The sequence below is a fragment of the Pinus tabuliformis genome, chromosome 9, assembly GCF_031772625.1.
Source record: "Pinus tabuliformis cultivar Carrire ecotype Pingquan chromosome 9, CPIR1, whole genome shotgun sequence".
Taxonomy (NCBI): domain Eukaryota; kingdom Viridiplantae; phylum Streptophyta; class Pinopsida; order Pinales; family Pinaceae; genus Pinus; species Pinus tabuliformis.
The window spans coordinates 195,486,193-195,630,371 of NC_142307.1; the positions used below are offsets into that span (position 1 = coordinate 195,486,193).

At 38.1% G+C, this 144,179-nt stretch overlaps 1 protein-coding gene across 4 annotated transcripts; it reads right to left on the reverse strand.

Annotated features, from left to right (window-relative positions):
- Nucleotides 1-35,737: 35,737 nt before the first annotated feature.
- Nucleotides 35,738-104,326, reverse strand: LOC149147811 (serine/threonine-protein phosphatase PP1). 4 transcript variants are annotated; one of them, XR_016263706.1, is made up of 5 exons: nt 103,700-104,326; nt 65,734-66,293; nt 65,417-65,644; nt 63,839-63,930; nt 35,738-36,311 (listed from the first exon to the last, which is right to left on the reverse strand). XR_016263706.1 is itself a non-coding variant. In XM_089445801.1 (4 exons), the coding sequence occupies exons 1-3, from the start codon at nt 103,875-103,877 to the stop codon at nt 65,402-65,404; spliced, it is 981 nt and encodes a 326-aa protein (XP_089301927.1). In that variant the 5' UTR covers nt 103,878-104,325; the 3' UTR covers nt 35,738-36,311; nt 65,390-65,401. The 4 variants fall into 4 exon arrangements, 3 of the variants coding, with proteins under 3 accessions (XP_089301927.1, XP_089301926.1, XP_089301928.1); XM_089445801.1 differs by lacking the exon at nt 63,839-63,930 and having other exon boundaries at nt 65,390-65,644; nt 103,700-104,325; XM_089445800.1 differs by lacking the exon at nt 63,839-63,930 and having other exon boundaries at nt 103,700-104,322.
- Nucleotides 104,327-144,179: the final 39,853 nt, after the last annotated feature.

Sequence of the window (144,179 nt, forward strand, 5' to 3'; positions counted from 1 at the left end):
AGAGAAGAAATAATTTATAACAAAGAACATAATGTCTTGGATGAAATTCCAACTTGAATACCTGATCTTTCCATATTGTCCTTTCATGTTTCTATTGGTCAGGTTCATCCTCCAGTGGAGTCCTTGGATTTGATCTCGAAACTGATTTAGAGTCGCCAGGTGAATGATTTCAGCCTTCCGGTGTCTGATCATTGTTCACCATCAAAAATCAAATCTGAACTTGATACATTTTGTTGAGGAACATAAAACTACGTTCCCCAGTATGGTCGCCACTATGTTATCACCTGGATTGAACCTCAGGCTGAAGGAAGGCAATGCCAGGGTAACCACAAACCACACTTAGCCAAGTAGCTAGCCCTACTAGGCCGGGAGAGGGCTCTCTCCGTAATGATCTCAACCAAGATGACTGGATCGGGAAAATTATATTAGGCTAGGTATAGTAGCACGAAGTTTTTTTTGGATTTTGAAGGGGTTTTGTCGGATCAAGAGGAGCTGGACAGTTTAGGTCTGGGAAACTAGGTCAGAATTGCAGGGTGTTCAATGGGGCAAGGTAGGCATAGGCTTTAGCACTCAAGGGCTTGATGGGATGAGATATTTATACTGGTTAAAAGCTAATAAGGGCATGTGAGAACCATGGATCCTTCCCTGACTGCAAAAAACATGAAATGATGAATGGTTTCCCAAGGCAGAGCACTGATGCAATGAATTTCACCTATCAAACTTGAAAACATTCAACTAGAAGCAATGAAATGATTAAGGAAGCATACAAAACACATTAAAATATGATTATTGAAGGAGAAACTGTACTAGAACTCATACCACATGGATCCCATAAAAATAGTTGCAATTCTTATTAACTCCTGCCAAACTGCTTACAAAAGGTGTACAATCAAGGTCTGAGCATCCAGCTGAGTCCAATCCCTTACAAAGAGAAATAAGAAGAAGATATAGACATCATTTCAACCTCCTCCCATCCTCAGGGGTCTAATCCCTAAGATGAGGAGCTAATCTAATTAATACTGAACAAGAAACAGGAATATAGGCATCACCAACAACTTGCCTCTAAAAGTGAAAAATTGATTCATTTGAGCTCAAACTAACCTCTAAAGCAATGAATCTACCCTCTATCACTATTTATCTATCATAATTACATGCCAAGTTATAATTTACAATGGTAAATCATCCACCATGAGAAATAATCCATGATTACAGTCAAAAAATAGAAGAATAGCAACTCTCAGCAAAAACTATCAAAAGCGCAGCGCCACTGGTCAAAAGCGCAATGCCACTTTCAGGTCTCTTTTGGAGGCCTTCCTGGCATCCAAATTGAGCCCGTGATAGCTCATTAGAAAGGTATTTAAGTATACTTTCCAAAACACCTGGAATTTCTATATTTGGAGCTCATTTGACCCTTCAAAATTTTATTCCCCCAATACTGCTTCTGTGTGTCCAAAAAGTGGCAAAAAGGTCATTTTTAGGGTGTTTTTTGACTTTTTGGTGGACTAGTTCTGCCCCAAAAACTTTGAAACTTGCTAGGGTGAATGTCCTCATTGCTCTAAATCCAAAAATGCAAACCATTTCTTCATTGAGTGCCCCTAGGAAAAGCGCAGCGCCGGTGGCACTGCGCTTATAGGCAGTTTTTCTGTGTATTAAATTCCAAAATTTGCAAATGACAAAATTTGCTCCAAATTTTCCCAAAATTGGTGAGAAGCACCATAATCATGTGCTCTTATGAACCAAGGAAGCTTCAGCAAGCATCCTAAGCCCACCCTCCTCGCTTGTGTGGTTTTCTCTGTTGCCTAGCTCCGTCTGCTGAGGTGTCACTGCCTGTGTTTGCCTCCTCCTCATAGTCTCGGTCCTCTTGGCCCATGTTTGCAAGGTTGAGGTGTATGAAGGGAATGAGTGTAGAATTTTCTCTACAAATCAGCCAGCTCACTGATATCATGTAGAAATTTCACCTGGATATCGAACTGATATATGCAATGTACTAAAGCATAATACTAGATCTACATCTACCATAAACTTAGCGGAAGCTTAATTGAACATGAGCAACATCAAGCATGAAAAAATATAACTGACAATGAGAAGTAATCAACCATAACACAGAAGATATAACCTGGGGAAAGCACCAGCCTAAAACCCCATCTCTATATTATCAATCAAGTGGAAATCCTCAACAACATGCAAAAAGAATCAGCTCAAAATCTATGCTATTCTCTCTGTACTCTGATGATATAGCTCATGGACCATCTAAGCCTGTATATATAGGCTGCACAAGTCCTCCAAGCCCCTATTTCCTTGCACAGTTTTGATTGGGGTCCAATTACATAACATGTGTGAATTGGCCCAAATCATGCATGTTGTCACCTCAGGTCCAACTACGCAGTCAGAGAAGGAAGAAGATTCCTTCCTCACGCAAGGAATATTCACTAGGAATATCCTAGCATCTGATAGTACATTGCCCCTCATCTGATCTCAACTGGGTCTCTATCTGAACTACCATGCATCAGTTATCCATGAGTGAATACTCAGTTATCTGAAAATACCAGTTGTCACATGCATGCAAGCATCAACAAACTGAATCTCATTAATTTAACAACTTGTTAAATTAATCTAACTGAACTTGACTAAGTTAAACTAAGTCAACTAATCCTCTCAATATAGAACTCATCCTTAATTCCTCAATCAGTGGAGCAAATCAAGGACATATTCCACAATCAGTGGAGAAATTATTTCATGTTCTCACAAAGACTTCAAGTTTGATTTTCCTTAACTAATTAACTCATGGAGAATTAATTAATTAATATTCAAACTACTAGTAAGACCAAATTCGAATTTTTACTTCCTATTTTAGACCAGGAACTATCTAAAAATAGGAATCCAACTTGAACTGCTAAAAATAGAACTTCTATTTTTAGCACTTCCATTTTTCATTCCCTATTGCTCAATCCAGCACTGATGCCCAAACTGCTATTTTTAGTAGTACTATTTTTAGCACTTCTATTTTTAGCAATTTCTTGTTGCCAATTTTCAACACTCCCTCTCAACAAGAAAGGCTTCTTCTCAAACCTGATCATGTACCTCTGGAATGTTCTGCATGCAACACATCTACCAAGTGTGGTTGCTCCAGCAACTCTCGGAACAAAAAAACTCCCAACTGACCTCTCTATTGGGCTAGAAACATATTCTGATGTTGAAGCTCTACCTGCTGCTGACAAGTGCTCCCTCTCTAACCTATGCGTTACTGCAACATCTCCATACATCTCGCACCGTTGCACCCTTTTTTGCTACCCTGCATTGTGCAACACACTTGTGCCTCTCGCATTGTTGCAGCCTGCATGCTTTGCATTGTCCTGGGATTCCCTGCACTGTAGCTCTCTCTGTCGCTCCATTCACATCTGTCTCTACCCAATTAGTGAGTTCCTGCTACTCCACATTGGGGCTCCCGTAGCAAGGTCTCATCCAAGAGGTTCGGTACCTCAAGGATCCCGCCCCTCCTCCTTGGGACGATCACTCCACATCGCCCCACCTCCTACCTGGAGGTATCGCTGCATGTGATCCCTCTGCCCACCTGGCTCGAAGTTTCCCCCTACTGGAGGTCTCTGCATCAGTAGATGTCTCTACTCAATCTCCTCTCAGCTTCTCTAGTTGTGGCTGCTCCACAACCTCCTGAAGTTATTGCACCAATCGTGGCTCCTCCACAATCGTCTGAGACTTCTTCTGGCGATGCATGTTGAGAGGTAATATACTCTCCCTCTCAACCACCAAGTCTCCATCAGTTGCCTTGCTTCTCAATGCTTTTCATGCACCTTGAACCTCAAGAGCATACAAGTTCTTAACCCGTGAACCAATCTGCTTCACCTGTCTAGTGATGATCTGTCTAAGGAAAACCTTTCCCTTATTGAAGCCTACATCATAGCCTCTGTCTTCTAGCATCGCGATCGACACCAAGTTTCTCTTCAATCCTGGTACATACTTAACATCAATCAAGGTAAGGCGAGCTCCATGCTCCCTCTGAAAAATAACCATGCCTACACCTGAGACACTGTATTTTTCATCATTACCCATCGCTATGAGTATCTGGAGATCTTTCTCCTCCAAAGTACTGAACAAACTCTTGTCACCGGTCATGTGGAAAGAAGTTCCACTGTCAAGAAACCAACCACTTCCCACCATGGATGAAACCATGCATGCGAAGAGTGTGAAATCCAACTCAAACTGTGAAGCAAGTGCCTCACCTTCAAATCCTTCCCCGGATCCCTTCTTGGATTTTCTCTATGGACAATTTGTAACAAAATGGCCCACCTCATGACAACGAAAGCATCACACTTTCGATTTGTCAAACTTCTTCCCACCATGGGAATAATTGGACTCGGAAAGAGAAACCTTCTCCTTCCCCTTCTTCGCCTTACTCACTAAGGCACGGTTCTCTTCATCCTCCATGGATGAAGAACCGTCTCTGGTGCTCCGTCTGATCTCCTCCTGCATCAAATCCGACCATAATCGTTCCCAATCTGACAGTTTCTCCCTTCCATTAACCGAGTCCTGGTAGTTGTGCCAGCTCTTAGGAAGGCCAAGGAGTGCTAGACATGTCGTGTCATCATCAGATGTCACGATCCCTACACTTCCAAGCTCATCCCTGCAGGTGGTGAGCTTGTTCAAACATGTAGAGTTCTTGTCGCCCTTTTCGCACTTGATTTTCTAAAGCTTGTCTTTCAACACTAGCTTCCTCTGATCATTGTTGTTCTAATATAGATCTTTCAATGTTTTCCACATTGAAAACGGAGTCTCCTTTCCATGGAAACTCGAGACTATGTGGTCTCCAAATTCCTCCAGAAGGATTCTCCTCGCTCGGCATTTCTTCCATTCCGCCAATTCTTGGGCATTAGCTGTTGCTGGCCTGGGGACTTCTTGATCAATGAAGTCCTTTAGACCGTTGTCCTCTAATAGCGCTTCCATGCGATCCTTCCAGGATATATAATTCGAGCTGCCATCAAGGGCATAATCGAGTCTTAAATCGTTGAACGCCATTGGTGAAATTTGAGATGTGATAAGAATTCGAATTTTATAATCAGGAACTTCAAGCTTCAAACTTCTCCCTTCTTTGTATATTGTTCTTCTCTTTCATCACCTTTGCTCTGATACCATGTAGAAATTCCCACTGTAGATCACATGATAATGCAAAATACTTGATCTACTTCTACAAAAAAACTTGCGGAAGCTTAATCGATTATGAGCAAGATCAAATAGAACACATATAACAAAGGATGAGAAATCAATCACACATGAACACGAAAGAATACTCTGGGGAAAGCCTCAGCTAAAAACCACGATCTTTGTATTATCATACAAGTGGAAATATGTCCGGATTACACAAAGCTTTAGCTCATGAGCTATCCAACTCTCAGTACAATCCCTCTGCTGCTCATAAACAGTCGAAGGCTTCTCATAAACCTTCTCCTCTGTCCTCCAAGCCTCCTATTTCCTTGTGCAGTTTCTCCTGGGGTCCAATGCTACCACCTGTGTGTAATTACCTCACACACTGCTCACTAAACTCTGAATTAACTGCGCAATCGTGAAGGAGATAATTCCTTCTGCATGGATGAGTTTCCTATATAGGAAAATTCCTCCAACTAATAGTACATTGTCCCTTCCTCTAATCTCAATTGGGTCTCTAACTGAACTGACATGCATGAGTTATTTATGAGAGAATATTCAATTATTTGAAGTGCAGCAGTTACATGCACGCATGCATTAACTAACTGAACTCACAATCAGTTCCACAAACTGTTGGAACTAATCTAACTGGACTTAACTCAGTTAACTGAGCTAACTATTTACAACTCAAGGTACAACTCATCCTGATCTCCTTAATCAAGGGATAACTTTCTCAATCAAAGGGGAAATTTTTGCATGTCTTCACATAGACTTCATGTTTGATTTTCTACAATTAATTAACTCAAGATGAATTAATTAATTAATTTACAAACAGCTGCTAAGATCAAATTCAAATTTTAATTCTCAATTTTAGTTCAGGGACTAACTAAAATTGGAATGTATCCCAAAATGCTATTTATAGCAATGCTAGTTTTAGCATTTCTAATTTATCATTCTTTGTTGTTATTTCCAACACTAGTACCTGAAATGCTATTTATAGCAATGCTATTTATAGAATTTCTATTTTTAGCATTTATTGTTGCTATTTTCAACAGGAAGCAAGGATGCATTAGCAAAGGATGTGTTTTTGGTTGAAAATATGAATCATGATCTGCTCAGTGTTGGACAGATGTGCAATCAAGGACACACGATGTTATTCAACTCGAAGAAATGTGAAATCAAGAAAGGAAAGTTTCGTAAAATTGTGGCTACAACAAGAAGACCTCCAAACGACATATATATTTTGGATGAGACACCTAAAGGGTGTTTCTTGGAAAAAGAAGACGAGAGATGGTTATGGCACAAACAAATGGGACATATAAATTTCAACAATCTAGTTAGAGAAATGTCGAAAATCTCAAAACCTACCAATACGATATGTGAATCTTGTCGGCACGGAAAATAGACAAAAGTCGAGTTCAAGACAAAGGAACATTTTGCATCACATTCATTGGAATTAATACATACTAATCTATGTGGTCCTATGAGAACAAAATGTTTAGATAATGAATTATACTTTATGTTAATGGTAGATGATTACACCAAAATGACAGTCGTTAGTTTTCTGAAGAAAAAGTCTAAGGCATTCGAATGTTTCAAAATCTACAAGGAATTGGTCAAAAATGACACTGATTTGAAGATCAAATGTCTAAGATCAAATAATGGTGGAGAAATCACTTCCAAAGTATTTCAGCAATACTGTAATGAACATGGAATAAAAAGGCAATTCTCAATAGCCAGAACACCACAGCAGAATGGAGTAGCTGAAAGAAGAAACAAAACCGTATAGTAAATGGCTAGAACCATGTTAAAATACTCAAACTTAGATGATAAATTTTCAGTTCAAGCAATTGATGATGTCGTATTCATTATAAATAGAGGCCTACTCAGGAACAATTGCAACATGACTCCATATGAACTATGGAAAGGAAGACCAGCTAACATCAAATACTTCAAAATATTTGGAGGTAAATGATACATCAAAAGAGAAGACCAAAAATTGGGCAAGTTCGATTCCCGTGTTGACGAAGGTATTTTCGTTGATTATTCGTGCAAAAGAAAGGCTTATAGATGCTACATTCTAAGGCAAAAACAAATAGTTGAAAGTATAAATGTTACTTTTGATCTAGACTGTGTTCTAAAGGATAACAATTAGATCGTCTCTTCACGAAAATCTGAGGGGCTTGAGGTAGAATCTATGAAGGATGAAAAAGAAGCTCCAGAACAAGACCAATCAAACAAGGAAACATGAGTCAACCAAAAAGAAATAAGAAACTATCAGCAGGATGTACAATAAGTTTCTCCAAAAGGTTCAAAAGAATGGTATCAATAGAATCATCCGCCAAATCAGATGATCGGCAACATAAATGAAGGAATTGGAACCAAAAGAAGTCAACAGCTTCGTTCATCACAGCAAGCCCATCTTGCCCTTTTAGGGACTTTTGAGCCTAGCAATTTTGAGGAAGCTAGTCAAAATGAACACTGGGTAGTAGCTATGAATGAAGAACTAGATCAAATTGAGAAGAATGAAACTTGGGAATTGGTTCCATGACCAAAGGATAAAATGTTATTGGAACTAAATGGGTCTTCAAAAACAAATTGAATGAGAATAGACAAGTTACCAGGAATAAAGCAATATTAGTCTGCAAAGGATATGCACAAGTTGAAGGAATCGATTTTAAAGAAACATTTGCTCCCGTTACCATAATGGAGGCTATCAAGATGTTTCTCACTTATGCATGCTCGAGAAAAATCAAGGTCTACCAAATGGATGTTAAGTCAGCCTTTCTAAATGGTGAATTGGAAGAAGAAGTTTACATTGAACAACCCAAAGATTTTCTGCTCACTGACAAAGAATACTACGTTTGCAGATTAAATAAGGCACTATATGGTCTCAAGCAAGTTCCTAGGGTTTGTTGTGATCATCTTGATAGGTATCTTCATCAACAAGGATTCAAGAAAGGAATCGCTGACAACAATCTCTATGTGAAAGTGGATCAAGATAACCTAATGATTATCAAGGTATATGTGGATGATATAATCTTTGGAAGCAATGATGACAGATTAAGTAAAGACTTTGCCACAAAAATGCAAAGTGAGTTTGAAATGTCTATGCTTGGCACACTGACATACTTTTTGGGGCTTCAGTTTTCTCAGCATGATAAAGGAATACTCATATATCAAACCAAGTACATCAAGGAAATGCTCAAAAACTTCCAGATGGAAGATTGCAAGCCAGTCCTTACCCCCATGATAACAGGTTACAAGTTAAGCTTAGAAGATTTGTCAAAGGATGTGGACCAAAGGTTGTATAGATCCATGATTGGTAGTCTCCTATATGTGACAACCTCCCGGCCTGATGTGATGCAGGCAGTTGGACAAGTAGCAAGATTCCAAGCAGCACCAAAAGAATCTCATATTATTGTCGTCAAAAGAATTTTTCGATATCTTAAGGGCACAGCGGAAATATGGGCTATGGTATCCCAAAGGAAATGATCTAGTTATCCAATCTTATACAGATGCAGATTGGGCAGGAAGTGTTGATGGTCGTAAGAGTACCAATGGAGCATCATTCTATCTAGGTGGTTGTCTTGTTTCATGGTTAAGTAAAAATTAGTCTTCAATCTCGTTATCCACAGCAGAAGGAGAATATATTGTGCCAGCAGCTTGTTGTACACAAGTTCTTTAGATGAAGAAAAATTTGAAATATCTTCAAGTCAAGTTTGATGAGCCTATTCCCATATTTTGCGATAACACCAGTGCCATCAATATCTCCAAGAATCCTGTGATGAATTCCAAAACGAAGCACATTCTGATTAAATATCATTTCGTTAGAGAGCAGGTCGCCGAAAAGAATATCAAGCTTGAATATGTTCACACAAAGGAACAAATCGCTGACATCTTTACCAAACCATTACCTCATGAAGCATTTGAGTATCTTCGCCAAAAGCTTGGATTCTCCAAAATTTTCATTAGACTCTCTCTTATCTACTCGAGTAGAAAGGGGGAGTGGAGGTGTGTACAGGTCCGCAGGATGGATGTTTGTCAGAGGGAATTACCCTTTTCCATTGATGACAAAGGGGGAGATAAGGCAGTAGGAAGAGGTGTCATGATCTCAGGGGGAGTACTTGTGTTGCCATCAATGCCAAAGGGGGAAATTGGTGATCAGTGGTTGTCATTGATGTCAACCCAAACAGCACCAAGGGCTACCCTGATCTCTCACGGGAATTTTGAATTGACAACTCATATTATTTTGCATCAAATATATTCTCGATGATTTTACTCGTTGATATGCTTTCATTTGTATATGGCACGCCAAGTAATTCTTCACGGTTTGAGAGATATTCATATTTGAAGTTAGTAACCCCAGTTAGTGGGCTAAAACCCTATGGGGTTGTGGCATGGCACTCATAATTGGTTGTGGTCATTGAATAGTCAATAATTAATAATATTTTTTTTCTCCTAAAATCCCTCCAATGTTCACTTGTTGAGGACCCTCTCAACTCAAGACATTCATATAAATAATGACCCTCATATCCTCCTCTTGTAGGGATTTTGTGGTTTCAAACAGGGCATCGTGGAATGTTCGCTATAAATTTTGTTATGTGAAGCTTCAGATGCTAAAATTAAAACCCATTTGAGCCTAAATCTTGATGAACCTTGTGACCGAATTTCTGATCTTGGTTCGCTATATTTTCGTAGATATGATCTAAGGAAGTTAGGTTTTTTTCAGGCTCCCGAATTCCATGTCAAATAGGTGACGTTGGGAAAATCGTCATAAATTTCTCTCTGAGAATTGGATTCAAATTTCTTAAATAGTCACAGAAATAGGATGGACTTTAGTTTGTTGAGTAGCGTTTTCAGGGCCAAAGGTCGCAATGGTGACACGTGGCACTTCGTACAATTTTGCTCTAATGAACTAGTCTATAATCAGGTCATCGTGGGAGATTGGGCATAACTCTTTCTTGAAGAATCCAATTTTGATCAGACCTATGGGGTTGGAAAGAGGACTCAAAGGGCTACCACAGGAAGAAATTTCAGACCTTGGAGATCCGACTTTACATAGATACAACATATTCAATATCGAGCTCCTAAAAGGCAAGAAAAAGTATGCATTCAAGGATCACTGCAGTAAGGACCACACATCAACAGTCAAGGGTAAGTCTCCTACAGCAAGGTATGTATGATTAGTGTTTACATTTGAATTTTAAGTATCATCTCTAACATATGTTTTTGCAGGACAATATAAGTATATACAGTGTCTTGGTTACATCTCTATGTCTCTACATGTCACAATTAGTTTTTCGGATGTCACATTCTTGATACTACACATTTTATGCTACATATTCTTGATGCTACACCAAGTTTGCTAAATCTATACGATGTTATATGTTCATGTTACTTGTCTTGTCATAGTTGATACAATGGTCTCCGTTGTTGTACTTAGAACTTGGTTCATCACAAGTCTAGGGTCTGTCATCAATTTTTATTGTATATATCTTTAGGTCATTTTTGGATATAGTCTTTATAGAGTCCAGGCCTATATCAAGAGTGGGAGTCTTTTTCTACTACTGCAACAAGTCAAAAAAAAAGTGACAAGCACACTTTAGGTAGGCATTGTAATTTTATTTGTATTTATTCATTATTATGCACTTACATGTGTTTTGCAGGCAAAGGTAGGTTGAAGAGTATTTTGTTTTGTTTTGGGATTGGTTTCGCCAGGGAAATTTTGCATGCAAGTTGAAGAAGATTCAAGTACAACTTCAAGCAAGAATTCAAGAGTTGTAGTATCAAATCAAAGGAGGCATTACAGCGGGACATCGTTTGAAGACATGACAGCCATCTGCATATTGTGAAGAAGTGTCAAGGCCAAGAGTCATCATTGTAAAGTTGTAAAAGAGTCATTTGTAAATGTGTCATCATTGGAAGAGTCATTATTGTAAAATAATCAATTTGTCGAGAGTCGAAAAGGCATTGTTGGGAGGTATAGGAGTCTTTGTTGGGATGATGTCATGGTTGGGTTGCAGGTCATAGTGTGATTGGGTGTTCAGTCAAAATCATTGTAAATCATATTGTATCATGGATCATTGTCCCTGGTACGGGAATCCACACTCTTGTCTCATTTCAATCATTATAGGGTGGCAGGGAGGTGCTAGGTAGGTGCATGAAGTCACCTACAAGTTGGAGCCTGTGAACACTTCAGGGTGGTAGGTTGGTCTAGGGTGTTGGGGCATCCATTCAGTTGATTACTGAAGAAACCAGGGCGTTGGGGCGTCCTTCCAGTGGGATCTAGAGAAGAATGATTTTCTAGAATTCTAGGAAGTTGTTGCTTTCATTTCAGTTGGGGTTGAAGATTAATGAATTTATTAGAAAAGCGTTCGATGCTTTTTGACCCGAAGGGGGTTTTCCACCTAAAATTTTTGTGCCTCATGTGTTCTTTTATTTACTGTTATTACTGCATAAACATTAATGATAATTGAAGATTAACTAATGCTCTGAAAAGACTTAAAAGTGCTAACTGCTAAGGAATATTGATTCACCCCCCATCCCCCAGTATTTTCCAACACAAGATTACTTGCATAAGAAAGGAGGATAGATATAGTCCCCGAAAGAGAAGTCATATGAAATCAGTGCTAGGTCCTCTCATTCGTTTGCAGCAGAAGAGGTGACATAAAAGATAGATATGAAATGCTAGAAGTTGGACTCTCTGAAATGTAGTGAACAAGGTCATATCACTTAGACCTGATTGAAGGTATCAAAGAATAAAGGAATATCTTCATAAGATCCCAATTGGGAGATGAAGATAATCATCATTGTTATAATTGATAGGCAAGGTAACAAATTTCCATGAACAATAAGGTCACCTCATTCAACAATTTGTGGTCTCTATGCTAGATAGAGTAAGACAAGTTGATGGAAAAATTATTGAAGGTTAAAGGAATCAAACATGTGCAGAAAGAAAAGGGAAGTTTGGTCCTCAAACAAGACAGAATAGTATAGCTAATATTCAATGCTATGGAAAGATTATAGAAAGAATCTCGTATCACTGCAAAGATGGAGGAAGTTGAAGAAAAGGGCCAAGGAAAGTGGGAGTAATAGATCTATACTATGATCGAGATGGTATCCCTCACAAAAGGGTCCTATCATAAGCTCCTAAATATTTTTCTATAGATATGACCATGATAATAAGATGCATCACGGAAGCATTGGAAGAAAGAGCTCATGGAATCACCATAGGAATCATGAAGGAAAAAATCCATGGCAGTCAAACATGAAGGATATAGCTCTTGGGAACCTCATTGGACATTGCAGGAAAGGAAGAAGTCATCCAGGACAAAGCTCATCATACATCAAGTAAAAAAGGAAACATTTTCCAGATGGGGATATACAATATCCTCAAGATTCTTTGATGGAATCCCCATCGAAGGATTCACTAATCTAGAGAGGATGCAAGTGTTTCATCAACTCCAACTTGTGGACTTAATGGATGATGTTATGATGAAGCGGATCAAGGGATTGAAAACACTTCAATCAAGGAAGTCGTTGGAAGAAGCCTAGATGAACTAAAAGGTAAAATGGGGTATGTAAGATTTTATTTAATATTATAAATTCATGTCGTATGGTTGCAAGTAACATGGATCACTACTTCTATCTTAAGAAGCATGATCAGCGCTAAAGGATCTCCTCCTCTAAAAGGATGCAGGAAGGCATAAGTCACACTAGATGAAATCAACATAATATGTGGTTGAATACAATTAAGAAACTTTGATTAAAAACTACTGTGAATGGAATTTGTGAGGAAGGAAGAGATCAATATGAAACCCTGATGAAGGCTATCAACATCCAAAAGACCAAGAAGACTTGACTAGGAAATATCTTGGAAAGATATGAAGACTCTGATGGTGAAGACCCTCGACAATGGATATCATTGGGAGATGTGTCAACATCTATGTAGGATATTGATACCTACAGGAATATTTCATGATGAAGATCCATCTAGTAAGGTATGATTTTATTTAATATTATGTTTTGATTTCTTGAATAATATCTGGATGATTTCATGCAGGGCTACTCGAACAAGAGTTGTAATTACAAGTACAACTAGTATTCATGTGGTGGATGGAATAAGCATGATGAGAAAGAAGTAGTCATATGAAGAAGGTTCCAGATATGTATCAAGAATACCACTTTCCATGAAGAAAGGAATGACATAACAAACTAGGAAGGAAGGTGATTGATGGTTGATGTCCTACAAGGAAGAAGCTCAATTGAATTTCATGACATCAAGGAAAGAAGTTGATCAAGAAATTGAAGGACCCACGAAGAAGAATTTGTTGATGAAAAAGGAGAGTCTCTTGTTAAGAGGGAGCTATGACAAGTCCTTGATCAAGAGGGAGCTTGGATTGGGTCACCCCTGATTAAAAAGGAGTGACAATTGTGTTTTTCTATTTCATGTGTCATCCACTAGGCCAGGACTAACAGCCATAAGTCTTAGTGAAGGCCATGAAGAAAATGTAGACACATGATGGATGTATCTTCCCTAGTTGATAGGGAGATATAGACACAACATTCTTGTCTTCATTTGAGAAGAAATAATGGAGGATTGGGTATCATTTGGCATTCGATTCTCTTTGAGGATGTGTAGGGAGTCCAAGATAAGAGTAGGCAAGAGGACCGATATTATTTGAGGGCTAGGAACCCAAGATAAGAATAGTCCTAGAAGGTCATACTCAGTGAACAACCGGGTGGGTATGTACCTTGAGAGACAATGATGAAGGTGTCTATAATCATTGGTCTCACTAACATTGTAGCTCATGGTCTCGTGGATAGATGGAGCTACTATTCAAGACCTTGCACTGTGACAATGTTGGTTGATATGATGATATAGAGATGGTATTACCAATATGATTCTTCTTATGAGAAATTATTTAGATTGAGAATGACCAAGTACCATTATGAATACCTCCCTAGTTAAGAGTGAGTGTTGAAGAAAGTGTAACTAGGTTCGGTCTTCATAATGACATGATCTTTGTAAACAATGAAATGAAAGAAATAAAATTATTTTTGTATGTCTTACTGCGTGGGTTTCATGAGCAAGAATTTTATTTGTTAGTGGCTCCCATTGAGAGCCTCAGGATTTATTAATAAGTCAAAGAGTAAATGTCATGTATGAAGAAGCTCTTATTGAGCCTATGTGTAATGTATACAAGTCTATAAAAATGTATAACATCCCTCCAAAGACAAGCACAATCCTCTTGAAAAGTTCGGCTTGCAAAATGAACAAAATGCATTCATGTTAGTTCAAATAAGATGACACATCTCTTCATTGGTTCATGTCAGCTAAATATGGAGGATAAACCACTGTATATACCCATCTAGGTCTATGCAAACAGAGGCACAGAAACTCAGATTCTCTGAATTCCTCGGATGGGTATAGGTCTAAAATCTACATTACAAGAGGGAAGACAATCTTGGATGCCACAATGATGAAACTTTGGAAATCTATCTATGGTGCAGTATGCAGATACCTTGGTACAGTCTTGGTGATCATTGTCCGTAGTGAAATCTTAATGATGAAGGTATTGACATACTAAAGACACATTCATAGTCTCCGCATACATGTTAGAAGGATCTCGGTAACACTCATTGTCTCGGCGTATATATTATACGCAGTCACAGTGTTAGTGATCACCGTCTCACAATCTTAGTGCATTTATGATGAAGAGGATCTCTATGATCATTCAGTCTTGGCATGCCTTCTAGACACATTCATGATCCTTGTATAGTTTCAATCATGGTCTCGATGGTTTTCTAATGAATATCTCATTGTAGCAATGATCTCAGTGCAGCAAGGATGTGATAGCAATCAAGATCTCAATGGTGTAGTAGAGATGGCCTCAATGTTGTAGCAATGATGATGATCTCAATAGTGACAAAGAAGAGGATTGGTGTCTTGGTCTTGGAGTGGCTAAATAGGTCAAGGCTCATGGTCTTGGTATTCGTCAATTGGAATCTCTATAAGAAGAATTTTGTGTGGATTTTCCTCTCAAAGAATGAGAGGTTTTGGCCCTGGAAAAAAGACAATATCTTGTGTTCTCGTCTCTTTTGATTTGGTATCTATTTGATGAACTAAGAAGACACACTCTAATAATAACAAGTGAATATTGTGCTAAGATGAAAAAGTTAAAAACACCTCACAAATAGTTATCATGACTAGAAGAATCTCTTTAACTCTAATTGCCTTATATTCTTCAACATTGTTTCCCTGAACTTTTCACATTGTGTTGTAATTTCTCTGCCATCATCATGATGGATCCTTAGCTATCTTTTCTTCCAATAATATATCTTTTCTTGTGAATATGTAATGATATATCCTTGTTGTAAGTTTATTATACATTTTTTTACACAAATCTCTTGTATCAAATGAGGGCATTTTGAGTGTCGAACCACATTGATGGTTCTCTACATGAAGAATTTGGCCCAGACTTTATAGTTTTTTACGTTGCAGTATGAAGATTTTTGACCTTTCCTTCTTTTAGTGACACTCTAACTTTCTTGTTGAATATATTGTGTAGGTGATGCTTTATATTCCTTTGAGCTTCTCTCTTTAGATATGGATTTCTTCAACACCACTCTTTCCTTCAAACACTTTGACATTAACTCTATTTCATTTTCTTACTTCTTTGCATAACAATCTCAAGACATTCCAGGCCTACGTTTTTGCAAATTAAGTATTCTAGACCCTGTACACAATCCCTTACCTCATGATCATCATTTCCAATTCTTAGGTACTCTCCCTTGAGGTTTGACATCAAGACACTCGTGACCTTGAAATTCTATTAGGACCATGTTATATTTGCAAGTTTAATGATATTTAGCAACATCTTTAGTATTTATATAATTCTATTCCTTGTGCTGGAATTCAATTCAGCAAGACGTTTGTTATGAAACTAGATTAGAAAATATTAGAAAAGATAGATCAATGACTTGAAAATTAACATCTTCAAGCGGGTAACCTCCTTTACATCACATAAATGAACAATTATTAGATGATACTAATTAAAATACCTCTTTGATATATATAGGAGTCTAACGGGTTGCAATATAATCAGAACCTACATAACAATAATAATGTAAGTGCACAAAAATAACAATAGTGGGCTTCTATGGGGCACAACAAAAACAATATGGGGGCTACATGGGCACAACAATAACAATAAGGGGCTACACTAACAATAAAAATAAGGAGGTTACACTAGTATTATAAGGACCTAACATGCCCTTCTCCTTCAAAAAAAGGGTTGTCCTCAATGCTTGAGTAGTTCTAGATGCTTTTTTATAAAATTCTCATGTTCCCATGTGGATCATTCAGCGAGTAAGTTATTCCCCTTACTTTGAAATTGATCGATTTCGTATCTTTTCGGTTCTTGTTTACGTGACTCGTTTAGACTCAAATATGGTTTTTCCTTCTTCATCAAATTATGACAATATTGTTTGCACTGGGAGTTTTCATTGATAAAATTCTTTAAGCATGAAACATGAAAACTGAGTGTACTCAAGAAGATGCAGGCAACTCCAATTAGTATGCCATAGTACCAATCTTTTGCAACACATTCTAAGGACCATAGTACTTGGGCGATAATTTATTACTCTTCTTATCTTTCTTGAGGGACATTTGTTTGTATGGTTGTAGCTGTAAAAATACCCAGTCACCTACATCAAAACTTCTTTCACTGTGATGTTGATATGCATGTTGTCTCATTTGATTATGCCTTAGTTAAAATTGGCAACTAGGGCCAAACTCCATGTGGGTCATCTTATTTATGGCAGCTGATATTTTTATTGGATCCCTCTCATCGAGAGGTGTAGGATTGATCTAAAGATCATCTGATTCCGATAAGTATTTATGGAGATATGAATTTATTTTGATTATGGAATTATTATCAAGCAGACTAGCAACTTAAGTAGGCTCAGAAGCCCAACAGACGTGTCTATTCATCATCCACGTTTTAGTATAAATTGGTGAGGACTTGAAGTCATTTTACACATGTATTCTTGAGGTGATCTCCTCTCCACGTCTTGGGTTTTTGGAGAAGGAGAGAACAAGAGAATACACTGGCCTATATACAAATGATGCCCTGATCTAAAACGCAGAAGCATCGGTCATGAAGAAGTCTATACGCAGCAAGAAGAATAAGGGAGATCTTACTATACTCTATACGCTGTGATGAACTACAGCCCTAAACGCAGGTACTAATACGTTGTTCAAATCATAAAGGATAGTCGCAGTAATATAAAGGGAGCCGCAGTCATCAAGGGTAGCTGCAGTCAAATCCGCAGTAGGGTATTCACTGCACCATAGTTTTAGGTGCAGTCATGGCTTCATGAAGGACGCAGCAAATTGTTGATACTCTCAGCATCCTGTATTGTATATGGATCAGGCGGCATAGATCAGGGCATAGAAACTCCAGTCACGCAGTTTCATGAAGACTCATAAATGGAGATATATATATATATATATATACGCATACATACAACGCAGCAATATATATATATATATATATATATATATATATATATACATAGGCAATAATACAACGCAGCAAGATATATATATTCGCAGGTAATGGATATATATATATATATATATATATATATATATATATATATATATATATATATATATATATATATACGTTGTTAATAGAGTCACATATACGCTGTCATTGATATATATAATGAGGAGCTAATACGCTAGTCACGACACTAATACTCAATACACTTATGCACAGGTCATGGCATATATATATCATCATATACGTTGGCAAATCAAACACAGCATTATCATACGTTCTGGGCTCTTGGCATAGATGAAGCCGCAGTGGAATAGCTTCAGCCAAACACAGCATTGAATACCAATATGTTGTGTGAAGTACGCAGCCCTGACTCAATAATGGGATTGCGTGGAACTATAGCCTAGTTGCTTTGCTAGGCTACAAGCCATAGCAAGCAGTTAAGGCTGATACGCATATGACTGTGTAATAAAACAACAAAATTATATTGTTGCAGCGTGATGAAGTAACGAGAAGGTAGAACAGTAGCATTATGGGCACATTAGCAAGGTCAGCATAATGATCATGGGTAGCATGATAGATGAGATCATGGGGAGCATGATGCATGGACAGCATGATGTATGGGCAGCATAGTGATCATGCGCAGCATGATGATGCATAATGTAGCAAGATGGTGCTACACGGTAAGGTGCAGCAAATGGACGAGATGCAGCACTATGATAGGTGAAGAAGTCACCTTAGAGAATCAGTTGAAGCAATGTCTTCAACTGATCTCTGCAGATATCAAAAGTCAAAGTGTTGACTTTTATTATAAATGTACTATCTCTCTCACTTTCTCTGCTGAACTTTGAAGAACATAAAAGAAGAATTGATCAAGGGTTTCCCCACATTGTGGGGTTTGTCCATGGCTAGCGCCACATCCTATGTCCTCTTGTCTTAGCTTGTCTTCTGTGATTTATGTTTATGTTCTATCTGCAGTTTACTTTAATGCTGATGTAATTGCTAATCTGGAAAATATATTGAGCTAAATGTGAAAATTGAAATAAATTGCTCTAAGCATAGAACATACCTAAACTCAATAGGCTATCGTTTAAGAGTTGGAGAACTTCTTGTTGATGTTCAATGTGATCTTCCACTACTTGAACCTTATAATTTTCTCTTAAATATTATGTGATGGACGGTGGATGATATCCATAAAGTTCCATAAATGGGGGCATTTTTGCTGCAGTATGGAAGTGTTATACCACCATTCAGCGAGAGGTGGTATCCACTTGACCCATTGTGTTTTTTTATTAGATACAAAGAAATTAATATACCATTCCAAACATTTGTTCACTATCACAGTTTTCCCATCAGATTGAGGATGAAAAGATGAGATATGAACTAATTGAGTACCAAGCCAAGAAAATAATTTCGTCCAAAATTTTCCAGTGAAAATGGTATCTCTATCACTTAATGATCTTTGGGTTTCTATGTAGATTTTGAATTGTTTCCATAAATGCAGTGGCAATTGTACTGGCTTTAAAAAGATGAGATAATGCAGAAAAGTGTGCATACTTGGTAAGTTTATCAACTACCACCATGATAACACTCTTTCCTTCGAACTTGGGTAACCCTGTGATAAAATCCATTGAGACCTCCTCCTAATGCTAACTTGGAATGGCTAAAGGTTGTAACATACCTGGGGTCTTAATTGTCTCAACTTTATTTTGTTGGAAAACCAACATTCTGCCACAAACTTCTAATATCCGATTTAAGGCCATCCCAAAAAAATTACTTCTTGGCCATGTGGGAGGTTTTTAAAAATCTTGAGTGCCCTTGTAAGGGGGAGGTGTGCTTCCTAAAGAATATTTTGTTTGAGTTAGGAATTCTTACATAGATATAAGCGATCTTTGTACCATAATGAATCACTTTTCCAGATAAATGTATCATATGTATTGGGGTATTATTGCAACTTTTGAATGAGTGTCCACACCTCCTCACCATTCTTCCATTCATCCCTTGCTTCAGATATATAATCAAGTTGGATAATAGAAATGGAACGGAGCAATGCTTCCACATCCTCATCTTTTCTTGAGAGTGCATCTTCAACAACATTTTGCTTCCCTTTTTTGTAGATGATCTCAAAGTCATAACCCAACATCTTTTTGACCCATTTTTTCTTATCTTCTAAACCTAATCTTTGTTCGAAAAAGTATTTAAGACTATCATGATCTACTTTTACCTTGAAGTGTCTTCCCATTAGCTAAGGTCGTCATTGCTTTAGTGCATGTAGTATTGCCAACATTTCCTTCTCATAAATCGATTTGTGTAAATACTTCCCCTTGATTAGATGACTTTCTAAAGCAATGGGTCTTCCTTCTTGCATTAAACAACACCAATTTCATTTTATGAGGCATCAAATTCCAGAATAAAGGTTTCTGTGAAATCTAGTGTAGCTAATATCGGTGCTTGGCACATCTCCTCTTTAAGACGTTCAAAGGCCTTAGTTTCTTTTGGAATCCAAGAAAATGCATCTTCCTGTAGTAATGTTGTTAGAAGTGCTACTATTCTCCCATAATTCTTAACAAACTTGTGACAATACCCTATCAACCCGAGAAATCCTCGAATATGCTTTAAGGTTGTGGGGATTTCTCATTCCTCAATAGTTTTAATTTTGTTAGGAACTACCTTAACACCCTCATGAGAAACAATATGACCCAAACATTCCACCTCATGTACTCCAAAGAATCATTCGGAGGTTTTTGCATATAATTATTTCTCCTCAATTAGTTTGAGCACCTTATCAACATGTTGAACATGATCCTTCCAAGACGTGTCGTAGATTAGCATATCATCCAAAAAAAATAACACAAATTTTCTAAATAATGGTTTGAAAATGGAACTCATCAAACCTTGAAATGTGAAAGTTGCATTAGTAAATCCAAAAGGCATGACCAAAAATTCATGATGACCTTCATGAGCTCTGAATGTTGTTTTCAGAATGTCTTCAGTCTTCATTCTAATTTGATGATATCATGAATGAAGATCCATCTTGTTGAAGTAAATTTCTCCATGTAATTCATCCAATAATTCATCAATGACAAGAATCAGAAATTTATCTTGTAACCATTGGACTCCTAGTACAACATCATCACCACCCATTGAAATAGAAAGCATTGGACTATTCAATACATATTTCCCTATGGTTAGCTTGATATTATGGCACTTTCCATAGAAATTTATAGTTCCTCCATTTTCAACCATCACTTGACACTTTGGTGCGAGATATAGAAAGCGATTCAATTCCTTGGCTATATTACAATGAATAAAATTATGGGTACTACCTGAATCAATCGTCATTATTATATTTGTATTCTCGATATATCATTCTATATTGAGAGTTTAAGGAGTGGTAATTCCCACCAATTCATTACAATATACGATCAGACTCATTTCTTCTTTCTTTAGGGTTGGTTCTTGGTGTATATCCTCTTCTCTTGATGTTTCTTGTTCCTTTTATTCCTCCTCTTCACAATCCATGTAAACTAATTTCTTCTCAACACACTTATGAACTTTAGTGTATTTGGTATCACAACTGTAACAAGGCCCTTTTGCTTTTTTTTCCTTCAGTTGTTGCAGTGTCAACATTGTAGGTTTTGGGAGGCTAGGAGCAGCGACACTTCTATCTTTATAGTTGTGAGTGGTAGACTTCCTTGTTGCCATAATTTTGTTTTCAACTTTTATTTCCACCCTGAATGTCATCTCCAATGAATTAGTTCCAAAATGAAAACGTCATGTTGGACGTTATCCTTTAAATTCCCTATGAAGACATCAATCATATGCTCCTCTGGAATACTAGTTACCTTGGTATTCATTTTTTGGAAATCCTCAATGTGATCCGCCATTGAACCTTTTTGTTTGAGATTTATCAATTAGATAAAGAAGGTGTTGCTTTTGTATCCTTGTAATGTTCTATCATTTCCTCCATAAAAATTCACTAAGTGACAAGTGGTTTAAAAGAACAAATCCATCGGTACCATACAAACTGATTAGGTTCTATATATAGAGATGCAATGCATTCCTTTTATGTGTGTTTCACATCATGTAGATCAAAATATTGCTCTATATATGTAGCATCCATGTTACCAGATCCTTGTCATCAAACATCCCCATATCGATATTTGAAATGTGGTTGGCCTTGAACCCAAAGTTAAAGTCTCTAAAACCATGATTAACATTATTTTGTTCTCATCGTGAGTTTCATGGAATACCTTGTCGCCATTAGAAAGAATTTCTTGTAGCAACTTTGTCAAACCTTCCATATCTTCTCTTTAACCATCCTTCAAACCTTCCACATCTACTTTTATTTTTTATTCTAAACCATCCATCTTAACATTCATAATCACTTCCAATTCACTTTTCGTTACTCATTGTGAGAGCGAAATTTGTTGCACTTGGTCTCATAATTTTGATATATCATGTTGCAATCCTCTTCTTCATGTGTCATAGTAGAGCTTTCTGGTTGCTTACTGGGAGTATTCAGTTTTTTGTTTCAAGGCATATTAGAACCAAATAATTATATCTATTCTTTACTATGCACTTTGAATTACTTCACACTGATTTTTCAAACAAAACTTATGCAAATTTAAAAAACAAAACACACCTTTTTCTCTTTCTTTTTGGAGCTTGATATTGAAACTATTGTATATCTTTAATTTCAGCCTCCCAAGATTTGAAATTTCATCATGTGGTAGCCCTTTCCAACACCACAAGTCAAGCCAAGATCGGATTCTTCAAGATAAAGTTATGCCAAATCTCCCACGATGACTTGGTTATGGACTAGTTCAGTAGAGCAAAATTATACAAGATTCCATGTGTCATGCTTTCAACCTTCGTCATTGAAATCAATACCATAGAAACTAAATTCCACGCAATTTCAGTCACTTTTTATGGAATTCAAATTCAAGCCATGAAAATAAATTAATGGCGATTTTCCCCGATCATTTGTTTAAGATTGAATTCTGAAGCATGTAAAAACCCTTCTTCGGACCATATATAAAAAATATAGCAAACCAAAATCTGAAATTTTTACAAGATGTTCAACAAGATTTCCGCTCTACTTGGTCAAAATTTCAACTTCTAAAGCCACGTATAATATATATATATATATATATATCGCAAAAATTCCAAGATGACCTGTTTGAAGCAGTGAAACTCTAAAATCCAAAGCTTTGTTACCAAATATTATGCAACCATATCAGAGAATAGAAGAAAAGATAGATCTACGACTTGAAAATTAGCCTCTTCAAGGGGGGGAACCTTATTTACACCACATAAATTAACAATTCTTGGATGATACAAATGACATAGCCTTCTTGGTATATATAGGATTCTAAGGAGTCACAATATAATCAAAGCCTACATAACAATAATAATGTAACGCACAACAATAAAAATAGTGGGCTCCTATGGAGCACAACAATAACAATATGGAGCCTACATGGGCACAACAATAACAAAGGGGGCCACACTAACAATAAGAATAAAGGGGCTACACTAACAATAACCATAAGGAGGATACACTAGTATTATAGGTACTTAACAACATCATACTCATAAGCTGCACAACCTCTAAATCACTTCTATTGGTTTTTCATGTCTTCAAGAAACACTCTTGGGGTTTCTCTCCCCCTGAGGTACTTCACTCTTTATGATTGATACTCTCATGAAAACACTAATTGGATTCTACTTTGCTTCCTTGAGCATCTCCCCCATGGATCACGCTGAATTCAATTGTTCATTGAATTTATCGGCTACTATTTTTTCCTTTCCCAGACTTTGGTGGGTTTCCTTCTATTATGTGCATTTGCTTTTGACTTATTGTATGATTCACGTTGAGCAGTCTCCTTCATATTCTATCTATTTTTCTTTAAGGAACCAGGAAGCTTGTAGCCTTTGGCCATGTGGCCAAGGTTGTCACATACATAAAACCATGTGTCCAAGAAATGAAGGAAAGTGTTTATGTCTTCTTGTGCCATTTCTACCATTATCTAAATAGTGTTTAAAATCAACAAATTTATGTCCAAAAGCATTTCATGATTAACAGTATCCACAGAAAGAATTTGTGTACCTAAAGACTGATGGTCTTCTTGTAGGAAACGATTTCCTTTGATTACTTGCTAGAGGAAAATTCCTTATATGTTGCATCTTTTGTTGATAGTCCTTGGTTTGACTACTCTTATAGTTAGTTCCTACATGCCTAAGGTTATGGCAAGAGACGCAATTGACATCTTTCAAGGGAGCAATGGATCTCCTTTGAAACCTTTCATATTATCTCAACTCATATTTGGGAGTTAATGGCCTTCTTATAAAGGACACTTTCTTTGATTCATTCTTTTGTTGATGGTTCTATTGCTTGTTCTTCTTTGCTTCTTTACTAATCATGCCACTGGTACCTTCTCCTACATGCATTTTTGGAGATTTTCTATTATCTTATGCGACTAACTTTGAGATATTTCTCTTGTTTGACTCCTTTCTCATAAAGAGGACCTCCTCCTTTAACGTTTCATATTGTCTATTCTTTTTGTCCAACTCATTTCTTGCAGAAATTCTCTCAAACTCTAACCTTTCACATTGTTCTTATCTTTCCTTTAGTTGACATTCGATCACCTTTTCAACTCTCCTCACTTCTTCTAATTGTGTCCTCAAGCTAATGATTTATTCCTTGTACTCACACTTTTTCTCATCACATATTTGGGCAATTTATTTTGATCTTTGTTTTCATTTGTAAGTCTTTCTATTTCAACCGAGTTAGGATTACCCTGGTTTTAATCCTTCTTCTCCTCAAGAAAATAAAGTACTTTCACACTAGTAGAATAGGTCTCATTCAACTAAACAAATTCTTTCTAAGAGGCCTTCTTTTTCTTCTTCTTCTACATTGTTATTACTACATTCTCCTTCAAGCATGAGTTGCAACCTATTCCATATTTCTTTTGCAAATTTGAGATCTATTTTCATCTAAAGATCTAGATTGTGAATATTGTTGTAAATTATGTTAGAAAATTATATATTACAAAGCAATGAAAAATATATGTGGTTCACACAATTTGGGCTACGTCCACGGAGAAACATCTAGTCCTTCCTTTCATATTATCCAGCAAAATAAAAAGATACAACCTACAGTAGATCCGTTGTAATTTCCTATTCGCTCTCAATCTCCTCTCTCTTCCTTGCTCAAAATACATATTTACATAGATGCAATGCAATTCCCTCATACATAACGATGGTTGTCTTCTAGAGCAAAAAACCCTAAATTAAACATAACTTCTACAGTCAGATTTCCGCCTAATGAACGGCCCAAATTGACTACGAAATTACAACATTTTACAAGGTAATTTTACATCTATTTTTAGCTTCGGGGGTGCTGCCCCCAATCCCTGCCAGAGGGGGCTCTAAATAATCATCGTCGCCCCCCCTGGGGGCACACATAAACGGGCAGTGTTGCCGCCACATTACGAAATGGGATCCAATGCGACAATACCTCTAAATAAAGAAGATAATCAGGCTCCACACCCAACAAATTACACATTTAGCCTGAGCATTCCATTGTTGTAATTGCATTGAGGGGGAATCTTTACTATATTCGTCACATACTAACTTCCAAACATAAGGTGCATAAGTTATTAATTTATCTTTTACCTTCTCTCTCCATTCTTGAAAGTTTGTATCACTGAGTACAAGTACACTTTGATAATCCATGATTCAACTAGGTCTTCCTTCTAGTGGTTAAGTTGATATGGAAAGAACCTACTCTGATACCAATTGTTGGAAACTTTATTATATTTTGGGGGGGTAGAAATAGTATGGCACATTCATGGACATCATATTCTGTTTAATTTTCTTTTCAATATTTATCTGAAATGTTAGATGTCCAGCAAAACATCATATTAATAGAAAATTTAATATGTAGACATCATTTAAATCATAGCATTAGAGACATACATAAAAGCAACACCTGTGGACACTAGATATAAGTGGAAACCCATAAACGGAAAAATCGTGACTTTGTTGTTAATGTGATGCAAAGGCAAGCTCCTACTTCTTCTATTACATCAAATTTTTTAGGCTTCAACCTCTCTGCTATTTTACAAGCTATAATTTGTTGGGAAGCTCCTACTTCCTCTTTTACATTAAGTTTTATGCATGGTTCTATTTACAAGAGGTTCCTACCTCAATTTATTTCTACAAACTACTATTTTCTGGGACGCTCCTACTCCCTCTTCAACAAGCTCCAACCTGCTCTTTTTTAGTCTACTACTAGAAAGGAAACAACATACTCCTAGTACATACCTCTATCAACATTACTAGCTCAACAATGTAGCCCTTAACATCACAACACATGTAAGCAATACATAACAACATCTAAGCAAACATTCACATCACAACATACCTCTGACAAGCACTAACCAAGCCAGATGCATACTAGCATACCTTAAACAAGCATACCTTCAATACCCTTTTCCATCAATGACAACTTCACCAACAACCTTCTTGGTTCACAGCTACCTACTTCAGCCTTAACAAATCAAGAGATCCATCTCTTTTAGTTGTGGTTTCATTTCCCCAATAGAACCAGACCTCGATCACCTCTTCCTAGATCTCCCTTTTTGTCTTCACACTGCTTGATGAGGAGACATGTTGATCAGACCTCCTCCTTGGCCTCCTAACTTAGTCGCGGCTCCTTCAAGGGTTGCCTTCCTTGGCTACAGCTAGGGCTCCTTAACCCCCTTCCTCTACAAATGAAGATCCTTCTTCACTTGTGATATGAGCCTCTCCTTTGGCTCTTTATTTATACTTTTTTTATGGTTTCTTAAAAACAAAGTTACCGACTTAATGAGAAATATAACCTCAAAATGAGAACTCAATCCAAAAAAAATGAAAATGCAGCCCAAAAACGAATTGTCGATGTTTGAAGACATTTTTTCTTTTTTTCCAGAAGTAAATTTCAATATTTTTTAAAAATGGCAGTAAAACCCCATTTTTTTGTGCAAAAAACATGAAAAAACACCATGTAATGAAAAATGTTGATGCAACATGATGTTGTATCAACACCTTTTTAAGGGGTTAAAATTTCATTTTTTTAAAGAACGACATTAAAAACTAAAAGCTTTGTTCAATAAGCATGAAAAAGCACCTTGAAATTGAAAAGTGTTGACGTTGCATCAACCTTTTTTTTGTCAGGGGTAGGGGTGGGAGGCATTAAAATTCCAACAATTTTTTTGTCAGGGGTAGGGGGTGGGAGGCATTAAAATTCCAACAATTTTTAGCAATGGCATTAAAATTTTCAAAAAAATATCATGACTCTAAAAATCATTAAAATTCCAATAGTTTTCAATAATATGTTAAAGATCAAATATGACGACTCCAAAAAACCTAAAAATTTCAACGATGGCATTAAAGATAAATATCATGACTCTGAAAAACCTTAAAAGTTTGGCATTTGTCAACCATGGCGTTAAAAATAAAACATCACGACTTTGAAAAATCTTAAAATTTCAACATTTTTCAACCATGAAATTAAAAACAAATATCATGATATTTCCAACATATCGAGATCAAATATCATGACTAAAAATTCTTAAAAATAAATACCTAAATCAAAGAGTCATTTTACCAAATGCTAAAAATATAGCTCTTTTAAAATCTTAGCCTAAGAGAACTTGGGACATTGCAACAAAAACTTTAAAAAACAACCATCAAATTGACACAGTGAAAACATGTTTTACCCATTGCAATGAAAATTTAAAAATAAACCATCAAATTAATACATAGTGGAGGTGAACTTGATTCATTGTAACGAAAACTAAAAAATTAACTATCAAATTGACACATATTGGGGTCGAGTTGTTATTCAAACATCGACACATGAATGATTAATGTCCACTAAGACCATTATCGTCTATCAAACCTTAAGAAAGAAGCGATTAATTGAGACTCTTTTAATATTTTATTTATGCAATCAAAAAGAAGGGAGAGAAGCGGTATGAGGTCATTGTAGTTTTGTTGACTTAATAAATCAAGAAGGTTGGTAGTGTGAAAAATGTTTTGAAAAGGAGAACGAATGTGAGTAAGGACCGAGAAATCTAAGAAAAAGTGTTTTTCATCTTCAACCCTCTTAGACATTGTAGAGGAGGCATATTCTTTTGTACCAGGGTGTTTTGGGAATATACCAACGTCTAATTTCACTTCGAAGCAATGCGAATTAGTTCTTATCTTTGCAATGTTCATTTTCTTCTTAGCACTGATCCAGACAAAAAAATAATTCTAGTTAACAAAGGCAAGGTAGATCACCTCCCTATAATACCTTAGCTTCATTTTCCCCTCTAACTCATTATCACTTGACAACTTATACTTAAATTAGGAAGTTATGGTGTTTTTTAAATTATACTTATTCTCTAGGATGATCTCCTCCTCTATCCCCCAATGGTCGAGCCAGGACTTGGCATCCTTATGCCAACCTCGCTTGAGCCGAAGGTGGGGGTTTTGAATAGAGTTAGAAGCAACCTTGGGGAGCCTCTTGGCTTCTATGTTGTACAACTTCTTCTTATGCATCATATACCTACACATAGCTATGCTTCAAATGGGGAAAGGCTAGCTTCAATCAAGAGAATATAATAGGAAATATTACTTTTAATCTTGAGGTTATAAGTTCAAAATTGCTTTTGGATCATTTCAATCTTTCTCCATGATTCTATAGATATATTGCAATCCCACACCTCACATCTATATAAATTAATAAGGGTGAGGAGAGTCTCAAAGAGGACCTTTTTTTAACTCCAAAGCCAAAGATCAGTCGACTTACAATTGTTTTCAACCTCATAGTAAGCTTTCCAGCGTCTTATAATCATTTTCTCAATACTATAATCCCAGTTGAGCTAATGGTGAATGTCAATACATAAATATTTGTATGAAGAAAGAGTAATTGTTATCATAAATTAAATTATCATAGTTTATCTTTTTGGATTTAATTATCATGACTTTAGTCTTGTTAGTATTAACAGTCATACTTATATTGGAGCGATCATGGAGGATTCTTAGTTGCTTGTCGAGATCGTTAGGACTTCTCGCAAGAAATTAAAAATTAAGAAAAAAAAAATTAAAGGAGGGGGTTGCCTACCATGACCATGTTGTCAAAGGATCGTTGTCAGAGCAACAGGAGCGACAGTCATACCCACTACCCTGGCGGCGACCCTTTAACGTCGCGCTAGGCTGGGGGCTTGATCCTCGTTATGGGTGGTGTAGTTTCCGAGAATTGAACCCCCTCCCCAGTGGCGCTTATGTTTTAATGTATTTATTTTAATAGTTTTATTTTTATTATTTTTTTTTAAATTTGCATTTCGATTATTTTTTTATTATTTTTATTTTAATATATATTTTAAAAGTTTTTATATTTTTTCATTGTTATTTTTTATTTTTTTAATATATTTTCTTATGAAATATGTTTTTCTTTCATTTTTTAAATTAAATTCTGTTATTTTGCCTTATTTGTTTTGTTAAAAAAATAAAAAATGTTTCGTTTTTTTATTATTATTTTTTCACCAAGAGAAAATCTGGGCAGATCAACTAGTAACGAAGAAATCACATCTCATTGGTCAGACTAACTAGGCCCAACCCCAAAAGCGTCGAGGAGAATTGACCTTGTGACCACTCAATTGGTGAGGTACTTAACAACAAGAACTCGAACAATTGAACCAACCCTTGGGCTTTCATTTTTTTTATTATTATTTATTAATAAAATTTCATTTTTTGTTCTTTTAAAGTAGCATTTTTTTTTAATTATGATTGGTTTTTTTATAATTTTTATAAAAAAAAATTCCTTTTTTAAATATTGATTTAACTTATTTATATTGTTTTATTTATTTATTTATGTATTGGTTGACTTTTTTCAATAATTTTTTAATATTTTTAAATTAAAAGAAAAACTTTTAGATTTGATTTGATTAATCCGAAAGACTTTCTTCTACATTATGGATAACAAAAGTCTTAGATCTAATATTTTTAAATTGTTTCTTTCATTTCTTTTTTTTAATCTAATTTTTGTTTATTTTAAATTTTGCTTTAACTTTATTTCTATTTTGTTATTTTGACCATTTTTTTAAAGTTGTTTTTAATTTTTTTAAACACTTTTTTGTTACTTTTGCTTAAAATTTTGTGTTTATGCTCTGAAAGATTTAAATGTGCTAATTACTAAAGAATATTGATTCACCCCCTCTAAGTGTTTTCCAACACTACTAATTCTCATTTTGAGAATGACATCTAGGGTACATTAGTTGCTATAATGCTCATTAGTTGCTATAATGCTCATTAGTTGTCAAGAATTCTCATTTTGAGAATGACACTCAAGGTACATTAGTTGCTATAATGCTCACTAGTTGTCAAGCTCTAAGTGTGTGTTTGTTGAGTTTAGTAACATCAGTGTTCCATGGGGACTCGCCCCCCCCCTAGGGGTCTAGTTTCCTCGCTCCCCCGCGCTCCGGGGACTTGGGGACTAGAAGGGGACGTTTCCCCACGCTCCCAAAAATGAGGAAACTCAGGGGGATGTGCCAGGGGGGCGTTTCCCTTCCCTGAGGGGGCGTTTCCTTGCTATACAAGATGTTTGTACTGGCACTGAGATTTTACCGAGATATCCCAGGACTGTTGTGTATAACACAGTCCCTTCGTCCGAGATTTTCATCTTCTAATCACTGTTATATTATGTTGTCCAACATGCTTAAATTGCTACAGAAGAACCACCGAGATCAGATGTCAAGACTGTTATCGACAGCCTTGGATTTACCACGTTGTCATCTACAGCTACGTGCCATTAATGTGGGACCTTGTACCTGAGTTTATAACTTTGACTGCGGCTACCACACCTATCATGTTTCAGCGTGAACAGTTCTTCTTTTGGCTGTAAGTTACATGTCTCTTAGACTGCGTAGAAGTTTCCTTGATCTGCGTGTAATTTCCCTTCGTGACTGTGTTTTAAATTTCTTTCCTTACTGCGGCTATATGACAACGGATCTGCGTGGCTGCCATATATGCCTACGGCTGTATCATGTCAATGGATCTATTGTGTGGCTCATCCTGATCAGCAACGTGGATATCCTCATGACTGTGTATGACTGCGTGGTGTATTATATGAATGCCCAGCATATATATTCAATGTATATATTCCCAGAGTATATGCCATGTATGGACTCCATATTGCACTAACGTGGTTCCATATTCATATGACATGAACAGCGTTTGACATGTGAATAACGTCTAATATATGAACATCGTTTGTATACATATCACATCATGAACAGCCTCATGAACATCGTTTAATATATGAACAACGTTTGATATATGAACAGCGTCTAATACATATCTCACCATGAACAGTTTAATGCATATCTCACCATGAACAGGCCTACGCTATGCTTTGCAGCGTTTCAATTCAAACCAAATTGGCAAATTTTGTCATAGTGGACTCAATTAATAAATTATATTTTATATTTATAAATTTTTAAGACCCTGACGCTCCCCCACGTTTCCTAAAAAATGGTAGGTAGCTTTTGCATAGGCCGCTCCCGCACCCCCTCGCTCCCGCGCCCCCTCGTCCCAAAACCTTGGTGGAACACTGAGTAACATGCTTTGCTTAACTAATGAAATGGTATGGTTTGTTAGTGATTAGCATGTCGCACCCTTGCTAGTATTTGGGAGACGTGTTAAGCCCTGCTTCAGATGTGTTGTAAAGCTTTGCATTTTCTAACTCGAGATGAGTTAATATATTGAATTTTAACATTATTTCATGCGAGCACGAATTGAAAGAAAGAATAGAGTTTGTTGTCCCAATAATTCCTGAATTGACAAGTCTTATTTCACTGATAGACTTAATATCGCAATCAATATTTGTGTTGAGACTCCTTGAGCCAACAAGTAGACTCTAACATGAATGTCCATTATCCCCTACTATTCCCACTGTTCACTAAAATAAGTCCTTATAATTTTTATGAGAAGCGAGTTAGGAATATGATGAAGGTCGAGGTCTCTAAAGGCATTTATATTTTCCATATTTAATTTGTGAACGACCTAGAAATGGTATTGTAAAGGAAATGAAAGTCTTCGAATGCATTCTATGTACTTCTTGACCTTTTACAAAAAATTGGAAATCAATAAAGTAGATCCTCGATCCATTGCCTCTTGGTCCCCTTCCAAGAAAATATCCTTAGACAAATTCTTCATTTTATGATCCCTCCATTTTGGGAGTACTACTGTTGAATACCTATGGTGTTTTTACTGAAGCACGTGATAAGTTGGAGAAATGACAGTAGTCCACTAATAAAATTATAAAATACCCCTCAAAATGCCATATATGTCTCCCAATTGGTGGCAGGTTGGTGGCAGGTTCTTGTTACTCTAAAAAAAATTGGGAGATACTCAACACCAAAATCCCTAAGTAGTTGAGATCCTAAAATTCTGTTCTTCTCCGAGGCGTTCGAAGCCAAAGGGGATGCAAAATTAATTTCCAAGTCTTGGTCTATGCCAAAAAACATTTAATGAAAAATATATCTAGCCCACGAATAGCATGAATTAGATTGAGGACCCTTCCATGAATACGAGGTCTTTTGATCATATGAAAATCAGTGGTGCCAACTTTCCCTTCAGTGAGGAATTACGCTAGCGTGTCGGGAATGGCCTTTCAATCCAGTTGGAAAGGGAAGCTTGGATTGAAATGAGTACATGATGTAGGTTCTGTTTCTTGAAGATGCATTGAAACTAAAAGGTTTAGTGATCCATGCAAAGGTTTTCAACGTAGAATCAGTGAGCAAATGGTTTTCGGGATGCCCTCCTAGAGAAGTGCGGTTTGGATGAGTCAAACCTTGAATTTTGGCTGCCTTTCGAATCTTAGAATTTCAGGATCATCTACTGCTCTATCTAATGAAGGAGATATTCCTAAGACGAAATGCAAACCCGACAGATGGGGAATATCGGCAGTATGCTAGCATTTCACACTCCAAAGCCACGAGAGAAAGAATAGTAGTGGAACCTAACCTAGAAGTACCAATGTCAACCACAGTCCGAGATTCCTAAGTGGCAATCTTCATGTAGTTAGTCTGGAGCAGGGATCATTTTTATCCTCAAATCATGCAGACTTCAATTACATTTCTCTTCTATCATTTCCCAAAGCAATATGATGCTACAGTCGAAGTTAGCACTAGAGCTGCAATGACAACATCGTTATATACGTTGATCCAAAATAGGTATGGCTGGTTCGATGGGTTTTCTCCAGATATAATATATATCTCAAATCTGCTATTTTCTATGCCCGTAGGCTGACAACGTCCTTCAAAGAAATCAGGTTTGAGCTCACATTATGAATGAATAACCAAGACACGGATCAGACCACCAAGACCACTTGTGGGTTGCAGGATGGACTGCTGACATCACCAGAACTGATCAATGGAGATGAGATCATCAAGGATCAATCCCTGTCTTGAGTGCTGAGGTTGTACGTGACTTTTCCTGGGGAGGTAGGCAATGATGCCCACTTCGGGATCCTGGCTTGACTCTTGTGCAGTGAAGAACTTTCTTATTGATTTGTTAAGTTGGATAAGTTGATCATAAACCTCTGTAAATCATCTAAGGCAAAAGTTTGTATCCTTCTTTTGTAATGAGAAGTGCATTCACAGACTTTGGAGAAACAGTCATGGCTGTATCTTTTTTTTCAATAAAAGGATACTAAATATTTTCTGCAGGCAATCTATCTATCTATATATATATATATAAGAAAGTAATTGACAATGACATTTATGGATTTGGAAATAATGTCAAAAATAAAAATAAAAAAATTCATTATTATTAACCTTAAGACATGAAATGTGAACATTCAAAATAAGTGCACGCTACTATCTAGACTCTATATATTAGATTCAAAGTATAAAGCTCAACGTCATTAATATCTTGTATTTGAATTGCATTCCAATCTTTGAGGTGATAGATAGGCGGATCCCGTTATTTCAATCACATCAATCACTCTCTGGAAAATGAATGCTGGATATGATATCTTGATCAGATGTTCTTACACAGAAATCCATACAATCAGTTAAAGCAAAGAAGCAGCTCATTGGTCTGAGTGTATCCATTTTTATCCTATTAAAACACAGATATCTTGAAACAGGAAAGTTTCTGAAAATGGGTATAGTTTAACGAAAAGCGAGTTTGGGAATGGCAGTGTATATAGTTCGAATATGTAGATTAATAGATAGATATCATCACTGTAATTCTAAAAACTCAAAAATCCTAAGCTTTGGATTCAAACCCTACTCGTGGATCCTCTTTTTATTCTTATGTTTTGGTGAATGTTTGTTCATAATGTAATGTCTAATACTTCTCCCACTCCCACTTTATATGCATACACTATGCTTCGATAAATGTTTCCTTGGAATGTAATGTCCAATTATGGAATGCATGTCTAATACTTGTCCCTCCCCCCTACATGTATTTAGGTAGGAGAGTGAGAGTCACCATATATAGAAATAGTGAGGAAGAACATATATAGAGAGGAAGAGGGAGGAGTCCTTTAATTCTCCTTCTCCCTCTATATAAAAAGGAGGAGAAGTCCCTTTATTCTCTATATATAGGGAAAGGGAGAATGTAGGAGCTTCTCCCTCACACGCTATATATAGAGAGGGAAAGGGAGATATGAATTCACCAGAACAATATATATGGTGAGGGAGAAGTGTTAGATATTACATTCCAAACAACCACCAAAAGATAAAAAATAAGACGATCCACGAATAGGGCTTGAATGCAATGTTTAAGGTATAGATATTTTTAGGATTCCAGTAGTGTTCTGTTATGTTTGCCTTACATGGTTTTTTAGGGATAGAGGTCCAGATATGTGTAATACATATCCAGCATGTATCCTCATTGTGCCATGGTTGTATCCAGATTTGGATATGCCATATCCTTGTAAAGATACCCCTTATCCAGATCCAGAGAGTATTGGAGTAGTACCTGTATCCAGAAGGTGGTGGCATATCCTAGGCACTGCACAAGCATATCCAGGATCATACATTTCAAGCATTGGTAAATTCTGAAGTAGATAAATCGAAAATGAGAACACTAGAGAGTCTATATTACAGATATGTCTAGAACAGGTAAATTCAAAGCAATGCGCAGCTTCCCATGATTTGAGAAATAGTCATCAGAAACTACTTAGTGAGTAGGATATATCTCCTAACTATTTTGCTAATATAACTTCGCATAACTTGTAAAATAATTCTTCACATATTGGAGAAAGTCAATCACCGAACCTACTGCCTTAAAATTCTATTATGCAATGAGTAATATACCAATATCTAATTTATCGCCTTGATTTCTCCTGTCATTGCTCCTTTATTTGACCATCTCTGCATATCTCTCTCTGAAATTCTCTTTTCTCCTTAATCTCCTCTCTCAGGTGTGGTCTTAAGCTATGGCACGAAATTAATGTAAAAACTTGAATGAATTGGTCAATTCAAAAAGTCAACGTCTTAATGCCTTTTTCTCATGAAACTTGGTACTACAGCGGAAAAACAAAAAAAATCAATAGAAAGTAAACTGCCTTGTCAGCAGCAGTGGAAGTGCTGCTTTCTTAGCCCCTGTGCCAGCTCACAATGGCAGAGTTTAACAATACACTAGAAATGTAATAAGAAAAGTTATCATCAAATCCCAAAAACTACAAAAACTCGAATCACTTAACCGCTACAAGATGAACAAATTTCAAACCCTGTAAGACTTTCTAACATTACAGAAGCCAGTACAGCAAGAACAGCAAAGCCAAATGCTAACTATCTTGGAAGATGAATAATATTTGGCAGCTTGAATGGAAGTCGCAGAGACCCAAATCAACCTCTCCAACTCTCCAAGCAACATTACACAAAACACAGAATTCATCCATAGCAATCCCAATGCCAGATAAGCGTAAAATAGCAGTTTCTCCCATGCAATGCCTGTGGTTGTTCAGAAGCACTAAATTTACTAGTCACTATCACAACTTGCACAAATGCTTATACAATGCCTCATACAGAAACCTTCTCCAAAATAGTGCATTGACACTGGAAACAACTAATCAGAGAAATCAGTTCATGATTCTCTGCCACACTGCTCAAAACAGTACCTTACAATAAAGTCATGTATGATGTAGCAGTACAATATTGACCAATGCCAACATGGTTGAAATATAAGCGAGAACATTAACACACTCCTGTTACTAATGTACATAAAAAAATGCACAACACTTTATGAACTTGTATGCAATCATTCTAAAATCTCCAGAGCTTTTTATAGCTTGTATGCTTTTCTTTGCACATTTAATGATCAATATAAATTTGCCCCTAGAAGGAACTTCCAAAAAGCATCACCTTCAGAAGCTATTAAAGCTTTATACCCAATATATGGGCATGAATTAATATAATCTGTTGCAAAGTTGTAACTAATGCCACTGGCACCTCACTTGCTTAGCCAAGATAATTTCATAGAACTTTGACCTACTGCAACCTGTACAAGCTATCCTTTGGCCCCCAGGAAAGACTGTCAACACAGTAAATATTTAACTTCGTCAGATTTTATTTTATTTCTCATTGGAATGTGCAAAATATAGCCCATTAAATATTCGTTTTTCAAAAGGTTCAAACGTGCCAAACAAGGTACACGAGCATTGGTACATATCTAAAATAGTCACTAGATATCTCTTAATAAACATATTCAAGGTTGAAAAAAGCCACCAATCAGAATTCATGACAAACATTATCCAAACATGAGCTTTCAAGCACCAAGATACAAATCTTATAGGCAGAATCAAACTATATTCAAAATCGAGCAATGAAGACATTCCAATCTGCATTACCAAATAAAATAGAAATATAGTCAATCAACTGAAACAAGGGATATCTACTCGTAGGTTTACAATTTGTAAACAGAGTAAACAAATTTCAAAACATTAGAGAGTTCTTATATTAATGATCCTACGAACAAAGCAAAAAAATTTGAAGCCCACAAAACCTTGAAGAAAATCAGATAACACGAAAGAAAGAGGGATCAAATCCTTCTAGGCACAAACCATTTCTAGAGTGCAAAACTTAAGGACCACATGGATAACAATCAACATAAAACTCATATTTTTCACTGTGACACCTTTAAATGCTAAACACAGAAGCAAACGAAACACAATCAAGAAATTGCCCATTCCACATCAACTATGAACATTGTTACACAATCCAACAGATTTTATAAGGGCTGTTAAATATGTGTTACTTCCATATTTAAGTGATCTTTCTCTTCTAAATATCATAGTTGTGAGACTCATGAAAGTTTTAATGAGTTATTCCCAAGATGAGAAATCACCCAAAACTCATCTGAAACTTGCCAGCTGGGCAATGAGAGCCAAACTAAGCTGAAAGCCCCTCATACTCACAAACTAGACTCCTGTTCAGACCTGCTGACACCAGGCAGAAAACAAATAGAAAAGGCCAAATGGTCAGTTTTGGAAGAATAAAATGAGCGGGAAAAACATCTAATGAAAAGCTAAAGCCATATAAGCCAAAAGGAAACATTGTTTGATTTCCATGGGTCGAGACCAAAAACCAAATCCACAGTCTAAGAGGATTTGGAAGCTATGCCATCTCTAAGAGATCGATTAGGCAAAGCATTTTGTTTTCGGTTGTCCTATTTACTACAAGCTTCAGGGGAGATTCCTCTAGCTATTCCATGTCTTAGAGGGTTCCGTTGTCATTTCTTTTCACCGTGCCAACCAAAAATGCATTCCACTGTAAGGCAATGATCCACAGATGGGAGATTTTGCATACATAGCCTATCCAAACTACAAAACTGCCAAGCTCATTATTTCTTTCTTTCAGTGTAGCTCAACGCTCTGCCAATAAGCATCAGTCAAAATCTTTACTGCTTGACCCTATTGCTCGTGAATATGTTAAACAATGGACTTTGTCCCACATCACCAACAAGCACCTTGCTCTTAGGAGACCTCAGCATCAGACTTGTGCCACAGAGATCACTATCCATCAGGTCCACTCAAGCAACTATATACTATCAAGAGGTTTTATCCTCAGCGTCGAATGTCAGCAGAGATGATTCATTTTGATCTAGAGTGCCCAGCACTGTGGAACCAAGGCCATGTACTCTCCAAAAGACAACATTGCTAAGTTAAACTGAACCGGATACAGGAACAGGGTTTGAAACGGATACGATAAATTTTCAAAAAATCCAGATACGATACAGCAAGTAAACGGCATATATATATATATATATATATATATAAGACAAAATAAAAGTTTCATATTACCATTCATCTTTTAGTCTTTAGAATCTATATTCTATATTTAAAAATACATAATCATCATCATCAATTCAGCATAAACATTGTCATCATCATCAATGATTATTATAACTTTCAACATATCATCAAATTTCTGTTTCAAATTTCAATCATCAACATCATCACCAAAATTAATAATGCACACTACATAGTACAAAGTACAAAATGAACTATGACTGGCAGTCTACTATCATATGACATATTATGGTATTCAATGTTCATTGTTCAAAAGTTTAAAACATCATCATAAATTACATTTACATATCATCAAATATGTCTTCATCCATGTAATTAAGATCCACGTCCTCTCGAGGAGTGGAAGCATTACCGCCATGTCCACTTAAAGATCCAACTATTGGTGCCTCTTCATCAAACAGTCATATGAGACATGGCATTCGATGTCATATCCAAGTCAGGCAACTTTGCTTCCACATCCCATAATTTGGTGGGCCCAAATTTGTATTCGCCACTCTTGTGTGATCGAAGGCGAAGGTTCAAATGACATACACTAGTCCCTCAGCCTTCTTGGAGCCCTATCTGTTTCGCTTCACCGAATGGATGAAGCCATATGTACTCCAATTCCTTTCTGTTGAAGAGGAACTAGCAACCTATGACAAGATCCTGATGGCTAATTTTTGAATATGTGGAAGTTCCCCACTATAGTAGTTCCACCAATCAATTGGACATAATCTGGTCTTCTCTGGCATAGAATCATAATCTGCAGCCAAACCCTCTGGGTCCCACAAAATGAGCAAACTCTGAACGAATCTGAATCCCAATATCAGGATCTAAAAATACCTTTCTAAAAGCTTTCATGAATCCTTGTGACACTTTTGGGTCTTTGTTTGCTGCAGTTCTCTCTTAATCACTTAGCAACTCTGCAGAACAATATTTTGGACTCACTTCATAGGCCAAAAGGTGGAATCGGGTGGTCATCTTGTTTCGCCTTGGCATTTGTAACCACCCTTATCTTTTCTATCATGGAGTCAATGCCCTCATACCATAGTTTTAAAACTCGGACTCAGATGTTGATTTGTGTAGCTTGGGAGGTACTCCAAGCCCTAGGGTTTGGGGTTTGGAGGGCAAAGCACCACAAGGGTCACTTGAGGGCTTGGAACCCAAGGTAGGGGTTTTCCACCCATCGGGATTTGGGCCCAAACGATGATGAATTTGAGCATGAGAAAAATTGAGGTGATAGAGCTTGGTGTGCCGATTCCAACGCTCCAAAGATCACTCAAATCGGAGCTCTAGAAACGAAGATACGAATTTTTGAAGTTGACAATTAATTAATGGACAGTCAAGTCATGTAGGCTTTAAATGAATTCGTCCAAGGGACATGTATTTTCATCAATTCATGGAGCCCTCTTTATGTATATATATAGAGGTGCAGTGGAGGACTATTCCTCATCCATCTTGTGCAACGCAAACTCAAGGAGAGCAGCTCATTGAGGAGGAGTTGGACTCGTTGGATAACTTTTCAGTGCCCTAGCCCCAGCAATAGAATGAAGGAACAGCGAGGGTATATGAGCTGTTTCAGGGGTCTGTTTCAAGGTCAGAATTGCTGGTGGAAGAGCCGCAGCCCTGTTCTTGTAGGCTGCAGCCAAGGCAGGGCCAGCGAGGCTGTTTGGAGACTCTTTGGAGGGTGACAGTCCTCCCAAGAGGATGTCGCAGCCCTAGTTAGGGTGTTGTATGGGTGCCGCAGTACTTTTAGGGAGACAGTCACTTGTTTTGGGCTGAAACTACTTTAAAAGAGCAGCATGAAGGGCAGCATATACTTGGAGGACAGCCACAGAAAATAGGAGCAATTCTGGGCTAGTTTGTTGGGTTGTTAGGGACTGTGGTTAGTGCCCTGACCTGTCCCAGAATGGCAGCATTGCAGCAAGTTCAGAACAGCAGCATTTGGAGGTGCGTTGGGTCAAGGAGTTGACCGGATTTGGATCAGAATTGGAGCAGCCTGTAGGAGCTGTGTATTGGGATTGTCTTGAGCGATAAAATACCCCAATTAGGAGCAGATCTTGCAGCGGAGGATTGGGCATCATTGGTCTTATGGAGGGCAGCGTGTTGATAGCCCAAAGTAGCCCTCGACTAGCTATCTTGAGGTGATGAAGAGGAGCTGAAGATTGGTTGAAGTTTGGTGCCGAAGAGAAAGTGACAATTCCAAGAAGGGCGTAGTTCACCGTACAAGGATTGTTGCAATTGTGAGCGTCAGGATCTGGGCAAGTGTTGCGAGCAATGACAATGATGACGAGATACTTCCTGGTCTTGGAAGTACCTCCCTCGCTAAGAGGGAGTTTTGATTTGTGTAGCTTGAGAGGTACTCCAAGCCCTAGGATACAAGGTTTGGAGGGTAAAGCACCACAAGGGTCACTTGTGGTCTTGGAACCCAAGGTAAGGGTTTTGCACCCATCAAGATTTGGGCCAACACCATGATGAATTTGAGCATGAGAGAATTTGAGGTGATAGAGCTTGGCGTGCCGATTCCAGTGCTCCAAAGATCACTCAAATCGAAGCTCTAGAAATGAAGATATGAATTTTTGAAGTTAACAATTAATTAATCGACAATCAAGTCATGTAGCCTTGAAATGAATTTGTCCAAGAGACATGTCTTTTCATCAATTCATGGAGCCCTCTTTATGTGTATATATAGAGGTGAAGTGGAGGACTATTCCTCATCCATCTTGTGCAACACAAACTCAAGGAGAGCAACTCATTGAGGAGGACTCGTTGGAGGAGGACTATTTTGTGCCCTAGCCACAGCAATAGAAGGAAGGAACAGCGAGGGTATACGAATTGTTTCAGGGGTCTGTTTCAAGGGCAGAATTTTTGGTGGAAGAGCCACAGCCCCGTTCTTGTAGGTCACCGCCAAGGCAGGGCCAGCGAGGCTGTTTGGAGACTTTTTGTAGGGTGGACAGTCCTCCCAAGAGGATGTCGCAACCCTAGTTAGGGTGTTGTAGGGTGCCACAATACTTTAGGAAGACAGTCCCTTGTTTTGGGCTAAAACTACCTTAAAAGAGCAGCATGAAGGGCAGCATATACTTGGAGGACAACCACAACAAAGAGGAGCAATTATGGGCTAGTTTGATGGGTTGTTAGGGACTGTGGTTAGTGCCCTAACCAATCCCAGAATTGCAGTATTGCAGCAAGTTCAGAACAGAGGCGTTTGGAGGTGCGTTGGGTCAAGGAGTTGATCGGATTTGGATCAGAATTGGAGCAGCTTGTGGGAGCTGTGTATTGGGATTGTCTTGAGCGATAAAAAACGCAGTTGTCTATAACGCGACTTTTTGAAAGTCTTTCTGGCAGGTTTTTCCGGTCGAAATCCGGCAGGAATTTATTGGAATCGCAAGTTTGATAGCTAGTTTCTGCACAATGAAAGCGTCCCAGGGGTTTTCCAGGGTGCTGAATCCAAATATGCAGTTAAAAAACCATTTTAACTGCAACAAATCAAGATTCAGCCTCAATTTCTTCCGCCGGATTCCGTCACCGGAATCTCCAAAAAGTCACATTATAGACAACTCCATAAAAAACCCCAATTACGAGCGGATCTTGCAGTGGAGGATTGGGCATCATTGGTCTGGTGGAGGGCAGCGTTTTAATAGCCCAAAGTAGCCCTACACGAGCTCTCTTGAACTGACAAAGAGGAGTTGAAGATTGAGTGAAGTTTGGTGCCGAAGTGCAGTACCTTGATGGACAAAGGTGACTGCTAGCCTGGCAGATTGGAGCTCGAGAATTGGCCAACCCAAAGAGCAAATTGGATAAGCTCGTTTACATGCTATAGAAGTGACATGCAATAGTGTTAGGTGGCAGCCCTCCTAGAGTCTCGATGTATTGTCCTTTGAAGGACTAAGGGGCAGTTAGTGAGCAGTACGTGAGCGAAGGACCGGCAGGATACAACATTGAGTCTGCACAGCATGTTTGTCATTGTATCTTGTATACCATAAGACTATTGCAGTTGTACTATTCAAATTGGTTTAACATAACGAAGATTGGGTTGTACATTATTGTACAATAACTATTAAAAATTGTGTATACTTGTGCATATGTGATTATTGATTTATATTTTCCATTGTGCAAAGTAGTTCTGGTTGAGAATCTTGGTTTGGTAACGTCAATGGTTTTAAGACTCTAACCTAGACCCAAGGTCGTGGAAATTCAACATCAGATTCGGAACCAGCCAAGGGTTGACTCTGACTCGGTATCGACTCAGCCTAGTTGATTTCAATGACTCGCTCTGTTGAAGAATCTAAGGCAATCAGTATTTGTAGGATTCTTCTAGGCTTGATAACAATTTGTGAAATGCTTTTACAATTTATCTTATAGCTTGATCTTCTTCGTGTTTATTAGTGTGTGAGATTACTTCATCAAACTGCTACCAAAAACAAAGAGACAAGAACACAAGATGTTGGCTTTTTGCCAGCGCCAAAACCTCTCCCTCCTGGAGAGGAAAACCCACTCAAAATTCTTCTTATAGAGATTCCAATTGATGAATACCAAGACCCTTGACAAAAGTGTTTGACTCAAGACTACCTCCAAGATACTTGTCACTATCCCCTGCAGTCTTCGCCTTCAAGTTACAGACTTTTATTTTCACACTACGTTGCTACAGAACTCTTCCTTCACACTGCTATATCACAGTGTTACTTCAGACCTCGGTCTCCTTTTTCCTTCGTTGACTAGGCACAGTCCTCGGTCTCTAGTGTTCTCTTCTTTCTCGACTTTTACAGTTCAACGATGACAGTATCAATATACTGTTGTGACAGTCTTATAGCATTCTTTAGATTTCGGTCTCCTTTCGTTGTCTTGTTATAGTCCTCGGCTATAGTAGTTTTTCTCTTCTTCAGTTACCTTAGTTCTTCGCTTTTCCACAAGTCTGTTGCTTCATCTTTATGGTATTGTCTTGTGACAGTCCTTTACTTCTTCGCTATGATGGGACAGAGTCTATCCGAGACTTCTGAGATATATGAAACAATCCTTCATCGAGAGCCTTGACGTATGTATGCGTGACAGAATTTATCGAGAGTCTTGAGATATATATATGTGAGACAGAATTTATCGAGAGCCTTGAGATATATATATATATATATACACACACACATGAGACAGACTTCACCAAGATGTATGTTACTTCCTTTGTTTATTGTATGGTGTCTTAGCTTCTTCGTTTAATACACAGAGATGTCCGAACTTCACCGAGAGGAAGACTATTATCTGAGTTTCACCGAGAGGAAGGTATGTCACTGTATTTCTTCTTCGTTGCTTCTTCAGAGATTGATCTGAAGTTTTGCCTTTGTAATGCCACTTCATGTGTTATATATATGGGTCAGCGTCATACATTAGGCCGACATGTAAACCATAAGTTGGGCCAACATATCAAGGAGATCACTGTCTTTATGAAGCTGACTTGCAAGGGATAGTGACACTTGTTTGGAGCATAGATCTTTTGACAACATGACTTTGACAATACTTATGTTAAGACATCAAGAAAATGTCTTTGACCTATGGTAAACATATCTTGCTCATGAAACCCATGATGTAAGAAATAGTAATTGTTTCTTTTCTTTACATAATATTTACAAGTCATAATGAAACCGAACCCAATTACATTTTCTTCAACGCGCTCTTTGTAAAAAATACATTAAATATTTATTTTGTTATGAAAAAACATATTTTTAAAGATTTTTCATTCATGTTTCCAAACTCAAAGCATTAGAATATAGAGAGAAGACAATATATGCTCAAAGTATGCTCATGTACTTATCTATTATATCAAATGGCACCCAGTGCATTGTCCAATACATGTAATATATAGAGATCAGAACAAAAGCACATAACCAAGGAGGCTCTAAATGGTCTCTACAACAAAACATCACTAGTCACTACTGCTAGAGAATCCAACATCATCTGGCTCAAACTCTGAATTGGAGTCAAACAAGGAAACCCATGGCTCCTCCTCTCCATCAAGATCTCCAACTGCAATTGTAGTAGTAGCACTAGCAGTAGTGAGAAAACCAACTCCAACTCTTCACAAACACCTCACAAATGCTCACACAAATGCAATGAGATAATTGTGAGGAAATGTGAGGGGGTTGGGTCACTTTTATTGGCTTGGGGGAGGGGTATAGGCACTAACAAAAAAAACCAAGAAAAAACTCACTTTGAAGTCCACTTTGCTACCCTTTTTCTCCGCAGCCTAGGTCAGCTGGTTTAATACAAGCTCGGTCAAGCCGACCAGTCCGTTACCGAACCAGCCGAGTTGGTGACAGGCTCGATCAGTTTGGTAACAGACCGGTCGGCTGATCGTTTTTTCTACCGCGCTGGCTCGGGCAAGGGCATGGCTTGGTCAACTAAGCCGAATCCTATAAGGACCAGCCTAGTTTTAAAACTATGTCTCATACACCTCTCTGAAATTAGGCATATCTGTGTCAAACATGCATAGCAAATCCACATTTAGCTTAGTAAATGCCAAGAGGTACTCCACCCTATCCCACCATTCATCATCAACAACCCAAAACTATAACACAAATCCAAATCCTATTTGCTATTTGCTATGAAACTCTTTTATCCAACTGCCGCACCAATCGAGTCATAAAAAATGTTATATATTTTATTGATGAGAGGCAATTCCAACTAATACGGATGTTTCCTTTTCCTTTTAATCGTGGTCCTTGTTACCCACCATAGTTGGGTAACCCACAGGAAAAAAAATTATCCTCATTTGATAGTCAACCAACCAACTGACCTATGATGGTCTATAGATGGCATAATGTGAAAGTTCTCCACCCATTGCTCTGGTCAATGTTCTCCCCCATATAACATTTTTCTTGAAGGAAGGTGGGTCATCTAACAACAAGCACTCTTACAATTTTAGCAACCATATGCTTTCATCTAATGTTATGGCCATATTAATATGAATCACAAGGAAAATTGAATGGTTAATTGTTCTTGATTGTATCCTTGTTCCCACACTTCACCTCGTAGGTCAGCCTTTGACTCTAGTTCAGTGAGACCTCCTTTGAGGCCTTATGGTTTAGGAAGGGCACCAATGGAGACGCACTGATTGATATAGCATGTCCAGGGTAATCCATACTTACCACCTTCCATCTTTCATGATTATGCAGCTCCATTCTTTGGGTTGATTGTCACTTGTCATTGGAATTGGCACCTTATATCCACATCCTTGAGTCAAGACCCTCAAACTTGGCCCCGAAGGTTAATGCAGTTGAAAGGACGATAAAAGTATATAAAGCCACACTAAAAGAAAATATAAAATGCAAAAGATGGTTGGGATTTATTTAGCAATTGGGAAAACGCCTCACATGAGCTAAACCCCCCTCATTAGCCATCACCCAGTTCCCCAAGCATTTAATGCTTGATCTAAAGGAACTCTTGAATGCCCCAACCCCGACGAGCGAGAAACTACTGCATCCTTGAGGGGTGTTGGAAAAGCACAAAGCGATCTTGGTCTCTTGAGTTATGCACCAAGGAAAGATAAATCATTAAAGTAAAAGACACACCAAATGGGTGCAAAAAAAAGGTCGAGGAAAGGGAAAATTCATGCCTCCGTGATTGGCCTCCCCCTCCCCCTTGCATCATTATACTCAAGATGTTGGACCTCCATTAGCTAGCCTCATGGTTGTGGCATCTTCCTTTAAGTCTTTCCCACTCCATGTCCAACTTATCACAGGAATCTATGGATTAATGGGTATACCCAAGACATTTCACTCCCCTTGGGGGCTCAAAACACCCAATAGGGTTGTCGACCTAATCACCCCCAACATAAGTGAAGTAACTTGTTTATAGATCTTGAGCTAGTTTGACATTTGAAGGTAAGCTCTGTGTGAAGTATTTATGTGCCACTAGCATAAGGTATGGTCCATTATGATGCTTTAATGTTTTATGTCCCTAATGATGTTGATCTCACTTGATCTTCAAAGGTTTGTTCAAGTGGTATCAAACATGCAGTCGAGATCCTTTGAGGGATGGCTTAACTCCTTTCTAGCACATTCCAGAGGTTACTTTTCCTCGTTCTGAGAGCAAACATGACCTTGTCACCCCAATGTTGCCCTCTAAAGATGAGTGTTGGGCCTTAGTCAGCTTCTACATGATTATAATCCTCTTGATCTACCTCCAAATGCTAAGACATTGAGCTTAAGATCTTGGGCTTTGGACTACTTGATGATGTGTCGAGTGGACCCAAGACGCCCCCAGGCTAGCCTTGACCTTGTTTGATGGATGATGCCTTGTTTCGAAGCCCAAATGAGTATGGATGTCACTGAGATGACTTGGGAGAGCTATTCTTAATATGTCCCAACGCTTACCCTAAACAGTGCCAAATCACTCCTACATGCCTTAGAAGGGTGACATAGGCTTCTTTACGGATGATGTCATGGTTCAAGGGTGTCTTTTGGAGGTGCACACATGCATTTTGAGGATTTCTTGGATTAAGAACAACTCTTGGATTGTTTCATCACTTAATGAATTGTTGATCATTATGCAGAGGATGACATCACGGTGGAGGGTATTTCTTCCCACACTTTTGCGTTATTTTTGACATTTTGCTATGTTTTAGACTATGTTGCACAGGGACCCGTCCCCACCAAAATTCATGGTGTTTCCTTCGTCCCAACGATCTGTGTACTTTGGAACTCGTCAGAAACTTCCCTAATTAGGCAGGGACTCCATCGAGGACTTGGACAACTTCCAGACTGTCCCCCGGTCTTCCCTCCAAAAATCGGGAACTTTTCAGGGGACTCCAGGACATCCCCCAATATCATGCACATTAAACTTAAAAAAAATAATAACAAAAATTAAAACAAAAAACAAAAAAAAAAAAAAAAATTGAAAACCTAACTTCTAAACTTTAAAATTAAAAAACAAACTCTGAAACCTAAACCTATCGACTAAACTAAACCTATCTCATACACACTAAACTAAACCTACAACATACTACACACTACACTACACAGTTGTAGCGAAGGTAAACACTATTACAGAGACATGACAGCAAAGGTAAACACAGGTTACGAAGGTTGCGGGTAAACACAGGTTGCGAGGGTTGCATGTAAGAGGCGAGTGAAGTCTAAGACGGTGGGCGAAGGTAAACGTTGAACAAAGAACTCCATTCACGACGGCAAAGGTAAACGGAGCTAAGAGAACTTGAGCGAAGGTTGCAGGTGAGGTAAGAGTCGAGCGACAAGGTGAAGTCTAAGACTCTTAATTTGGGATTTATAATTAAATTTTAATGACTTATTCATTTTTATAATTTACAGTCACTATACTCCATGAATTAATTTGCCTTTAATTTGAACTTCTCTCTTTCTCCATGTTTGTAACAAACCTTTTCTTGGCATGAATCTTGGAAATTTTCTTAGGCCACAATCACCATGACTTTAATACCATGTTAAATATATGCAAGAGACAAGCATGAGAGACAAGATGAAAGATAAGATGATATATCAATGTGCTACTAAATTACTAGTGGTGTTGTCTATATACGTAGAAAGTTCCATTATTAGACGATATATCAATGTGCCACTAAATTACTAGTGGTGTTGTCTATATACGTAGCAAGTTCCATTATTCATTTTAGGAACCAAACAACCAATTCCCGGAATACATTAACATAAACATCACTTATTATAAATATTTATTTTTTTTCACTTCACGACATTATTACTTTTGTACATAACATTTATTACTCATGAAATAAACATTACAATGGCTAACTCATCTTTAATGCTTATTGTTATAAGGTAAATACTGTTAGAAAATCAGAAAGGTAGAAAGATTTTCTTATGTTGATAATTACTTGCGATATTCTTATGTTCTTATTAACTTTCTTATGTTCTTCTTTTATCTTTGTTTCATCAAGCAATTATCAAAAGAAAGCATAAGCCAGACTAAAATCCCTATATAGGGGAAAACCCAATCAAGAACTCTCCCTTCAGTAATTCAGATTGAGAGACCCTACACCAACAGACTTTCCTCTTCCACCAAGTCAACCTTCTAAGATGATATAGTAGTCTCTTCTTATCCAACAGCTCCATCCCAGCAACAATCCAGAAATTTGACTTCCCAGTTGTAGAATTTCGACCCCCGGCAACAGAATTTTGGCCCCCTTCCAGCAACTGCACTGTTTCACACGTGTGGGAAAGGGAGAGAACATTTTGACCTTTTATGCTTGAGAGAGACCTTCTTTGCTATCCTTCTTCTCTTCTTCCTTGAATTTCACACCTTTTTTTGGCCCCAAAAGTTGTAGATAGAACTTGTTGTGAGTGAGTGACAAATGAGGTTGAGTCTTTGCATTTATATAGTGATTTTGCTGCCCAGTTTTAGGCCGACTTGGTGGAGGAGGCTTAGAAGACTTATTTTAATATAAAATAAATTTCTTTCTTGACCAATAATTCCCAAGGGTTCTTTACATTATGACACAGACAAGGACACTTGACACAAACCCTAGAAACCTACGATGGAGGCTTTGACCTAAAAATAATTGACCCATGCTTTAATAAGTCAATTTTAATAATAATAAAATTTCCTTTTCTTTTTTTTGACAAATACATTATATGGAGACTTAAATACATTTATGAAGGACCAAACCTAGTTACATTCTTCAACACTCCCTCTTAACTAGGGAGGTATTCATAATTACAACTATATAGAGGTACATGGAAGATCTCCAATATGAACTACGAAGAGTTCAAGCACACTCAGTGTCACGGACTAGATACCTGACCAGGGTTATCTATCTAAGTGGGACTAAGATGGACTAAAGCTTTCAGCCAATCTAGGTACCATCAAGCTTACTAACTAAACATCAACCCAGGGATCTAGGAGTGTAACCAAGGTCAGAGCTACAAGACCGACACCACCCTCTCTCTACGGGATTTAGACATCAACACACAGGCCAACCAGATGTCCTCCCAAGCATCCGTCATTAGATGCTTCAAAACTCCTCAATAAACTATATATATCCATTTGTTCAAGCATGCTTCTCAAGTGTTCATCCATTTAAAGAAGGGTCTCTTTAATTGTACAATAATTCTACATACTCAAAATAAATCCTAGAAGTCCTCAATGGGGACTTTGACCTAAAACATGGTGACCCAAGCATGAAACCCATGCTTTAATAAGTCACAATGATAATAATAATAATTCTTTTCTTTATTCTTTTGACAAGTACATTATTGAAGACCGAACATAGTTACTTTTTCCAACAGAGACGTGATTCTCCCAGCTAGCATTTTAAACTAGTATATCATCCAAATAGACAATAACAAATGAATCTAGATAAGGGCGGAGTAAATCATTCATTAATCACATGAATGTAGTTGGTGCATTGCATAGACAAAATAGCATGACTAGCCACTTCTATAAACCTTTTCTAATTTTGAAGGTGATCTTCTAAGCATCTTCTTCTTTGAGAAGAACCTAGTGATACCTTGATTTTAAATACATTTTATTGAAATCTTTTGCTTGTTGCAAATGATCTAATAGATCATTAATCCCAAATAGGGGGACCTGTTCTTGAGCATAATCTTGTTTAACACTATGCAATCAATGTAATTCACCAAGTCCCATCCTTCTTTAGCACAATTATGATAGGTGACCCATAAGTTGAGGCACTTGGTTGAATAACACCATGCTCCAACAACTACTACAACTGCGTCCTCACCTTGCTTGCTTCCAGAATGAAATATCTATACATCCCGATATTTGGCAATGTAGAGTTCGACAATAGTTGGATTTCATGTTCCCCTTCCCTCTGTTGAAATGTGGTCGTCATTAATGTCAACCCAAGCAGCACCAAAAGAAGCCCTACCTTTGATGACACAAATGACAAGGCAAATTAAGGTTCTTGGGGTCTAGGTCATCTTCATTGGATAGTCTACGTCATGTCGATTCCAACAATATTTGGCACGTCAAGGGACTCCTCACAGTTTTAGAGATATGTCAAATTTAAGTTAATGTCCATCTTGTGGTCAAAATCCCCAATAAAAGATGATTTGGCAGCGCGTCATTAAACAGTTATTTAACTCATGGGCATAGAAGGATTTTCATTGAATTGTTATTATTAAAGGATTTTCATGGACTATTATATTAAATCAAATTTGGTCCAAAGGTTTTGGCTCGAAGCCAAAATACAAATTTTAAATTAAATATTATTTTGGCTTCCCTCCAAAATAATTCATGTTGGTTATCCTCGAGGATATCTCTTAAAATCTATATAAAGGCACTGATCTTCTCTCCAAGGTGCAAGAGAGGTAGCATGCATATCTTCTAACATTCATCTCTGAAATTTGACCTTGTGTAGTCCAACAAATCCTGAGCAGAGGTGAAGTTTTTTTCTTTTTTTGGTTCTTGAGTATGGTTGTCATTGGGTCTTCTACACTTGTTTTGCAAGTGGATTTTGTATAAGCAGAAGTCTATTACAATCGCTTTCTGGGATCACATTGAAAGTGTTAAGCAATTGATCCATGGCATTTGAGGCATGTTTCAAACTCTAAGGCAACATGGGATTTCATGTTCCCCTTCCCTCTATTGAAATGTGGTCGTCATTAATGTCAACGCAAGCAACGCCAAAATAAACCCCACCTTTGATGACACAAATGACAAGGCAAATTAAGGTTCTTGGGGTCTAGGTCATCTTCATTGGATAGTTTGTGTCATGTCAATTCCAACAGTATTTGGCACGTCAAGGGACTCCTCACAATTTGAGAGATATGTCAAATTTAAGTTAATGTCAATCTTGTGGTCAAAATCCCCAACAAAAGATGATGTGGCAGCGCGTCATTAAACATTGTATTATTAAAGGATTTTCATGGACTATTATTAAATCAAATTTGGTCCAAAGGTTTTGGCTCGAAGCCAAAATTCAAACTTTAAATTAAATATTTTTTTCCAATGGAAAAATCATAATCTTTCATTATGTGGAAAAATTACATGTAGTAGATGCCCAAGGCATATGCAAGTGTTGTTGGCCCATGGCCATTTCAAAACCAACTGTGTCAAAAAATATAGATGGCCAAGCCATTTCCTGTAGGATTGTTTAGAGAACCCTGTACATATTCAGTCTGTTTGTCTATATATCATCAAAAAATATATACATAGTTTTTGGATAAAACTAAGATAAAGCAACGAAAAAAGTATATATTTAGGGCCTTTCCACCCTATGGTAATCCTGATCTATATATGGCCTATGGTGGTATTGATAGAATTATGCTCCCATCTATTCAGAGATCATCCACAAGCCTCGAGGTAGTAGCGAGCCCTCCTTGGAAAGCCTGTCAGCATCTTCATTATATTCCCTGTATATATGATGACAAGAGGCTGTGTTAAACACTGCTTTGAAATTGTTGACTTCATCCAAAATATTTTGAAGTGAAATAGCATGACAATGATTTTTATTGTTGAACCAGTTGATAATAATTTTTGAATCCCCATAGATCTGAATGGTAGAGCAATCATGAGCTAGTGCAAAGTGGAGCAGATGTCTGAGGGTGATAAGCTCAGCAAAATTGTTTGTTCCCTCCCCTAGTCCTAATTGGACCTTATAGAAGTGCTAATCAGAGATGTATAGTATGAAACCCCCTCCGCATCCATGAGGTTGGGTTGCTCCATCGAAGAAAGCCCATGGCCTAGTTTTGTCAATCCGACTGGGGGCTGAGGTTCTGCGAATGTGGGAATTTGCCTCTTCAGGGATGTCATGATAGGCTGCCACAGCCTTGGCAATGATAAGAGGCCATCAGACAGTTGCGTCCTTGAAAATTATATGATTCCGAGTGAGCCATATAGTCCAACAGAGGATGAGAGGAAGGCATTGTTTCTTTGAGCCCTGGTGTGTTGTGATCCAATTGTTCCATGCTTGGAGAATAGTGGGACCTTGCCATGTGTTATGTATAGAGAGATGTTGTGTTGTAGTTTGCCAAAATTGGGCGACTGTCGGACAGAGCAAAAACAGGTGCTCGTTGGTTTCAGAGTCTTGCTTGCATAAAACGCACTAGATCGGGCCATGTATGGATCTGTGCAAAAGGGCTTCGCCTGTGGGGGTTTTGTTGCTTAAGACACTCCACATGAAAAGGCGCGCCCGCGGAGGAGTTTTTATTTTCCAGATCTGTTGCCACCATTCTTTTGTATGTGCAAGTTTACGATCCGAGAGGAGGTGGGTGTAGCCCAGCTTTGGGGTATATTTCCCATGCTCAGCTAGTATCCATACTAGCTCATCTGGATCGTTATTTATACTCACATGAGCTTTAGACAATGTCGTTAGATAAGTTTCCCAAGATTGTTGCCATTGAATAGGAATGCCTATTTCAGGGGCTCACCTCGTCTGAAGACAGTATTGCGCTCACGATCAGCGATATGTGCAATCACTGTGGTATCTCTATGATGAAGATATTGAATCAATTCAAGTGGCAACTGATACCTATTTCCCCCCACCCTATCCATGGGTCAATACCAATGCGTATAGAGTTACCATTGTTTATGCGCCATGCCAAACCCGATCTGATGAAAGGCATAGTTTGTAGGATTGATTTCCATACTATAGAGATGCCCAAACAAGGCTAGTCTGGTAGACAAACCTAGTCCAATATTTGTTGCGGCCAAATGTATTTGTGGTATGACACAGTCGTCCATAGATTCTGTGAAGTAAGGAGGGACTAGCTCATCTTGGCTGCAAGAGCTTGTGCGAAAACAGACAGGTCTTTTAACCCCCACCCTCCCCATTTTTTTGGCATAGCAATTTTCTTCTAGCTCACCCAAGCAAAAGTTTTTCCTTCCTTTTGTCCATTCCATAGATATCTGCAGCATATCTATTGGATGCGGCCAAGTATTCCCCGAGGAATCCAGGCAAGAGACATCCAATATACAGGTGTGGCTTCCAGTACAGATTTTATAAGGACAAGGCGCCCTGCTCTTGATAGGAATCTGTGATTCCAAATTTTCAGTCTCTTCTCAATTTTAATCACTAACCAGATCCAGTCAGCAATCTGGTAGCTGTGGGGTTTGATCCTGAAACCCAAGTATTTCAGGCCATCCGAGAGATTATGCAATTGATAATGGAAGAAATGGAGAGCTGATCTATCCTCCTGAGGGGAGGTGTGAGACAGAGTAATAGTAGATTTGGACTGATTTGCAACCATACCAGTGGCTTTTTCAAAGAGTATAAGTATGTCATGGAAAGAGGTAGAATCCCTTATGTTGCCATCCAAGAAGATCATAACATCATCAACGAAAAGGAGATGTGTAAGATGGCAAAGTTCATTCATTTTCAGTCCTTTGAGTCTACCTTCCCTTTTTGCAGTGCCAATGAGCCTGCTGAGACCCTCCATCACTATAAGGAACAGAAGGGGAGAAAGAGGGCATCCTTGCTGAAGTCCACGTTCGACATGGAAGAAGTGGGATGCAGAACCATTTATGAGTACACTGAAGGATGCCGAGTTTATGCAACATATAATCCATTCTGTGAAAGCAAGTGGGAATCCTAGATGGATTAGGATCATCTTAATGAAGAGCCAACTGACACGATCAAAAGCCTTAGCGAGGTCAATCTTGAGGATAATGCTTTTCAGATTTCTTGTTTTGATAGAGTGAATGGCTTCCTGGGCAGTGCCTATGGCCTCATGGATCTGTCTATTTTGAAGAAAGGTGAATTGCTCTGGAGAAATGTGATGGGAGAGTATAGGGCGGAGCCGATTTGCTATGATCTTTGCGATGATTTTGTATAGGGTGTTGCAAAGGGAGATTGGTCGGAAGTCATTGAAGGATGTAGGGGAGTCAAATTTTGGTATAAGAGCAATGAAGGTAGCATTGATAGCCTCATACATCTTTTCAGAGATCCTGCACTCTTCAACTACATTGAGGAGGTCATTCCCAATGAGGTCAAAAAAGGCTAAGTAGAATTCAATGGACCATCCATCTGGGCCAGGGCTTTTATCTTTTTTGAACCATTTTAATGTCCCCTCAAGTTCATCTCTGGTAACGGGTGTAGTTAGCTCAGCTGCCGCATCCAGATCTACAAAGCTTGGGAAGTGCCCTGCTACTTGAATGATATCAGCAAGGTTTGAGGCTGGGGGCTCCTTATAAAGATGTTTGAAATGTGAGATACCCAACTGAGATAATTGATTGAAAGTTTTTGCAATACCTCCATCCTGCATGGGCATTTGCCAAATGGTGTTGGAGGCTTTTCTCCCCTTGGAAAAATTCTGAAAGTAACTTGTGTTCTCATCCCTTGCTTTGAGCCAGAGCGCTCTACTCTTGAGTCTCCAGGTTTCCTCTCTTTCCTTCAGAATTCTAGCCCTTTGATTTTCTAATTCAATCAATTTTGACTTGGCTTCTATGTTTAAGAAACCCCTGTTTTGGTCATCCATAAGATGAGCCAAGGATAATTCAACGGAGGTGAGCGTGTGGTCATCCCTTTGGGTTTTCTCCTTTGCCCACTTGATAGTGAGTTTCCTGAGGTGCAGAAAGTTGTGACAGAATCCCTCAACCCGAGTGAGTCCTTGAGAGGGAGGGTTTTGCAGCCAGAAGTCTGAAACCAATTCGATTAGGAGGGGTCCTAAAGCCAAGATGAATTGAATTTGAACGGGGCATTGGGCTTAATAGGAGCGCCAAATATTTCTAGGTAGATGGGCGAGTGGTCAGAGATACCTCCGGTTCCGACCCATTGCCTATAATGAGATAATCTCTGTATCATCGGGGTTTTGAGGATGAAACGGTCCAGTCTTCTAGCTAGTGCCGCCTCACCAACTCTTTTGTTCCTCCATGTTGGCAGGGGTCTGTTCATGGGAATATCTAAGAGGTGAGCTTGATCAAGCAGGTTTTCCATGGTATCAGAGAGTGGGTCAATCTGTGCGGATGAACCCTAGGGCTCACTAAATCCAATAGAAAAATTTAGATCCCCGCCCATGATGAGATTGTCAGATGAGGTAATAGAGAGGTTTAGGAGCTGATTCCAGAAAGCCTCCCGCCCCTGACAAGGCCCATAAACATTCATGACACGGAGATCCATTCCCAGCTCGACAGAAAAAATGTTGATACCAATGAAACCCTTTCCTCCCCAGGCCGAAGTTAGATTTATGGTCTGGGGATTGTATCCCATAGCCAATCCACCAGAACGCCCAACAGCATCTAGTGCAAGGAATTCCCATCCCGGGTTAAATTCCTCAGAATACGGATGATGTGTTGAGCTTCACTGAGGGTTTCTTGAAGGAGAATAGTGTCTACAGGGTCAGATTCAAATAGTCGGCGAAGGGCTAGCTTTTTGGCTGAGCTAGCCATACCAGTGCAATTAAATGATAGGCACTTCATGGGGGAACCATGTCATGGGTATTCTTCGCTCTAAGAACCCGATCTAATGAAGATTGCCTTCCCGAAACCACCTCAGCACCAGCCCGAAGTATAGCATGTGAGAGATAAGATTTGTGCCCACGAAGGGGTTTAATAGTCATCGAGGGGAGGGACAAACCAAGACCAGAGTGAATTGAATGTGAACCCACAGTGGGAGGGTGGGATCGCAGGTTATAAGGGTGAGGGGGAGCCAGGGGAGAAAGGGATGGGGAGGAGGATGCCTCCAGATTTAGGGAAGGGGAGGTAGTGGAATAAACCAGGTGGTGGGAGAGAAGGGGGCAGGGAATAGATGAGGGAGAGGTGGATCGATCCTGTACAGATGCATTATGTTGATGATGTGTAGAAAATGCATAAGTAGAAGATAGAGTAGGGAGAGGGGAGAGAAATACCTGAAGTACGAGCCGCTTCAGCTGCTGCCCTGGCTCAAGTCAGAGGTGGAGATGGGGGTCGCAAGGAGTATCTTGTAGATTGTTAGACTGGCTGAGATGGGGTCGCCTTCCGAGATGGAGTGGGTGTTGCTGATGGTGCCTTCCTGGGGATGTCTGGGGTAGCCCTTCCATTGCCTTCCTCCTTTTCCATAGCTGCTTCCGGGGGTTTTTGGACCAGTGGGCATTCCTTATACAGATGCCCGACCTTGTGGCAGCGTCGGCATCTAAATGGCACCCCCTCGTAATCGAGGATTTGAACCCTAGTGAAGTTACGCCATTGCAGAGTAATTTTTTCCTCCAAGCCCTCCCGAGTATCCAAATGCACCAGAATGCGAGCTAGGGTTCGATTTTTGGACTGAATTATGGATTTGTCGTAATCCAGGAAGGTGCCGAGGGTATTCCCAATTCGCACGAACACTTCTTCTGACCAGTACTGGAGGGGTAAACCTGGTAGTCGTACCCATAAAGGTCCAGCTCCTATCTGTTCTCTTTCCAGATCGAAGAGAGGGCTCCATCTTTTGAGCAGCATTGGAGCCATTTCGATATGCCAATATCGTGCGAGTGCCATGTTTGTGTATTCTTCAAGGGCAAAATGAAGCGCAAACCATCCACGAGGGAGTATCTGTACATCCGGGAGCTATATGAATATCTGTCCCCAGATCTCTTTAACCCACAGCCCCAAACGCTCCGCCGTGTAGGTTCTTCCACGAACCCTACCCACCAAGACTTTCCCTGCTTTGTCGGCCACTTCACCCATGGTGAGTCCTTCCCCGAATTTTATGGTGTAGTCCTTGCCAGATGCCTTGACGCACCTTGTTTTCCTCTTCCCTGTTCTCAGCGCAGTAGGGTGATCCTGCAACGGATCCGAGGGGCTTTTTGCTTCTGGATGTGGCTCCACCGACCTTGCTCGAATTATCAGGGTGTCGAAACAACCAGAAGGAGCTGAGACTTGCGTCGCCTCGCAACAACCGAGAGTACCTTGGGTCTTTTGTGTCTCTGCTGCCGCATCAGTATCGTTACCCGGACGAGATGGGGGGGTTTCTGGAGAAACAGTGATATGAAGGGGGCGAGGGGTCGAAAAGAGGGGATGAGCAGGCGGCCAGTAGGTTTAGGGTTCCAGGAGATAGCAGCAAATAGTCCAGGTCCGGTGAGTCAATGGAGAGGGTCCCAATGTGAAGGGTGGATGCCATAAGCCTGGGGAGGGAGACAACCAGCGTCAAGTTCAAGCTGGAAGGCGCAGAGGAAACGGGTGTCGATTTAGGGTTAGGGTTACAGAAAATAGCCTGCTTCGGGTAAGGGTTCGGCGAATAATCCATGGCATCCAGCTCCATTCCTTCCATATTGAGCCTAGGAACGGTAGGTCGTTACCGTTGACAATTGGGAGTAGGTGCAAGCGAGGACAGCGGGTTGCGGAGGTAGCCTCGGAGGTTACGGTGACTGCAGCTAACCGTAATCAGTGTTACGACTGGGGTAAGAGAAGTGAGAGCTGCAGCGCGCCATCCTTCCTCCCGAGTGTTTGGTGCAATTACATACATGTACACACACATATATCCTCATCATGCATGTCATTTTGATCATTTTAAATTAAATATTATTTTGGAGGGAAGCCAAAATAAAATTTTAAATTAAATATTATAGCCAACGTGAATTATTTTGGAGGGAGGCCAAAATAAATTTTTAAATTAAATATTATTTTGGCTTCCCTCCAAAATAATTCATGTTGGCTATCCTCGAGGATATCTCTTAAAATCTATATAAAGGCATTGATCTTCTCTCCAAGGTGCAAGAGAGGTAGCATGCATATCTTCTGACGTTCATCTCTAAAATTTGACCTTGTGTAGTCCAACAAATCCTGAGCAGAGGTTAAGTTTTTTCTTTTTTTGGTTCTTGGGTATGGTTTTCATTGGGGTTTCTACACTTGTTTTGCAAGTGGATTTTGTATAAGCACAAGTCTATTACAATCCCTTTCTGAGATCACATTGAAAGCGTTAAGCAATTGATCCATGGCATTTGAGGCATGTTTCAAACTCAAAGGCAACGTGGGATTTTCTTTTGTGGGTTTACCTTGCTCTAATGGTCTTGTTAGTTATTTCTCTTGTTGTGGGCATTCGGCCAGGATGCTTGAAGTCATGTAGCCCTAGTATCCATGAAACCTTCAGCCTCTTGCTGTGACATGAACCCTTCAAACTTGTGGAGACTTTGCTTGCTTATCAAAAGTATTCTTTCAAGGGTAAATGCGGATCTGTAGCTATTAAACACTAGTTTTGGTCCTAATTGCTTTGATTTGGGTTATTAATTTGTCAAGAAATTCGTTAGGCACTCCTATTGCCTTTCAGCCCCTTTGAAGATTGATTCAAAAGCAAATTTGTGGGTGCAGATTTCTTAAAGTTTCTTTGGCAATATATATATATATGTCTGCAGCCCTGTCCGACAAGGTCTAAAACATGAAGAATTTTGAGCCTTGACGACCTTTCCTTCTGAAGCCACTTCAAAGCACAAACATGTGCCCTAACTAGTAGTTTCAAGCTCAAATCCAAGAAAATTCTCAAGTGTAATGCAAACGAAGGTTTAGAATCTTGCTTTGGATCATACTTACCTGGATCGTGGCCATGCTCAAATATATTTTCCATACAGACTATGGATAGAAGTTACACATTATTGGAGTAAAGGGTCGACAATGCACTTGTCTCTCTTGTGCATAAGATCTCAGGTGCTTGGTACCTCTCTTAAGTTTATCTATTGATGTAACGTCTTAGCCACATTCAAGTTTGTGCAATCACTAAAATATTTCAAGTTGTAGCAAAAGTTTGTAACAAAATCTCAAGGGTTTAACCCTTACTAGTATTAACTTGATCCTTGGCATATTAGTTCTGTGTTGAAGCATTTTAGGTTGAACTTGTCTTATGATATCTCGCCAGTATACTTGAAGTTGGGTGAAGGCATCCTAAAGGTTCTAGGTTCTGTTGTAGATTTCTTTGACCTTAATTACAGTGTAAAACCTAGATATCAGTGATTGTTATTTGTTTGAAATTCTCAAGCCAGAGATAAGAAATCAATGCAAACTAGTTTAATTATTGATTATGGAAAATATACTCAAGTACAACAGTGGCCATACAAGTTCAACAAGGGTTCCAGATCAACAAAGACTCATCTTTAGTAGAAGCATTAGATTGAGACAGCAAGTCTCGTGTTAAAGGCATAAACCTGAAGACATCAAAAGTTCAAGGTACATCAGCTCCATTGACACGTCATTTGGAATAAGTTTGAAGAAGTATGTTTTCATTGCATATCTGAAGCAATAAAGGTTGCATTATTTTGTAAGTGGGCCGTTATCCCTTGTACAAGAGCCCACAATTCTCTCTTTCATTTTTTATTTTCAGAGTGGTTGTGTGGTGCAAGGCAAGAGATTGAAGTCCCCTAAAAATTGTAGCTTGAAAACACTTTAGGGTGGCAAGGTGGTGTTAGGACAAGATGGAGCTTACAGGGTATTGGAGCACCCTATCAGTTGTAGTTGATACAATCAAGGCATTGGAGCATCCTTCCAATTGAAGCTGGTAAATAAGAGTGTACCAGCATCCTTTCAAAAGTTGGAGCTTCCTGAAAAATTGAACGTTTTTCCAGAGTATTGGGGAGTTGGGGCTTCCTCAGTTGTGGCCAAAAATTATGTACTCATAAATTAAGTGAAATACAAATTCACCCCCTGATCAGTGTTTCCAACACCGTCTTGGGTGGTAGCCCCTTAGGCTCCTAGAACACTCCCCTCTATACCTATAGCAACTCGTCTAGTTGTTATCTCTATTCATTAGTACACACCCCTCTAGGGATTCCTTTACTCTCATTGACTCTTCTACAGACTGATTTTCTCTTAAGAAAAGTAGAACATACGTATTACTAGAATCGTTGTATTTCTTAGCTTGATTAGCACTTACCATTGAAATCTTCGACTTGCCCTTGCGCGCGTTGATGACGAAAGATTTTCCATCCTTGTGAGACGGTATTCGTTGGCTCTCTAGTGAATATTTCATTCCTCACATACATGAAGAGTCTTTCAAACACAACTCCACATACATCAAGGGGCACTACACCCAATTCTATTCCATTAACATAATCAAGACATATAGCAAATACTATTTTACAATGTTTCGTGACCCTTATCTCTACCTCCTTGTTGACCCATCCCAATGGATGTGGACTAGGATGATCTCTAACCTCCAATCCATCCAAGTTTGTTGACCATATCTACTACTATGATATTTGTCTACGAACCTGAGCCAAACAAAGCATCAATCTTTGTCTTCTTGGCATGTATTTTTATATGGAATAGTTTGCTTTTGTTCTTATTGATCAAGGCTACTCAGATTCAACTCCTTTTGCACTAATGTGCACACAATCTTCTCGTCCATGTCAATGTTTCTTTCCACGTAATAGATCGAATTAGTGGTTATCACATTTTTCTTCTTTGCGTCCTTTTATGATTCTTTGGGTTGAGCTCTAGATGTAATTTCCAACATTTCACCTATATGTAACAATCGATGTCGCAGCGCTTGCAATGGTTGCTAGAATCCTGGCATTGGGTGTTGTAGTTGTTATCTTCTTATCCTTTCCCCCATTCCACTTCTTCATCACCTCCTTTGAGGCTTCCTGACATTCCTTCTACTTTGAACCACTTGATTGCCCATGCTTTTGGCCTATACTTTCCAAGTGCTATGGCTACACGCAAGCCTCGTCCATTGTTCTTTGTTTGAACAACATCACTTGCTTTTGCAAATGGCTATGTAGACCCCCCCCCCCCACAGATACCACTGCCTCTACCTAAAGTAATGCCACCAGATCCAATCCAAGTAGCAAACGTGGAGAGTAAATCCTTATATACATTTGAGCTCTATCTCCGCATACAATAAATTATCATTTATTTTCCTAGGTCCACTTTTCCCTCCAAGACAATACAAAAAGACTCTCAACAACCTGTTCACTAAAAGTTGCAGAAAAAATTGTTGAGATCTCAACTTCCTCCAATAAAATATGCTAGGAAAATACAAATAACATTATTTTCATCTAACTAACTCCAACAATGATATAATAGTGGAGTTGTTGCAGTGTAAAAGGAATGAGGTACCTTCCAAGTCTAGCCTCCCAAAAATAGCAAAGTATGTAATGATCAACATATTAAAACCCAAGGGCTTCTTGGATCCATTGATTTGTGCGAGAGGAAAAGGTGGATCAATCCCATGTGCACCATATGGCCCATGGCCTTAAAAAATACAGTGGCTTGGAGATAGTTTGTTCACAAGTTCTTCCATCAGTGACTTATTCCAAGTAGCAAATGGAGAGAGCAAATACTTATATAGATTTGAGATCTATCTCCTCATACAATAAGATATCTTTTACTTTCCTAAATCCAAGGAGTACAATAGAAAAAGACTTTGCAACCTGATTATTAAAAGTAGCAAGAAATTTGTTGAGATCTCAACTTCCTCCAATAAAAGATCCTAGGAAAATACAAATAACATTATTTTTATCTAAGTAACTCCAACAATGAAGTCAAAATGATAGAATAGTGGAGTTCGTTGCAACTATGACTAGATATAGTGCCAACAAATGAACCACCTTCCAAGTCTATACTCACAAAAATAGTGAAGTATGTAACAATCCATAAAATAAAACCCAGGGGGTTGGATCCATTTGTGCAAGAGGAAAAGGTGGATCAATCCCATGTGCAACATACAGCCGACGGCCTCAAAAAATACAGCAGTTGGAAATGGCTTAGGCAGCTCCATATACTTGATGTGCTATCAATAAAATATCCAAGAATTAGAAGTTGACCCCTTGTCTCTATTTTCATATGCTGGAAAATATGAAACCGCAGTGGGCAACTTTTGACCAGGCTATAAAAAATTGACAGTTATTGGCAAAAATTGTATGCATCCTAAGTACAGCATCCCCATGATCAGTGGCTCCGAAAAAATATCCATTTTGGAAGCAGCTCCATACATCACATATTTTATGACATCTCATGATTGACAACTCCAAAAGACCATCACGCATGAAAACTAAGTGGTGGCTCCTCCATGTGATACCAACAATTCCACATTCAAGTTGAGAAAGGTATGATGATGGTCCCAATGTTGCACGAAGTGGGGACGAAACAGGGACATTTTTTGGAAGCGGGGACGTGGAAGCGCCATTTCCCAAAAGTCTAGGAAGCGAAGCGTCTACTATATATATATATAATATTATTTTGCATTTATATTAAAAAAAATCCAAAATACCAAATTAGTTGTAGAAGACACGAAAACATGCCTATTTTTACATAAATCAAGATAGTTATGGCATCCATTGTAGATCAATGATTAATTATTCCAGCATCAACCATCTACAATCCAGATTCCTCCTCTTGTCTAACCTTTGCCTCTACTTCAATTCTATAGGCATTTTAGTCAACATTGCCTAATTTTGATCAAACAGCGTAATCCAAGCCTTATAATATGGTAGAGAAAGCTTAACATGCCTGATCAATGATTTTGACTTGAGTGAAGGGTACATGATTGCTAAGGCCGTGACAAAGGAGTTCAACAATCAATAACACCAACACTGGGGTACATATAGGGCTTGTTGCTCTTGATTAAATGCCAATCACATGCCCTCTTACATGATATAATCCAATGAAACGCCACAATCCCATTGATCCTGAAAACTATTAAGTCTGTTGAATTTTGAATGGGATATGAAATTCTATTTTCTCCATATGAAGTCTGATGAGGTTGGAACCACTCTCGAACATCCTGAGTCATTTCATGGTAATGTTAAAAGTTTAAGTAAAAGGATGGAAATGAAAGAGAAAGGAGAATGTCACTTTTACTTAAGAATTTAACATTACTATTAGGGAGCATCTAGGAAGCATCTAGGGAGCATCTAGGGGCACCTTAGGAGTATTTGGAAAGTGTAGTTCCTCACAGAACAATTCGGAATTTCCAAAAACAAAAAAAGCCCCGTGGAACCGTCCACCTTCTCTCAGATCCGCTCACGATCCGCGATGGATACATGCCTGAACCTCCACAAATCCGCACCCGATCCTTCCCGGATCCGCAAATTAGGAAATAGGAACCACGGATCAGGCAGTAGGAGCTGCGGATTGGGCCCCCACGAATCCAATTTTGTAGGAACCACCAAAAAAAAGGAGGAACCGCGGATCTGATTTTCCGATCCGCAATTCCACCGAAGGATCGATGGCGAATCCATACAGGACGCGGATCTGCCTTTGGATCCTTGGGGGGGGGGGCGGTTCCTGCAACACTGGATGGTCCATCAAAATATATTAAAACAATAACATGTTTGCCACACCACAGAACATATATTTTATGACAGATCAAAGTTGAATTTCAATAAAAAGGGCACATCATAAAGTGATATTTAACTTTGCCTTGATCATATATATGCCTTCGTTATGTTTAAAGGGAGTGACCCCTTTAACATTGCCCTAAACTTTTAGATTGCTTAGCACATATACCATCATCATGGTTTTAAGAAGGTTACCCTTTCTTAAACCAATCTATCCAATTATGTGCGTCAATGAGGGCAATTTAGCACCAAAATCGTAATAAAGCGATCCCTCCATCATGAACCAAGATCACACCATGCCACTTTTCTGATCCATAAACACATTATCATAATCCAACTGCCAATGACATACCATAGTGCCAAAGAGCATACCACAACCATCAATCTGCACTATCTCCAAGTAAAAATAAGTGTCTATTCATAGTTTAATTCCAGAGGGAACAAAAAACACTTTGTTGCCATCTAGAGAATGCAATCATCGAGTTTAATTCTGGGAACAGAGAACAATAACAACGAGAGAAGTAGAACAGAGAATCTGTGTCTATGAATATGAATATTTTCAATTAGAGAACAAGAGAAAAAGAGAAGCTATGAATCAAGAACAAGTGACCTACCTGTATATTTCATGAACTTTGAAGTGATTGCCCCTCAATATCAATTCCAAGTTTAATTCCTAGCTCCAAACTTCTAACTTATATCCAACTTCCTAGCAACCACAGATACGTAAAATTATCTTGTGTGTTTAGGAATAGAAAAAAGGTCTTCTTAAAGAGAAACAATGGGATTTAGGGCCTTTTCATTTATGGTTTCAACAGGAAGTCAGATTTTTTTATAAAATCTTTATCACAGGATCTGTGGTCAAACCTGCACAGCAACCATTTCAGACTTGCAGGATCCATTCTGAATTTAAGGGATATGAGATATTCTAAGGCATGACATATGTTTCCTTTCACTAGGGATTCGTTTAAGAAATGAATACTGGGCAGATCCAAGCATATCAGATACAAGGACCCAATGACCAAGGCTAGCAGATCAAGTAAGACAAACTAAAATACATACGATACTTTAGATTCTAGAATATGATTTTAAATCCACAACAGAGTGGTTTCATGCACATCAAGACAAAAAATATTAATAAAAGGGAACATAATATTCAAATATATGAAGCAGTAATTACTTTATTCTCGATCATACCTCTCAAATATCACATACACAAACAAGCACAGCTCAGTCTTCTTAATGTGTCACCTTTATTCAAAGCAGGGAATTTCCATAATCCAATCTCCTACGTATAAGAAAGGTAACTATCCCCTTATAATCTAAGGGCATGTAAAACGAGAAAGTTTGACAAACAATTTCAATATCATACTCAGAATTCAATCCTGTAGAAGGTAAATTAATGCATATGAGGTTCTAGGCCTTAGTACGATAATTCCAAAACATTTGTTGGCTTAGACAATAGTATCTACAAATCAGAAATTGGTCTCCTTTTTCAAAAGCCAACTATAGTTTTCAATATTGTGTGATCTAGTGAAAAATATCACTAAGAAATGTCTAAAAGACCTTCAACATTCAAAGCCATAAATTTGTTTTAAAACACTTCTTTCTTGCACATTTTGCTGAGCCAATTATACATGTAAATAATCATTTTTTAGCACTAATCCCCTCAATTGTTGAATGGAAACCCTTTTCTTCATGATCACTTCTTCTCCACATAATAGACCTCCTACTTATAACACGGGAACAAAAGACTGCAAAGTATAGTGTATTAGAAATTACAGTTTATAAACATATGCATAGAATTCGCCATCATCTATAATATTGCAAAATTGTTTAGATATAAACCAGCCAAAATCTGCTTGGGTAATCATCATGAACTACTGTTTGTATAATCATCATGAACAAACTGAGGGTAGGAAGCTAACTCATATTCTGAGTAGCCTTCCAGCCCCACACCGACTTGATCTTAAGACAGATAAAAAGTCATTCATCTAATGCAAAAGGGTAAAAACTTGCATGAATTCTCAAGAATTACAGTAAACATGCACACTTTTAGGAAACGACACAAACAATAAAACAGACTTAACGATCATTTGACTTTCATCTTATACTATAACACTGTTGAACATAGAAAATAAACAGTTAACATGCAAATTCACTTCAACCTCAGCGTAAAGTCAAAGCAACGATACCCTCATTCCACGGGGAGGTGTTCCAGGTTTAGCTGTGGCAGCAGTTGAGTTGCCATAACCAAACTTGGGTTTCTTCTCTGCTGGTTTAAGAATCTGGAAAGAGCACATTAGTGTTTCATCCACACTCATCATTGCACCCGCATTATCAAATTCGCCACAGTAATTTGGTGCTGAGAAGATTGTAACAAGCTGTCTGTCAGCAAAAAATTCATATCCATCTTCCACAACCTGCATACCAACAATCTGTATTTGTTATTTGTCATAAACATGTTAATCACTGGTGCAATATCTACGCAATAATCAATCAAATATATAACCTGATGTGCACGACAGATAAGATCTAGGTCGTGCTTTTGGAGAAACTCGGACACTTTGTCAGGGCCAAAAGTGTAGGACACCCCTCGGTCATTCATCCCCCATCCTTGAACATCTTTGCTAGGATCTGACCAAAGAAGATCACATAGCAACCCTGTATCTGGAACATCTGTTGGACGAGGTAGGTTCCTGATTTGATCCAAGTGGGTTAGATCAGGTGAAAGGCCTCCATGCATGCATAGTATCTTCTCATCTATCAGAGCAGCCACTGGTAGACAGTTGAAACAATCAGTAAAAACTTTCCATAATCTAATATTGAATCTGCGTTTACACTCATCATAGAACCCATATATCCGATTGATTGAGGCACATTCATGATTGCCTCTCAAAAGGAAAAAGTTCTCTGGGTATTTTATTTTGTAAGCTAGGAGAAGGCATATCGTCTCTAGACTTTGCTTGCCTCGATCCACATAATCTCCTAAGAATAAGTAATTGGCTTGTGGTGGTAAACCACCATACTCAAAAAGCCTTAAAAGATCAGAATACTGGCCATGAATATCACCTGCAAAACAATATACACAAGAAATTGTGAAAAGTCATATCATATAAAAGTGGGAAATAAACACTAAAACCATAGTCAGATAGTATCAACAAGAAATACTAAAACACATAAAATAACTTTTAATGCAACTCTCAAGGGGAATTCTTTACTGGCACAAGTAAAAATGTGATGGCAGTATCCAGATTTGAAGAGCTAAAGAAATGTTAATATGGTAACAGGACCAAAAGTGAAAAATACAGTTGAATGGAAGGACAAAACAAGAAAGGTAGTTTTAGTCAGATAGTATCAACAAGAAATACTAAAGCACATAAAATAACTTCTAATGCAACTCTCAAGGGGAATTCTTTACTGGCACAAGTAAAAAATGTGATGGCAGTATCCAGATTTGAAGAGCAAAAAAAAATAATAATATGGTAACAGGACCAAAAGTGAAAAATACAGTTGAATAGAAGGACAAAACAAGAAAGGTAGTTTGCTACGGACTACAGCCTATGGTTTAGTCAAAAGCTTGTTGGACGAAGAATTGGGAATCTTCTAGTGACTGAAAACAAGACTGCTCCTGAGGAAATTTGCTGCACTTCCTTCAACTGCTATCAACTTCTAGCATCTGACAGTACATTTATATGCTTGTTACAATTGTTTGATACTCTATCCTTGGTCTTATTATTGCTCCAGCCAAGGGTCAGAACTTATTCTTTTAGCACTTTAGTTTGCACTGAGAAAATTCATTTTGATATGCTTTGCCACGATAGAGATTTAATGGCACTTGGAATTTTGAGGGTGTGTAACTGTGCATACAGTTTATTTGTACCCAATAAACCTTGGGAACGCATCGCTGAGGCTCCAAGATGTGTCCCCTTCATTCTCTTCATACCAGGTACCCGGGGATAGGAAAGGGTTGCCCCTTGCCATCCTTAGTTTACAGGGTGTTGACCCTGCTGCCTACACCAACCTACAAGTCAGTGAGAAAAGCCTTCAACCCCACAAGGTGTGGTTGGTGGTAGGAAACTAAAAGAAAGGATAGTCACACTAAATCCCCTCTCTCCGTTTAAGCTATCTCCTACATTAGCTAAGGGGAGTGGTCCCTAATCAAAAGTTAAGTTAAAAGATATGAGTTTCTAGAAGAGTGTTATAGTGAAAATGGATTACTTTTAAAGATTTATGAGCAAATATGAAATGAGTAACTTGAAATAACAATTCCAATCATTAATATGACAAAAAACCATAAAACAAGTGCGTTATAAGGAATTTGTTCAAAAATTTAAAGATATATTTGCTCAAAATAAAATGCAATGCTCTCAAAAGAAAAAGCAAAGTAACCCTAAAATGTAAACAAAAATTGTTAGCACAAGATATGTACGATACAAAATGGTTTTGAGATAATACTCTTTATAAATCAAGACATGTGAAACATATCTTGCCAAAACCCAAAAATTAGTAATTAACTTGGAAATGTAAAAGATAAGAAGTGTTAAACCAAAACATCAATATGCAATTAGACTTGAAGCATGAAAAGAAAGCACTTGTTTGAAATGATTACAATATTTGCTTTTGGAATAGACTTTGCATATGAAAACTCAAACCATCAAGAGACAAGTAAAGTAAATGTAATGGAAAGTGCTATTGGTTAATTTTATTAATTATCTCTACAACAAGATAACAATTTAACTCTTCACTCCTCAGATCTCACCCTCACCCAAAGATATGGATCTCACTCTCAATAGAGGAGTAGAGGATCCCAAAGATGTCTACTTCAACCAACTTATGTTAGAGGTAAAATTTTATTGAGGCTTGGGGCCTTCCTATACTAAAAACCCTAGATGAAATTTACCAAAGTAAATGGAAACGAATTAAAGTTTGTTAAGAATATACAATGTTTGCATGTAAAAGATGAATTGCCCAAAGTAAAGTGTAAGCTTGTAGCTTCAAGCAACAATGAGATAGACAATGCAAAACTCAAATGAAATTGTAACAAACTTAATAAAATGTGATAGTGAGGTTGTGTTAATTCCCAATTAAAGCATGCATGTAAGTGAATGAAGTATGAAAGCCTAAACCATGCAAAGGTCAATCCACCCAAGAGAAGCCTCCCTCTAAATGGGGAGATAGGATATCATGGAAGAAATCCCAAGCTCCCACAAACAAATTAGATCTTTTATTAATATTACAATGAGAAGAGGGCCCTTCAAAGTTATCAACTAAACTTCAAGGAGAGTCCTCACAATAATTGCTTGAAACTTGGACACTAAACCTTATTTATTGAGAAAGTAGTGACAAGATCTCACAAAACTTATGCAAGGGAAACAAGGTGTGAATTTCCTCCAAATGCCCACAGCTTAGAGAGAAAAATGGGCAACCCTCTAGTGAACTCGACTTGGCCAAAATAGGTCTCAAAAGGGCTCATGACATCCTTGGAAATCGAACCCCCGACATTTGCCAAAGGTCCTGCAAACATTTGTTAGATGTTGCGGGAGGTTGCTCTTCAAAATCTACCACACAAGAGTTAGCAAACAATCCAAACAATGATTGCAAAATAAGTTAAGTATTAGTGAAAAAATCAACAAGATAAGATAATATATATACAATTATAATTCTAAAAAGGCTAAGCTAAAGAGTGAGAATAAACTCTCGTTCTTTGCTTAGCCATCTTCAAGCTCTTAGATAGCAAATGAAAGAAATGAAGTACAATGTTCTTTTTAAAAGAGATTTAAATCTAGAAGTACTCGGCTTGTGTACAAGCTATGTTCCAAAACCCCTGCAAAACACTTTGTAAAATAAGACTATGAAGGCTCAAAGAACAAATGAGAGCTCCTTTAAGAATATATCAAGGGTGGGTTGGTATCTCCAAAGACTTCTCCCCTCACGATGGATTCAGCGATCCCAACAAGATGTTCCATGTACAATACTTCAATCAAAAATTAGTTCTATATAGATTTAACAATAAACAATGATAAGAAACACTAGAGATTTATTTAAAACCAACTAGAGCATTCTATACATAGAAAATACTTCTAAATCAAATCTCAATGCAAGATAGCTCTACATTAACAAATCTACAAGAGCATATGGAAACAAATTAGATCAAAGCATGTGTTAGATCTCTATAATATTAGTGCATTCCCTTATTATTATTGTCATTGTAGCCCCTTATTGTTATTGTTGTGCCCATGTTGTCACCATATTGTTATTTTTGTGCCCCATAGAAACCCACTATTGTTATTGTTGTGCCCTTACATTATTATTGTTATGTCGGCTTTGATTATATTATGACCCCTTAGACTCCTATATATAGAAAGAAGGTCGTTTCATTTGTATCATCCAAGAAAGGTTTTTGTGTAATTTAAAAGAGGTTGTTGCCCCCTCGAAGAAGCTAATTTTGAAGTCATTGATCTATCTTTTCTTCTATTTTGTGAGCTAGTTGCATAACAATTGGTATCAGGCTTTGGATTCTAGGGTTTGACTACTTCAAACAGGTCATCGTCGCATTTTTGGTATAATTTCTTTTCTACAACGTTTCAAACGCTGAAATTAAAACCCATTTGAGCTAAAATTTTGACGAACCTCGCGTACAAATTTCAAATCTTGTCTCGCTATACTTTCAAAGATATGATCCAAAGAAGTTAGGTTTTCTCAAGCTCCCGAATTATATCTCAAACAAATGACCTGGGGAAAATCATCATAACTTTCTCTCTAAGCATCAAATTGAAATTTCGTAAAACAGTACAGAAAGAGGACAGACTGTAGTTTTCTGTGTATCATTTAGAGGTCCAAAGGTCGAAACAGTGACACGTGGACCTTCGTACAAGTTCGCTCTACTGAACTAGTGTATAATCAGGTCATCGTGGGAGATTTGGAATAACTCTTTCTTGAAGAATCCATTCTTGATCAGACTTGCGAGGTTGGAACGAGGACTCAGAGGGCTGAGGGCTACCACAGGAAGAAATTTCAGACCTTGGAGATCCGCAATAATAGAGATACAACAAATTCAATATCGAGCTCCTACAAAGCGAAAAAATGTGTGTAGTCTTTTTAAAATTTTGCATAAGTTTGGTTTGAAAAATTTGTTTGAAGGAATTCAAAGGACATAGTGAAGCATAATTATCATTAGTTGATGCCCCAAAAAAATAAAATGGAAACACCTAGTAAGCAACCTGAAAGCTTTTCCATGACTCATGAAGAAGAGGAAGAAATACAACATGATATATCAAAATTACGAGACCAAGTGCAACAAAGTTCACTCACAAAAAGTAACAGAAGCTAAGATGGATGGTTCAAAGAAAGGCATGGAAGCTAAGATGGATGGCGTGGCAGCTTGGATGGATGGTAGAAAATCAAAACTTAAAGGCAACATGAAAGAATTGAAGATAGATTTCCCAAAGTTGCTACAATAAATGCTTACTAATGGTGAAAGGGTAGTCAAAAAAACTCATGATGAGAACAAAAGGAATGTTAATCATGAGTTCATACTCTAACGTTGGATTGAAGACCCACCATGTTCCAAAGATCGATATGAGGAAGTTTGATGGTAAGGATCTCGTAACATGGATACTACAGATGGAGCAATATTTCGATCTCCATAATGTGCAAAACACACAAAAGGTACGCATTGCAACTTTATATTTGGAACCCAATCAGTTTGTATGGCATCGATGGTTTTGCTCTCGTAAACAAATTGTCACTTGAGCAATTTTTACGGAAGAAATGATAGCACATTATGAGGATACAAAAAGCAACACCTTTTTTAGCCAATTAATAAATCTCAAACAAAAGGGTTCAATGGTGGAGCACATTGAAGACTTCCAAAAATTGAATATAAGGGTAAAAGATATTCCAGAGGAGCATAGGATTTATGTGTTCATAGGGACATTAAAGGATAACATCCAACATGAAGTTTGCCTTTGGGAACCTGATTCATTGGAGAATTGATTCAGGTTGGCAAGAAATATTGAATGCAAAATTATGGCAACAAGAAAGCCTACAACTCACAACTATAAAGATAGAAGTGTTGTTGCCCCTAGCCTTCCCCTGGAAGTGTTGACACCACAACAATTGAAAGAAAAAAGAGCAAAAGGGCTTTGTTACAGTTGTGATAGCAAATACACTAAAGGTCATAAGCGTGTTGAGAAGAAATTATTTTACATAGATTGTGAAGAGGAGGAAAAAAAGCAACAAGAAGTCAAAAGAAGAGGATATACACCAGGAACAAACCCCAGAGAAAGAAGAGATGAATTCGACCATATCTTGTAATGCATTGACCGAAATTACCACTCCTCAAACTCTCAAGATAGAAGGAGATATCAAGAAGAAAAAGGTAATAGTGTTGATTGATTTGGGCAATGCCCATAATTTTATTCATTGTAAGATAGCCAAGGAATTGAATTGCTTCCTATATCGAACGTTGGAGTGTCAAGTGATGGTTGCAAAGAGAGGAACCATAAATTCCTCTAGAAAGTTCCATAATATCAAGCTATCCATGGGAGAATATGTATTGAATAGTCCAATGCTTCATTCCAATGGGTAGTGCTAATGTTGTACTAGGAGTCCAATGGCTACAATATTTGGGTACGATAGCAAAGAAGTTGAATTAAGGGGTATCGCAAGGAAACCGGGAAAGATAATCAGCTCTAACAAAATGACAAAGCTTCTAAAGAAAGAACAATGAAGCGTAATTGCACAATTATGTTCGCTAGAGGTTCCCACATCGAAATCATCTATTTCTCCAAATCTCCAAAAAGTCTTGGACAATCATTCCAAGGTATTTGAGACTCCCAAAAGGCCTCCCACCCATTTGTGATCATGATCATGCTATTCATTTGATTCTAGGAAGTGTTCCTCCAAACATCAGGCCTTATAGATATCCCTAGCCCAAAAGAGTGAAATTGAACGTATGGTTGCAGAAATGCTAGAGGTTGGTATAATTCAACCTAGTCAAAGTTCTTTCTCTGCTCCAGTAGTATTGCTGCATAAGAAGGATGGATCATGGCGCATGTGTCCGGATTATAGGGAGCTCAACAAACACACTATTAAAGATAAATTTCCCATTCATGTAATTGATGAATTGCATGGATCAATTTACTTCACCAAGTTGGATCTTCATTCAGGATATCATCAAATCATAATGAAGACTGAAGACATTCCGAAAACAATATTCAGAACTCATGAGGGTCATTATGAATTTTTGGTCATGCCTTTTGGCCTTACTAATGCACCTTCTACATTTCAAGTTTTGATGAATTCCATTTTCAAACCCACCCTTAGAAAATTTGTGTTAGTATTTTTTGATGATATACTAATCTACAGCAAGTCTTGGAAGGACCATTGTTCGACATGTTGACAGGGTGCTCAAACTATTGGATGAGAAACAATTATAGGAAAAGACCCCCAATTGTTTCTTTGGAGTACAAGAGGTGGAATATCTAGGTCATATTGTATCTCATGAAGGTGTTAAGGTAGACCCTAGCAAAATTAAAGCCATTAAGGAATGGAAAATCCCCACATCTATAAAGCATCTGCGAGGATTTCTTGGATTTACAAGGTATTATCACAAGTTTGTTAAGAATTATAGGAGAATAGCAGCAACTCTAACAGCATTATTGAATAAACATGCATTTTCTTGGACTCTAGAAGCAACGAAGGCCTTAGAACATCTTAAAGAGGCAATGTGCCAAGCACCGGTCTTAGCTATGCCAGACTTCACAAAAACCTTTATTGTGGAATGCGATGCCTCAGGAAATGGAATTGGTGTTGTTTTAATGCAAGAAGAAAGACCCATTGCTTTCAAAAGTCGTCCAATCAAAGGAAAATATTTACACAGCTATTTATGAGAAGGAACTGTTGGCAATACTACATGCACTTAAGAAATGGTGACCTTACCTAATGAGAAGACAATTCAAGGTAAAAACGGATCATGATCGTCTTATATACTTTTTAGAACAAAGATTATCTTCAGAAGAGCAGCAAAAATGGGTCACAAAGATGTTGGGTTACGACTTCAAAATCATCTACAAAAAGGGAAGCAAAATGTTGTTACAGATGCACTCTCAAGAAAGAATGAGGATGTGGAAGCATTGCTTTGCGCCATTTCTATTATCCAACCAGATTGGATAAACAAAGCAAGGGATGAACGGAAGAACGACGAAGAAGTGTGGGCACTCATTCAAAAGTTACAACAAGATCCTAGTACATCATATACATTTAGCTGAAAAAATGATTTGTTATGGTACAAAGATCGCTTATACCTCTGTAAAAATTCCCAACTCAAACAAAAGATTTTTATGAAATTGCACACCTCTCCCTTAAGAGCGCACTCGGGATTTTTAAAAACTTACCACAAGGTTAAGAAGGAATTTTTTTGGGATGGCCTTAAATCTGATATTCAAAAGTTTGTGGCGGAATGTTTGGTTTGCCAACAAAATAAAGTTGAAACAAATAAAACCCCCGGTCTATTACAACCTTTATCCATTCCAAGTCAACGTTGGGAGGAGGTTTCAATGGATTTTATCACAGGTTTACAAAGTCCAAAGGAAAGAATGTCATCATAGTGGTAGTTGATTTACTTACCCAGTATGCACACGTTTGTATTGCACACCTCTCCCTTAGGAGCGCACTCGGGATTTTTAAAAACTTACCACAGGGTTAAGAAGGAATTTTTTGGGGATGGCCTTAAATCTGATATTCAAAAGTTTGTGGCGGAATGTTTGGTTTGCCAACAAAATAAAGTTGAAACAATTAAAACCCTCGGTCTATTACAACCTTTATCCATTCCAAGTCAACGTTGGGAGGAGGTTTCAATGGATCTTATCATAGGTTTACAAAGTCCAACGGAAAGAATGTCATCATAGTGGTAGTTGATTTACTTACCAAGTATGCACACGTTTGTGCATTATCTCATCCATTTAAAGCCAGTACAGTTGCTACTGCATTTATGGAAACAATTCAAAAGCTACATGGAAATCCAAAGATTATTGTAAGCGACAAAGATCCCATTTTCACTGGAAATTTTTGGACAGAATTATTTTCTTGTCTAGGTACTCAATTAGCTCATAGCTCATCTTATCATCCTCAATATGATGGGCAAACTGTGATAGTGAACAAATGTTTCGAAGTATATCTTCGTTTCTTTGTATCTGATAAACAAACACAATGGGTCAAATGGTTGCCTCTGGCTGAATAGTGGTATAGCATCTCCTTCCATACTGCAGCAAAAATGACCCCATTTATGGCACTTTATGGATATCATCCATCGTCCATCACATCATATTTAAGAGAAAAAACTAAGGTTCAAGCAATGGAAACTCACTTCGAGCATCAACAAGTTCTCCAACTCTTAAAGGATAACCTCACTTTGGCACAAAACAGAATGAAGCAATAGGTAGATCAGCATCGCAGCGAAAGAAGTTTTGATGTAGGTGACTCGGTATTTCTACGGATACAACCATACAAACAAATGTCCCTCAAGCAAGCTAAGAAGGATAATAAATTATCACCAAAGTATTATGGTCCGTACAAGGTGTTGCAAAAGATAAGTACTATGGCATACAAATTGGAGCTTCTTGCAGCTTCTCGAGTTCACCCAGTTGTCCATGTTTCATGCTTAAAAAAGGTTATAGGTGACAATCTCCCAGTTCAAACAATATTGTCAAAACTTGACGAGGAAGGACAAATCATATTGGAACCTGAAGCAGTCACAGAAACAAGAACTCGACAACTACGAAATCGATCAATTTCAAATTATCTCATCAAGTGGAAGAACTTGCCTGCTAAAGATTCCACATGGGAGGATAATAATTTTATACAGAAGCATCCAAAACTACTCAAGCGTTGAGGACAACACTTTTCTGAAAAAGAGGGGCATGTTAAGTCCCTATCATACTAGTGTAATTCCCTTATTATTATTGTTTATTGTTATTGTTGTCCCCATATTGTTATTATTGTGCCCCATAGAAGCCCACTATTATTATTGTTGTGCCCTTACATTATTATTGTTGTGCCAGCTTTGATTATATTGTGACCCCTTGGACTCCTATATATAGAAAGGAGGTATTGTCATTTGTATCATCCAAGAATTGTTCATTTGTGTAATGTAAAAGAGGTTGCCCCATCGAAGAGGCTGATTTTGAAGTCGTCGATCTATCTTCTCTTCTAATTTGTGAGTTGGTTGCATAGCAGCATGAGTAAAAGGAATTATACTAATGATCAACAATTCATCACACTCCCAAAGGAGGAACACCTCATGAATGAAACCCCAAAGTCTTTATTGATATTTTGAAAGTCTACAAGGCACTAGCGCTTCCGCAAGCACAATAACTAGTTAACAATATGATACAAATGACAGCTCAAGCTCTATTATATAGAACTATGGGAGCCAATCCCAATGTATAAGTGATTAAACAAGTGGCATGAGATGACAATCCCAAAGAGAAATTCGAATTTGTTGAATGGAGCTCTAATGCCAAGTGTAAAAATCGAATTCTGGCAAGTGGACATCATTTTCTTCTACCCTTATGTGCCAAAGTCGAATTTTATGGTGAAATGACAAAGTTTATATGGGTGGTAACCCATGTGAGGATAATTTCCCACAAAAATCTCCACCAAAAAATTCTCCCAAATGTGCATTAACTTCTCAAATTCAAATTTCCAAGTAATCAGCTTTTTCATTTAATGCCAGAAATTCGATTTTATTTGAACACATGTCCTTTCATTGATTTTAGGAGTCCCACTAAACTTAGGAAAAGTGGATTTTGAAAGTTCAAAACATATTTTTAACCCCTCAAAGTGTGTCATAATAGAAAGTTGAGGGTAAGAGGTGCAAATTTCATTACTCATAACCCATATAACTTCTCTAAACATCAGTTATTCCATTACAAATACAATTTTATTAGCAATTTCTGCATTGCTAAAAATCTAAAAAAATTAAAAATGACTACCTAGACCTAACCAAATTCCACAAAAAAAATTGTGTGATTAGTATGGTAATATACATCGACTCTGGAGATTAAGGTGTTAGGGGCTCAACCTTCAAACCATCACCCTAGCTTTGGGATAAAAAGAAAGTGAAAAAAACCCAGAAAATTATCCACCTCTAAAAAAAAGGGATAATTAACCACATTAAAAAACACTCCAAGGTGTACTCGTTTGCTAATCGAGTCCCAACATCCTAGGCATGTTACAGACTCAAAGAACTCATCACTACTAGTATCACTTATTACAATTCCCCATATGGTGTGAAATCTAGGTACAAGAAAAATGATGAGAAAATAGAAGTAGAGTTTAAAAACTTTGTTGACTGATGATATCTAATGGTACAAGTGTCCATTGGTACATCCTTAGGCATGGAGTCTTCATATAATCATCAGGTGTCACTCCAGTGGTCAACACAAGGTATGGCACAAGAACATCCCACTACTCTGCAGAGGCCACGTAAGCATTCTTTATGGTGTCATTCCTAGAAAAAGGTTTGCCAAAAAGAAAATTTACTTTGATTTTTTTTTTTTTTTTGATTCATCAGTCATAGGCTACAGACTAACACTATGAATTATATTATATGATGATGTACAGATGCATCGTCTTGTTCTTTTTTTGTCTTAACTCACAAAAAAAATGATATATATTTCAAAAAGAAAAGTTTATCATAGGTTATAAATAAAATATTTCAATATGTAGGTTGAGTAAAAGATTTTAACATGAAACATATATGGAGAGGGGAATGAGAGAATTCGTATTCCATTAATAACTGCTTTCTAATTCAATGTATGTGGGATATTTGCAATTCTTTCAATTCTTAACATGGATTTGATATGTATTATTTTAGAAAATATTAATAATAAAAATAATTGAATAGATGTAGACAAGAAGAAAATATGATGGAAGATGTTTTAGCATTTTGATGTGCATAACGTGAATTATAAACAAAATATTTCAGTTTCAACTACATATATATTATACCAACCTAGTTCCATCTTAACTCCGGATCTACCAAGCACCAAGAGGGATCAATTCTCTTGAGATGCAAACCTCTTTTAGAGTGAAAAGAGATTTGATCCCTCTCGACGCTTGGTAGATCCGGAGTTAAAATGGATCTAGGCTAGTATAATATATATGTAGTTGACATTGAAATGTTTTATTTATAATTCATGTTCTCCACATTAAAATGTTAAAACATGCGACCCATATTTTTTCTTATTTTTATTTATTAATATTTCCTAAAATATTACATATCAAATCCATATTAAGCATTGAAAGAATTACAAATCTTCCTCATACAATGAATTAGAAAGTAGTTATTAATGGAATAAGAATTCTCTCAATCTTTTTCTCTCTATATGTTTCATGTTAAAATCTTAAGCTTAACCTACATATTGAAATATTTTGTTTAGAACACACGTTAAACTTTTCTTTGTTATTGATATTTTTAAAATATTCTATATCAATTCCATATTAAAAATTAAATAAATTACACATCTCCTTATTTATGGAAAGTTCGTGTAACTGCACATACAGTTTAGTTGTACCCAATAAATCTTTAGAACGCATAACTGAGGCTCCAAGATGTGTCCCCTTCATTCTCTCCATACCAGGTACCCAGGGATAGGATATGATTGCTCTTGCCATCCTTAGTTTACAGGGTATGGCACAAGGACATCCAACTACTCTGCAAAGGCCACCCAAGTATTTTTTATGGTATCATTCCTAGAAAAACGTTTGCAAAAAAAAGAAAATTTTCTTTGATTTATTTTTTCTTTTGATTCATCAGTCATAGGCTACTGACTAAGATTGTGAATTATATTATATGAGGATGTACAGATGCATCGTCTTGTTCTTTTTTAGTCTTAACTCACAAAAAAATGATATATAAATCAAAAGTAAAAGTTTATCAAATATCAAATAACTGCTTATCATAGGTTATAAATAAAATATTTCAATATGTAGGTTGAGTAAAATATTTCAATATACATTGTTGAGATTCAAGAACTTTGAAATTTGAGCCTTTTCAGAGCCACTTGGATCATTCCTCTCCACTGAAGAGTTTTTGGTCCTCCAAAAGCATAAGCATCACTGTAATATGTTGTACTCCCTCCTCTACACAACAAGTACCCTAACAAGCCACACTTCCTTCTCCTTCACCTTTGTACCTCAAAGTCATAAGTAATGAACCAACAACTATATCATATGGAAACATGTAGTATAACTTGCAAAATACATGTTCTTTCATAAGACCAAACATGACCCAAGAAAACCCCATACTTGCCAAGAGTTTATAACACACTCTTTGGTCAAGTTTACATCAAAATCATAAAAGAAACCAATACCCGGTTATCAACTAAAAAGGTCAAAACTATCACTATGTAGCATTCATAAGTGATGGCAAACACTTCATCACTTCTACAATCATTTCGCAACATGTGATTTACAAAAATGAGTCCATGCTCAACTACTTAAAAATTCTACCCATCTCTTCCCTAACCAAGTTTATGGGCCCTCTTCCTGTGGCTAGCTTTGTCATTGATTTGTTTCACTGATAAATTCCTTTTTAGGTTCTTTCTAATCTTTCTTTGAACATTGCTCTAGATGGAGTTACCAAAATGTGGCTCTCATGTCCACCTTTGTTGCAATGACTGCAAAAATTCATCTTCCTCCAGACCTACTTAACCTTCTTCCTTCCCTAATGTGGAGAAGGCCTTTCACATCTTGTCCTCTTTCTTGTTGCCATTCTTTTCCAACACTTGGCAACAACATGATTATACAAGCCACAAAAAGTACATGGTTTTCTATGCCACAAATTTTATTCATCATTAACAATTTGCTTGTAATCAAAAGGAACACAAGAATACCGAGACATTTTATACCTTGCATGGTTGTCTCTGGTGTGATTTTGATGAGAAGAACATGTCTTAGCTCTTCCTCTGCAATGCTCACAATCACGAGAAGATTGTGATGTATTTTCAGCGTCCTCTTTCCTTGGTGGTTTTGACAATGGCTTCGAAACTTCTACTATTTTCGAACACTCTCCTTCAATGTATCCCAATCCTACAAATCGAGGCCTTTTTACAACTTCTGATGGATGAGTCATTCCTGGTCCATTAACACCAAGTCCTCCTTTATACCCATCTTGGTAAGGAGTCTCATGTTAGTTCCTAAAATGGGTACCTCAATGCTTCCAACAAAAATAACATCATGTGAAAATGAAATTGAAGAACTATCAACATTATTTACCTCAGTTGTTGATTCTGAAGCGGGTGACGATGGATTCGCTAAGCGTTCGTGGCACTGCAACCTTTCCGAGGCCTCTTCCATGGCTCGTAATCGAAGTTGCAATCTTTGTTTCTCGTAGAAGTCTCCTCAATTCAACATTCTATGCTTGAAGACTCTCATTGATCTCTTCATTTAAATGATGAGAAGAAGATGAAGAAGAAGAATATTCACCCGAAGACGGAAATGGAGCATCATCCTCTACTCTCTCTTTCTCATGTTCCTCTTTTTCCATTTTATCCTCATAATCTGCATACATTATATCTACCATGCTTGCCATGCTATAGAAGATCTCGTAAAGATCTTTGTGATCCTCCATTTTTTGTCTTGTTGCATGCTCAATTCACAATCCCTAGCAAAAAGGTCAAACCACTCTGATACCACTTGATCCGAGGATTTTCGTGAATGCTTTCAAACAAAAACCCCCATCATATAGGAACTTTTACTGACACTTACATTTGCTTGTGAGCAATGCATATTCTAATCAACTTCGGCAAACCATCAACATGAAACCAGTAATAATCATGAACAACCATAAACACACGATATGATAATGGAGTTCACCCAGTGTGGGCTACGTCTCTGGGCCCTGGGTCAAGTGTAGGGAGGTCGCTTCATTAGTTGTTGCAAGAAGATGATGAGTACATGGTGCAACCTTTGTCAATACATGGATGAACCCCCTTATCTAGAGCGACTTGTCTCTCCACAAGACGTTCTCTTATAAGAACTCCCACTCATAAAAGCTCTCCTCCAGCATGACAAAGAAACAATCTCTCACATAAAGTGGCATAGAATGATCCTCACACAAAGTAGCATACATGGATCTCAAATTCAGATCCATCTCAACAAAAAATCAAATGAACGCATGGCAATAATGCACCTTATACCTCCAAGTCTGGGGACGGCTTGAAAATTGCCTACTCGAATGAAGAAACGACATGCACCACTGTGTTCCCTGTGAAAAAACGTGAAATTTGAGTATAAACTCAACCCCTTTCTGTCTCAGTCAAATCTGGGCTCTCTAAGAATCTCAAAGATTCCTCAAAGATTCTCTTGTGTGGGTTCACTGAGATTCAGCAGCGCAAATGAAGAAACAAATCATACCATCGAGTTATTTGCGAAAAACCAAAGTCAAATGAGTATAAAGTTTTGAAACTGTCAATTTTGGGCCTCCAAGGAATCTTTTAGATTCCAAGAAAATCCCTGCGTCATAGTTCCAACTTCATGGTTTCACCCTTAACATTCTATTTCTAGAAAATACACTGCTCAGATCAAAAAACCAACAAGACCATCAAAACTCTTGGTGAAATTTCGGTTCAAATGAGTATAAACTCAACATAATTCTAACACTTTCAAAAATCTCCCCCCAAGGAATTTAAAGATTCTTCAAAGATTTTGCCTCGGGAATATTCTATGAATATTCGCTCTTGGAACCTGGCATCATGGTCTGCCCCTACTCCTGGTTCCCTTAGTGCTATTACGTTGGGCCACGGTTCCCTCCGCTGCCTCTAGCGTATGGCAAACTTGGGCTCATATATAATTTCTTGGGCGAAGTTACCAATGTGGCCAATTGGGCTGTTGGTGGAGGCAAATAAATTTAGTGGGGCAAACTCGGGTTCCAACTCGTGGCCTCCCCAACTTGGTGTGTGTTGTGTTATTTATGGGTGGTGGTTTAGACAGCAGACAACTCATTCTCTCCTTTTAACAGCAATAGCACACTCCAGCATTCCACAGACCTCTATGTCTGGTCAAACCTGAACATGTACAACCAGATCTGAAGGTGTACATTGTACAGCCTGTGCATAAACAAAATATAGCTACAGTACTGGTACGGCCAGTATGGCTTGCAGGTGTATTACTGATCTCTTTAACAATCTATTCTTCCTCTCCTTGAATGCACTCTTTCTTCTTCCAGCTCTATTGCTCTCTTCTCATGTGCGAGATCAACTTCTCTTGTCATGTCATGTCATGTCTTCTTTATGCTTTGAAAGGGATAACTAATATCCTCAATTCTAGCTGTCACCTATCTCAATTATGAGATGTACAACTAAGATTCTAATCCAAGTCACTAATGTTCTAGAACTTCTAGAACATTTCATTAACATTCCCAACAATAATTGACTTCAAAACATAAGACTTCCACTTTTTCTTTCAAATTTCAGGTGAAATTACAAGATGGAATTATTTCCCACTTGTTCTAAGCAGTCACTGTTGCTTCAAAATCTAGCATGTTTTGTGAGGAGATTCACAAGGCAAGAGCCATAACCTATGGCAACAATGAGGAAAGATCGCCACTATCACATCAGCAATCTTCCTCCTAGTATTTAGTGGAATTTCACCACAATGGTGGATTCCTTGCATTCACCTATAAGGGTTTTCTAATAGTTTTTTATCAACACAACCCTAGCCAATGCCTAATCCTACTTCTTGGGCTAACAGAGTTTTAGGGCAAATTTTTAAAGAAAGATAGAAATTGATTGGAGTAAGGGAGAAAATAATTTTCATCTTGTAAAAGCCTAGCTATCTTTTCTGTGAGGGGAGAAATTAAATATAGAATATGCACCATAGAGTTCTCTAGGTTTCAAGGAAGAATAATTTTAACACGCAAATTTTTTCACCAAAATTTCCAATAAACAATATGCATTTAATCACGGAACATTTATAAACCCTAGCATAAATTCATTCACATGCCAAATATAGAAAAATCAGCAATAAACTTACAAGTTCCACCAAGAACACCTTGTTTCAATCCCAAAAAGACGTCTCCGATGCAAAAATCAATCTCCAATATAAAAATGCTCCACAAAAAGCACATTTTTCCAAGTAGCAAAATAGACAAACACAATTCATAATTTCATACTCTCCTTAAGGAGACCAAATTCACATATGTGATGATGAACAACTGAAGTGGAGGGATCCTCTAATTATATGAGGTTTATCACTTCACTTTTGCAAAAAAATAAGCTTGCAAGCTCTAAAACAAGTTTGAATTTGAGTTTTTGACAAGACAAAGGGTTACAAGCCAACCCCATAGCTCAAAACAATAAATTAATGCCATAAATGCTCACACATGTGGGTCGACGTCCTACAAAAGCACAACGTCATTGCCTTTTTGAACAATAATGCCACAAAAGGGCTGGAATGGGCTAAGGAGATGTCTCATCATCATAATCAACTCGAAATCCTAATGAGGAGCCTCGTGAAGTGCCTCAAAGTTCCTCCATGTCGCAAAAACATGCTCTGGATGCACTACATCACCCTCTTAAGGGCTAGATGGTTGACGTGGCATTATTGCTCTCCAGCATTGGGGCTCCAAGAGCGATCTGGACTCTAGAACAAGCAACGCCCATCAAATAGTGTCAAGGCCAACTCGAGGGCGTCTCGGGTCCACTAGATACTCTTGGGTGTAATCATCAACTAGAATCATCAAAGTGCCCAATACTCTGCTCTGGAAGGGAAACATTGCATTTGTGAGGCCATCATTGCTTTCTGGAAGGTGCAAAACAACCTAGGTATACTATGTAGATGAGTGATGTAAGGTGCCCTCAAAGGCCTTTGCTCCTATATGAAGAAGCACATGGCAAAGCCATCTCATGATAGAGTGAAACCCACCAATCATTAGGGACAATGACCATAGATGCATCGTAGTGGACCATACTTAATTGTGAAGGGCACAATAATACTTCAAACTGAGATCACCTTCAAATATTTAACTAGACCAAGTCCCATAAAAGTGTTCCCTACTTGTGTTAGGGATGGCTAGAAGGTCAGCCCTATTAGGTGCTTCCAACCCCTAAGGGTTGATGACATGTCTTAGGTCAACCCTTCAATCCATAGGTGCTTATCATAATAATGGTAATGGAGGGGAAGGACTTTGAGACAAGGTGCCTTGGCCATGGTACCAATTGTTGGACGTGTTACCACAAAATCTAGTAGGCCTTGGAGAAGGAAACCCTACAAGACAAAGAATTAGACTAACTTCTAACAATGGGACAATGGCGGACTTTCACCTATGGGAGGAGTCTTTGTAAGAAGATCACTTAGAATAGATATGCTAGGTATATGGCACGAAGTGATCAAGCTAGAGCCCATTCAAAAGAGACTCAATAAAGGTACAAGGCTTCAATGAAGCAAATCACTCTCTAAGAAAATCCCTAAAAAAAAGGCACGAGACCTAGGGTTTTGACATTTTTTCAATGGTAATAGGCATTCACAAGGCCAAGGCCAGAGAGAAAAGGCTTCTTGTGATTTACTTCAACAAGTACTAAGTTCATACAGCCTTCAAGGAAGTCCTCAAGTTGAGGGAGAATAACCTAGGGTTTCCCTCTTGGAGCAACACATAGCGCAAGAGATTATGGATGAAACTCGCGTGGATGCCCACCAAGCTTGGAGCATAGGTGCTAGACCCTAAGCTTGATGTTTAGGCTCTCGAATTCCCAAAAAATATCCTCTCTAAAATTTCGTTGCAAGCCCTAAATTTTCACCCTAGCCATAAAAGGGCTAAATTTTAAGAGGAAAAATTATGGATGAAAAGTAGAGATGACCAGCAAGGACTTGGATTAGTACCTTGTCCTTTGGGCATATGGAGTCTTAGGATGTCCAAGATGAGCTACATCATCTCTGAGAAGGCTTAAAAATGATGCCTTGAGTAGTGGATTTAAGCATTTACCCACTTTAAAGATAATGGAATTTCATGGAGAGTTAAAGAATTTCCTCCATTAGGAACATTCATTACATGCCATACATTGAATAACATATGCAATACTCAACTAGAAATCCTTCCAAAATTAATTTTCAATAATTAGGGCACAATTAGCACATTCTAGAAGTAGCAATTCCATACATTAAACAAATTCAAGAGAAAAATTCCATCAACATTAAGCACTTACAAGATGACATGCAATATATCCATCCAAGATCCAAGAAATAGCTCCAAAGAAGAAATGTGAATTAGCTCCAAATGTCAAAATGCATTCCAAAAGATTCTCCAATAGCCAAAGAAATAAGTGCAACTTTATCTCAAGAGATCCAATCCAAAGTGCGATGGTGATGAGAAGCTCAAATGAACTCTCATCTATTCATACAAGATCTATCAAGTCTAATTTTAGCCTAGAAGCCCCTAATAGTTGTCAAATGAAGGGAAAAACTAATTGTGGTTACAAGCCAGCCACATAGCCAATGAAATATCATAAAGATAAACCCATAAGAGGGTCGAAATGTCGATGCCATCACTGCGTGGGCCCCCCTTGGAACCATTGCAGCCATGTGTTGAGCTCTCTCTGTGCCAAAATGAGTCAAGAGGGCTCCATCATCTACTAGGGGTTGGCTCCTTGACATCCATGCAAATCATCAAGTGGACCCCAGTTTTGTGTTTGGGGCAATAAATGGGTTTCATGGGTCTCTTGGTGGTAGAATAGCCTGAATTTGCTCCATCGTTGTGGGCTTGGAGAATGGTGTTAACCCTCCCATGTCTCAAAAGGTGAGACCAACCTCATCTGGACCTCAGATCAGCTGCCAAACAACGTGTACATTGTTAAGCCAGTTGGGGCATGTTGGTCCAAGTACATCATCTCAGGAATAATACGACACAAAGTGCAGACTGTTGTGGTGTTGTGGGTGCCCATGGAGCAAAGTTATAGGCAATTTTGTCACATCCGATCAGTGACCCTCCTAATGGGATCAATCAACATCATACTCCCCCTTGTCACCATCTTGCACAAATCCCTATGCATGTTCCCTTTATCCCCCATAATTTCAACCTTAAACTGCATCATCTGAGCCAGTTTTAGGACCAATGCTCCTTGTATGCCTACTAGGGTGCGATCACCTATAGGTTTCTCCATTGTGGCCTGCATTGGTCACCAGCAGGTTGCTCCCCTTTGCACCTGTGTGGACCCCTTGGAGCCATGTGTTGAGCTCTCTCTTTGCCAAAATGAGTCAAGAGGGCTCCATAATCTACTAGGGGTTGGCCCCTAGACATCCATGCAAATCATCAAGTGGACCCCAGTTTTGTGTTTGGGGCAATAAATGGGTCTCATGGGTCTCCTGGTGGTAGAATAGCTTGAATTTGCTCCATTGTTGAGGGCTTGGAGAATGGTGCTAACCCTCCCATGTCTCAAAAGGTGAGACCAACCTCACCTGGGCCTCGTATCAGCTACTAAACCATGTGTACACTATTAAGCCAGTTGGGGCATGTTGGTCCAAGTACATCATCTCGAGAATAATACGGGGAAATTGCAAACTGTTGTGGTGTTGTGGGTGCCCATGGAGCAAAGTTGTTATAGGCAATTTTGTCACATCCGATCAGTGAGCCTCCTAATGGTATCAATGAACATCCTATTCCACCTTGTCACCATCTTGCACAAAGCCCTACGCATGTTCCCTTAATCCCCCATAATTTCAGCCCTAAACTGCATCATCTGAGCCAATTTATGACCAACGCTCCATGTATGCCTGTTGGGGTGCGATCACTTACAGGTTGCTCCACTGTGGCCTACGTTGGTCACCAACAGGGTTGCTCCCCTTTGCACCAGCGTTGGTTCTATAAATCCGGGAGAATGATCGGGATTTTGGAAGCTTCCCCTTCTAGGAGTTTCCAGAAGTTGTTTTAACTACTTATCTTTGATAAAAGATTTGGATCCTATCCTACCCTACTTTGGAGTTTTCACCACTTATCCTTTGAACCTATCCCTCAGTGGATCTCAAACCCTAGATTGGTAATTGGATAAGAACTCCCAACTTAGCCTACTTCTCTATATATTCCCAACCTTCTATGTGGTTGGGGGTTGGCTTTTGGAGAGTGATTATGCCCTTATGCTGCTACAGTGAGTGGTTATTATCTCATGCATTTAGGGTGATTGAAGGTGCATATTGTGACAAGGAAAGGACAAGTCAACAACTTGGAGGAGCTCTTCTACAAGATCAACTGCTACTTATGGTTGTAATCTCCTTCCATTTATATTAATGCAAATAATTCATTGTTTTCCTATATGTGAAGTTATTTCATATATTTCAAGACTATGTTGATCTATTGAATGAGTATTTACTATTTAGATGATACTGCATAGATCTCATAGTTTCTCGGCTTGTGTCATTTGGCTATGCAGGTTCTAATTTTGTCGTTCGGAGTTGGAATTGGAGCTTCCAAGCTAAAGGAGGAGCGAAGTGTGTGAAGAATTCCAGGTAGGCCTCACTCTGTCATCTATTTACTTTAAGGAAAAGCATTGGGTTCCTTGTCTCTCTATTGTTCTAGGTTAGCCATCGACCTAGGGGAGATACTTTTGTCTGCAATCGTAAATCTTGTATAACAAATTGGCGACCATACTGGAGATCGAACCCAAAATCTCTGGTTTCACAAACAAAAGTAAACCAGAGAGGCTTGGGTAAAGTATCTCCCCTAATGGGATTTACGATTGCAGACAAAAGTATCTCCTTGTTCCTACCTATCTATCATCGTAAAATTCGTGCTCCGCCTGCTCCATTGCATCCCGTTGTCGTTGTTGGTCCCTTTGTGAAATGGGATATCGACTTTATGACATGGAACCCTCACTCGGTCGGGGGGCATGGTTATATCATTGTCGTTGTTGACAACTTTACTAAGTGGGCGAAACGATGCCTACATTTAACAACATTGGCGAAACAATTGCATAGTTTTTCTATTTTCTTCAATCACGTTATTGCTAGGTTTGGTGTTCCGCAAGCAATAGTTACATATCACGGGAAGCATTTTCGGAATCATATGATGACCGAATTAACTACCAAATTGGGACTTTCACATGAAAATTCCACTCCCTATTATCTTTAAGCTAAGGGGCAAGTTGAGGCTATCAACAAAGTTCTTAAGGCTATGCTTCAACGTATGATAGGGCTCCATAAATCAGACTGCACTTGCTTATCTATGCTGCCTTGTGGGCATACCGAACCTCAGTTAGGACTGTTACCAGATTCACACCCTTCTAGATGATTTATCGTCTAGAAGAGATCCTTCCCATCAAACGCGAAATTCCATCGCTAAAACTAGCTATCGAACGCGAAATTCCTATAGTCTTCTCAGAAGGAGATTTGGTTCTCTTATATGACCAGGAGGCCAATAAGTTAGGTCCAAGAAAGTTCCAGCCTATGTGGTTGGGCCCATACATTGTCAAGCATGTCCTTGCAAAAGGGGCCTATGAGTTAGTAGACCTCGATGGAGTTCCACTAGCGCAACCTAGAAATGGGGTGTACATCAAAAAATACTATGCTTGATTCCATGCGTAGTACACTATGTACATATTTTCTATAGGTGTGTCGAATGTGTTTGCAGTGTATTTTTCAGAGTTTCCCATGGTTTGTGTTGATTCTTTTTACTTTTGGATTGCAAATGTCAACCTCTCTCGAACCGTGTATTGGTTACACTGATGGTGCTAGACATAGTACTCAGAACCTATCCTCCGCAGCATGGGCTATATTTGCTCCAAATGGCAAGCTAGTGAGCATGCAAGGGATTTGCATTGGTTGCTCTACTAGCAACATCGTTGAGTATAGCTCTACTATTTCACATGGTATTTGTCATATGGTCATCAAGCTTGACTCACAGCTCATAGTACTACAACTCGCTAATATCTATTTAGTGATTAATCCCGCCATCCTTCACATGGTTTTGAGAGTGCGTCTCCTAGAAAGACATTTCGATTTCATATGATATGAACATATTTCTAGAAATCTTAACACATTAGCAAATGCCCTAGCTAATTTTGTTTTACATAGACATTTGCAACGAATGTAAATAACTTTCAATTCACATCACAACATATTGAAAGCAGAATAGGAACGAGGAAACACTGAATATATATATATATATATATATATATATATATATATATATATTAAGTTTGGTTTTACAAATTGTGTTCCCCGAGACACATATGGCTACATCGCCCATATAAAAATTACATGCAAACATCTAAGTAGACAAATCAGTGGTTCTCGTAATAAAATGACACAGCACAAGCTATCTTGTGCGGTTATCAACCAATACGGCTAGGCACTCTGATAGTCTGTCGCTGAAGTCGCAATGGAAGTTGATCGACCACGATCTCATCAATCCCGTGTGTCAGTCCCTCCATGTGGCGCTCCACCTCTGCTAGGATCTCAATTACCTCAAGATCACGTAGGGCATCTTGTCCTACCGCAGCGACCTGTACTAGTTCCACTGCCTACTCCTGTGGTTGTCTCTATGTGCGACAGAGATATGTAGCACCTACTAGTCGAACAAGTTCGATATCTGCATGAAAACATCAAATAGTTTAGCCTCAGAAACATCAAAAAATAAAAATCGTAAAAATTTCAAAAAAACTTAATGGTCAAAGTATCTTTACCTGAAGCATCCCATTGCTCACCCTCAAGCAAATCGAGCTCGGGATCATCACGAAAATCCATCCCTGCGTAAGGATAATCATCAATAATGATGAACTGTCTACGCAGCCACCCAAACAAGGCTGGTGAAAATTTGATCGCACATCAGCACATTATCCAGGAATTTGACTTAGAAACACCCATCAATACCTTGGTGCTTGCACACATCATTGGCAAGCTTCCTCGCTCTCAGTGACGGGTTTTCATCAATGGCATTCGACCAAAAGATTCTGTGTGGTGTTCGACATCAACTCATTTATTCACAACATACTGATTGTACTATAGTACCTTGAGAGCCATTAACATCATCGGTGATTTCTCTCGCGTCTATAAACGACTTACATCATTGGCCAATAATCAGATGGTGTCTTCCATGTTCGACTCCAGCTCATTGATTCACATGGTTAGACTCGTACACTGATTGGCCGTGTGAACGAGATAGAAGACCCCAGATTTAGTTTTCCATGGATTTGAATTGAAGGTAGTCTTCCACACATCGGAAGGTTCAATTAGTACTTGGTGGTAACCAGACTTCAAGTCAACCTTACTGAAATATTTGGACCCCTTGAGTTGGTCCAAAAGGTCATCAATCTGTGGGATTGGATAGTTATTCTCGACAGTGATCTTATTCAGCACTCGATATTCAACACAAAGCCTCCATGTTTTGTCCTTCTTCTGTACTAACACGATCAGGGTCCGACAAGATGATGAACTTGGCTTGATGTGCCCTTTCTGCAATAGCTCCTAAATTAGCCTCTTGATTTCATTGTTCTCCAGAACAGAGCGTCGATAGATTAGTCCTCAAGGTCAGATCGATAAAGTGCTTGACCTGACAGTGTAGGGGTACCCCCCTGTGGGTGAGGTGAAGATGTCCCTGTACTCCTCCACGACCTTGTCCATTTGTTACTGTCGTGCCGAGGAGCCCAATCTGAAGGTTGTAGATGTAGCCACAATCTTCATCTTGTCTTGAGGGCGAATCATAAGGAAGACAAATTTCACAATAGGGGAAATGATCTTATTGCATTGATTGGCAGAGATCAAAGAAAGGGCGGTAGGCAACTCTACCTCTAGTATATTGTACAATTTCTAACCCAAAGTAATAATAACAAAACAAGGTCTAGATTCATATACAGCATGACACTTCCATAGGTATGGTTGACCTAATAAAACATCACAAAATTCTAGAGGAGCAACACCACATAATACCTCATCTGCAAAGGGCTTGATGCTATAAAGCAGGGAGCATTGTTGGCTGACACAAAGATCTCGCCCTTGGTGGAGCCACCTAATGGTGTACCATGGTGGGTGCGGCATTGTTGGTAGCTTCAATCTCTTAACGACCTCGGCGGAGATCAAGTTCTTTTGGCTCCAGCTGTCAACGATGAACTGCACCAGTGAACCCTTTACCCAACATCTGCGAGTGGAAGAGGTGCTTCCCCTCCTCTAAATTGGCAGGTTCCGCCTTTTGGAGCTTGGTGGTGGCTACCATTGAAGTGGGCTCGGCGTCAATGATCTGCCTTTTCTTGTTGGTTTCCTTGTTGGTTTCCTTGTCGGGTTCCGGCTCGAAGTCAAAGCATGCATCTATCTCTAAGTCTTTTAGCTCGACCACCAACGCTTGCTTTGCGTGACATTTGTTTGTGTTGTGAGTGGAAATTTTATGGAACTCACACCACTTGTCAGTGTCCTTCACCTTTCTATTATTCTTGGCTTGTTGCTTCAAGGAGTTGTCTTGAGGGGTCGCGACCTGACTCTGCCCTTTGCTCTATGGCTTGTGGGGCGCCTTTGCTCTGCTTTGGGTTCGCAAATCCAGAATCTCGCTTCTTTTGCTTGAATTTTTGTTGAATCTTGGCAACATATCGGTATGTTGCACCAAGCGAGGAGATGTCCAGGAACCCCATTTCCTCCTGAATGTATTTGTGCAAGCAACTGCGATACTTGAGCACCAAATGTTTCTCAAAATCTTTGATACCCAACTTTGTGCGCAGGGTATGGAAAAGATTCGCCAGCTCACACAGATCTTGATCCATTTGCTACCACAGCGTAGTCCATTGTATTTACATGTCCTCATAGCTCCCCACGGGGTAATATTGTTCCTTAATGGCGTCTCGAAAAGAATCCCAAGTGGGTGCAACTGAAAACAATGAGGATTCGCTCTCGTCCCTTTGTTCACAGTAGGTTTCCCACCAGTCCTTGACATGGGGGACGACTTTGAGGAGCGCAAAAGTAAAATTTTCCCAATTGGACCAAAAATTATCCTTCCAACAGATTTAACCATCTATCTACGCCGCCTACATCTATCTGGCCTTCAAATATGGGACTCGTACCTTGAAGGGAGCGGTGCCTCCAGCATGGCTTTCAGATGAAGGTGCGTCACCTATGGGCATCCATCGAAGGATCTGGGCAATGTTATCCATCCTCGCATTCCTTTGTCGCTCGAGGGCTTCTTCGAGCAATATTTTGAAAGGCTCTCCTGCTCCCTCGTCTTTCTTTTCTTCCGCCATGGGAGGTTGTCAAGGTTTGCGAGCTTGGTCTTACAATGGTTCAACCAGTTCGAGCCCTAACTCCATATACCCGACCTCGTAGGGGGCATGCAAAGAAAAATAGAGAAAACATAGATCGCTCTGATACCATTGATCCGAACTTATACAAGAACGCAACAAAATACAGACATAAAAATAAACATAAACACAGAAACGCAACAAGAATAAAACTTCATTCCATTAATATCAAAAAATTGAAAGATACAAAATGGAAATAAACTAGCTCGAGCGATGTTAGCTTATCTCCGAAAAGAGATGTAGTGGCTACATGCCTCTGAACTATGTTACAATGAGGCTCAAGGGCCTTTTTATTATTGAACAACAAAGTGAAACCCTAAACAACCAAAACCCTAAACCTAGGAAATGGAACGACAAGAGTTTGTGGGCCCCGTTGCGGTTAGTTGGGCAACCAACTTCCCGACGTCATAACTTGGCCATATGATCTTTGTTTGACGTATATGATACCTCAATAGAAATATCTCTCTGAGTACTATAAGATTTGCAACAAGCCCCTACCTACGACTACAGTCCTGCTGCAAACCTCAAAAAAATGTTGTTTAGGGGGTCAAAACAACGTCAGAAGTTCAGGGCCTGAAAAATTGTTAAAAATAGTAAACGCTGCTATAATTAAGGACACTGATGAAACCGACTAGAGGTCTAGGTGGAATAAGCGAGTGGCCACCAATATCCACCTGGATTACATATCACCTTTAACTCGCATAATTCCTCCACATCAAAAGATAAAACTTAACATTCATGTCAAGAGATATTTGTGTTTCTTTACCTTATAAATGCCATGGGCAATTACCAAAAGTTTCCAAAACCACGACCTTGTAAACCAACCATGGCAAGTAATGAGGAATTAAGATTATCTTATCTACTCTTCTTTTTCTTATGTGTAGTTTTAAATATATTTGGAAAATTCCCTTTTTACTTTCACATGCACTTTTTTAACAATAATTCGAAACTTTTATATATATATCACTATTGAACAAAGTGTTGTCATTAATGTCAAAGGAGTAGTCATTAATGACAAGTACTGTCAAGTTCAAGGGGAGCTTGTTGGAGAATGTTGAGCAAGATGATAGTTGGGTGCCATTGATGTCAAATTAAAGCCTTGTAGTGTTTGCAGATTATTGATTTGAAGGCCTATCTTTGAATTCATTTTGTCTGCATAAGATCAACTCAAATTCCCTTGCAAAGTGCATAGTTGGATAGTCCTCCGAGAGACCATTCCAACGGTATATGGCACTTTGGAAAACTCCTAAGAGATAAGGAGTTATGATAGTTTGAAGTTTGGTGGGGTTTTGTAGGCTCGTGGTTCCACTGGCTAACAAAAGGCACAAGACAGCGATTTTGTTGTTAAGTAACATACGTTCGCGTTATTGAAGCTTTTGGCGTGAAGAGATGAGAGTCAAGGTTAACAAACTCTACAAGACGGGAAATCTCCTATTAACTAAAGTACGTCACGCTATGCCAAGTTGGAGTTGAGCTATTGCGAAGTTTTGGGCACGAGATGAAAGGTGCTAGACAGACTCTACGGGATCAACAAATGACGAAATCCAACATCCAAGCTGTGGAAATTTAACAAAGGATTTATCCAAACAACACAAAACGTTTGAGGGAAAGGTCACGATAACATCAGGAACTTGCGATTTTTTCAACTTGCCAATTTTATCAGCCGAGTTTTTCACGATTTTTTCAAAAATGAAGAACTCGAGATTTAATCGTAAAACTCGGGATAAAATCAGGATTTTATCCAAAAACTTGCGAGTGAGGTATCTGGCCACGTATAAGTTAGGAAAAGGCCGATTTTTCCACTCATTTTGCACTCTAACCTTTGTGATTCATCGTTGTGGAGAGAGGAGGTGTTTGTCACTATCCAAGAGGAGGAGATTTCCCTGACTGAGGATGAGACAACTTCAGATAACCCCTGACATGGAGGCCATCTCATTGGACCATATTAACACCACTGTTGCATGGAGGGTTGAGACGGAGAGGCCTATTATGGATTCGATCCCTAATTGGTTAGGTGTGGATTCAGAGGCACTGGAGCCAGAGGAGGTATCAGTTGCAGGGGAGAGAGAGGTAGAGGAGGAGGAGTAGGAACAAGAGGAGGAGGAGGAGCAGGAACAAGAGGCAAAGGAGGAGGAGGCAGAGGTGACACCATCTAGGATAGACAGCAACAAAGGACAGAGGCAACCTCCTATTTTTGCTTCTAGAGTATGATAGAGTCCATTTGTAGCCCCAGGGGCAGGACCTTCTTCCTCTAGAGAAAAAGGCAAAGCCATTCCCTGTTCCCGTAAAAGGGGTAGAACTCAGTGACTAATTAGTTTATGACATGTAGATGACTCATGAGGATGAATCATGATAAACATTTATTATATTTTTTGTTGATATTATATTATTATGACACTTGAGAATGAGTCAAGACTCGAGATTCAGTACTTGATTCACTATTGATATGTGATGTAGCACTAGACTTTTTATACATCTTATATATTAGCTTTATTTTCATATTTATGTGGCAATACATTTATCTAATGTTGTGGATACTTTAGATGCTAATTTTTTTTAAATGAATATTTTTGTACTTTTTAAATTTTGCCGATTTTTTCAAAAACCTCCAAACTTTTAACGACTTTTTCAATTTTTGAACCCTTGTCGATTTATTCCCGAGGTCAATTCTTCAACTTTGCATAGAACCCCAGATCTTTTCTCTATATAGGATGAAGTGGCAGGACATGATTGGTAGAGACAAATGACTTTGCAAGTGAGTTTGCATATAGGTGACACATGGCATGATGTGGTAGGAGACATGTGGCATGTAGATTTGGCATTTTCACGTGACCAAGTGGGCCAAATCTAAGTGACATGTGGCATGGGTTGACAGCTAGAGGACACATCAATGCACTGCGCCAAGTTCATGTTGAGGAGGTTATAGAGTTGGGCAGATTGGCGTGATGTCACAGTAGACAGAATCTGAGAGATGGAGATATGCCTGAACAAAGAATTTCATTGCACGCCAAGGAGGATAAGGCTTATGCGCTTTGCAAAGATTGACAGAAGCACACGTCGGAAGGCGCTAGACAGAGATTTTAGTGAGTAGACAGAGAATGGCATTTAATGTGAATCTGCACCCCGGAGCACTTTTTGATTAACCAAAATTTCGTTGCAGAACACGGAATCCAAGACCTCCTTTTGTACTAAGACAGGTGGCTAACAATTGGCGGTGATGCAGCAAGAAAGACATCGTAGCCCAATGATAAGAAAGTAACATGTGGTAGACAGGTGGCAGCCGAGTGATGACATGGCGCCTTAGTAGCGTGACACACTATAGGTGGAAATGCCCCTTTTCAGGTGGCCAAGTGGGCCAAAACTAATTGACACATGACACCACTCAGAGACTGCCATGCAGCAAAGATGATGTCAACTGATGATGTGGCATATTCACAAGACTCATGCCAAGGGGCCAATTTGTAAGCATTTGCACCTTTCAATGGTAAGGATGTGGTTCTAGCCATCAGGCATATAAAGCAGGGTGCCAGTCGCCAGAGCACTTGTAGACAGGAGAAAACAAAGGAAGGGCGATAAGCACCTCCTGTGCTTAAGCCACAGTTCCAGACCAGGGGCTCATGTGTTGTGTGTTGTAGGATAAGGGCACAACAGCTAATCCAACATATTATGGAGCTAAGCCACCTTCACGCCTAAGCAGCTTGTCTTGACTCAAGGTTATATGGGCATTGGGGAGAGAGCTAATGGGCAAGGAGCTCTGCCACCCTTCAAGGATTAGAGCTTGGTTCTATGGTTGTGATCTCATGCAAAAGAGAGCTGAAGTTGAGGGTGCGGCACTATTTGAAATTTGGCATTTCGTGCACCAAATTCAGTTAAGCCTTAGTTGAAGTAAAGTCTGTCTTACTGCGATTATTGAGTCTTGCCAATACAGTTAAAAGGAGAATTTAACAAGGGTAAATTTCACAGTTCGAGTGGCCATGGTACTTAGTGTGGAGCATCTATAAAAGACAGGATGATTGATGGAGAACGTTGGCTGTCACATTAAAGAACGTTGGCTGTCACATTAAAGATCAAAGGCTGAAACAGAGCATTAAAATTAGCTCCAAGAAATCAAAGGCAGAACTATAGCTGATTGCATTCACTATCAGAAGTACCTCCTCGAGCTGTGTAAGAGTTAATGAAGTCTCTTCTCGAGCTGTGTAAGTGTTAATGAAGTCTCTTCTCGAGCTGTGAATGAATTAATGAAGTGCATCTTCGAGCCCTGTGAGATTTAATGAAATCTCTCACATAAGAATATATCAGACCTTGGCAGCAGATGTTGACCATAATGACAGATCAGACTTTCAGCACAGACCTTGATAGATCAGGCCTTGAGAACATATCTTGACAGAAGGATAGATCAGTGCTTAACAATGAATGGGGTTTAGGGTTTTAGACTTTCGTCCCAGGGTTATGGGGTTTTTTCATTAAAAAATCATTTTTTGAGGAAAGTGCTGGGTAGAAAAAGCACTGGGAGTTTCAGGATCCGTTTCATTTTCCACAGGGATCCATTTCATAGGCTCATGCTCAGCTTCCTTCTTCAGGGCATCTGCTTCCATGAAAGATCTGGTAATTCAGTGGCACAGGTTTCAAGAAATAATCTGATCTATAAATGAAAATATGATAAGAATCTGCTACCAATTGGGGCTATGATACCACTGTTATGAACCAATGCAGAATTTTGCTACTATGCTGAAATCAGGATTTTTAAAATTTCAGGATCCATTTCATAGGCTCGTGATCCATTTCCTGCTCCAGGGGATCTGCTTCCATAATAAATCCTGGAGGATTCTGATTAGATCCATGGATCCTACACACAGGAGTCCACAGATCTGGCAATTCTGTGGCAATTTCAGGATCCATTTCATAGGCTCGTGATCCATTTCCTGCTCCAGGGGATCTGCTTCCATGATAAATCCTGGAGGATCCTGATTAGATCCATGGATCCTACACACAGGAGTCCACAGATCTGGCAATTCTGTGGCACAAAGTGCACAAGAAATAATCTGATCTGTAATTGAAAAGCTGATGAGAATATGTTATCAATTGGGGGTACAATACCACTCCTATGAGCCAACCATAATTCTGCTATTACACTGAAATCTGAAACTAGATCTGAAACACTAAATCAACCCAAAATCTGAATCTAACAAGACAATAACTGAAGCAAAATCTGAAACTAACAAGGCCATAACTACAGCAAATTCTTCAACAATTTTAAGAGAACCAACAGCCAAGAGATGGAACAATACTAACAGCATCAAAATACTAGAGATTTCAGCCAGAACTGAACACAGACATTGAAGAACATAAGTGTTAGCAAAAATAGTCTGTCGATTCACATCATACGACCCAGAAAATATGTATGTTGAAAAGAAACTCTTGTGACAAGGTATAGATGCCAACTCAAGGCAAACCCAAGGTAGTATGTTGCACTGTTCTTGGCCCAAATTGTCTCTTCCAGATTACCTGCAATAGGACACTTCACCAAAGCCCCTACTCTAATGCATAAGAGCCATTTATAGCAAGTGATCCCACTTGCACATTAGAAAAGTGAGGTTACAATCCTTAATTAGTGACAATGTTGAATGCAAATTACTAGAAATACTGAATAAAGGTGGAGTTACAAAGTATCTCATAAATGTGGGCATCACAACAGCACTTACTCTGGAGAGACATAAATGTGGGCATCATAACAGCACTTACTCTGATCATGGATAGCAACAGCCATTAATGTGACCATGCATTAGTAACTTTTTATCCTGGAAAAAAAGAGATGCTCCCCAATAATGTTATCACAAACAGAGCGGTTATTTCTAAACATAGTAACATTCTGTTTCGTTAACCGCAGGATAGACAACTACAAAAAAACTGACTAAAATCAAATCTTACCGCTATCAGTACAAGAATAAAGCTTCCGTAGAAATCATGATATTACATCCTCAAGCGCAATCCTTGTCTTGTTTACCATTATATAGTATATTGCATGTACATAAAATGCAACTGCACTTGTCACATTCTTCATTTCACATGAGGACTCTCTACACATCTGGCTGCTGAAGGAACCCCTAACCCAAATGGCTTTAAGCATATAATTTGGACAAAATTCTGAGAATCCCTAAAGTTATCCGAGCTCGGAATGCTCCCATCCTATGACTGTTCTCCATTGCTATAATATTATGAAGCTTTTCAAAAAAACAGAACCAGAATTCAGAAAAATCATTTGTTCAAAAAATCTAGAAAATGTTTGGTATGGAGATGAAGTTAATACATGTACCGCTTAATAAATGTTCTGAATTTACAAAATTTGTCAGCGAGCTTGATTCACAGATAAGGTCGACAGAGTAGTAAGCTCTTGACAAAAGTTCCATTCTATATATAGTCTGTCCCACCCGAATATCATGAGTTGGATGAAGCCAGGTGCAAGTCCCAGAAAATTTGGTGGAATAGTTACCTCTCAGACCCTTTACCCAAGCTCTATGCGGTGCAGCCCTTTGGATGTGTTTATCGAAGTAGTTTCGACAAAAGAAAATTACATTAATCCATGACTTGCACAAACTTTCAGTACATTACGACCACAGATGAATAATAGTCATGATCCCTGATTACATACGTAGAGGAAGATGCAAACGAGACATCCAAGTGTTTGTAAGAGTCACTAAATATCTGCACCAGGTAAGAAAACTGAAGATTGACTTTGGGGTATTCTTAGAATATATGTTTCAAATTGATTTTGTTTTTCAGTTTTAGCTGGTTAATGAGACCGCTCCTTTTCTACTGTGTGAGAATAAATAGGTGAATTTATTTGAAAAAGGAATTTGGGAATCTTAAACATGTTTAATTGAATTTTAATTTAACTGAACTTTGTCAGGATACCATTCCCTACTACAGCTAGGTTCCGTGCACCATTAGAGAATTTCTGCTTTGAAATTATTGCTTAGATGGCCTCACTGCCATTATTCATCGATTGATATAACACAAAAAACAAAACAAAAAAACTAGTGAGATTGTTTCAAATTTTTGCCAGCAAGCGCTTTTATCTCAATAGTGATTTGGTCTGCATATGTTGATCAAATGAAGAAAGAGAGAAGGCCGGTTTCAGTCTAATGTTTTCATTGTACACATATTCTTGCTATCACCACGATTATATGAAATATGCATAATATGTGTATTTATCTACACTTGTATGTGTATAAATTTAAATTCAATTACATATTCAAAAGAAAAAAAGAAAGCGTACATCACTGAAGGCACTTAAATTAAAAGCGCAAATACCTAATCAGACATATGTGCCATCTGGAAAAATGTACATGTTTGATTAGTTACCAAAATGATAGGAGTCGATGTATTAAAAAAACACTTCATCCATATGGGGCTTTGCAAGGACTTGCATGGAGTTATCTGTCTCACTATATGGAGACTTTGCTAATTCAACTTTAGCATATTCACTTATATGATATATCACTTTGGTAGCTAGAAAGCTCTAGACACTTTTGTGTTCATTGTAACACATTATTGCGCTTCCACGAGTTGAGAATAACTCATATTGCATGCATATTATTTGGTATCTATTTTTCGGTATTGGGTTTGACAAATCCTCAATCTGTTTGTATAATCCTAAAACCACTCTCCTCCTTCACCATGTTTAACCTTAGAGATCATTGAATTTCTATGGAAGTTTAATTGCACTCATAGAAGTTGGAACACATCCTTATGTATAATTTCTTGTGATTTATTCCACATTTTTTGATATGTCCGATTTCTTTTGATTCTATAGTTTGTTTAAATAAAATGAGATATATGCTTGATCTTTTTTCATATCCATGGACTGCACAGTATTCAAGCTACAATGTCAAATCTGGTCAATAGCATCCATGCATAAATAGTGGTGCACAGACAACACAGAACAAAGTTTTCAAAAAAACAGTTCTCTAATTTTTGTCAACTGTAAATCAATTTCAAGCATAAACAAAAATCAATTAGATGTACCGTGTATCAATTATAGGTTCGAATTTTCTCCCTAACTATAATTTATAAATCAATCTAAGATTAAATGATCACCTGTAACAGATAGATATAGCTTTCACAAAAACTAAAATCAAGAAATCATTTTTTCCTTTAAATTTCGGAAACAACTAGAGATTGTTGGGTATTGAACGCAAAATTAAAAATGCATTCATAATCATCCAAAATATGGTTCAACAGAAATCGACATTATCAAAAATATAGCAGTTTTTAGAATATGAAAAAGATCATTTTGAAATTAAAGCTCATAATTTGATTCTCAAATATTGGAATATATTGGATATGTAAAATACAAAATTCTGGATTTCACGTGTATGAAAAAGATTAAAAATATATCAAAAATGAAACGTATTACTTTTGCTTCAAATCAACTGAATTATGCATAAATTTTGCAAAATATTCATTTTGAATATCGAATTTGAATTTTCTGAGAGGATCGAAATAGTTCACTTACCAAAAGGATAAAACAAATATTTATTGGCAGCACTAATTTAAATTTCTGCAAATTAAAAACTTAGGTTTCCCATATATATATATATAGTGATTGATCAAGACGGATATGGCTCTGCTGCCTCTTCCAAGTCTCTACCTCTCTATCTAGTGCTGAGTAAGATTTGCTAGGGTTTACCCTCTTGGTTCACCCTTAACTTCTCTCTTTCCTTTCATTTTTACTCGTATCTCCTTTTTTTCAAAGCTTTCAGAAGTATCCTTGGCACTCCCATATACGTCTATACGGATATGGCTCTGCTGCCTCTTCCACATCTACATCTATACCTAGTGCTAAGAAGGACTTGATAGGCTTTACCCCCTTGGTTCACCCTTCTCTTCTCACTTTCCTTTCATTTTCACTCGTATCTCCTTTTTCCAAAACTTCCAAAAGTATCCTTGGCACTCCCTTATGTATGTGGCTTGTTATATTTTTCTAATGTCACTAACCTACTCTTTTGCGCACTTTTGGACATTAATAAAATTATTTGATCTCATCTGTGTGCATACAGCGTATGCATGAAAGTGAACACCTTGGCAGGCCTTGTGTGTAGGCGTTTGATTCAGATTTGACAAAACAGTCGGCCGCAGAAATCAATGAAAATAAGGTTTTTATTTTCCTTTGTGGCATTCAAATTTGATGGCAGCCAGTTTTTCCAACTTCCTGGAAGTTGCACTCATCAAGCAGTGAATAATGCACTTATCAAGCAACGCATAATGCTCCAGTTAATCACATATCTGGTCTGACTCCATATAGGGACTCAGACCTGAGTTTACAAGAGGGCTGAGCAGAGTGTGATTTTGGAGAACTCAAAAACTCAGCAACTTTTTCAGCTATGCAAGTATCTATCTATCCTTTTTCCCTAAGAAAAAGCTTTAGGGAAAACACTAAACACTTCCCCGCATTTTGCACATGGTATCCAATGTAAACCCATCAATATCGATTATGGTGCCTGACCATGTAGGGGCACTGAATGGCATGCAACAAAGGCAGCCAAGATCGGGGATCAATCTGGATACCTTCTGAATGTAGCAACCACTCAATCTAGTTCAGTGACCTATACTCAAATCACTCAACTACTTAATCTAGTACACCAGGCTATGTGTGTATCTATCTAGCATATGGAATAAAAAATAAGTTTTAAAACCAAAGATATCAAAACATACTTATTCTCAAATATTCGAATATGTAAAATACAAATTTCTGGGTTTTAAACATATATACATTTAGAGATTTTTCGGCAAAATCTATGCCTAATTCAGCTCATTGGGCATGTATCTATCTATCTAACATATACAAACCAAAGAAGTTTTGAAACAAGATATCATAATTTCTTCTCAAATACTGGAATATGTGAAAGATGTAGAATACAAATTTCTAGGTTTTAAATATATAAATGAGTTTTAAAACAACACAATTTTATGCTTAAGCAGAAACAGTTTATATCTAGAAACATCACCAGAAAAATATAATTTCTCATAAATACCAAAAATAGATTCCCCATTTTGATTAAATGAGCCGAATTAGGCATAGTTTTTGCAAAATAATCACTAAGTGTATATGGGGTATTGGATTTCCCCTTGGAATCAGGACAGCTGGGTTTGTCATAGGAGCAGCACAAATATTTCCCTATTTAGTGACAAAACTAATCATAAGTTCAGCAAATTGAGCAGTAAAATCCTTAATTCTTTTATGCAATGTTGCATATATCTCCAGTTTCTTCCAATTTTTCACAATTTTCCATGTTTTTTTAGGTCACGTATGTCTAAGTTTTCAGATCCAAGTTTACATTTGCCAATATTTCCAATAATTTTCTTTCCGTGCCCTCAGCCTAAGTCACATGGTTCAAGTTCGAGTTCAGGAATGGTTAGATTCAGTTCGACTTTAAATTTTTTTAAGAGATTTGGCATTAGGTTCATATATATATATATTAAGAAATTAACATCAATAAACATAAAAAATGCTACCATGGACTTGGAAACTTCAAGGATGGATTACAAGCTTTAAGTTGTGACATAAGTTTGTGACTTTTGAGCTATGGACTTGGTCAATGGCTATGAGGTTTGATGAGGTTCACCAAACCTCAAAAAAAAATTATCCATCAAATTTCAAACCTCAAGGTTGAAGATCAACAAACCTTGTGACATAGCCCTCAGCAATTTATTCCCCCAAAACAATATTCACAACATTGCTTTTGTGCATATATACAATATGTGTGTAGGGCATAGTAGCAAGATTCATCTGTATTGGCAATTCCTGTACATAAATTCAGAAGCAATACATAATTTGGTGAATTATCCAGTATAGAATGAACACATTACAGTCAACTTTTGATTGTGGTTGTTATTATACTTCATGTAGTGGGTACCCATAAACCCGAAATACAGTCCAAAAAATCCAAAAAAAAAAAAAAATTGAAAATTTTTAAAGGCATTCATAAATATAAACTAAATCACCAAAATTCAACGGACTGAAATTTTTTTGTGATTTACTGAATGTTTCTATGGCTATAATTCTTCTAAAAGTTGGAACAAGATCATTCTCATATCTATGGGATGTATACTTCCAAATTGAAGCTATACTGAATTTTTTTGTTACGCACTTTTCCATATCGAATTGTATTCAAATTTCAAATCTTGCACTTTTCCTCGTTGAATTATTTTCAAATCTTGCTACTATGGTCTGAGGATCTATGTGAGTGTGGGTGTGTGAATAAATACACATACGCATGTGTGTCCGTGTGTGTTTATGAAGGAAAATTGTTATGGCTATTGCAAATTAAACAATAAAGGGTCTCTCATCGGGACAAAAACCGATTGTTTCTCAGTTTTCAAATGGAACAACTATACATGAATTTATTCTGAGGTTAAAATATATTAAAGCCTGATTAGCAATAGCATGATCACTACTGAATTTACTTATGCTTAGGTTGTGACCGTATGTTTATTGTTGTTATAACTCTTTGGACTATTAGATAGTATTTCTATTTGGACTCTTAGCTGGTATGTGTCTGCTGCAAGTGTTTCGGCTTAAGTCGGCCCACATTTTGTACTTTTTTCCTTTTGTTCGGTGTTTTACCATACTTGTGGAGGCTCCGTCAGACGCCCTTTGTCATTAAAACATGTACAAAAAAATTACATTAATAGTCCAAAAAAAAAGTGAATAAATAAACAAATATGCAAAAGAATATAACAAATCAGAGGAGGAAATTGCAGCTTCATTGGGCAGGAAGAAATCTGAAAATTCCCCATCTTTTTCCAAATAATCCATTTGGAAATTAAGCACTTAGAAATATTTGGAATTTCTAGTCGCATCCCCAAAAATGGCCAATTAAACCCTAAAAAGGCGTCTCCCGAACATTTTCCAATGAGCAAACTATCTATCAATTCTGTGGCTCAAACAGATGAAAAAAAGGAAAAATCCTTTTCTTCTACAAATTAAGCGGTCAAATAACTTGGGTTTTCCCTGGACAAACTAAAAAACCCACGAGACTGTGTCAAATGGGCGAAACTGGACTGAATTTGAAATCGAATTTTAACCCCCAAAATTAAAAAATGCATACCCTATGCATCGTTGATACAAGGAATTAGCCAATTGAGGAAACAGCCACGGCAATTCTTTACAATAAACGGTAAAAAAAAGAGTAAAAGACTGCTTACCACAAATCTTAATTGGCGCCTCGAGCTCCAACAAGTTGGGCTGGCCCATAAAAATCTCTTTGGATGTAAGACAAAGCTGCCGGATCTCTGCCTCGGAGAGCTGGACCTGCTTGCCGGGCCTCGAACCTCTGACCTCCAGCAACCGGTTTATTATATCGTCTAAGACGGCAGGGTCCATGAAATCACCCCTGCCCTTCCCTGGTCCAAACCTACCTAGATGGATCCACACCTTGCCCGAGACAACAGACGGATGAAGATGGGTATTTCTCAGGCAACCAGCTTTACATTCCTACTGCTACAACTGTAACCACCCTTCCCCGCCTCCTCCTCTGAGACCGCCGATCGAGATGAGACGAGGCGCTAGCGGGGTTGGGTTAGGTCAACTAACCCTCGGTAGGGTGAGAATATCAGTGACCCTGCACGAGTTTAAACAGCGCTTGGGTTTATTGCAGAGAGGATTTGCAGAGAGGAGGCCGAGAGAAGATTGTGGATGGAAGGAGGGAAATATTGTGAAAAAGCGGAGGAAAGTTAAAGATGTGTTATAAAAATTAATATGAGAACCCCCATGGACCGGGGAGGAGGGTGGTGGTTTTTCTTTGCTTTCTTGCTTTCCTTTTTTCCTTTTATAAGTTTTTGATCATCCCTTCAACGGCCACATATTCTCCTACAAAGTGCTCCCTTGGCATTTTAAATTAGTTTTATCTTTATATTCTTGACCTCATTTGTTTCTATGGTTGACTTCATGGAATTTAGGTGTCTCTCGAGATCGAGAGAGTATAAAGAGACAGAGTGCCAGGAGTTATGTGTATATTGGCAATAGATTTCGGGTTGCATACTTATATTTATAAATATTTATAAACATTTAATAATATTAATAAATGTAAGTGAATTGGATTCATGTGTATATTGTCAATAGATTTCGGGTTGCATACTTATATTTATAAATATTAATAAATGTAAGTGCATTGGATTCACTTTGGGTGTTTTGATGAATTTTTTTTAATTAAATTTTATTATATCCCAAAAAACAAAATACATCATATATTAATACACTTTATACAATTTTTTTAGTTTTTTTTATGTCAAATATCATAATTGTTCACGGGTTTTTTTCTTTTCTTTTCTTTTTTTTTTCCCTATGAACATTTACTTACCTTAAAGAGTTATTAAATACAACTAGGCATAAAGTTAAAATCGTTTTTTCTTGAGAGAGTTCTATCGCAAGTGGCTTAGCAATGCATGGGATCTCTTTGTCACTGTCTTAATGATCAAACTCGTGAGAGTGCTTCTGCCCACTAGTTGCAGACACAATTAAGGTTGAAACTCCTCCATTCGTTTTTGTCGAGGGATTCTCCTCAACAGAATGATAAGGCGAAACCAAAGGGCATTGCACTTACTCTTGGGAGACTAAGGTGTCAGAAGTGCTCTTCTATTGCTACGAGCAGTCCTTTTTGTGGCTTGGCATGTTCTTTCCAATGCATGTTGCCTTCTTCTCCCTTCATTCACGGTTGGGTTTTCTCTTCTCCTTCGAATTAGACAGCCCTTCTGAGGAAGGGCATGCATTCTGGAGATGCCATGGTTGCTGACAAACTTTGCATCTAAAAGCAGTGTTTTCATAGTCCAGTAGTTGAAGATACTCTTAGCCATCCCATTTAAGATTGATTTTGTCTAGGAGTCCCTCACTTAAATCCAATTCCACACAAATTTGGACGAAAGAGATGAACCCATTTACCAATCTTTCAATGTCAATTTTAATGAAACAACTTAGTGCATTTCCAATAGCTTCGAGGAAGTCTAGTCAAATCCAATGGAGGGGTAAGTTTGGGAGTCTTACCCATACCAGAGTAGCCAAAAACATCATGGACATGGGGTTGAACTTCGTAAACCATGGCTTAATTAACAAACATACATGACCCTAGAATCATGGTCCTTGGTCAAACACCCTCTCTTGATCTTCAAGGTCCTTGAAAACAACCACAAAATAACCTTTGGAGCATAATAGCAGTTCTAGGTTCTAGGTCCAGTTTTGATGGATCTAGGCCCTTAGGGCAGAAGCCAAGGGCCAAAATTTGTTGAAACGACAAATAATCGCATGTCATTGATAATCAATAATATTGATTTTAGTAGAGACCTCGTTCAGCTGAAGTGAAGGAGTGACCGATGAATGCTCTACCACGAATGCTTGTCCTAAAAGAGCCTTTGAAGGCTCAGAGCTAGAACCTGACTTAAGGGCATCTTTAAATGACAAAGGATTGGAATTCGAGGTTCCCCCTTTCCTTTGGCACCACCACACAATCCTGCAATAAGAGAAATCATTGAATCCTTCTTAATGTTGTGCATTTTAATATTCTCTATCTAATTTAATTGCTTCCTCCCAAAAAGGAGTCGCATCGCTCTCGGTTGGACTCTAGCCTTGGAGTGTATGCTAGCCACAAGAGAGGAAACATCTCGCTCCCTGACGAAGAAGCACAGGGTTTTCCCAGACAAAGTTATTACAAAAATTGGGAAAGAATCAAGATCGAGAGAATTAGATTCATGTTCAAAGGGTCATCAACATGGACCAAGGCTAGAGTAGACCTGATAATCAGTATTGGCTAAGGAGTTATGACAAACACTTTACCTACAAACCCACAACCCTCGTGAAAGGCTTGGTCAGATATTTCGACAAATATTTTGTTGGAAAACCACCCGTACAATTGCTCATCACACACTATCGCATCCCGCAAAATAAAATCCTAAACACCACCATTGATTTGGAAAACTTTGGGCACAAACCTTGCCTTCCAATGTCAAATGAGTTGCCAGCTGTGAACCCCTATGCTCAGATATGTTGTTATGACATGTAGATTACATATTTGTGACATGTTTTACGAAATGCTTGTAATTGTTAGTAGGGGTCCAGTCAATTCATTGATTAAATATTTGCATTAGTAATCTTGTCTCAATGTTATTTATCGTTTCTGAAGTTTTCATGAAGTTCTTGGCAGTGGCCTGAGTCCTGACCCTAAAAAAGTGACATAAAATTCAGGGTCGTTGGCTCAGAACTAGATGAAAAAGTCCACAATCGTATGGATGCCTTGTTGTGGGAGCGACTAGAGGGTCCTAGTGTTAGGTCCCTATAATACTGGGGATTCCCCCATTACTATTATCATTGTATCCCCTTATTATTATTGTTGTGCCCTTGTTGCCCCCATATTGTTATTATTGTGCCCCATAGAAGCCCGCTATTGTTATTGTTGTGCCCTTATATTATTATTGTTATGTCGGCTCTAATTATATTGTGACCCCTTAAACTCCTATATATAGAAAGGAGGTTTTGTCATTTGAATCATCCAATAATTGTTCATTTGTGTAATGTAAAGGAGGTTTACCCCTCGAAGAGGCTTATTTTGTCATTGATCTATCTTGTCTTCTATTTTGTGAGATGGTTGCACAACATTTGGTATCATAGCTTTGGATTTTAGGGTTTCGTTGCTTCAAACAGGTCATCGTGCAATTTTCACTATAATTTTTTTCTATGAAGCTTCAGAGGCTGGAAAAAGCCCATTTGAGACGAAATCGTGATGAACATCATGGCTTAATTTCAAACTGTTTCTCGCTATATTTTCGGAGATATGAACTGAGGAAGTTAGGGTTTTTTCAAGATCCTGAATTCCATCTCAAACCGGTGGCCTTAGGAAAATCGTCATAACTTTCTCTCTAAACATCAAATTCTACTTTTGTAAAAAGTGACAGAAATGGGACGGACTGCAGTTTTTTGGGTATCGTTTTTAGGGGCTAAGGTCGAAACGGTGACACGTGGCACTTCGTACAAGTTTGTTCTACTGAATCAATCTATAATCAGGTCATTGTGGGAGGTTGGGCATAATTATTTCTTGGAAAATCCAATCTTAATCAGACTTGTGGCATTACAAAGAGGACTTGGAGTGTTACCCCAGGACGAAATTTTAGACCTTGGAAATCTGAAATTACAGAGATACAATAGATTCAATATTGAGCTCCTACAAAACGGAAAAAGGGTGTGTAAATTTGCATAAGTTTTGTTTGAAAATTAGTTTGAAGTGATTAAAAGGGCATAGTGAAGAAAATTATCATTAGTTGCTCCCTCAAAGAAAGAAAATGGCAACACCTAGTAAGCAACCCGAAAGCTCTACTATGACATATGAAGAAGAGGAAGAAATGCAACATGATATATCAAAACTACGAGACCAAGTGCAACAAATTTCGCTCTCACAAAAAGTAACAGAAGCTAAGATGGATGGTTTGAAGAATGACATCAATGGTATGAAAGGCAACATTGAAGAATTGAAGAAATACATGGAAGTTTGGAAGGAAGGTGTCGAAGGAAATGTAGCTTGGTTCGGTCTTCATAAATGTACTTTTGAAATTTGTATTTATTCAAGAAAATAAATATTATTTTTATAATATATGTCAATGAGTTTCTTGCTCATTGAAATAGGTCTAGCACATGTTAAAGTGTTATAGGTGAGTCAAAAAAAATATGTTGAAGACCGTAAGGGCATGTTACTATAGGTATAATTATGTATTATAGTCAAAGAAATCACCTCCAAGCAAAGTCAATTCTCCTCCAAGCATGTGGCACCATCAAAAGAAGCAATCTGAATTAAATAAGACAAGTCAGCCCGCAATCTACAAGTCAGCCTAAAGGAGGGATAATCCTCTATATATAGAGGTTGTCCACTCCTCTAAAGATAATGCAATCCATCTCTCTTAAATCAACGAAGGTAGAAGGCAAGCAAAGGGTAATAAGAGGACAAGAAAAGGGTATCCAAGGACAGCGAAGAAGGAGGAAGAAACATCGAGCCTTAGAGGTCTATTTTAGGGCAGCTACAATCACATGTGCGAGGAAAAGGAGGACTATCCCTGTGGTTATGACAACAACTGCAATCACACGTGCAAGGAAAAGGAGGATTGTGTGATAAAGGAAAGTGTTCCCTCTGCGGACAGAGGCAACCCCTCTAGCCCTAGAGTGGGTCTAGTCATAGCAAAGACAAAACAATAATCGATTCCCTTAAATATTCATCGTTGGAGGCCTATCTCAAACCAACGGTTGATGGAGTTTCTGTTGCGCTGCTCTAGCTTCCGTTTCTTTCTCCTCAATGAGCAATTAGCCTGAAACACCGCAAGAAAACAACAGAGCACGTAACCGAGAACAACAATGATCTATTTACTTATAAAGTCAAGAAATCATAAGCTATCAAGTAAATTGTACACAAGATACAGGAAATCATCATTGATTGTATTAAAATGAATCAAGAGCAAAGCTTACAACCAAGTCTTGACTTCGCAAGCCTTCTCAGAGGGTCTAGCCAGTATGTTTCTTCAAGCATTCACTCTCAAGAATGGGTCTCCCAAATAGATGATATCTCTCTCTCAGTCACAAGCTCTAATACAAGATTAAGGTACTCCACAACCTCTTACCAAACTATTAGTAATCCCACACTTGTCACACTCACACCAAAGCTATCTACTTAGTTTCAAAGCAAACTCAAAAGAACTAGCTAGCACTACCCAACTAAAGAACTAGCAGATCATAGCAATGATGAGTGATTTTATAGGAGAAGGAGTCTCCATGAAATGAGGGAGAGGGAGCTTATCCTTAAGGGAGATTGCACAAGAAGTGGAACCACCATCCCAGAGGAGGAAAAGCGACCCAAACTGACCCAACAACCAGCTCTAGAAACACCCATAAGGCCGACTATTTGAACAAATTCGCCAAATATGGGTCATTGCAAGTCATGAACTAAGGATCAGCGACGACATTGCAAGGACGCAATGCACACAGACCAATTGTCGCGATAAATAGCTCGGAGCCTCGCGCCGAGCCCTAAAATTCGATCGTCACGAGAAACACATGTACACCGGCGATGGTGTCACGACAAGACAGTTCATGACAAGGGATCAGCACACCTTTTAATGTCTTATAAGCGACGATGCAGAAACTTAAGAAAAGGGTCAATTCTTCAGCATCAAAGAGCATTGTTTAATCTTTTTGCATAAGTGGGAAGATATGGACATGTGTATTTGATACATGACACAGCAGAGGGACTAAGATGAGGACAGTGAAGGGTACCCAAGTAAAGGAGATAAGAGAATACAACATCAAGTAAACGTCACACGCGTGTGAGAAATTAGGGTTGCAGGACAATGATATCAAGTCTGTACCTACACCTCAAGGAAGAAGCCGATTTGATTAAGAGAAAGGAAAGGATCATCACAAGGAAGGAGTCTCATCATAGATCAAGAATAAGTGTCTCTTCTAGAGCTAGTGCAACAAGGTCTACCAACAATTGAAAGAAGAAAGAAGTGCGGGAAGAAGGAACACCAAGTGCTAGAAGGAGGAGGACAAAGTGTCGGGAAACCAAAGTGCAGAAGGAGGAAGGACTTGACTTATGCTTGGAGGATATTCTTTTCAAGGGTCTAGGGTTTGAAATTGATCAATAAGAAGCTTCAATAGAGAAATCTATTGAAGGGTTTTCCTCTCAAGAGAAGAGAGGTTTTGGTCCTAGCAAAGAGCCAACATCTTGTGTTCTTGTTATTATGTTTTTTGGTAGCAGTTTGATGAAGTACACACACATGCATTAATAAGGTGAAGAATATTAAGCTAACGAGAAAAGTAAAAATACTCCACAAATTGTTATCAAATCAAGAAGAATCACACTACACCTAATTGCCCTTGATTCTTCAACAAAAGGTTTGTCAAAGTTGCTACAAGAAAGACTTCCTAATGGCGAAAAGGTAGTAGAGGAAACTCATGATGAGAACAAAAGAAATGTTAATCATGATTTGAAGAATGACAACATTGAAGATTTGAAGAAAGACGTGGCAATTTTGAAGGAAGGTTTGACAAAGTTGCTACAAGAAAGGCTTCCTGATGGCGAAAAGGTAGTAGAGGAAACTCGTGATGAGAACAAAAGAAATATTAATCATGATTTCCTAGACTCTAACGTTGGAATGAAGTCCTGTAACATGGATATTACAGATGGAACAATATTTTGATCTCCATAGTGTGAAAAAACACAAAAGGTATGCATTACAACTTTATATTTGGAACTCAATCAGTTTGTATGATATCGATGGCTTTGCTCTCGTAAACAAATTGTCACTTGGTCAATTTTTATGGAGGAAATGATAGCACATTATGAGGATACAGAGAGAAAAACCTTCTTTAGCCAATTGATAAATCTAAAACAAAAGGGTTCAATGGTGGAGCACATTGAGGACTTCTAAAAATTGAATATAAGGGTAAATGATATTCCAGAGGAGCATAGAATTGATGTGTTCATAGGGACTTTAAAAGATAACATCCAACTTGAGGTTCGCCTTTGGGAACCTGATTCATTGGAGAAGGCATTTAGGTTGGCAACAAAAATTGAAAGCAAAATTATAGCAACAAGGAAGCCTACCACTCACAACTATAAGGATGGAAGTGTTCTGCCCCTAGCCTTCCCCAACCTAAAAGGTTGACACCACAATAATTGGAAGAAAAAAGAGCAAAAAGGCTTTGTTACAGCTATGATAGAAAATACACTAAAGTTCATAAGTGTGCTGGGAAGAAATTATTTTATATAGATTGTGAAGATAAATTTCGCATTCCCGTCATTGATGAATTATTGGATGAATTACATGGAGCAATTTACTTCACTAGGTTTGATCTTCATTCACAATATCATCAAATCATAATGAAGACTGAAGACATTCCGAAAAACAACATTTAGAACTCATGAGGGTCATTATGAATTTTTGGTCATGCCTTTTGGCCTTACCAATGCACCTTCTACATTTCAAGGTTTGATGAATTCCATTTTCAAACCCTTCCTTAGAAAAATTGTGTTAGTATTTTTTGATGATATACTAATCTACAACAAGTCTTGGAAGGATCATGTTCAACATGTTGAGAGGGTGCTCAAACTATTGGAGGAGAAACAATTTTATGCAAAAAACTCCAAATGTTTCTTTGGAGTACAAGAGGTGGAATAGCTGGGTCATATTGTATCTCATGGAGGTGTTAAGGTAGACCCTAGCAAAATTAAAGCCATTAAGGAATGGAAAGTCCCCACATCCATAAAGCATCTGTGAGGATTTCTCGGGTTGACAGGGTATTATCGCAAGTTTGTTAAGAATTATAGGAAAATAGCAGCACCTCTAACAACATTGCTGAAGAAAGATGCATTTTCTTGGACTCCAGAAGCAACGAAGGCCTTTGAACATCTTAAAGAGACAATGTGCCAAGCATCGGTCTTAGCTACACCAAACTTCACAAAATCCTTTATTGTGGAAGGTGATGCCTCAAGAAATGGAATTGGTGTTGTTTTAATGCAAGAAGGAAGACCCTTTGCTTTTGAAAGTCGTTCAATCAAAGGAAAGTATTTACATAAAGCTATTTATGAGAAGGAAATGTTGGCAATACTACATGCACTTACGAAATGATGACCTTACCTAATGGGAAGACACTTCAAGGTAAAAATGGATCATGATAGTCTTAAATACTTTTTAGAACAAAGATTATCTTTAGAAGAGCAGCAAAAACGGGTCACAAAGATGTTGGGTTATGACTTTGAAATCATCTGCAAAAAAGGGAAGCAAAATGTTGTTGCAGATGCACTCTCAAGAAAGGATGAGGATGTGAAAGCATTGCTTTGTGCCATCTCTATCATCCAACCGGATTAGGTAAACGAAGCAAGGGATGAATGGAAGAATGACGAAGAAGTGTGGGCACTCATTCAAAAATTGCAGCAAGATCCTAATACATCTGATACATTTAGCTGGAAAAATGATTCATTATTGTACAAAGATTAATTATATCTCTGTAAGAATTCCCAACTCAAACAAAATATTCTTCTGGAATTGCACACCTCTCCCTTAGGAGGGAACTCAGGATTTTTAAAAACTTACCACAGGATTAAGAAGGAATTTTTTTGGGATGGCCTTAAATCTGATATTCAAAAGTTTGTGGAAAAATGTTTGGTTTGCCAACAACATAAAGTTGAGACAATTAAGACCTTTATCCATTCCAAGTCAACATTGGGAGGAGGTTTCAATGGGTTTTATCACACGTTAACCCAAGTCCAAAGGAAAGAGTGTCATCGTGGTGGTAATTGATAGACTTACCAAGTATGCACACTTTTGTGCATTATCTCATCCATTTAAAACTAGTACAGTTGCTACTGCATTTATGGAAACAATTTCAAAAGCTACATGGAAACCCAAAGATTATTGTAAGCGACAGAGATCCCATTTTCACTGGAAATTTTTGGACTAAATTGTTTTATTGTTTGGGTACTCAATTAGCTCATAGCTCATCTTATCATCCTTAATTTGATGGGAAAACCGAGATAGTGAACAAATGTTTGGAAGGATATCTTTGTTACTTTGTATCTGATAAACAAACACAATGGGTCAAGTGGTTTCCTCTGGATGAATGGTGGTATAACACTTCCTTCCATATTGCAGCAAAAATGACCCCATTTATGCCAATTTATGGATATCATCCACCGTCCATCACAACATATTTAAGAGAAAATTCAAAGGTTCAAGTAGTGGAATATCACATCGAGCATCAACAATAGGTTCTCCAACTCTTAAAGGATAACCTCACTTTAGCACATAATAGAATGAAACAATAGGTAGATCAACATTGCAGCAGAAGAAACTTTGATGCATGCGACTGGGTATTTCTACGACTACAACCATACAAACAAATGTCCCTCAAGAAAGATAAGAAGGATAATAAATTATCACCAAAGTATTATGGTCCGTACAATGTGTTGGAAAAGATTGGTACTATGCTATACAAATTTGAGCTTCTTGCATCTTCCCGAGTGCACCAAGTTTTCCATGTTTCATGCTTAAAGAAGTTGATAGGTGACAAGCTCCTAGTTCAAACAATATTTCCAGAACTTGACGAGGAAGGAAAAATCATATTGGAACCTAAAGGAGTCACAGAAACAAGAACTCGAGAGCTACGAAATCAATCAATTTTAGAGTATCTCATCAAGTGGAATAACTTACCCACTGAGGATTCCACATGGGAGGATGAGAATTTTATATAGAAGCATCCAAAACTACTCAAGCATTGAGGACAACACTTTTTTGAAGGAGAGGGGCATGTTAGGTCCCTATAATACAAGTGATTCCCCCATTACTATTGTCATTGTAGCCCGTTATTGTTATTGTTGTGCCCTTGTTGTCCCCATGTTCTTATTATTGTTCCCCATAGAAGCCCACTATTATTATTGTTGTGCCCTTATATTATTATTGTTATCTCGACTCTGATTATATTTTGATCCCTTAGACTCCTATATATAGAAAGGAGGTTTTGTCATTTGAATCATCCAAGAATTGTCCATTTGTGTAATGTAAAGGAGGTTTCCCCCTCGAAGAGGCTTATTTTGTCGTTGATATATCTTTTCTTCTATTTTTTGAGTTGGTTGCATAACAGTCTTGGCACAAAAAGTTGATTAAATAATTTCATTAGTAATCTTGTCTCAATGTTATTTATTATTTCTTAAGTTTTCATGAAGTTCTCGGTAGTTGCCTGATTCCTAGCCCCGAAAAAGTAACACAAAATCCAAGGTTGTTGGCTCAGAACTAGCTGAAAAAGTCCACAATCGCATGGATGCCTTATTATGGGAGCAACTAGAGGGTCCTAGTCACATGCATGCCTTGTCATGGGAGCGATTGAGGCTCTAAGGTAGTGAAATATCAAGTTGTCTCAAGGGTTGGTCACCTAGAAAGGTTGGTTGGCTCCTGAAGGTTTTGTAGCATGTGTGGAAGGTAAAAATGGTTTTTTTTGTGGGTTCCACTTTCTTAACTATACATGGGGAGTTGAATCACATCATAGTAACCTCTCGTCATATGTTTACCCCGGTGGGCCGGTTAACTTGGGTAAATGTGTGAGGAGGGTGTTACAGGCCCTATGGCAGGAACCCTCGAGATCCACTCATCCCCAAAAACAATCTTGTCCTCAGAAATAGGTAACATAGGGGAAGCAACCTATGAAATAGTTTGATCCCCATAAGGATCCAAAGGGGGTACCTCAATCCCAAGGGAAACTGGAGCCAAATTCATGCACTAGTAAGAAGGCAAGGTGGAGTTAAACCAAGAGATTAATCAGGGGACAAAACAAGGAAGAATGTCAAACAAATAAGTCTGAGAGACAACAAAACAATGAGAAAAGTAGCTGGGGCTTCAATTAAGACTATACTCTTTCAAAGGATACTCCCATAAAGAATCAAATTAGAAGAAAAGTACAAGAAATGATGTTGGTAAGTCGTCTCATCTCAATGGTAAATAATGAAAATCATCTCTTGGAATTGCAGAGGATGTTATCACAAAACCCACCCCTAATAGGCTGCTGATCAGGTAGACCTTGTGTAACCGTTTCAAACCAACTTTTGGCTGAGGCTTAGCCTCCTCAACCTGAGAGGGCTCTCTCACTAGGTTAAAGATTTTAATAAAGATTAGATGGCTAACTCTATGAAACAAGTGAAGAAATATGAATGGTTGAACATGATCAATAAACATCCATTGGGCTTATGGAGTCAAGAAATGCTTCAGTATGACAATAATATTAACTTTGCATGGAAGTCAGGGCATCTGGAGTTCAACATATCAGTAACACATCAGAAATATGTAGGAAGACACAGTCTACAAATACATGAAAGAAGTTAGAGCATAGCCAATGAGTTCTAAGTAATCATGCATTCATACTATTTTGACTAGGCGATTTATCCTTCCTGTTTGACTCTTTTATATCGTTCGAAAGATCTTTTCGAGCTCTTTCATTTTAGCTAAAGACACTAAGTGTACCAAGGGTACACATAATTTTGTTGGATTCTTTCACCAAAAACCTCATTGAGGGCCTTGAAAATGCTTTGCAAGTTAATTACCTGAAAATGTGACAAAAATTATAAAAAATTATCAGTTTTTATACTAATGTAACTCCTTGAATCTAGAAATAATGTTTTTTCACTCTATTTTGTAATGATTTGCAAGTATATCAGTAAGAATATGTCAAAGGCCTAACTGAACTACACAGTGACTGAAAAGAGGCTCCTCACTATTGTGCATTCATTGAACAAATTTAGGCATTATATTACAAGGTATCAAACATTTGTACATACTGACCATGTTGCAATAAAATATTTAACGAATAAACTTGATGTGAATGCCCATATTATTATATGGTTACTTTTATTACAACAGTTTGATCTAACTATTATTGATAAGCCTAGCAAGGAAAATGTTGTTGCAGACTTTTTGCCCAGATTAAGTTTGCCTACAGGTGAAGAGGGAATTCTTGCTTATCAGTTACCAAATGAGCACTTATTTTCCATTTCAATTCTCTCTCCATGGTTTTCTGACATAGAAAACTATTTGGTATCTACATAGCTCCCATTGAATCTGTCCTCCAAAGAGAAAAGAAAGACTGTGAGGAAGAGCGCCCCCTTCACTTGGATTGGGGGCAACCTCTTCAAACTTGGCCTAGATAAATTCTGAGAAGATGTTGTAGGGAGGAGGAAGTCTTTGACATCCTTCTGACCTGTTATGATGGGTCTTGTGGAGTTCACTTTGAAGCAAAAAGGACAACATTTGAAGTGTTACAAGCTGGGTATTATTGGCCCACTCTTCATCAGGATGTGAAAATATATACCAGTCAGCATGATCAGTGCCAAAGGATGGGAAAGCCCACTCCAAGAGACGAAATGCCTCAGCAACCTCAAGTGACTTTTGAGCCATTTGACAAGTAGGGCATGGACTTCATTGGAACTATTGACCCCCCTTCCAAGCAAAAGTAATATATCATTGTGTGCACTGACTATCTAACTAAGTGGGTTGAAACCAAGGCAATTAAGGCAGCAACAGAGGAGGTGGTTGAGTTCTTAACGGAGAATGTATTTTACAAATTTGGGTACCCTAGCAGCTAGTTTACCTCCAACATGATTGAAGACTTACTCATTCAACACAAGATCAAGCATAGGACCTCCACTCCCTATCACCCAGAAGCTAATGAGCAAGTGGAGGTGACCAATAGAGCGTTGGAGGGAAACTTGACCAAAGTGGTTACCAGCAGCAGGAAAGATTGGGTAGATAGACTAGTTGAGGCCACCTAGGCCTATAATACCACTTGGAAGACCACCACTGGATTCACACCCTATGAGCTGGTCTATGGGAAAAATGCCATGTTGTCCTTTGAGTTTGAGTATAACACATTGAGGATGGTGGCCCAACTAAATCTAGATCTCAGCAGTGCACAACAAGAGAGATTGCTTCAGTTGAATGGTTTAGATGAATTCATAATGCATGCCCTCCTACAGACAGAGGTAACTCAACTTTAGAGGAATATCTGGCATGATAAGAACATCAAGCATAAGAAATTTCAATAAGGTGATTGGGACTTGTTATATGATTCCAGATATAAAGACTTTAAGGGCAAGTTAAGGACAAGATGGTTAGGGCCTTATGTTATAGAGAGATGTCATGATAATGGTTCAGTGCAGATCATAACCATAGATGCAGAGGCCATTCCTTTACTTGTTAATGGGAACAGACTGAAATGTTACAAGTGGCAATTGTCAAAGCAAGAGTTCATTGATGGTATCAATAAAACAGTGATGGTGGTGAAGCAAATTTCAGCTCCTGCCTCATCAAATCACTAAGAGAAACAAAATAACAAAAAAAAAGGGACTCAGGTGAAAACCTCCATGAAGCGCCTAAGTCCCAATATTAGGCTGAAAACCTCTTAGGGCGGCCCAATGGTGTCAAAAAGAAAAAAAAAAGAAAAGAAAAAAGGAAATAAAAAGATCCCTCGGTGAAAACCTCTCTTGAGGTGCCTAGAGAAAACAACTAGAATGAAAACCTCTTAGAGGAAGACTAGTTGTCTTCAAAAAAAAATATATAAAAAAAAAGGAAAAACAGGAATAAAAGTAAACAAAAAAAAATCATGAAAAATTTATGTTTGTAGGCCAGTAGGAGGACGATCAAAGAAGAAAGGAGAGTAAAAAAGGGACCTATTCCAATCACATTTTTATTTTTCCACCCATCATCATTCATCACTCGACCATTTCTTTCATTTTTTTCATTACTTTACTTTAGTTTAGAAGGGGATTGTGTTTTCTATAGGATCCCCTGTAAACCAACAGGATCCCCTATAAAACTACAGGATCCCCTGAAAACCTACATGATGATCCTGTAGGAATTACTGTGGCTCAGGAGTCCTGTAGGAAGTGACCCTAGGGCGATAAAATGACCTGCCATGTCAAAAAATAACATCCCTACATCATAACTTCATTACCATACCTCTCTCCACCTTGATCACCGATGCATTCATCATAAAAAAATCAGTTTTCAAAAATATTCACAATCCTCAAGAGAAAACACAGAGAAAAAATGAAACAGATGGCAAAAGGAAACGACACCTGAGTATATTCCTCATTATTTACACTCCTAGACCTCCTCTCTATCCATGTCATCATCTTCAAAATCATAGCAGAGGAAATGTTTAAAAATTTTGAGGGAGAAGCAGCTACAGGACATTCCGTAGGAAAATTTCCTGTAGCAGCCTATCCCATAAAATAAAAATCATGAGTAGCAGCAAGGTTCCAGCATGAAGATCCAAGGGAAGAAGAAGCTCCAGAGCAGCAGCAACACCATCATCGTCAACACTAGGTACCTGCACATCAAATAAATCATCAGAGAGAAATAAAAAAAGGAAGGAAAAGTAACATGCAACCAACACACAACAAGCACCTCATGTCTTCAACAAACTGCAACAAGGTATTAGCACCACAGGTAATTATCTCGCTTCACTCTCTCATTTTCATTATGTAGTCAAAAAATGTAAAGGTTGTGAGCAAGTTGGTTTATAAGCGAAAGGTGGCCAATTAACTTGGCCACCTTTGTTCAGTCGACGAAGACAAAACAGTTGGTCCTCCCACACATGACAGTAATCAAGCTATACGAATTGGATCCACAAAGAATGTCAAAGAGAACCATGACTGTATCAGGTTGGGACAAACTTCTAAAAATTCCAAAACAGCGATCAAAAACACCCTGAACCAGTGGCAATGGCAGCCAGCATGGAACGACAAGGACCCCAATCAAAGCGCGCTGACCGAGGCCCATGGAGACTGCGCGATAGGCCGAATTAGCCCCTGGGAGCCCCGGATCGGGAAACAGAGGTGGATTTTGATGCTAGGTGGATTTAATCGTACATCGCTGGGCGAAAAGGGCCGAAATGGAGAAGCCCCGAGCACTCAAATGCGTGGGGAGTCAGAGAACCGCAAGCGAAAAAGCGAAAAAAACGCTAAAGGACAAGGCATGACCCACACTCCGAAAAACCGGTGGTATTGATTGAGGCGGCCTCAAACGGTAAGTGGTTTTGGAGAAATTGGAGAGATCCCACTCAATCATCGACGCGTGGCAAGCGAAGGAGAGAGAAAACTGCCATTGATAATCACCCTATGAGTTATCTTAGTTAAGAATTGATCAAATGAAGGTATTACAGACTCATATGTTGGTGTGTGTCTATGTTATTTAAGCAACAGATCGATAAGATTGCCAATACACAGACAATTGAATGGAAAGACAACAAAGAAATACAGTAAGCAAATACAAGAACACAAGAAATTAATAAGGAGTTCACCCTATTCTCCAGGGCTACATCTCCTGTCCAGTTTCAATGGTGGCCTTATTTTATTGTGTTTTAAGCAGAGAATTACAATGCAGGGGCTCAATATGAGTCACCTGAAACAGATTTGATTGGCAGGGTGGTTCTCAGATTCCCCAAGCCACTAGAGTGCACAGACTCGTTTGCCTACCAGTTCTGTGACCTTCTGGTCTACAATGGAAAGAGCCCAATGTGATGCTCAGTCCGGACAGATCCTCTCTAGGATGGCTTGAATCCCTCAAGCTCTCTGGTGCTCAATGCTGCCTATGGTCAGCTCGACCCTCTGCTTCACTGTCTTTTTTCTCTGTGCTCCGTCCTCCTCTCAGGATTCTGGTTCCTCTGTCTACCCCTTAACTATGTATTCACAAGGCATAATTGGCTGGGATATTTTGAGAAATTAAGGGGGTATGATGATGGAGTGGCACGAGATTTTGCTCTCTCTCTCATTCCACTGACCAGATCCCATGCCATTGTTGTGGTGAGAGGCCTCTCCATAGAGCTCACCCCTGAACTCATAAGCATGATTACCACACTTCCCCTAGGAGTGCCTTGGAGAAATGAAGACAAGGTAGATAACCATATTTCCAAGAACAAGTTCTTTCTAGAGGGAGAAGAGCTCATTGACGACAAGAATGGAGTAAGGAGAACAAGCCTACCATACCCCTAGAATTAGGTAATCTAACGCCTTATTAAATACATATCATGTGAAGGTAGGTATAGTGTGCTTCATGGATATCACTTTAGGCTTCTTGAAGAATTGAGGTTTGGAGCAGAAACACATCCTCACCACGGGCTCAACATACCATACTTCCTTCTGCAATCACTGATAGATACAAGCATAAAGGTGCAAGAGGGAAACCACCAACAGTTAGCCAAACATGAGCTAATTAGAATCATCATAGAAGATGCCCTACACAACCTAAAAATTCCTATCCAATGGGAAATTTTCAGAGACATGTAGACAGAGGAGGATATTAAATCCCTCACATATGACATTAGTCCTATTGTCAATGAAAAAGATGAGGAAGAAACTGAAACAGATGGAGAAGAAGCAGAGAGGGATGAAGATGAGATAGATGAGGAGGAAGAAGAGGAGAAAGTGAAGGAAGGTGATGAAGAACTAGAGGAATATGTCAAGGAGGAAACTGATAAACAAGATGAGTATCTAGAAGGAGAAGAAGAGGGGAAAAACATAGAGGAAAAGGGAAATGGAAAAGAGGAGGTAGAAGACAAGAAGGAGTCACCTAGGGTGTCTCCAGAACCCACTAAGAGAGAAGCAGCAACTGCCCTCACTGCCCTTAGCACCCCTATCAAACAAAAAGGAAAAAGACAGAGGCAAACCCCCTTATACTTCAGAACAAGGAAAAGTACAAGGATAAGGTAGGGAAAACCCCAAACTACAACAAAGGTTCCCATTGTTATTGAGGACTCACCTAAACAACAGGAGAAGATTGATCCTCCTATAAAAACTCAAGAAGGATCGTCAGCCCAAACATCGCCTAGGTCTCCTATCACCTATGTGAGAAGGCCTGTAACGAGGTCTACCTCATCCAAAGGAAAAGGCATCCTACAGGATACACAACAGGACCTACAGGAAATAGGGGTAGTCCTATAGGAAACTCTGCTAAACCTACATGAAACTCAAAAATAGAATGAAGAAAGAAGTAAGCACCCAGAAACAAAGAGAGAGGACCCAAAGCTAGAGGAGCCTAGTCCACAACCTAACCTTGACTCCTACTACAGATTTATTGAGGGGGGCAGGGTCATTCCACAAAAATTCACCATTCCATTATTCTTTGAGCTTGAGAAAGAGAGCCAAAACTCATAGATGGATGCAGATTGCCAAGTCAACGGGAGTGGAGGACATTGGTCACATGGAAGAAAATCTTAAAGAGATGGGCAGATAGATAAATAGCTTGAGGGACAGAGAGGCCATCATGAAAAATCAGTTAGAGGCAGAAAATACATGGTTGAAAGGACAACTGCAAGAAAGAGAAAATCAATTGGCATCCATGGCCAGTGTCCCTTTGGAAGCAATCCAGTGCACGATGCCAGCTAAGTCCTATGCACTATAACTTAAGGAATAGTGGCTGCAATTCCAAATCAAGATCCTAGCACAAAGAAACACTATGCCATTACAGGCTTATAGACAATTCATTAATCTTTGTGATCATAGCACATTGGAAGGTAGGGCCAAGATGTCTGAGTTTTATTTGCATAACAGGGCCTTAACAGACATGAATGTACAGGACCCTAATGCAAAGCTAGGGGATTTATAATTGATGGCTTTGGCATCATGGATGAACCATGAGGAAGTAAGGGCTACAGAAATGAAGAAGCTATTGGCAAGAGAACAAATAGAGCCTCCTATGATCAGAGCTAAGCAGTCAATGGCACTCATCAGTACACATAATTTAATTGCCAATGATCCTCAACATGCACCCAAGTATCTTTCTTCCCAAGAGTAAGCAATTACACATTTTGAAGACATGTTCAAATTATTAGGGGATGACAACATGCAAGCTTGCCTAAGGAGATGGAATACATTGCCATACAGTTTGAAGATTAGAGAGTACCACTCTCCTCAAAGGATGAGAGAAGCACTGAACATGACACCCATGTACAAAAAATCCATCCAAAGGCTCAAAATCAATTAGATTGGCTTGAAACTCAGTCCCCCACTGCTCTTGGGGATATCAGAAGGAAGGAAGTGTTGATTCCTCGAAAATTGTTGCAAAAACATTGGGGGATAACCACCAGGTCCAGAGCTTAAAGCAGCTCCTTTTCCTTTTGGAGTAGTGGCTCCAACTGGTTTAACTAGGTCCAGTTACCTTCTCTCAATCTCTGATGACTTAAAATATGACTTTCATTCATCAATGGAGAAGAGATATCAGATCAACGCTCTTGCTGATTAGGCAAGAAAGTGATCCTCAAGCTGATTTGGGGCTTAGCTAAGCCACGACTAAGTTATGACTTACAATTAGCCTAACTATTATAACCTAACTAACTTTATTGTATTAAGTTAATATTAATTGTTAATCCTAAATACACTATGATAATTAGCCTAACTATTATAACCTAACTGACTTTATAGTATTAAGTTAATATTAATTGTTAATCCTAAATACACTATGATAATGTTACACTATTGTTAAAGTCTTTATGTTAGTTGTGGCTTAGCTGAGCCCCAAATTAGCTTAAGGATCACTTTCTTGCCTAATCAGCAAGAGAGCTGATCTGATGTCTCTTCTCCATTGATGAATGAAAGTCATATTTTAAGTCATCAGAGATTGAGAGAAGGTAACTGGACCTAGTTAAACCAGTCGGAGCCACTACTCCAAATGGAAAAGGAGCTGCTTTAAGCTCCAGACCGAGTGGTTATCCCCCAATGTTGTTTCAACGATTTTTGAGGCATCAACATTTTTGGCACTAGAAGGAGGGCCTAAGCTAGTTAATCTGCATGAAATCTTGTTTTAACATTTTAAACTAGCCATGGCTCCTATTTGCATTCCTACATTGGGTCATGCTTTTAATTCACACAAGCCTACCAGAGGTATATCCAGGAGACAACTTGAATCAATATATAAACTGCAATATGATGGTGAGAACTTCATTTTTGCTTTAGATCATGTTGATCAATTTATACATCAATGAAAATGTTTTAACATCACTAAAGACAAAGAAATTTGCAGGTTATTCAGTCTCACACTTCAAGGAAGGATTCGAGAATGGTACAAGATCCTACCAGCTAAGTGCATTCATTCTTGGAATCTCTTTATGCAGGTATTCTTTTTTGCTCATCACAATTACAATTATGACAAGATGTGCTTAGAATTTGATGAATTTACAATCTTGATAATGAAACTGTTAGTGAACTTTCTGATAGATTGATGTTATTATGCTACAGATTTCATTATGACGATTTACTTCCTAAGAAAATTTTGATTGAGAAATTTACTTCTGTTGTTCAAAAACATAATATAAAAACTTATATGGAACACAAAGAGGAATCTCCAACAATTAATCTTGTTTCTATTATTGATCCTATTGAATCCTTAATTGAAAATCCTAATCTATCTCAACCATCAACATCAGGAGAGAATCTTACATCTGAAGATATTTTTATGGTACCTCCTAATCTTTATGATAATGAGCCAAATTCAATAGAATCAAATTCTATACAACAACAAGATTTAATGAACAATCATAACAATAATTCTTATTTTCAAAATGGGCTAAAATCTATTGTGACAACAAATGACACATCATTAATCCAAGGAAACAAAAATGATCATCTAGAAGAAAATTCACCTAACTTACATTTTGATTATCACTATTTGCAACCTAATCATTGTATGTGTCAACCTGTTGGAATATTTGCTAGTTCAAAACTTAAGAATGAATTACATCATAAAATGCAAGGGGTATTTTTAAATGATCAATTACTTATCAATATGAATCTGGAAACCTTTATCCATCCTTGCTACAATATTCAAGATACTTACAAATCATTTGAAAAGTATGTGATTTTTAATAATCACGATATTTATGAGCTTAGATCATTTGATTCATCTTTTAAGCTCAAAATTGCCCCTTCCATTATGATCTAGATCATCAAACTCTATTACAATTTTTCAATATTAATCATGAGTTGGTTAGTTGCCTTAATTCTAATATAATAGATTCCTCTAAGGATTTTCCTTCATTTTCTCTTCATGATGACGATCAACGTCTCATAAGGGAAAATGAAAATTTCTGTAAAATCTTAGAAACAATTGATGTTAATACTTCCCATATTGCACAATTTTCAAAAACAGAACCTTGGTGGATCCTTAAAGGTAATATCTCTAACCCTTTAGATTGTACATATTTCGATAAATTTTATTTTCAGTTAGAAAATCATTTTAGCATAAAATTTTCTAATTATAAATTTCTTCTATTTTAATTCTTAGGAATTGATATGTATAAAGCTTTTAGGATTTTTGTATATAATTTAAAAATAAAAATTTATATTTTTCTAACACATGTAATGTATATTTTTGCAGGTAATAATATTAGTGCTTGGTTGAGAGGATATGAAGGAAGTCGAACTGGAGAATGAGAGCGCACGGAGCTTCTACCCACTAGAGTTTCTGTAACCTCTGCTACGGCAGAGCCATTCTGACCTTTGCAGCTTGACAGTGTTAACAGATTTACGGCTACAAGCTTTTGGCAGGAAAGTTTCAGGCTCAATGATTCCCCCTCAGGGGAAGGGCGTTGTGCCTCCCCCAAAGGATGACATCAATCTGCACAGGAAAGAGGAAAGAGACAAAACAGAAGTGCGGATGGATGATAGCACGGATCCAAGCTTACAACAGGAAAAGGAATAGGGTAAACAAGATTAGTCCAAAGTTAGTCCAAAGTTAGTTCGAGCACATGCAAGCCAGTGGCTTCTGAGCGCCCGGAAGTGGAATTTCCAAGCCATCAAATCAATGCCAGAATACAGTTTATGAAAGATCATGTGCTAACAGGCAAGTTTATAGGCCTTTGGCCAACTGAGAAGGCGTTGCAGGGCTGGATAGCTTCGAAATGGCATCCAAAAGGTCACATTACATTGCAACTAGGACCCAAAGGGTTCTTTACAGCCATTTTCAATTGCCTAAAGGATCGGAACAGGGTTCTGGATGGAGGACCATACTTCTTCAACGTGGCAGGTCTGTATCTCAGAAGCTGGGTAGAGCGTTTCAACCATGACAAGGAGGATCTCAGCTGGGCTCTAGTCTGGATAAGACTCTATTCGCTTCCTATGGAATATTGGGAAGAAGACTCACTATAAGAAATTGGCAACATGCTGGGCGAGTTCATCAAAGTGGCCAAAGAAACAAAAATTAGCAGATACACCTCCTACGCACGGATCTACGTCTACATGCACCTCAATCAGGCACTTCCGGATGCGGTAATCTTATTCCATGATGATATTGAATGGGTTCAGCTGATCGATTATGAACATGTGCGTTTCGTTGTAGAAGATGTCATGATCTGGGCCATTTATTTAGAGATTGTACTTTAAATCAAAAACCCTCTTCCCAAGCGGCCTCGGATAAGCCTGAGTCTGATGGATTCACCAAAGTGGCCAGCCGCAAAAGAAACCACAAGAAGTCGGCAACCAACCCCAAGATGCCTCCAGCCAGTTCTTCCAAGCCTTCCACCAACAACAGTTTTGAAGTTTTAGCCCAAGATAATGCTCCAGTCTCCGATATCCCCTCTCATCCTGAGAAGGAGAAAAAGAAAGATAAGCAGGCAGTACACTTAGATCTCACCTCGCCTCCAAAAGATCCATTTCCCAAAAGCACCTTCTCCCTACCCAGCTCAAGACCCCTGCATGGGTCTCCCAAGGAATGGAAGTGGATAATCTAACATTAGATTCTAGAACAGTAGTAGAAACATCTGAAGAGTTACACGAATCCCAACACATGGAGGAAGAGCTAGAGAGCATAGACATTGGAGAACTTGATATTATAGGTCTAGAGCAGGCCTGTAAAACAAGGAACTTTGACAAAATCCCAGATCGACAAGTAGACAACCTGGTGGAAGTCCTATCTCGGGCTCAAAGGCATCACTCTCTGGGAGTTCAGATTGGAAGTCCCTGGGATGGAAAGTTTATTACAAAAGACAACAAAAAACGTGGGAGGAAAACATATCTCCAACGAACTATCAGAATAGGGAAAATGTTAGTGGAGTCAAGAAGATACTCCAAACTAAAAAAGTATTTCAATGACACCCCCAATACTTCTCAATGAAGTTGATATCTTGGACCATTAGAGGGCTCAACAGCCCAAGGAAAGGCAGACTACTCAAGAACATGCTCATCCAAGAAAAGCCTCAACTCCTATTCTTGCAAGAAACCAAATGCAACTCAATTGCTCTAGAAAAAATTGCAGCAAAACCCTGGCCAGGAGGTATGGTAACTGCTATGGATGCTTATGGGGCGTCTCGCGGCCTCGCAATTCTTTGGGATGCATGCACTATTACTCTTGACAACATACATGCAAATGAAAATTTCATCCAAGCTAGCTTTCACATCAATGGAACCAACATATATGGACATATAACTAATGTGTATTTTCCCCAGGAAACTGCGCAGAAAATAGAAATCCTGGACACCCTTTTAGAGATAAAAAAAATTAGGATGTACCCTCTATGGATTTCTGGGGGCGACTTCAACATGATTTCCAGGCTGGAAGAAAAAAGGGGAGGCAAGAACAGAGGAAACAGAGAAGGGAGACACCTAAAAGACTTTACTCAGAACAATTGGCTTATTGGCATTCCTGCCAACAATGGTCTTTTTACCTGGAATAACAACAGAGAAGGGCCGCATCATATTGCTTCTCATCTGGACAGATTCCTTCTATCAGACAACACAATTCATATGGGAGGAGAATTTGCTGCTTCCATCTTGTCGTTCTCTAGATCCGATCATTGGCCAATTTCCCTCCAATGGAATCACCTTGGTCATAATGTCAGAAGACCTTTTCGCTTTGAGGCCTTCTGGTTGTCTCATCTGGACTTCAATAGCCTAATCAACTCATAATGGAACAACTTCTCTCCACCTAGCGGCTCCAATATGTTTCAATTTCAGCAGAAGCTCAAGCATCTCAAAGGCAAAATCAAACACTGGAACTACACTTCTTTTGGTAATATCTTCCAGGCTCAGCACGCTCTCAATCAAGACATGAAAATTTTGCAGCAGAGGATTATAACTGAAGGATGATCGGAGGACCTGTCAAAGCAGGAAAAAATTCTTGAAGCGCAGATCTTAGAAAGGGCAAAACAGGAAGAAACCTTATGGAGGCAGAAATCACGAATAAAATGGCTTAAGGACGGAGAAAAAAATACAAAATTCTTTCATAGAACTACCGTTCAGTGCAGAATGAATAATAACATATCCCACATACAAAATGGGCAAGGGACAAAGGTGGAAACCCATGAAGAAATTGAGAGTGAATTCATTAATTATTTCAAGCGCGCACATCAAGAGCCAAACACTGATAGATTGCCAGCTATTGAAAAAATTATGTGGAACATTCCCAAATTAATCTTAGAGGAGCATAATCAACTCCTTCTCAGACCTGTAGACCTACAGGAGGTTGAAGAGGCAGTCCATCAACTGAAAGCAGGGAAAGCGCCAGGTCCGGATGGATTCACATCCAATTTTTTTCACAATTTCTGCGACCTGATCAAAATGGAGGTATGGCAAGTTGTGGAGGAATCACGTACATTGAGATGGATGTTCCCTGGCTTGAATGCAACTTTCATTGCGCTGATTCCTAAGGAAGATAAGCCTAGCACTCCTGATAAGTACAGGCCTATCGCTTTATGCAATATAATATATAAGATTGCCTCAAAAATCATTGCATCCAGACTGAAACTGTTGCTTCCTCTCATCAGCTCGCCCGAGCAATCTGGATATGTTGAAGGCAGGCAGATAATGGATGGAATTAGCCTCACTCATGAAATAATCCACTCGTTGAAGCAATCCAAGAAGCCAGGTATGCTCTTCAAAATAGATCTATCAAAGGCTTTTGACAACTTAAGTTGGATGTACATCCGGAAAATTTTAACTGCTTTTGGTTTTTCTCCTTCGTGGGTGAGATGGGTAATGAATCTGTTATCTTCCTCTTTCTTTTTTGTGTTAATTAATGGTATTCCCTCCTCCACCTTTCGTCCTTCTCGGGGAATCAGGCAGGGAGATCCCCTCTCTCCCTTCCTCTTCGTTATTATGGCAAAAGGATTAGGTCGTAGTATCAAAAAAGCCCTGCAATCTCAGCTCCTCAAAGGCTTATCCTTTCACAATACCTCTCCCTTCTCTCACAAGCAATTTTTTGACGACAATATGCTTTTCAGTCATCCGTCTGTTTAGGAAGCTCATCAACTCAAATCCTTGCTATCAGATTTCTCAGATGCCTCAGGAGCCAACATTAATAAGGCTAAATCTCAAATCTTCTTTTTCAACACTCCTGTAGATACCCAAGTAGCTATTGCGTGTATCCTTGGCTTCACCATTGCTGCTCTCCCCTCCAAATATTTAGGAGCGCCTCTGATAGCCTCAGCTCTTGAGCACTCTTCTTGGAAAATCCTTTTAGAAAAGCTAGAGGCACGCCTCTTCCTTTGGACTCACAAAGCTCTTAACATGGCAAGTAGATTGGTCCTAATCAAAATTGTTCTTCACTCCATGCCGCTCTACCTCTTTTCTATACTGGCTGCTCCCAAATGGGTTCTCAAAGAAATCAAGAAACTCCAGCGTTCCTTCTTATGGGGAAGCTCTGGTCCTACTCGTAAATGGGCTCTTGTCAAATGGGACAAAGTCTGCCTTCTGAAATGCGCTGGTGGCATTGGGTTGAGAGATCCATCTCACAGCAGTGAAGTTATGGGGGCTAGAATTTGGTGGAGATGGCTTTCAGAGCCATTCACCCCCTGGGCTTCTCTATGGACCGCCAAATATGCAAGCAACTGCCCATTAGAAGAGTGAATTCATATGTCAGAAGTCAGCATGGGCTCCCTAATCAAGAATTCGGCCAAACAACATAGGAATCTAATTCAGCAGCACAGTTTTTGGGAAGTCAAGAATGGCATCACTGCTAGGTTCTGGGGGGACTCTTGGCAGCAACTGCCAAAGCTTAAGGACCTTCTTTCTCATATGCAGCTACCGGAGCAGGACTTGCAAGTGTATGACAAGGTTAGAAATTTCTGGAGTAACTCCTCCACTCAGGATTATAGGCGATGGATTAAAGCGGACTAGATCTTAAAACATGGAACATAACAGGCTCAACAATCCCTTACTTCAAAATTACTGAAAAGGAAAATACATTGTTCGGAGGAAGTGGACATCCTCAGGTGGGGGTATGAAAAAAAAGGCACCTTCACCACAAAGGAAGCTTATAATATAATCATCAAGCAGCATATGGTCAAAGATGTGCCATGGAGCAAAGTGTGGGACCATTCCAACTGGCCGAAAGTCTCTACCTTTCTTTGTCTCCTATGTCAAAACAGGATCCTCACATGGGATAATCTCAGAAAAAGAAATTATTATGGGCCCTCCATGTGCCCCAATTGCAGGCAAGAAGAGGAATCCATTAAGCATCTTATGCAATCTTACCATATTGCGTGCAAACTTTGGAAAAAAGTTAGCTTTCGATGTCAAAAGGAGGGCAGAGTTATTGGAGATATCACAGCTACAGTGCGCAATTGGGACCAGACACCTTATCAAAGCAAACTTCTAAACTTCTTATGGAAGCTCATTCCAGGCTTCCTTATGTGGAACATATGGAAAGAAAGAAATCGCAGGATATTTAAGGATCAATCTATGCCTATGGAGAATCTCTGGTCCATCATCTGCCAAAACATCAGAGAATCCATGTCTCTCCATTCTTGGTCTCAGGATGATCTTCCCTCTTTGCCGCAGGAACAATCCATTTGGGCGAATTTGAGTATTCAATGGACTCTAGAGCTTAACACCAGAGGAAAAGCGCCTTCGTTAGGCCATTTGCCCACAAAATGGCTCCCTCCTCCCAATCATATGATATAGCTAAACTTTGATGGAGCCTCAAAAGGCAATCCCAGAAATTCAGGCTTTGGAGGAATCTTCAGAGACCATCAGGGGACTCCTCTTCTGACTTTTTTTGGCTCAAAAGGATGGGATACCAACAACTCGGTGGAATTGGAAGGCTTGTGGCAAGGTCTTATCTTAGCTCATGACAAAGGATTCTTTCCGCTTATCATAGAAGGGGATTCTCAGATCATCACAAATATGGTCTCCAAAATCATGCAAGGTACCCCCTCGCGCAAGGTGAGCAACAGCTGGAGAATGGTGAAAAGGCTGGAGCTCATTCATATTTGGCTTTCCAGTCACAGGGCTATATCTATTAAGCATACTCGCCGAGAAGGAAACAAAGTGGTGGAATTTCTTGCAAATCTTGGAGTGGAATGTGGGCTGGAACATTGTTGGGCAATTTAATGGACTTAAATTGCTGCATAAATTATCGACCAGGGAAACTCGTAAGCTTGTGATGATGCCAGCACAATATATGCAGGAGTAGGCAACTAACCTATGTCTAACTAAATTATTTATGATTCAATACAATATGCAAGGGAAGAGGCTCCTAACTAAGGAGGTCCTGGTTGTCCTTCCCTACAGTATCATAAAGAAATCATTCATAAAACCAGAAACTGAAATGAAGACAAGAGAATAAACTTAGTTATTGTTCAGATTCAAGTAGAGAGAGAGACTAACTTAGTCTCTTGATTGTCCTCTCATGTACTAATCCAAACTAAACTAAGATTCATTCACAAGCATAAGAAATGAAACAACTTGAAACATAAACAGAAAAGAATGAATTTCAATTACCATATAAATCAATGGAGAGAGAGCCTAACTTAGACTCTTGGTATCTCCTCATATGATACTTGAAACATAAAAGCAAAAGAATGAATTTCAATTATCATACAAATCAAATAGAGAGAGAGAGCCTAACTTAGACCCTTAGTTGTCCTCTCTTATGTTGATTAGATTCTAATTTAAAACTCATTCATCAACCACAAACAAATTCTCAAACATCTAAGCAACTAAATGAAATAAGATCTAATATGAAATAACATGTTTCTCTCATCCTTTTAGAGTGAGCTCAATTCTCCTAACAACAAGACAAATTATTCCATATACTACATTAAGAAAACATATCTAAAAACTACATATACTACATTAAGAAAACATATCTAAAAACTACATAAATTCCTATCTACATAATGGAAATATATGAAAAATGAAGCTTTATTCTATTCCATCATAAGTTGGATACAATGCTCTAAGGGTCCTCCCTTTGGAATGGAGGAGGTACTCCTATTTATACAATGAGAGGAGATAACAAACTCATAATGATGATCCATTAATCTCTCTTTTAGTTCCATACATTTCTCAACCATCTAGACACATAACCCTATCCTCCATGATCTTCTCCATGAGGTCCATGATCTTCTCCATGAAGCTTATCTTATCAAATTCGAATTTGATCATTCAAGGCCACATAAAGATGCCCTGGAAGCTTCCTTTGTGCCTACACATGTCAACAAACTCATGCTAATTGTTAGGTATAAGTATAAGCATTTTATTTTCTAAAGTTTAGCCATAAATTCACTTAAAAATGTTAAGAATGAATAAACTTTGGAAAAGCATAGTTATAATCCAATAATGAGGTAAATGGAATGATGTGGAGGTGGAATGGAGGTGACATGAAGGTAAGATGTGAAGATATTGGTGAATAATGGAGTGAAAATAGGGACCATTTTGAGGCCCAACAAACATCATACAGGATCATTCATCGGCCTTGTCTCTGACTGCCAATTATTGGATTACAACAATTTGGTGAAGAATGAAATGCAACAGACTGGAGAAACACACCCAGATGCAGGTGTTTAATTGCCTCATTAATGGAGAGGATTTCATGCGCCGACGTATGGTCCTGCAGGTGGCAGGATCACACACTTCTTCACGCTCACTCTGGGTACTGGTAGCTCACTTGGCATTCTGCATTTACTGCTCATGTCGATCGAGAAACTTCATCCAAGATTTTAGTTATGGGGACCTTGGCTCTCTCATTCCTCATTTTCCCCTGGGCTTCCTGCAATTGCTCGCATCAGTCCCCGTATCCTTGTAGTGATTCGAAGGCTGCCTTACATCTCTGTATTCTGAACTATAAGTGTCTCCCTCACTTTGGCTCCCGCTTCGCTTCCGCCTGCCTCAATTCACTTGTTCGATGTCTTTGTTGTTGGAGTATGGTGTGCGAACGTGGTCGATGTCGCGACGGTGGTAGGCGTGGAGGTCGTGGGAGATCTCAGTCTGCTCCGTCTCCTGTTATCCCCATGGCTCCTATTTCCCCTCCTGCAGAAACTCCTCAACAGAACTGTCCTGTTGCTAGGCCCTTCTCGCATAACTCCTTCCAGACCACCCATTTCAAATTTCATAGTCGTCTCAACAAGCCCATCCTTTTGGCCAGTATTACTGTCATTTTTGTTGGAGGAAGAAGCTCAATCTAGCGCTTCGGTGCATTCTTTGGTGTCGCTATCTCAGGATGGCAAGCAGAACGGAGAAGACGTAGGCAATATTTTCAATTCTGATAATATCCAGGCAGAGGGAGGTATGCCTAAGGACATCAAGCAACCTGACGGCATCCTCTAGGGCGTCTCAGGCTCTGTTGACCCAGCAAATCGTTCCTATGGCATCCGGTGTTCAGTGGCTTTTATTGATAGTAGCGGTTTGAAGGCTGAGACCACAGTTGGCGATGTCTATTTGGGCCCTGCGTGCCCAGTGGTGGAGGAACTTAAAGACCACGACACAGTCATCTACTGCCTTCTGAGCCATGATTTCATCCCCAGTTTTCTTCTTTGTTCTCTAGGTCGCTGCTTATGTTTATCTGGTTTTGACAATGTTTCTTTTTTGGCAAAAGGTCTTCGACTATGCAGTTTTTTTTCTTTGGGCATCTGGTTAGCTTAGACAGCCTAATTGCTGACCTCCTTACCTTACTATGGTTTTCCAACATGCACAATTCTCATTATCTGGTGTTTTGGAATGTTGTTTCTAGTGTCCTGGAATGTTGTATCTAGTCTTTCCATACATGGGATAGTTGCAATACGCTAACGGACAGTATCAGCTCTCCTATGAGGTCTCAACCTCCTTGTAAATGTATTTTTACTTCCTTTTAATAGAATTAGTATTTACTGAGAAAAAAAGAAATATTAGTGCTTGGTTACATTGGAAATATGACTATACCTAGTCGTTTTCCTTCAAAAGGTTTAGAGTCAGAATAAATTTAACTTTGTTTCATATTTTTGTTGTTTTGCAAAATAATGCGATTATGATGAATAAGGATGGGACCTTATCAAACATTTAGTTGGCATCTTTCTCATTTTTGAGGTTTTCATTGGTAAAACAATTTTTTACATTTAAGAAATGATAAACCCCACATTCTAAGATGTTAACTCAAATATAGGGTCCATTCCTACTTTGTACTCATATAATTGCAATAGGTTTTAAATTTACATTTTAAATAATGTTTAATAAAGGAAATTCACAGGATAAAATTTCAAATGATGACATACAATATTTATCCCACTTTATTCATATGTCAATTCATTTTTATATCATATGAAGAATTCTTATAGCATCGCTTAGTTTTTAGATTCAATAATTCAAGATTTTCAACATATCCAAACTTAGAGATAAATATGACTAATCTTGCATATTTTCATATACTCTTCATATGAAGATGTCAAGATTTAGAAGGTAAATTGCTATGCATATTTCTCAGGTCTGTGTACATGTTGATCTTCATTTCTCCTTTGTTCCTTTCTTTTATTTTCTTTTTAGTTATATTTTATTATCCTTTCTTTCTTTCTTTTGTAGGTTTTTCTAAGTGCAATTTGAAGATTTGATTTTGCTAGCGAAAGCAATTCAAAAAAGAAAATCACCATGATACATAAAGGGAATTTCTTTTCCTTGTCCAAATTTTGCTTCCTACTTCATTTACAATCCTTTTTGAAACTAATTGTTAGTCTTACTCTTAAAACATGATCGTTAAAATACTTGCAAAATAAGTTTTAAGAAAAATTGATAAAAGATTGAAAATTCCTATTGAAGCATTCGAATAAAAGTTTTAAAACTGCATCAATGCTTTTAAATAGGAGCAGCACTTAACAAACATCTTAAAAGATAAAATGTTTAATTTTAAAACATACTCATCATTTTATACTTTTTTATCTTGTAAAGGTTTTCTTATGATCTATTCTCTTGATCATCTTCTTCCTGGTTTGCTATCTTTCATTTAATTTGATTCAATTTTAATAAAATCAGGAACAAGATGACTTTAAAAAAAGATAATAATAATAATAACTTAACCTGATGAATATTTGAAAACACGGACTTAATGTTTTTGTCAAAACATCAGAGTCTTGTTTGAATTGTTTTATTAAAAGCTTGTTTGTCTTCATTCTTATTTCTTTCAATTTAACTCTTTGCCCCTTTCAATAGAGTTCATTTCATGATCGATTATTTTCAGTTACTTTGAAAATCCTCATACATATTATTTTAGTAGTATTATCAACTGTTACTAAGAGGATTTTCAATCCAACTCGTTTCATACATGGGAAATCTCTTAACTCTATGTATTCCAGTGAATTTATTTTATCATTAAAGGCATATTCTTATCGAATCATAAGACTATCTTGCTTCAAATATTTTTCATGAGGAAACACACATCCTTACTAAGTGATTGAGTTTACTTTTTCAACGAAAGAATTGATTTGAGTTTAAAACAATGAATCCCTCCCACCCCTCCACATAAAAACCTCTAATTGATAGTTATAGGGAAAGAATTTGGAGTAAACATTATGAAAGTATTATGTCCATTAAACATAAATCTCTATTACCATCCCACCTCTTTCACTCAAATACGTCATAAACTAAAAGCTTGCAATTGCACTTATCAAAAGTGTGATTAAAGAGGAAGCATGGGAAATACAAGTAAACTCGTCGAGGCTATAGACGCTCACTCGCAGCGGGACTAGGCTTGTATGGCATAAAAGACAACTTCGTCGGGGTACTTTTCAGGCTTGCTGGCAGCGAAGCGATGTCAGAGACAATCATAAAATGGATATACAGTTTATTAAAAACTCCTCTCTCTACCTTCTTCTATGTTTATATGAGGTGATTTTAAAACAAATTTTCCCAAATTTGGATTCATGGCTTAAACTCAAATCTTTTTTGAGTACTTACCTTTACAAACTCATATTACTTAATCTATTTATGCGGGACCTATGGAGATGTTTTACTGTTAGACGGTTTCATGAACTCCATTATTTTTAACCTTTGGGTAAATCAAAGTTCATTATCTTCAATCATAGATAATTGGTTCTTCTCCCGTATGTCGCCATTGTTGAGGTGAAATACAGGGCCCCCCCCCCCCATTTTTTCACTTTTAAATCTCCCATGGGGACCCTTTTAACTGATCATTTGGTAATATCATTATCAAATTATGAGAATGTGGATGGCCTAAATAAGTTCGACATGTCTTTATCTGTCTAGCTAAATTTGTTTGACCTCATTTGGATTAGTTGTTTGCAAATTATGTTTGTTTGAAGATTGGATGTGTTTTAACCGCTTGACATTGAGGCTTTCTAAGGGGTTGATCATGACTTGGTTGTTGCAATGAGCTCCTTGTTTGCTTGGTGTTTAGCTTTTATGATCATGACCATATTCCATTAATGGTCACGATAAAGTGATATGGCACCTTCAGTGACAACATCACCAAACATTTCACATTTGATCACATGTGTTGCTTGGCTCTCCTCAACTACATGACTTAATACATGCATTGATTAAAATGAATAATCATTATTTAATCATTTTTGTAAATAGATTTTAACACAAATTGTATATATTAACATATATTGTAAATATAATATAAAATAAATTAAAGATTTTTTTAAAAATATAAATTAAATTTATTGTAATATAATATACATAATAAATCAAATTTAATATAAAAAAGAAAATAACAAAGTTATTGTTAAAATGTATACATATTAAAACACATATGCAAAAAAATATATTGTATATAAAATGAGACTAAACAATGTTTCGACTCCAAATTTAACTTCTCCAAATGCTTTAATTCATGGGATGCACATAACATAAAACGCTACAGGCATACAATAAATAATGTCGAAAGTTCCTCCAACTGAAAACACAACAAATGCTAAGGAATATGCTTCAAATCCCTGGTTTAAAGTCCGTTTTGGTGGCAATATAAACACCCAAATCTCATTGTGTAATTTGCGGAAGAAATGTGCGCCATGATTGAAGCCATGTGAATGGGAACAAATCTTCTTAATTTAATTTGTCTTCAATTTTAATACACAAATTTCATACGAGAGCAAGGTATCTACGCATCATTTTTTTTAAAACATAACGCCAAATGAAATTACAATCCAAACACATCACGCCATAAATATTGGGATAAATCCTCAACTTCTTGCGTTATTATATTACTTTAAATGAAAACAATATCCCCAAGCAAGCTCAATAGATGAGAACGAAAAAGATAACTCTGCCATGCATCCGGGTCACAATTTATTTCACGGTTAAATATTAAATATTGCGTAGAGGTTAAGGCGATATCCCTGTTTTGTAGAATTGTTAACATATATTGCGTTGTAAAAATGAATATTGCCATGATTCTAAATTTAGTTTGTTGGTTTTGCTTGCAGGGTTTTCATAGCGCATGCACAATGGGAAGGATGTCGATGCCAGAGGAACATCGAAGGAACTTCACTCTGATCCCATGATTCTAGATCTTTTCTATATAAAAGGATCATTCCCATATTTGATAAATGGAATTGAAGATTCAAGCTCGAACTTTGGTAAAATCGTTGAAAAAGTCGAAATGATCGAGAGTGAAGGAGAGGCATGAAAGCATTATGAAGATTATTTAAACAGACACTAACCTCTGCCAGAAGGGAGGAAATTTTTTTAAATCAGTTTTTCAACAGTTTGAAGGACACTCTACAGGTTAGAAGGAGGAAGGGTCACGATCCAGCAAAGGGGGATTCTTCGCTATCATTCAATCTGCACTTATTCATTTTTGTTTTGTGTAGAGGAGGTGATTGTAAGGATTTAAAGAGGGTTTTTTACCTTTGTAATATTGTTTGGCATTTCTGCATGCAGTAGAATCATAGGTCTCAAATTCTCTAAGACTGCATATTTTGTAAGTAAAGCTTTGGCATTAGTATGGATTTCCATTCATGTATATTTTTTCTTAAATGCTGAATTTTTATTTGTGTCCAAGTTTTGTAATTGATTTCGATTTCTATTCTAAATATGTTTCTTATTGATACTTAACATTTTTGTTGGTTCAATTTTGATATGATTTGAAGCTTTGCAAGAGCTATCTCCAAGAGGCAAGAGGCAGAACGAGATCGGATCTATAAATTCATTGAAGTATATATGAGATAAATGATAACTATTTATCATTTAATCGCAAATGTATTTTTCTTTTTATTCCATTAATTAATATGAACTATTTCTTTTGGTTAATGGAAAGCACATGGTAAATTCGATCATAAACCAGTGTTTCCCCCTATTTTTATTTCATTTGCTCTCGGATTAAGAGAGGGCTATCCCATCTTAGTTCGAGATAATATTTTCATTTTAGGATTAATTTTATATTTGCAAATGTAATCTACATAAAGTCTTTTTTAGTTAAAGGCAAACATTTTTTGGTTCTCTGTGACAAGATCAAGCTTTTATATTAGTCAACTTCTTGATTGATTTTAATCTTTATTCGAAACGTTAAGAAATCAATCATAAAGACTAACGTAATATAGTGTATATTAATTCATTTAATAATAACAATTAACATTAGAAGTCATTTTTCTTTTCCTTTTTAGAGTTAGCCTTAACATACTAATTACTCATTAATTACATTTACTTTCAATAAGTAACAATAACTTAAGGTAATTAGAATAGTTTTAACTTTAACATGGTAGTATAAGTTAACTAAGATTTTATTAATTGTTTACTTAGAATAATAATAATATTATTTAGTTAAAACTTTTATCTTATAGGTTACCATAGTTTTAGCTAAATAATATTATTATTATTCTAAGTAAACAATTAATAAAATCTTAGTTAACTTATACTACTATGTTAAAGTTAAAACTATTCTAATTACCTTAAGTTATTGTTACTTATTGAAAGTAAATGTTACAAATTAACGAGTAATTAGTATGTTAAGGCTAACTCTAAAAAGGAAAAGAAAAATGACTTCTAATGTTAATTGTTATTATTAAATGAATTAATATACACTATATTACATTAGTCTTTATGATTGATTTCTTAACGTTTTGGATAAAGATTAAAATCAATCAAAAAGTTGACTAATATAAAAGCTTGATCTTGCCACGGAGAACCAAAACATGTTTGCCTTTAACTAAAAGGGACTTTATGTCGATTACATTTGCAAATATAAAATTAATCCTAAAATGAAAATCCTATCTCGGACTAAGATGGGATAGCCCTCTCTTAATCCGAGAGCAAATGAAATAAAAATAGGGGGAAACACTAGTTTATGATCGAATTCACCATGTGATTTTCATTAACCAAAAGAAATAGTTCATATTAATTAATGGAATAAAAAGAAAAATACATTTGCGATTAAATGATAAATAGTTATCATCTATCTCATATATACTTAAATGAATTTATAGATCCAATCTCGTTCTGCCTCTTGGAGATAGCTCCTGTAAAGCTTCAAATCATATCAAAATTGAACCAACAGAAATGTTAAGTATCAATAAGAAATATATTTTAGAATAGAAATCGAAATCAATTACAAAACTTGGACACAAATAAAACTTCAACATTCAGGTAAAAATACACATGAATGGAAATCCATACTAATGCCAAAGCTTTGCTTACAAAATATGCAGTCTTAGAGAATTTGAGACCTATGATTTTACTGCATGCAGAAATTCCAAACAATATTACAAAGGTAAAAAAAACCCTCTTTAAATCCTTACAATCACCTCCTCTACACAAAACAAAAATGCATAAGTGCGGATTGAATGATAGCAAAGAATCCCCCTATGCTGGATCGTGACCCTTCCTCCTTCTAACCTGTAGAGTGTCCTTCAAACTATTGAAAAACTGATTTAAAAAAATTTCCTCCCTTCTGACAGAGCTTAGTGTCTGTTTAAATAATCTTCATAATGCTTTCATGCCTCTCCTTCACTCTCGATCATTTCAACTTTTTCAACGATTTTACAAAGTTCGAGCCTGAATTTTCGATTCCATTTATCAAACATGGGAATGATCCTTGTATTTCTGTGATCAGTCGAATAAGAAAACTCCAACACTAAAGCTTAACTGTTCCATATCGAAAATCCTTGTGCAACGTTTTAGAATTTTGACCAATCTGCACTGCATTTTTCCTATTCCTTTGCAACGAATACCTGCAGACAAGATCTAGAATCATGGGATCAGAGTGAAGTTCCTTCGATGTTCCTCTGGCATCGACATCCTTCCCATTGTGCATGCGCTATGAAAACCCTGCCAACAAAACCAACAAACTAAATTTAGAATCATGGCAATATTCATTTTTACAACGTGATATATCTTATCAATTCTACAAAACATGGATATCACCTTAACCTCTTCGCAATATTTAATATTTAACCGTGAAATAAATTGTGACCTGGATGCATGGCAGAGTTATCGTTTTCGTTCTCATCATCTATCGAGCTTGCTTGGGGATATTGTTTTCATTTAACTTGGCATTAAAGTAATATAATAACGTAAGAAGTTGAGCATTTATCCCAATATTTATGGCGTGATTTGTTTGGATTGTAATTTCATTTGGCGTTATGTTTATAAAAAAATGATGCGTAGATACCTTGCTCTCGTATGAAATTTGTGTATTAAAATTGAAGACAAATTGAATTAAGAAGATTTGTTCCCATTCACATGGCTTCAATCATGGTGCACATTTCTTCCGCAAATTACACAATGAGATTTGGGTGTGTATATTGTTGGAGTCACGGTTTTCGTTACACCAAAACCCGCAAGTGTCAGTAAACAGACACATCGCTAGATTTAAGCACATGCCACGAAACAAACAGGGAGCGTTGGATAATCCTTCTACACTGCCATTAACGGGAGCACAAAAATATACCCCCCCCCAATGCGAGCCAGGTGTGTTTCAAACTCGAGACCTTTGGCTCTGATACCACTTGTTGGAGTCACGATTGTCCTTACACCAAAACCCGCCGGTGTTAGTAAACAAACACATCGCTAGATTTAAGCACATGCCACGAAACACACGGGGAGAGTTGGATCATCCTTCTACACCGCCATTAATGGAAGCACAACAAGAATGTTAACTGTGAAGCCAAATTCATGAATCACATGTAGGATTCTAGATTCTTCTACACCACCATCAGTTTCTAGATCTATAGGATTCTAGATCTTTCTACATCGCCATTCGTTTCTAGATCATTCCATATCTCCATATGAATCACATACAAGATTCTAGATCCTTCTTCTGCCTCTATAAATTTGCAGTTGCTCTGGCCAAGGAAAGCAAGCCAAGGCTCAAGCCTATTATGTAATGCAAAATGATTTCTGTTTTCCGGTGATTGTTTTATCTATTCCGTTGTTTTTGACTGAGTAATCTTGTTGTTTCTCCATTTGTCTGTCTCTGTGAATTATTCTCTACTATTGCCATCTAAGTCTTTGAGTATGAATTCGATGTTTGTTATGTATGCTCTGGTCTAAAAACTGGTATCAGAGCTAGGGTCGAATATCCACTATGCAAGCCGCTTAGTGCCATCGCCTTACTCTGGCAGCGTTCATTAAAACGTTGGTTGTTACCCCTGGAGCTGTTGAAGGATCTGTCCAGGAAATAGCTGAGGAACGCTGGAACTAAAAGGCAGTTGCTGCAAGAAAAACAAGGTCGTGGATCTATGTTGAAACATGTTGTTGGAGTTTGAAACGTGGAGATCCGTGGAGTTTGGAGTTGAAACGTGGTGTTCGTAAGTTTTTTTTTACATCAAGCTTGCACGTATACGTCAAGTTTTTTCTCAAACCAACATATGTATGTGTGAAATGTGAAAAGGTTAAAACATTATATATGTTTTTATATTTAGATAATTATATGTTGGAATTTTGAAAAGTATATTTTAAAAGGAGTAGGAATTTTGAAAATGGTATTTTAAAAGGAGGAAGGTCATTATTACTAAATTTTAAAGAGTAATAATTAAAGTTTTATTTTTAAGTGGAGTTTTTGTGTTTTGGGGCGTGAATTTGATTGAAAATGGAGACAACAGTTACAGATATGGAAATTTTGAGCGGGGCTAATTTTGCCCTATGGAAATCACAGATAGAGGATATATTGATTTTAAAGGATCAATATTTGACGATTGAGGGCACAACAAAGAAACCCTCATTGATGACAAATGAAGAGTGGAATAAGCTAGATAGAAAGGAGATTGCAACAATCCGCCAATATTTAGCAAAGAATGTTTATTTCAATGTGTCTCTGTGAATTATTCTTTGCTATTGCTGTCTAAGTGTCTGAGTATAAATCCGCTGTGTGTGATGTATGTGTCTAGAGAAAAGACGGAAGAAGGATTATGGAAGAAGCTCCATGATCTATATGAGAAGAACACAACATCAAACAAAGTGTTCTTGATAAAAATGCTTTATAATCTCAAAATGAAGGAGGGTGCTTCAGTTGCTGAGCACTTGAATGCATTTAATATTATTACTAATCAGCTTGCCTCTGGTAAAATCATTTTAGATGATGAAATTGGAGCTATTTTTGCTAATGTGTTCTATGCCATACAGCTAGGAAAATTTAATTGTAGCTATGAGCACTTCAGCAACTACAGGGACCCTGAAGGTTGATGATGTCAGCAGCAGTTTAATGAATGAGGAGTTGCGATGCAAGTCAATTGCGGAAAACCAAGGAGGAGAGGCTCTAACTCTAGCTAATCGTGGTAGGAGAATGGATCGAGGCCGGCAAGGGCGATCAAGATCGAGAGGTCGATCAAAATCAAGGAGAGGAAGGATCATCTGCTTTCATTGTGGCAAACCCGAGCACATGAAGAAAGAATGTCGATTCTGGAAGAAAGGACAAAAGGATCAGAGACCGTCTAATACAAATCACAAGTCATCCAGCACAAATGAAGATGAGACTACTGCTGTAGCCACAGATGGTGATGTGTTGTTTACTGTTTCAGTAGAGGATGCATGTGTATATACATCTAGCAATAGCTTTGATTGGATCCTTGAATCTAGGGCATCTCACCATGTGACCCCATGTAAAGATAGTTTTGTTTCATATAATCCTGGTGATTATGGTAGAGTGCATTTGGGGAATAATCATTTTTGCAGTATTGTTGTAGTAGGAGATGTCTAGATAAAGATGAAAGATGGACAAGATATATTGTTGAAACAGGTCAGGCATGTACCAGAAATGCACATGAGTTTAATCTCTATGGAACGACTGGATGATGAAGGCTATTCGACAAGCTTTGGAAAAGGAGGATGGAAAATTAGCAAAGGTGCATTGGTCGTGGCCAAAGGACCCAAGATAGGAACATTATACATATTGAAGACACTGATAGAAAAATCAGATTTGGCTGTTGTCACAAAAGAAGGAAATTCAGCAGATCCGTGGCATAAGCGTTTGGGTCACATGAGCAAGAAGGGCTTAAAAATCCTTGTTTGTAAAAATTTATTGCTAGGTTTGAAATCCTACAATCTTGATCTTTGTGAGCATTGTATATATGGTAGACAAAAAAGGGTTTCATTCCTTAGAGGTGGCCATGACAGAAAGAAGAATGTGTTAGAATTGGTACACTCAGATGTGTTTGGGCCTATTAACAACAAATCATTAGGAGAAGCATCATATTTTGTAACATTTATAGATGATGCATCCAGGAAGGTTTAGGCATATCCTATGAAAGATAAAAGTGAAGTGTTTGGAATATTTCAAAAATTCCATGTTGCTGTTGAAAGAGAGACTAACAAATTGCTGAAGTGTTTAAGAACAGATAATGGTGGAGAATATTTCTCAAATGCATTTAAGGAATATTGTAACAGGTTTGGCATAAAGCATGAGAAAACTATGCCTGGTACTCCTCAACAGAATGGTGTCGCAAAAAGGATGAATCACACCATTATGGAAAAGGTGTGAAGTATGTTGTCTGATTCCGGTTTGGAGAAGAATTTTTGGGCTGAAGCAGTCAGGACCGCTTGCTACCTCATAAATAGATCTCCAACTACAGCCTTGGATGGCAGTATCCCTGAAGAAGTTTGGTCTGGTAAGAATTTGAATTATTCTCACTCGAAAATCTTTGGATGTGAAGCATTCGTACATATTCCCAAAGAAAATAGAACTAAGTTAGATGATAAATCTATGAAATGCATTTTTTGGGATATGTGGATGAAGATTTTGGTTATTGTCTATGAGATCCAGTCAAACATAAAATTATTAGAAGTAGGGATGTTATATTCAATGAGTCAGAAATGTTCAAAAGGACTGTAGGTGAGTTGGAGGTCAAGAAGGTTATTGACAAGTTTGAAGAGTAGCAGGAAAAAATCCCACCAATGCAAGAAAATGAATAGCAAATTCAGGAGCATTAAGAACAACAAGTGGAAAATGATGAACAACAAGAAGAAGGAATCTTGCAGGAACCCTTACAGGAGATTCAACCTGATAATGCACCACCACATTTGGTTCACAGATCTTCTAGGCCTCATAAGCCTTCACAAAGGTATCCTCCTTCAAACTATATTTTGTTGACTAATGAAGGTGAACCTAATTGTTTTCAAGAAGCTTGTAAAGTCGAGCATAGTAAAGAATGGAAGAAAGCAATGGAAGAAGAAATGAACTATTTGCAAGGAAATAAAACTTGGGAGTTGGTAAACCTCCCAAAAGGTAGAAAGGCTCTACAAAACAAATGGGTTTACAGGATTAAGCATGAAGGTGACAAAAAGAAGGAGAGGTATAAAGCAAGACTGGTGGTGAAAGGTTTTGCCCAAAAAGAAGGTATTGACTTCACTGAAATTTTCTCACATGTTGTTAAAATGTCATCCATTAGAGTCATTCTTGGTCTAGTTGTTGCTTTAGACCTAGAATGTGAACAGTTAGATGTAAAAATTGCATTCCTTCATGGTGAATTGGAGGAAGAAATTTATAT

Excerpts from the sequence above, each read along its gene's own strand:
- LOC149147811 (XM_089445800.1), bottom strand. The coding sequence starts at position 103,877 with ATGGACCCTGCCGTCTTAGACGATATAATAAACCGGTTGCTGGAGGTC. Across the intron at positions 65,645-65,733 it reads TTATCTGTCGTGCACATCAG|GTTGTGGAAGATGGATATGA; the intron begins GTTATATATTTG and ends GTTGGTATGCAG. Across the intron at positions 36,312-65,416 it reads CACCTCCCCGTGGAATGAGG|TCTTTCCTGGGGGCCAAAGG; the intron begins GTATCGTTGCTT and ends CTGTGTTGACAG.